Source organism: Felis catus, chromosome A3 (assembly GCF_018350175.1).
Source record: "Felis catus isolate Fca126 chromosome A3, F.catus_Fca126_mat1.0, whole genome shotgun sequence".
Lineage (NCBI taxonomy): Eukaryota > Metazoa > Chordata > Mammalia > Carnivora > Felidae > Felis > Felis catus.
The window spans coordinates 85,828,969-85,950,864 of record NC_058370.1 but is presented as its reverse complement, the minus strand read 5'-3'; the positions used below and the strand labels follow the sequence as shown (position 1 = coordinate 85,950,864).

Sequence of the window (121,896 nt, the reverse complement as noted above, 5' to 3'; positions counted from 1 at the left end):
ACTCAGGTCATGATCTCACGGTTCGTGAGTTCGAGCCCCATGTCAGGCTCTGTGCTGACAGCTCAGAGCCTGGAGCCTGCTCTGGATTCTGTGTCTCACTCTCTCGCTGCCCCTCCCCCAATGTGTTCTCTCTCTCTCTCTCTCTCTCTCTCTCAAAAATAAATAAAACATTTAAAAAAATTTTTTAAGTTAAAAAATTAAAAAAAATAAGTCCATGGGGCACGTGGGTGGCTCAGTTAGTTAAGCGTTGACTTCGGCTCAGGTCATGATCTCACGGTTCTTAAGTTCGAGCCCCCCCTCAGGCTCTGTGCTGATAGCTCAGAGCCTGGAGCCTGCAGCCTGCTCTGGATTCTGTGTCTCTCTCTCTGTCCCTTCACCAGTCACACTCCTTCTTTCTCTCAAAAATAAACAAACATTAAATAAATAAATAAATAAATAAAATTAAAAAATAAAAATAACCAAAGTAATTTAAAAAATTAAAAAGACCTTAGAAATTTTATTTTGGTCCATCATCACTTAGAGATAGCTGTGCTGCATTCCCTCCCCACATGAGGGCGAGGCCAACATAGCATTGAACAAATTGGACCAACTTAGCTCTTAGCTCTGCTGCACTGAAACCTCCATTTCCACATCTGTAAAATAGGTAGAGTAGCACTTAATCCAAAGAGTCTACTTAAGATTTAAAGGATACGACACTCACAGAATGCTTGGCACAGTACCTGACAGAGAACAAATGGTATTTGTTGCTTATGAATGGTAGTTCCTCTTATGATATTGGCAATGGTGCTAATCAAGAACAGAGAGCAGAGAAAGAAGTCCAAGTGCCAGCTCGGACCAGTTGTCAGATTTTCTGCAGGGCAGGTCAGCTTTCCACCCTGCTACCTAAATCCCCCTTATCCCTTTTAAAGCCCTGCCCCCTCACCTCACCTCAGATCATATGCCCTGTGCTCTCAGGTGGCCAGTGCCCCTACACGACACTATTCCTTGGTGACATCTCACACTCTCCATCTATCCCTCCACCCACAAGCATCTTATCCTCTTGTCATCATTTCATTACACAGCTCTCTGCTTGGAATCAGTATACTAATATTAAGATTGTATTAATGATTAATGGAAGCTTCATGGTTATTTCCCAGATATATCACATTCATGGTTAATTCCCCTAAGGCTCCTGATAGAAATTTCTCAACCTACTATGAATCTGAAAGGAAGATGGTTTTAATCAGAGCTTTTCTTGAGACTCTATAAATCAAGTCCTCCAGTACTGACCTTCTTTGCCTATGTATAGGATCAAGGCTTAAAGCAAGTCGAGAGAATTCCTGTACATTAAGGAAATCTCAAGATCCTTAAATTTGTTCATGACTAAGCTATTATTATATTGAGATTTTTTAGGTAACGTCTTTGGGTTCATTTTTTTCCCCACTTGAAAAATGGATATATATCATAGATCCATTTTCCATCGCTTAAGCATCTCTTATCCTAGATGGGTGAACACATGATAAACTAGCAAATAGGAGGGACAGAGCGTGTAGTTGTGTTGCCTGGGGATAGAAAAAAGGAGTAGGTAGATTTAATATTATCATTAATCATGACCTGAGCCAAACTTATAAGTTTTAGAAACATGTTTAGCATTCTGTCTGCATATTAGAATTAACTGGAAATTTTTTTAAAGAAAAAAGTTCTAGGATGCCTGGGTGGCTCATTCGGTTAAGCGTCCGACTTCAGCTCAGGTCATGATCTCATGGTTTGTGGGTTCAAACCCCACATCAGGCTCTGTGCTGACAGCTCTGAGCCTGGAGCCTGCTTCAGATTCTGTGTCTCCTTCTCTCTCTGCCCCTCCCCTGCTCGTGCTCTGTCTCTCCCAGTCTCTCAAAAATAAATAAACGTTAAAAATGTTTTTTAAAAGTTCTTAGGCTCCACCCTTCAAAATTCTGATTCAATTAACATAGGATGGGGTTTTAGCATCAGATTTTTTGAAAATCTCCTTAAGGTAATTCTATAGTGCAGCCAAGACTGAGAACCACTGTCTTAAAACAGCATCAGTAATATAAAGGAGGTAGAAACTAGCATCATATTAGATGAAAATTGGTTGTGACCAAGATATGAGACTGGCTCTCTATCCTGGAAGTACTCAGCAAGTGACGTTCAATGGGTTTCACATGGTGGTCATGGCCTGGGGGAAAGAACTCCTGGATAGAAGCCAAGAATCAGTAGGTAGTGTGCTAGAGGAGGCTCAAAAACCACCTAACTAATCCTTTTCCTTATCGCTATGTGAGCACTTGGCAATTCAGCTTGTCTTCAGGCCTCAGTTTCCCTATCCATTAAATGAGCAGACTTGATTAGATTACCTGAGCTCCTGGGTGTTTTCCAATGTTGTAATTCTCTGATTCTAAGATAATTTTTGAGCGTCACAGGAAAGATGCACCTACGCATTGGTATTCTCTGCTCATTCCTCCTCTGAGGTCACCCACCCTGGGAAGCCTACTGAACCACAGGCCCTACAGCTCCAGCTCTTCTGCTGCTGGCCAAATGCCACCCTGGCCTCCTCCAGCAGTAGCAAGACTTCCATCCATGAGGCCTTCTCTAGCAGGATGAAGGCTTGTGTGCAATTCTTAAAAAGACAACTCATTTGAATTGCAGGGGCAGCCTCTAAGTGATCTCTCTGCTCCCCAGCAAGCATACGCCTGACCACTGATGCTATCTGCAGAGGAAGTGCTGGAATGCGGAAGTTTACACGATATCAGTGTGCGCACATCCTCCTGTCTTTAGCCCAGGGAGCCCAGCCAACAGCAACTGTACCACGGTGCTCCCTGTCTGCCCCATCTCGGCAGCCTTGAGCTGCCTTGGAGTCTCCTGCTTTGTGCTTTTTTTCAGTGGATGGGCTGTGAAACAGGAATTGATCAAAACAAAAACACGTTTGTTGCTTACAGCCTCTGCACAGGCTCTGTACTAGGAATGTCACGCTCCATGTCTCCAGGCCTCAGACTCTGACCAGAATTCACTGGAAGGGAATTGCTGTGGTCTGGGTGTTTGTGCCCCTACCCCCAATTCATATGTAGAAATCCTAACCCTCAGAGATGATGGCATTAGAAGGTGTATAAATCTTTAGGGTGGAGTCCTCATGAATGGGATTAATGATTTATAAAAGAAGAGAGATTCCTGGGGCCCCTGGGTGGCGCAGTCGGTTAAGCGTCCGCCTTCAGCCAGGTCACGATCTTGCGGTCCGTGAGTTCGAGCCCCGCGTCAGGCTCTGGGCTGATGGCTCAGAGCCTGGAGCCTGTTTCCGATTCTGTGTCTCCCTCTCTCTCTGCCCCTCCCCCGTTCATGCTCTGTCTCTCTCTGTCCCAAAAATAAATAAACGTTGAAAAAAAAAAACTATAAAAAAAAAAAAACAAGAGAGATTCCTAATCCCTCCACCATGTGAAGACACAATAAGAAGTCTGCAACCCCAAAGAGGTCCACACTTGACTCTGACCTCAAACTTCCAGCATCTGGAACTGTGAGAAATAAATTTCTGTTGTTTATGAGGCACCAAGTCCGTGGTATTTTGTTATAGCAGCCTGCATGCATGAAGACAGGGATCATCTCAGCCAATCCCTTAATGCAAAATGCCCTATCCAGTGCACAGACTTACTGGGAGACCCATCAGCTCTGCCTCAAACTCGAGACAAAAGTGACCTGGTACGCACCATGCCTGGGGCTGTGTGGTAAAATGAAAAATTTTGGTAGGGAAGATGGCCAGGGGTTTTAAAGTACATATTGCAGATCCTTTTTAGTTTCTCAGCATCTGCATAGGTAGAAGAGAGGTAAAGGGAAGAGGGGGTGGGTGGCTGGAAAAAGGCAGACTGAGTAGATCTTGTCCATGGAGGAGCTGAAGGTGGGGGCTCCAGGGTCAGCAGAACACCAATGACAGAGGTGTGTCTCTGGGTGCTGCTTCCCAGATCCTGGCTCCTTGGTCCAGGTGAGATCTGGAGCTATCCTGTTGTCTACCTCACGTGTAGTCTTTTGGGCATTGAAGCCAGTGACATCAGACTCCAGATCTTCTTCCCTGGCCCTTCCTTGCACTCACAGGGTATAGAGTGCTTTCTTATGTTCTCTTTATATGGACAGTGTTAGCTTAGGCAAGCCAGGTTCCCCTCTTGCTCATGAAGAGGAATAGACACTCCAGCTTCCCAGGCTGAGCGGAGAGGCCACTCTGGTATCTCATAGTACTGGTGGAAGAAATAGAACAAGAGGCATCACCTGGCCAGGAGGAGCTTGGAATTCAAATGCAGCCCTTCTGCTCAGTCTGAGCTCATGCTCCCATGCCCAGCTAGTTCCTGTAACATGGACCTGCAAACAAACAGTCTTCAGGGCCTCCTCTTTGCACCTTCAAACAAATGTTCCCTTTAGAATTATGAAGCCGACTACTTCCATGCTCAGCTGTGTTTCAACACCTAAAGAGTCCGGGTGAGGAATCCATGGGAGAAAACGGGCACTATGTCTGGCAGAATTGTAGACTCTCATCGGTGTAAATGAGGTGTTCAATAAGTGTCTCCCTGCTTGCCACTCTGTAATTAAAAAACAAGTAAACCCCAGGAAATCAAACGTTTTATTGCTTTACTTAATGATGTTCCAAATCAACCCCCTCCCACACCCCGATCTTTCATTAGCAGGTCTCTAAAACAAACATGCCAGGTCTTGTCCCTGCCCTCCATCAGTCTAGTGACTGGTGGCAGGAGAAACAGGACCTGAGAAGCAGGACTGAGCAACACTGACGTCACTGTTTGTACCACTAGGTCTGTAGCCTGTGTCATGGCCACAGGCAGGGGTGGGGCAGGGGGAAACAACCAGAGCAAAGAGAACAAAGAGAAGAGGAGGAAAAGTGAGAAAACAAAAGGAGAAAAAGAAATAATTGAGGAGACACATGCTGGGAAGACTAAACTCTCACCGCAGTAACCATGGATTTCAGACCTCTGATGAAGCCATGTGGTTTCAAGAGTCAAGTCAATGTATGACAGCAATGGGGATGACGTATGTGAAACTAGAACAGGTAACACCTGCTGGGAAATCTGTCCAGTGGCCCCCAAAGCTGAAAGCACATTTGAGAATATCTATTTGTCTGTGTTTTGTTCTCACCCTTATTCAATGTCTGTCCTGTATATGTTTTATGATTTACATGATATAGCAATGTAGCAGTACATGATATAATTTATAAGTAAAGAAATATATTGGGGGGGGTGTCTGCTCAAATATTTTCTACTCATGGAGTACATAGTCAAAAGAGCTTGGAGACCACTTAATCAGGATAATGACAAAAATTATTAAAGCCTCCACTATCCTTCCTAGTGAGGCTTGGGGCCTCACCCAGGCCCTCTGCCAGGCTGGCTTCACTCTAGGAGGAAAAGTCTGCCAGGAAGGCTCCTCTCCTAGCTACTTTCTAGTGCCTCTTATCCCTAACAAGAGTGAAATCACTGGCATTTTGGTGAAACAGAAAAAATATTACTGGGACTACTACTATCTAAAAACCCCAGCCAGCCTCTGAGGAAGTCACATCGTGGTGAGAAGGCCTCTTTCACAGGCCGACCATACACAACTGTGGCCATGGAAAGGCAATGTAATCCAGCCCATGTCCTGCTCACCAAGCCTTGCGCCTGGAGAGGGGTGTGTCTGCTTCAAGGAAGGGGCACCTTTCACTAAGGCTCACAAAGGTGTTTGTAAGGATACAAACACACATTTATTGCTTGTTTTGTCTTAGTCTCTCATAAATACACATTTATTGCTTGTTTTGTCTTAGTCTAATAATAATTTTGAGTTTCCAAACCCTGGAAAGTGTGCATCATGGAGGGGGTGGCAGAATGGGGCTCCAGTCAACAGGTGCAGCTCCCCAAAACGCAGCTCACCACAGGTGAATACAAGAAAGCTAAATATCATTTTCTGCCCCTATGTCTCAGGGACACCATGAAGCCATCTGACTGGATGAATTGTTCCACAAAGAAAAAGAAAAAAAGAACTAACGCCTCAGTCCACCATCGGTTGGGGCCAACATGTTGCCTAGGTCCTTGGCACATGGCCTCAAATGTCTCCACTGGACATAGTCACCCAATCGTGGAAGGTTCCATCTCACTCAGCTTGAGACCACGGTGGAATAATGCAATCCTTTTTAATACAGCCACAGGGGGCCATAGATGTCCCCACATGTCCCTGCTCACCCTCATCTTCCTGCAAATTCCATTGATTTATTTTACTGGGAAATGTGGTGTTTCCCCCCAAAATGTCTTCTTCTCCCTCATAGGGAGTAATTTTGCTTCTCAGTCATCAGGTAGCGCTGAGAAAGGGAGCGTGTCGGGTGGGCCTCTGTGGGCTGTCTCCATGTTTGCCTGGGACCCTCAAGCATCGGCCTTGGGCTCTTTCATTGATTTGACAAATTCCTTGACTTCTTCTTCCAGGGCCTTGTTCCTCCTCTCAACATCCTCCCGGGAGCGCTCCACATTGCGGAGGCTGATTTCCAAGGCTGCAAATTTCTTCTTCTCCTTCTCCAGTTCTTCATTGAGCCTCACCACCTTGGCCCAGACATCGTAATTTTCCTTCTCAAGGCTGCAAGGAAGAAAATAGAATGAAAGAACAGGGTAGGACCTCTAGACTGTCCCTTCACCCTTGCTCACAACACCCTCTGTCCATTTTCCTTTCTACATCACAAGACCTATAGCCAACCTGAACCTCTTATTAATGTTCCACCCACCCCCACACACGCAGACTTCTCAGTAAGCCTGAATTCCCAGGGCATGTCTGAACCTCTCTTTTGTCATTTTAACACCATCTTGTGACATCTCTTGTGTTGTTCCTTCTCATGTCACTCTATGTTTTGTATCCTCCAGAAGATAATAGTCTTTGAAAGAAGGAACCACCTCTAACATATGTATATTTTCACCTCCACAGCACCTTGCACATGTCCTGCTCAACAGAAATGTTAATTGACTGCTGAGGCCCCATGTTCCAGATTCCCAACACCTTTGCACACATGAGGACCTGCTCATCCTGCTTCTATGGAGAGTACCAGCGCCATCTCTTATCAAGACCCCCTAGGGGTGGAGGTTTGGAGAAGTGTGGGGAACTGCCATTTGGAAGCAGAGGTCCTGACAGCCCCACCCCCACTTCTGAATCTGCTCCAGGTGAAAAATCTGTTGGGTTCCCGAATTCCCAGAATTTTCACTGTTACTGGTCCAAATCTTAGTCTAGTCCCAGGTGTTCCCTGCTCTGTAGGCTATGCTGAATTAACTCCTAGGAATGAGAGTACAATGCCATTTTTAAGCCCAAAGAGGAAATTTCAGGACTGTGGGAGATTGTGTGACTGGAAGTTTGCTTCAGAATTCCATTCTATGAGATGCTGCCTCTCTGCCCACCTCCCCCTCCAAATGGCATATTTTGTATAGAAAATTGAGCTCTCATTTGAGCCCAGCTTGGCTTCTATCTTCAGGGGCTTTGGCCCATTCTGCATGTAACAGCCCATCTTTGGAGCCTTGTCTACCCCTGCCTATCTCTTCCTACAGATAATCTAGTCTCATTCCTTCTGGCCCTCTCATTACAAATCTAGTTTTCTTCTCAGAGTTTACTCTTGCTTCCATCTTGCTTTGGGAGAAATCTCAATTGAGAGAATACTGCCAGATTTTGACCACTGATTCCAGTGGAGAGGTAGAATCTGAGTGGGCTCAGGAGCCTGACTAATTCAGGTTCAAATACCTGATTACATCAAATACTGACGATTAGTTGTGTGACCCTGAGGAATCTTTTAATACCTCCTGAGCCCCTATTTCTTCTATAAAATGGGGATATTACCTATTTTGCAAGATTTCTGTGGGGATTACATGAAAATGTGTATCTGGGGCACAAAGTTCAGAGCAGGCACTATGGACTGTTAACTCTCCCTCTGTTGAAAATGGAGGACCCTTCTGATGGGTGAATTCAGAGAACTTGGTTCCATTCAGAAGGAGCAGCCCTTCCATGGCAGCTGGGTCTTTCCCTACCTTGTCAGTGACATTCACGTCAGAGTGCAGTGGGAAACTTCTCTGGGGCTGCTTCCCTCAGAGTCAAGATGGCACATGAGTGTTGTAGGCCTACAGATGATTGACTTCAGGATCTTAGACAAAGGATCTCCATTTTGCTTTTAGACGGGCACCCCTCTATGTAGGGAACAAAGAATGAGGGCTCACAAAAGTCTTCCTGTCATGTGCCTGAGTCTCAATGGACTGAAAAGTGGTCATGATTGGGAAAACCCTACTAGTTCATATTTCATTGTCATGATTAGTGTTAATATGGATTAAGCCAGATTGAGCTTTCCTCTCATGAAAAGTCAGTGGTGTGAAAAAGATTTCAAGAAAGTAGTTTATCTACCCAAGAGAGCAAATTGTGTCCAGGCATCTTAGGGATGTGCATGAAAATTGTGGCATGAGCTGCCTCACTGGTCTTCCATTCACCCCTGCGGCCTGTACTCCGTAGGAAGCCAGTGATTCAGTGAAGCTTTAGTCAGGTAGATCTTCCTAGAAACTCTGCTCCACACAGGCTTTAAGGGGGCTGGAAAGGCCTCCTGCACTTGTCTGTCCTCTCTCCTCTCAGTCACCCCCTGCTTCTCCAGCTCACCACGGCTCTTCCTGTGCATTAACATGCCAGACCTGCTCCCTTCCATGGACTCTGCACCTTTGCTTCTCCCTGCCTGGCCTGATCTTCCCCAGTATGTGGACCTGACTCATTCCCTCTTCTCTTCAGCCCTGTGCTCTGATGCCACCTTCTCAGTGAAGCCTTCCTGACCACATTATTTAACATAGGAACCCCCTTCCTGAGCCCTTCCCCAACTCCTGCCCTGCTTTATTTTTCTCCATTGCATGTTCCATCCTCTGACATAGCATATATTTTAATTATGCTATGCCTTCCTATAGAAGGAAAATTCTATAAGCACAGACAAAACTTTTGTTTGTTTTGTTCAGTGCTGTTTCCCAACAGCCAAGATAGTGTCTGGCACACTATAGGTGCTCAATAAATATTTTCAGAATGGATGTATTACATTAAGATGAGCAAAATTTAAAGTTCCTCTTCAGTCATTACAGCATGCCGATCCTTAAGGAACAACTATTTGGAAATGGTTGCTTAAGCCTTGTAAGCTACATACTTAACTTCTCATGAATTTAACCTAAATAGAGTTTTCACTAATTTGGTCATCTCATTACTCCCTTTACCCCTTCCCTTAATTAAGCCCAATTGCTGTAGATTAGTGTGTTCTCTAAACTCAAGCTTTCTAGTATCATTTGTTAGCAGATGAGAACAGTCCCTGTTACTGCTGAAGATGGAGGCCGGGTGGCTGCTCAGGACCCCTCTGCATGTGACTTACTTTTTGATCTGTTCCTCATACATTTGCTTCTGTGTTTCTATTTCCTTTTGCAGTTCCTGGACCACCCTCTGCAAGGATTCAAGTTCTTCTTCTCCAGAGTTCTTTTTTCCAGGTCCGGTTTCAGAGTTTGGGCTGGCAAGAGTTTCTCTCTTGGAGTCACAAGCATGGGAAGAGACAGCAGCTGCTCCATCCCCAGGGGCCCCAGGCAGGGAAGGGATGTTATCATAGGTGGAAGTCCGCTGGGAGTCAGAAAAGTGGGGCATACCTTGAGACATTGTTCTCCGGTGCCCTTCCCCTGCCTTTACTTCTGAAGAGGGCGACCAGAACTCATTCTTAAAGATCTCTACTTTGTTGCTGTTGGCACCTTGAAACGCTGATGTCAAGAAGCATTTCCGATTAGGGAGTGTCTGAGTCCTTTTTCTCGACTGCAGCTTCCAATCTCCTAGCTTTTCCTTGGGGGCTTTACTGCTCTCTTCAAAATATCCATCACTCGGCTGTTGTCCAGTGGGGCTTCCTGCGTCTGAGTCGCTGGTCTAGAAAAAAATGGCCACGGATGTCATGTGGGTTTTCCCATATGTATCATGTTCCCAAGATAAGGAGTAGTGACTTGGCTGCACACCCGTGAAACTCTTAATTAGAAGACCATCTCTTAATTCATCACGTTAGTTAGATGTGCATGATCTGTGTGGTGTTTCTTTAAGAAGATATTGCACTTAAGAGGAATTCATGCTCTCAAATCAATGGTTTATTAGTGGTTAAGAGAGTCTCAAACTAGGATTCTTTCATAGCTTTAGGATGAGGAGATCTTGCTAGCTAGAACTCAAAATCCAAAAGGCATAAAATGCAAGTCTGATAAATTCAACCCACATGGGTTTCCATGACCCCCCAAATTAAAAAAATAAACAAAGAAATTGCACATAAAATCAAAAAAGAAATGACAAACTAGCAAAAATATTTGCAATACATATCACAGACAACAAGCTACTCTCTCTAATATATAAAGTTCATAAAACTCGAAAAGAAAAAGACTAGCAACCAACAAAAATCTAGACAAAGAACAAGATCAGACAGTTCACAGAGGAAAAGAAAAATGCAACAAGCCTTTACACATAAGAAAATATGCTCAGTTTCTGCCATTATCAAAGAAACCCAAATCAAAATTAAAACTACTGAATATCAGTTTACACCTCTCAGATAGGACACGTCCCCAAATTTGAAAACACATTCTGCTAGTGAAACTGTAGGGAAACAGGTTCTTTCGTGCATTGCTAGTGGAAGTACAAAATGGCACAACCTCTATTTAACAATTTTAATAAAAATTACACAATAATCTACTTACCCTCTGATTCAGCAATCCCAATTCTGGGAATTTATCCTAGAAATACATCTCCTGAGTATAAAATGAAGTATGGTCAATATTATTCATTGCAGCCTTGTTTGTTGTACAAAGGAATGAAAACAAGTTGGTCAAATGAGAAACCTGTCCATGTATTGACATAAAAGGGTCTCCAGGATATACTCTAAAGTAGAAAAATGCAAGACATGAGCAGCGTGTGTGTATGTGTGTGTGCATGTGTGTGTAGAGAGAGAGCAAGAGATGTTACATTTGTATAAAAAAAAAGAAGTAAATAATTTACATTCATATCTGCTTGTATTTGCATAAAGGAACACTGGAAGGGTAAGTATGAAACTAATGAAGGTGGGGAAGGATGGGGTAGATGGAGATAGCAGAGGGAGCAAGCTGTCTCAATCTATATCTTTTTCTCTTTTTTATTTTTTTTAACCATGTGTATATATATTTTGAAATTAACTTTAAAACAAAAAAAAAAGATAAGGAAAAAGAAAAAGAATGAGCCCTAAAATCAGAAAATCAAGACTCAAGCTCTCCTTCTAATCCCTCTAGCTAATCACCAGCTTTTGCAACCCCACCTGGAGTCAGAATCGCCTGCGCCTCAAGGTGAGAACCAGAGCTAAATCCCATTCTTCAACATCCTAGTGCTGCTACCTTGGGCCAGCTGGTCAACCTCCTTGAGACTCAGCCCCTGAATGATAAAATGTGGATGATAAATCCTGCCCTACAGAGTTACGGTGAGAACCCCAGAGGTGACCTATTTATGTTTGTCATCACAGTGGCTGCTCATAGCTACCCACAATATTACAATAAATAGCAGAAACCTGTCATATGAGCCTGACAATGACTACTCTCAAGGACTGCTAGTAGGACTTCATTAAAGGAAGTATGAGCATTTCTTTTTTTTTTTTAATTTTTTTTTTAATTTTTTTTTCAAAGTTTATTTATTTTTTAGGACAGAGAGAGACAGAGCATGAACGGGGGAGGGGCAGAGAGAGAGGGAGACACAGAATCGGAAACAGGCTCCAGGCTCTGAGCCATCAGCCCAGAGCCTGACGCGGGGCTCGAACTCACGGACCGCGAGATCGTGACCTGGCTGAAGTCGGACGCTTAACCGACTGCGCCACCCAGGCGCCCCTGTATGAGCATTTCTAAATATTAATTTCATTTGAGAGTGTTAGTAAAATGCACTGTGTATAGACATCACCTAAGAAAAATCAGTACCACTATCTACCTTTTTCCCAATACTTTCTTAATTATCCTCAGGATTAATAGTACTGCAGGCAACTGACATTACCAGGTCAGTCAGAAATTTTAAATTCATTTCTTGGTCACACATAAAGAACCAAGCTGCTACATCAAGTTCATGGGTTTTTTTTTTTTAAGGTATTTGTCTCCATCAATATATAAAAATATTTGAGCTTTGTAACTAGTCTACATTTCAGAGGCTGAAGAGTTTTTTAACATTGGGAACGTGAGCCCCAACACTTCAGTACAAATGAGGGGGTTGACATTGCTGAGACAGCTTATCAGGGAATGAGAAATATTACACGAACACATCACATACGCTGAGAAAGAAATCACGTTTCATGGGTTAGCAGGAAACCAGTTCTCTCTGGACTTTCACCCGGAGTTTTCAACAACTCTTGCTAAAACACTTACAATGTGATATATAATTTCCCCTATTGAAATTCCCTGGACTGTGCTTGGAATGGCTTCCCTTTTTGAGCGGACTTTACTGGGGACTCCCACTGCTCAGCCATTAGGAGATTGGCACACATGTCACTAATCCCACCTCCAGGATGCCAACAGAGACTAGATTTGAAAGAGGCCAGGCTTTCAAGACGTATTCAAATGGGTATCTACCATCTGTGCCCATTGCCACAGCATCATCAAAAACTCCCCCACATTGCCACACTAGATAAGCTCTTACATAGAACGACTTGGACTAAAGGAAGAGTCAGGTGGAAAAAGAAGGCTCTCGGCACTTACCGTGTTACTAAAGCTGTCTGTCCTAGACATCGTGGGGTCTTCAGTGGCATCCCAGCCCACAGAACTTCGAGCCACTGGAGCTTTCTTGGGGTCATTTTTTTGAGCAGGGGGTGACAGGGGTGTATCCTTGGACTTGGGAAACAGAACTTCATGGTCTCTGATCATCATGGTCATCACTCTTTGGATTTGAGGAGTCCCTGAAAGAAAGAAGAAAGAGATCTGTAGAGTTGTACCGTGGCAGGAGGCAGACATTCCTAAGGGTCTCCATCATAGGATATCTCTAAACTTGGCTCTAAAACCACAGAGTCCGAAAAAAGTCATTTTGCTCCTCATGGGACACTTCTGAATCGCTTGAGGTAGAAGATTGTGGTGGAAGAGAAGAGATAGAAGAAGGATACGGGAGTGGGTAAAAGAGGGTTATTTTCAGCCTGTATGGTCCTTTAGTCAGTCTTTGATCAGAAAATAGGCAGTATAATAGTAGAGAAAATGAAGACATCTTTCTCCCCTCATGTGGTCCTCAACATGACATCTGATTTCTTATTGCACACATAATAAATATGTGCTAGGAGTACTGCCTTCCCAAATCCATGGTAGACATCAATACTCTATGCCAGGACTTTTGCTCACTGAACCAAGACACAACCACAAGTGTGGCCTTTTTGTGAATTACAAGTGGCCTTTTTGTAAATTGTCTTCTAAAGTCAAACTTGCTTTCTCCACTTTCTTGCAAATTTGCTTTCTCTGGCTAAGGCTATTTAAAAGTAATTAAAGACTAAGAAACACTAGCTGTTTTTGTGCTAGCCTATTGTACTGTGTGACCATTGGGTAAATTTTGAATCTCTCTGCTGTGCTATGATCCGGAAAATGGACATAATTCCTGCCCTGCTCCTTTCACAGGGCTATTTCACAATTTGGGCAAGTTAGTCAAGAGAGAATGTTTGGCAATTTGCAGAGCACTTCGGTAGCTGTGTAATTGTCATTACTTCCTCTGCACTCGACTTCCCCACAGGACCAGTCTTACCTCTCATGATCACAGCAGGGTCTTCAACCTTTGACCTGATGAGATTCACACCAATCACAGTAGCCAGGTTATCCACGCTCATTTTATTAACACCACAGTTCAACTGGATTTCATGTAGGAACCTGTGGGCAACCAGGAAATCCCATAGTAGGAAACAGGAAGTTGCCAGAAGGAAGCACTTCCAGCTATCAATGAGATCTCAGAGATGGATCTCATCTCCTTCCTTCTAGTCTCAGGAAGGGGACCAGTCTGGTATGCTCTGCCCACATGAGTTTAGCTTCACCTTGAAAGACTCAAGATCAAGGTAGAAGAGAAGCCAAGAGGGGCCTGTCCAGCTTCTGGTGGTGGCATTGGGGCTGGGGATGGGGTGTTGGCAGGAGGCAGGGTCCAATGCAGGGAGCTAAAAGGAAACTAGAAGGACTCAAATGGGTATCTGACTATCCCTAGTCCCAATTTCCTAGGCTTATCTCCCAGGTTCTCAGTATCCATCCCACCCAAGTTTCCAGAGAAGAAAACTTTCTCATGAGGAGATGTCACAGAGGGGAATGAAGAAGTGACTCTTGCTTCATCCTCTGATTATAGCACCAAGCATCTCAAATTCTCAGTGGGTGCTCAATAACTAGCAATGAATTTTTACTATAATTCTACCCATTGGAGACATGAAGCTCTCCTCAGATTCACTATATTAAAAAAAAAATGAAAACATCAGCAAAGGAATTTCTACTCTCTCTAAAAACCATTTTTAAATGAATAGGCTGAAGCAACATAAAATTCCAAATACATAGAAATTATCAAATAAATGGTGGTGTTTTCAAATGAGGAAACATTATGAAATATTACAGACTCATTTATAATCCTACTTTAGGACAGGCGGAAATGTTCACAATATAATATTAAGCCCAAAACAGCAAGACACAAATATGTACAAGAAATTGTTCCCCTATATTTATATTGATGTATGTAAAGATCTATCATAGAAAGAAAAACGTCCAGAAGGAAACATGCCCAAATAATAATAGTGATCTTTGCTGAGTGAGGAAAAGGCATTATTTTTATTTCTTATTTACGGTATGTTGCATTTTCCTTTTGCAAAGCCTGCATCACTTTTATAATCTAGAAACTACAACAAAAATTTTTTTAAATAAAAGCAAATTTCAGCTCTGTCTGGCGAGAAGATCCAGATTCCCAGCTCAGACAGACCTGGGTCCATCTACGCACTACATTTTGCCACAGAGAAGGCACGCGGGTCCTCAGAAAGGGAAATAAGAAGGGTGACCAGGAATGAATCTAGGGCACTACGTTATGGTCCAAGGTCAGGAAGATGGAAGATCATTCTAGAAACATTCATAAGGATTCTGGGTTTTAATACATGTCCCAGAACTCCAGGTAGCACTTGGGCAGGCCTGGAAGAGGAACATGTTCACTTCATGTGCCAATCAGATTTTCAGCGGATCTTTTAAATTATCTTGTGGACATAGGGAACAAACTCAGTGCTGTGTGAATACAGTTGACCTTCCCAAAGTCTGGACCAGAAGCTCTGAGTTCACAGGGACACTCTTTCCTCCTCTAACCAGGTGCTTCTTTCTGATATGGCTGGAAACTGATACCAGGGGACTCTTACCTGCATATGTAGCTCAGGAGGTTATAGTTGTCTCGAGGAAGGATGGACAGCTGCTTCACCAGCTCCTGCTGAGCCTGGGAAGAGATTTTGAACACCCTAAATGAGCCTGCTCACTTGCCAGCAATGAGACTCTGGAACATAGGGAACATAACTGATGTATGTGTGCAGAAAGCAACACTTTGGTACTCACTCCTGTTCCCATAGTTTTGTGTGTTTTTTTAAAGCTTTTTATGTCCAAATAATTATAAATTCACAGGAAGTTGCGAAAATAGTATGGAGAAGCTCACAGGTTTTTATACAGCACATTTCTTTATTTGTCTCTAATCATGCCCTCTTCCCCAACTCAGAACTACTCTAAGGCAAGGACGATTTGACATCTCATACTCACAGTAATTGTTTGCTTAGTGAATGCTTAAGATACAACACTCCAGTGAAGCACTGGATCACATCCAAATACCCCAAGTCACTTTAAAAGTAGTGAGAGAAGAAGGAAGCTTCGGAGAAGGATTTTAAGCATTATGGCCTCGCTGAGATCTGCGGGGACACAGGACAAGCTGACCAATCGTGGTAGGTAATGTTGGAATGTTCTACCTCCATGATGACCATGAATGTTAGAGAAGAAATTCATGTGCCAGGGAGAGGAAGGACAGAGAGCTTTCTTAGTTCTTTTCACCAGCAGCTGCCTGTAGGGTCTGTAGTCACTGTCAGTAACATCGCGATTGTAAAAGTGTGCCAGTTAACATGAGACACGCAGGCTCCCTCAAACCTGAGCAGTTCCTCTGGAGAAAACGCACCCTATGGCCTGTCAGCCTGCATGTGGTGACTTGGTGCAGACCCTCTGTATCTAGAATACCTGCTTCATGTTAGGATTCCCTCTTCCAGTTTAATGAGTGAATTCTTTGTAAAGGTTGTTATAGATTCATTGCTCTCAACTACCACTCCTGCCACATTTTCACCAATGAGGGAGGCTGTGGTCTCTCTGCCCTGCCCAGATGTGCGTTACCACAGATCAGAAACTCAAGCATGTTGAGGGGTGCCTGGGTGGCTCAGTCGGTTAAGCGTTTTACTTCAGCTCAGGTCATGATCTCACAGTTTGTGGGTTCAAGGCCCAACAGCTCAGAACCTGGAGCCTTCTTTGGATTCGGTATCTCCGTCTTTCTCTGCTTCTCCCCTGATCACGCTCTGTCTCTCTCTCCCTCTCTCCCTCTTTCTCAAAAATAAACAAACACAAAAAAATTAAAAAAAAAAAAAAAAGAAACCCAAATATTTTGAGATGGAGAAAAGTTGGGAGAAGCAGGTCTAAAGCGAATAAGTTCAGGGGTGGGAGTCTTATTGTCAGATCTGCATCCACATACCTCTTTGCTTTTCCTGGAGCTATGGGGTGAGAGATTGCCTGAAACACTGATGCTTTTTAGCCAACTTTTAAACCTCATTCTATAAAATGTTATTAATTTCACAAGGGTGAGCTGATATACCTATATTAATTAAGACTTCTCATGTCCTCATCTCACTCTCTCCCCCCAAAATTTATAAATCATGCACAAAATCATTCAGTTACCTATTTTATTTTATTTATTTTTTTAATGTTTATTTTTGAGAGAAAGAGAGACCGAGTGCAAGTGGGAGAAGGGGAGAGAGAGAGGGAGACACAGAATTGCAAGCAGGATCCAGGCTCTGAGCTGTCAGCAAAGAGCCCAACGAGAGGTTTGAACTCACAAACCGTGAGATCATAACTTGAGTCAAAGTTGGACGCTTAACCAACTGAGCCACCCAGGTGCCCCTGGTTATTAATTTTAAAGAGGCTTGAGGTGTTTGATTATAGTCCCATTCTTTTTTTTTTTTTTTTAAGTTGATTTATTTATTTTGAGAGAGAGAGAAAGCACACAAGCAGGGGAGGGGCAGAGAGAGAGAAGGAGAGAATCCAAAGCAGGCTCCACACTGTCTGCATGGAGCCTGATGCAGGCCTCAAACTTGCGAACCGTGACATCATGACTTGAGCCAAAACCAAGAGTCGGACGCTTAACTAACTGAGCCACCCAGGTGCCCCATTATAGTCCCTTTCTTTTTATTTTATTGTATTTTATTGTATTTTATTGTATTTTATTTTATTTTTTAACTTTGTAATTTAGCTTTATTTTTTATTTTTTTAAATTTACATCCAAATTAGCATATAGTGAAGCAATGATTTCAGTAGATTCCTTAATGCCCCTTACCTTTTTAGCCCACCCCCCCTCCCACAACCCCTCCAGCAACCCTCAATTTCTTCTTCATATTTATGAGTCTCTTTTGTTTTGTTCCCCTCCCTGTTTTTATATTATTTTTGTTTCCCTTCCGTTATGTTCATCTGTTTTGTCTCTTAAAGTCCTCATATGAGTGAAGTCATATGATTTTTGTCTTTCTCTAATTTCACTTAGCATAATACCCTCCAGTTCCATCCACATAGTTGCAAATAGCAAGATTTCATTCTTGTTTGATTGCCGAGTAATACTCCATTGTATATATATACCACATTTTCTTTATCCGTTTATCCATCGATGGACATTGGGCTCTTTCCATACTTTGGCTATTGTTGATAGTGCTGCTGTAAACATTGGGGTGCATGTGTCCCTTCAAAACAGCACACCTGTATCCCATGGATAAATACCTAGTAGTGCAATTGCTGTATTGTAGGGTAGTTCTATTTTTAGTTTTTTGAGAAACCTCCATACTGTTTTCCAGAGTGGCTGCACCAGCTTGCATTCCCACGAACAATGCAAAAGAGATCCTCTTTCTCCGCATCCTCGCCAACATCTGTTGTTGCCTGAGTTGTTAATGTTAGCCATTCTGACAGGTGTCAGGTGGTATCTCATTGTGGTTTTGATTTGTATTTCCCATTATAGTCCCTTTCTTTGTTAGATTGTTACATCCCAGGAAGGCTGTCACCCTGATTGGCTTCATTTGCCTTTGTTGCTGAGGAAGACCTGTATGAGATCATGCAACCTCATTTTTGTGCAGGCAAATAGCTACAATAGCTACAGCATAATTAGCTGCATCATTATTCTTCCCTTCCTTTCCTAACGTTGAAATATAAAACTGCCGTTTTTCTTGTGCTGAGATCTACTTAAATCATGAGGCTCCTCGCTCTTAGGAGAGAAGTTCTCATAGCTATGTTTTCTATCAGGTCTAGGGCACTCCATTGCTTAAAATAATAATAGTAATAGTAATAATAATAATTATTATTATATATATATTTCTGGGAGTATATTATATAATAAATGTTAAAATAGAGAATAAGTCTCTCCTTAAACTGATACTTTAAAAATATCACTCACCTATCTCCTATCCCTTGTCCTCAAAACAATGCTAAGTACTGCAGATGCTATTATGAAATTTGTCTAAGCTTGTGCTATCCAACATAACAGCTACTTGACACATGTGACTATTTAAATAATAAAATAAAATAAAATTAGGAATTGTTTCTTTGGTTGAACTAGCCACATTTCAAGTGCCCAATAGCCATGTGTGGCTAGTGGTTACCATATTGATCAATGTAGCTATGTACCAGTTCCACCATTATAGAACGTTCTGTTGGTCTAAGGAAATAAACTAAGTCTCACAGAAAGTGCTTAATTTGTCTAATGGCAAAATCAAAGTTAAATCCATGTCTTCACTGTAGGCTTTTCTGTGCACCACTTTGGCAGAGAGAGCTTTAAACATGGTGGCGCTAGGGGTGCCTGAGTGGCTCAGTCAGGTAAGCGTCCGACTTCAGCTCAGGTCATGATCTCGTGATTCATGGGTTTGACCGCCACGCTGGGCTCTGCGCAGACAGCTCAGAGCCTGGAGCCTATTTTGAATTCTGTCTCCCTCTCTCTGCCCCTCCCCTGTTTGCACTCTGTCTCTCTCTGTCTCGAAAATAAGTAAACGTATAAAAAAATTTTAAAACATAGGAGTGCTAAAAGCGAACCTCCCAGAAGTGGAGAGTTAGACCCCAATTATCAGCAGTATACCACAAACATATTTGTGGGGCATTTGGTTTTGCAAATCCTGGTTAAAAACCAGGAGGTTTTATTGTTGTTAGATGGGTTTTCCTGGTGGCTTTTGTTGGTCGGTTAATTTGTTTAATTAACATGACTCTAGTGTGGTGATTGTTGACTTTAAGACCTTTCAGGAAACAAATTACATGGGAACACAAATCCTGCAGGCAAACTTGTGAACTCTAACAAGCATGATGCTGCAGACACTGACCACACCCCCTTAAGCAGCTGCAGCTGAAAAAAACAGAGAAAAGTTCCTTGTCCTTCCTTTCTCTGGTGGCTGCATTCCTTGTATGCCCATGGCTGACACTCATGATCATGGTGGAACTAGAACATTCTTCCCTCTCACCAGCCTTCCAGGTTGGTCAGCCTGTCCTTGTGTCCACTGGGTCTCAGCAAGGCCATATTGCTTGAAAGCCTTCTCAGAAGCTTTCTCTTTCTCATTAAAGTGGTTTGGGTATATTTGATTATAGACAATTCTTTTTTGGATTGTTACATCCCAGCAAGGCTGTCACGATGACTGGCTTCAGTTGCCTTCTGTTGTTGACAAAGTTCCAGTTTGACAAAGTATCTCACTAAAAGGTATGAGTCCCTTGACCCACTGTTGCTTGCCTACCAGAAGAGTGTTCAGTAACTATCACCTTCCAAAGCAGGACAACTAACTCTAATGAGATACAAACCTTTGCCTCATCTGCATTCATGAGCTGCCCGCACAGCAGGAACCCCTCATACTGGCTCCAGGGAACCACTGGCTCTGGGAGGTCTCGGAGGTAAAGCTTTAACAGGGAGGCCACGGTGTGTACATCTGTATCTCTGCAAGAAAATAAGCAATGTTGTTTGAAAATAAAGCTCCAGAACATTCCTTGCCTTCCCCTTCGTGGTCCACTAAACAGAATCCCAGGTTCCAAAGGGGAGTTTTGCAGAGGAGCAGAGTCTGATAAAGATGTATCCAAACAAAACATCTTTGCTAATTATCTGGAACCATGACCCTCAACACTTTTTTCTTTATCTCTTCTACCCAACTGCCTCAAAAGTAAGTTCAAGGTCTACTTTTTTATTAATCCTATTAAATTATTTTAGTCTTCATCTCTTTCTATTTTCTCCAAGTCACTTAGTACCTCACAATTTTGCATTTTCTGCTTAGTCTCTAATTTTTCATGTGATAACTCATTAATATTGATGGTCCATGATCTCTTTAAACCCTCAGAGAGCTCAAAACAGTTCTGGGATTCATTCATATACTTGTGCAATTGTTCAATAAATAAGCATTGAGAGAACCTACTAGGTGAAAGATACTACCTCAAGCACTGGGATTTCAGCAGTGAACCTGAGGGATATACAGGACACCTGGCCTCATTGAGCCACAGAGCTGTGCAGACTCAAATGTTACCAAGTCACTACAAAATTGTGAGGTTAGTGCCATGACTAACCTGGGACTGTATGGAGGTGTGTAAAAGGGACACCCAGTGCAGAGCTGAGGATCCATAGGGGCCAAGATCTGAAGAACGACAAGGAGTTACAGTATGAGGAAGGGAGCCTAGAGGGTGGGGAGCAGAGGCCCGGCTGCAGAAACACAGACAACATTCAGATGACTTCCTGTTAACTGAAGAAAGCTTGGACTTTTCAGTTCAGCTTGTCCAGTTTATAGCAGGAGTGGGCAAAGCATGGCCCAGGAGCCAAATTTGGCCCATTGCCTGTACACTCTATGAGCTAAGATTGGATTTTACATTTTTAAATAGCTGGGAACAAAACTCAAAAGAAGCAGATATCATAGCATGTGAAAATTATCTGAAATTTGAATTTCAGCATCCATCAAGTGATATGGCCATGCTTATTCATTTTTGGATTGTCTTTGGCTGATTTTGAGCTATAACTCTGCTAAAAGCAGAACTGAATAGCTGCAGTCGAAACACTCTGGCCTGCAAAGCCTAAATATGTCATATATGGCCTTTTATCAAAGTCTGCTGACCGCTGTTTTATAGAGCTATTGCATTTATTATGCAGCTCTATAAGAAAAAATAAGTCTGAATCTACCATATGCTTAAAGCTCATTAGTGAAGAAATTATTTACTTCATATTTATTTACTTCACATCAAAAAACCCCCCAAAAAACTGGTATTCTTAAATTTTTTTTCAACATTTATTTATTTTTGGGACAGAGAGAGAGCATGAACAGGGGAGGGGCAGAGAGAGAGGGAGACACAGAATCGGAAACAGGCTCCAGGCTCTGAGCCATCAGCCCAGAGCCTGACGCGGGGCTCGAACTCACGGACCGCAAGATGGTGACCTGGCTGAAGTCGGACGCTTAACCGACTGCGCCACCCAGGCGCCCCAAAAACTGGTATTCTTAAGTGACTGTCCTGGTAGTACTTTGAAAAGCAAGGATGTGCTGAGAGGTTCAGACAATCTGAATGGCTCCTCAGTTTCATTGATGGGGAATATAGAATTCACTGGGTAGGAGTGCCTCCTGGAGAAGGGACAGGATGGGCTGGCTTGGGCAGAAGGAAAAGAAGGGAGGCATTGGAGGAAACAGAAATAAGAACATCAGGACTTGACTGTAAAGCTCTGCCTTGGCATCCTAAGTTTTTTTTGCTTGTTTTTGACAGCCAGTGTTTGGAGATGTCTTCTGAAAAGGCCCCAGCTTTGCAGCCTGTCAGCTCTCTACCTCAAAATGAGAACATGAACTGGCACGGAGCCCCGTCTGTGCTCCACTGCTGCCTCAGGAAACTGGGGGTGGGAACCATTCACTTAAGGTGGGGATTCTAGAAAAGCCTTCCCTGCTGAGTCACTACCTAAAAATATTCCTGGACAAAGTCCTCTTGTCAAAATACACGAGACATTCCCAAGAAAATGGCAGAACGACAACCAACTAACACTTTTGCAGGAGGAGCATTCACCCAAAGTTGCAAAAGGAGCCATGAGGCTTCTCCTCATGCCCCTGCATCACCATCCATTCCATGGTCTTGGTCAGAATCCGGGGCCTCTCCCTCACCCCACACCCAATTAGGCTCCCAAATCCCCTCAAGTCTATCCAAATATCACGTGAATCACTTTAAGTCCTGCCCTCTTCCACTGCCCTATTTCAAAAGGCAGTGGCCTTTTGCCAGGATTCTGTCCCAGCTTCCTAGCTGGCCTTCTGCCTCCACAGTTCCATTTTCTGATGCACTGTCCACTGCCTGGCAAAATACAACATGCAAAATATGCCCAAGGAACGAGTGTTGCAAACAACAAATTAAAATGAGAAAGATAGTAGAGACGATGAATCAAAAAACAGAATCTTTTAAAGAAAAATGACAACAACAAAAACCACAAACTACTAGATAGTTCAATCAGAAGAAACCAGGAAGCAAAAATATCCAACATTAGAAAAAAAGGTTATAACCACTGATATAGTGTAGATGCTTCAGTGTTATAACCAGAGAACATAATTATCTATGTAAATCATCTTGGAACATTTAAAACCAGAGAAACCTTCCCGATTCATTTTATCAGGGGGAGATAATGCTGCTTGTCCTGGCTAACTCCTTATGCTTGTCTAAGGCCTCTCAGTGTAAACGTCATTGCTTCTTGGGGGTCTCCCTAAATCTACCAGATGGTGTCAAAAGGCCCCTGTTCTAAGTCCTCATAGTACCATCTAGTTTTCCATTTTAGCACTTAACACAACGGAAATTAGACAATTATTTTTGTAAATTTTTAGTATAATGTCTGTGCCCTAATTTTATCAGAGCTGACTCACTTGTCACTGTTACAGTTTACATTTCCAGCATGATTTTTCCTGAGTTTGCTATTCCTTCAACCCAATGAAACATGTTTAAGTCAAGTTAAACATGTTTTTTTTTTTTTTTAAGTCAAGGACTAAGAGAAAGTCAGGAGCCAGGTTGAACTTCTGAGCTCAACACCTGATCCACTAGAGGTTAGCCCAGGCTCCACCGATGGCTCTGCCAACACTTCCCTGGTGGCACCGACCTTAAAATGTGGCACATCTGTATGTTTCTCATGGAAGTATAGGTATCAGAAGTGTATTGGCTTATGACTGGATAGTATCCAGTCCAACAGAAACTCAACAAAGAGATTTTAAATTTTATTCATATATGTTTAATGAGAATCAGATACAGCTGCACTAGCACCTACCAAATAAAAGGTCCTTTGTTTCTTTTCATTCCAGTGAGACAATTTGGGAGATCTCATGGTGAAACCACACATATGACCAACGTAGGGGATCTAGATGACTACCCACAAGGATTATGTAGACCCAAGCATTGGCCCTGGGAGGACTCTGAAGAGCCCCAGGTGACCCTTCCTATTTCTGGGTATGTAAACTCTACTCCTTAATTCTGGGGGTGGAGAGGTCATGACAAGCTGTGGTAACTTTCCTCCTTCCTGCCCCAAATATTTCATAGGTATCCAAGACTGTGACTCCACCACCCAGGCTGACTTTATAGGAACATAAAATCAAGCCTAGGGCAAGTATCTGACAAACCCTTGCAATCACCTCTATTCCTCCTGGCTGACTCTTCACATGGCTTTAGCAACAACCCACCTGTATCTTTTGATCAACTCAAAGCTAATTAAAAACATAAGAAGGAAACTGAATATAAAAAGGTGGTGAGCTTAATTGATCAGGTGCCTGACAATGAAATGCAATTTATAGTGCTGCTGAGAGGTCTGTAAATTTGATGCCCGTAACCTGCTGTAGTTCCAGTAACAACTCCACCCGTTGCTTTCCTGTAAAAATAAAGCACCCTTGGTGAGTTAACCTACTGCGTGCCGAAGGCAGCAAAGACAGACATGCGGTGGTCCAAACTCAGACAGTGGCGGTGAGATTGGAGCGAACAGATGGTATCAGAGATGCTTCACAGGGAGAATGGGCATTGCTGGTGACTGGGGTGGATGTGGGGAGAGGGAACTAATGGCACTTAGCTGTTCATGATTTTCCCAGGATCAGCCCTATTCCTAGGTCCTAAATAACCCCTTGGGGAATTTCAACCTTTGGAAACTGGACAGAGTTTGGGCCTGCCTTACCAAATCTTGATTTATGGGCTGCTGATTTGGAAAGAACAATGGCTCTTTCTAGCCAGCGGGACAAGCGCGCACAGGCAACCAAGGCAAATATTGCACAATAGGCAGAGAGCGCGTACAATGTCAACATGGGTGCTGTACTAGCTGATTGTGGCAGAGCCGAAAACCTCGGCTGGGTAGCTGGAGGCGGTGGGGCAGGTAGGCGACGGTGAGAAGAAATGTCACCACAACTGATATGCCCCAACCAAACCTGGGCAACCTCCACGGGGGAGACCTGAGAAGACGCCAGGCTGCCACAATATCAGTATGTACTCTCTCCAAAAAGGCTCAGAACTAAGTTCAGAGCTGCACATTACTATGCTCTCCCAACCTAACAAGAAGTGCTGCTTCTGGCCATTTCTAGAAAGCTGAGAGCATCGGAGCCCTCGGGTATAGGTATGCTACGTTCTCTACCACACTGAGTCTATTTGTACAGTCTGCTCACTCTTCAACATTCCTCACCTGCCCAGTGGTGTAGGCCTTAAGCTAGGTCCCGTCATCCTCCCGGCCTCCCCTACATCCTAAACATCTCTTGACTGCTCAGCAAGGCCCTACTTCTAGTTCACTTCATTCCTCACATAAGTCGCCAGCAAAATAAAAAGCTCTCTTTGTTGCAAGCCAGGGCCTTGGAAACTTCTGTGTGAGTCCGGTAGCTCAGCTGGTAGAGAGAGGTCCTCCTACCCACATATGGCAGGGGGAGGACATGGTGAGGACAGGGTACCTGTCAAAGGAGGGCCGCTCCCCGGCATCAAAAGCGTCTCTGAGCTGCTTCACCAGGTTGTCCTGCCCAGGCAGTCGGAAGATGCCCTCTTCATTCAGGCCGTGCTGGAGGATGAACTCCGCACACTTCTCCACCAGGATGGGCACCAGGTGGGGGCCAAATTTCTGCTCATAAGCCACGGTCTCATCCAAACGCTGGCCAAACACAGCTAGAAAGAGAAAAACAGGATGTTCCCATCATTCTGACTTCCATTGGATGAAATGGTAGGTCAAAGTGCTTTCTTTGCCTATTTCTAGATTTGCCAGTGTTGTGTATAACCTCAAAAGTTTTAGTGCAATGATACTAAACAAAATATAGGAGACAAGCCATCCATAATATTTCCTGGAGCTACAAATGTGGGAGAGTCTCTGGAAGTCTTTTTCTCTTGACCCACAGTTTTACATATTTAAAATAACAACTCGCTTTTACTGAATACCTGTTGTCTGCTAGAAATTGTGCTAAGCACTTTGCACACCTGTTCTCATTTCATCTTAACAGCAACCCCACGAGGTAGTAGAATTGTTATACTCACCTTGCCATTAAAGACACTGAGCCTTAGAGGCACTGGTGAACTTGCCAAGGTCAGGTGCCAGGGCACGGTAGTCAGAATTCAAGCCCAGGCAGTAAACTCAAGAGAATGTACTCTTAACTATGGCAGCAAGCAGGCAGTTTTGGATTCTGCTTGTGTCATACAGCATTAAAAAATAAGTCTATCACACGGATGTCTCATACCTTATTAAACCATTGCGGCATTCTTAATAATATAGATTGTTTATTATGTTTTACTATTTTCAAAACAGCTACAGTGAACATACTTATCCACCAAGCAGAGTTCCTGGAATGTATTCAGCACAATGTATAATTTCTAATTAATTGCTTAATTAATTAATTAACATTTGGATAGGTGATCACAGGCTTTTCATTCTTTTGAACTACTTCCTTAGGGCAAATTCTCACAAGTTGAATTACTAGGTCAAGTGTTTTGAACATTTTTATGACTCAGTGGTATGCAAATTGTTGTCCAAAAATATTTTTCCAAATTACACTGCCTCCAGCAAAGCATGTGTGGACCAGCTCCACCCCAGCCCTGTCAGTACTGGCTCTATAATTTCCCCACCCCAGCGGTATAACAAGGTTAGTTTTTAAATCAGGACAATCGTTGGCTACCCATTCTCCCACCAGGCCCCTATTCCCTTTGGTTCCTGGAGGCTCAGAAGACAGGTCATGGCTTCAGCTCTGTCCTGCCTGATTTTCCCTCTGTCATAATTAGGACCTGGTTACACTGACCACTTCAATTCCCAGGACACTGCTTCCCAGAGTCCTTTGGTGTTCCCCACGGTTCGCTCTCTGGTTGGTCCCCTGTATCCAGTCTCTAACGTGTGTTTCACCTGTACAGATCTATACTGAGCTCGTGAATCTACCGTGTCCTCTGCACTCCCACCCATTGCCCTAAGCCAGGCTGGACTATTCTCTCACCTATGACAGCTGTGGTGTTCTCTTCTGACATGTTCAAAGCCCTCCTGCTGCCTACCTTTCTAAACCATCTCCAATTTCCCTAAACACGCTCCCCGCCCCCAACCCTGTTTTTGTCACCCACTTCTTCCCCAATTGCCACAGTAGCATTTTCTAAATTACTCCTCAAAGTCCTAGGGGCTTCTTCTGCAGACCCTCAGATGCTGGGAGGTGAGAGCAGTGGATCTGGGAGGAGCTGAGCATGGGAGTGGTCCCTGTATTTCCTACTCCCAACCACATCTGCTGGGCTGTTGTCTGTTTTACTTATTGCGTTTCAGTGACACTGTTTGATTAAATATTTCTGTGGCTGCAGTTTGAAAGTTGGGGCTGGCATTCCTTAGTTTCGCATTTGGTCTAGCCCCCGCCTACCTTTCCAGCCTGACTTCCTGTCGTGCCCCCACAGGCACCTCACCCTGATGTTCCCAAAACCCTTGGATGGTCTTCTCATTGCCCAGTCTGTGCATGTCTCCTTCCTTGTCTGCTGGAATTCCATTTGTCTTCCTTGGACTGGCTCAAATACCATCATGTCTGCCAAGCTCTCCTTGACCCCAGCCTGAGAGATTCTGTCCCTACTTTGTGCACCTGTATTCTTTCTCAAATACCCCAATCCCTTTCAACACCATACTGTAATTATCTATATGTACCCACACCCTCTGCAAGACTAGGCTCCCCAGAGCTGGAAATACGGGGGTGCTCTCTATTCAACCCCAGTGTTCAGCACAGGGCCTGGCACAAGGTAGGTAGCACATTTTGCTGAATTACTTAAAGAATTATTTCATCTTTAAGCAAGTGCTTTCCATGATTAATGATAAGTTTGGCATTTCTTTAGAGTAAGCTCTGGTAGAGACCTCCTTAGTGGAAGAATTCAGCTTGACACTAACATTTCTTGAGTGCCAGCAGCAGCTCATGTGGAATAGGTAATACAGACAAGAGAACATACGATATGGTTCTTGCTTTCAATTAAGTTACACTCGAGCTATGAAAATGAAATGACCACATGCAAAATAATGAGAAACAATTAGACAATGGCAGTAACAATGTAGAATTTGGTTCCTATATGTCTGTGAAAGGAGCTGGATAGATACTTGGAAGGAAAAGTTTGAAACAATCTGACTTAAAACATGGGCCACATGGCCTTTGTAAAATTCCCTTGAGGAGCATCTCAAGGGGGGGGGGGTGGCAGATGTGTTTCTGAGCAGTTGAAGACTTAGGCTCAAGGGGCCCCTTGTACCCTGACAGGGAGAGATATTCCAATACAATGTGGGGATTTGCATGGAGATGTCAGAGCAGTCAGATGGGAGCCCCATTCCTGAGGTCCCAAGGCAAATCCTCCGTTTTGCAGGTGACCTGGAATCCTCTCGGCAGCAAGTCCTGTAACTTTTCTCCCCATCCCAGCCTCTCAGCCTTGTCCTGTGCTCCTCCTTCATCCCTCCCAGGCCCCACAGTCAGTCATTGTAATACTACTCTCACCAGTAAACCCACTTCCCAGTCCCCCCTTTCTCCTCCATCATCTCTGCTCTGTGGACTCCTAGTACCCCCTCCACACCTTCACCAGGTCACCAAGAGCCCCAAGGGAACACAGCATTCCATATCACGGAGGCTTTTATTCCCAATCAGAAGACCTTGGTTCCAAATCTCCCCCACTCCTCTTGCTCTCACCACCCACTCCTTTTCCCTCTGTGTCTCAGCAGGTGACCTGGTCTCCTCTTTTCCTTGTCTCCTCAAGTGGAAGAAATCATCAATGAACTCTCTTATCCCCAATCCCTGCCCTTCCTGTCCCTCCTCCTCTGTCTGTCTTCTCTCAAAGGAAGAAAAGGACCCTGTGCTTTCATCTAAAATGATGCTTTTTTGACCTGTGGGTTCCATCCCTTTGCAGCTCTTCTAGGACTTCACTCCCTCTCTTTTGTATCTTAAATATTTCTCTTTTTAGTTGAAAGAGCCCAGGTGAGTCTAAGTCTGCCAATTTATCAAACAATAACCTCCTACCCTAGCTCTCAAACAACCACTATTTGCCTTCCTTCTCTTCATCAGTACACTCATAAGAACATGTCTACTTCCATGCTCACAGACTCTACTTCTTTGCTTATCAAACTCTCCACCTCTCAACCCATCCAGTCTAGTTTCACCAGTTTGCATCTTTCCACCCAATCCACTCGATAAAATTTCCAGCGCCTTTCTAATCGCCAGACATGGCCTATGCTCATTCCACACCCCACTGGTCTTCCCTGAAGACTCATGATGGTATTGATTCTCCTTTCTCCTCATGATTCTCCTTTCTCCCGACATGATGACAAAATCATCGTTCTCATTCTATTCCCATTTGCCTCCTGGTTCCTCTGCAATCTCCTTTCCTGTGCTCCTTCCTCCACCTGCTCCTTTCCTGTGTCACTTTCCTGACATTCCAGCTTAGCTGTCCCCTCCCTCTAGACATTCTTTTTGAGGAAGGTCATATGATTCCATACATTTGGATATCACCTACAAATTGGTAACTTGTAAATCCACATGTCTGGGCCAGACCTACCTATCTTCTATCTATCTATCTATCTATCTATCTATCTATCTATCTATCATCTATTTATCCTTCCTCATTCAACATCTAATGGCAGTTCTCCCAGTGTCTTCTCCAGTCTCACTCTTGTCCCACCCCCAACACTCCCAAATTACTGCTTCTCCTGGAGCCTTCTTCCCAGGCAATAGCATTCAGTGAGTCAAGCACTCAAGCATCAGGCACTTTCCTAGTCATGGATAATACAAAACCATTAACACAAGGTACCTGCACTTGACAAACCCCATCAGCAAAAGTGTGAGTGTCGGGATTATCTGCAATATCCTCTTTTTCCCTCCAAGAAGATCAGCACTTTCTTTTCTTTTTTTATGTTTTATTTATTTTTGAGAAAGAGAGCATTAGCAGGGGAGGGGTAAAGAGAGAGGGGGACGGAGGACCCAAAGCGGGCTCTGGACTGACAGCAGTGAACCCTTTGTAGGGCTCGAACTCAAGAACTGTGAGATCATGACCCGAGCCAAAGTTTCAAAAGACTGAGACACCCAGGTGCCCCAGATCAGCACTTTCTAAATTAAACCATCTCTTCTCTGTCCTCGCTGCTACTCTCAAAATTATTGTGATGGTTGCTTTTGCAAGTCTGTTTCTTGCAAATTCCTTCCACTGGAATTCACAAAATCATTCGGCAAATACAGACTGAGTACCTGCCTCTTGGGTGGCTGGAGATTATTATAGAAGGAATGAAGAAAGGTCTTTGCTTTTGCAAACTCTGGAGCTAATACCCTTCCTTCTCCTCACCTTGAAACCTGATCTTCCTGCAGCAGAATTTCCAACTGTCTTCTCCTCAGAGGGAACCGATCCCTCTCTCTTCTGTGCACACAGAGCTACTTCTCATGTAGCTTAGTTTTAAACATGTCTCTCTTCCACTGGACTATGAGCTCCTCAAAGGCAGACAGCCTGTCTGGTTCACCATCTATTTTTATGTCCTGGCACAGAGCCTGGCACATGATGGGCCAGTCCTCGAAGAGCTGTCATCGGCTGTCTGCCATTCCTCTTGTCCTCCGCCCCTTCTCTCCTGAAAGTACTCGGATCAGCACTTCTCCAAACTTGCTCTGGTCAAGGAGATCAATGGCCTTTATGTTTTTAAAATCTAGGACTCAAATTCTCAGTCTTCCTCAGAACTGCTCTATCAGCACCATGTGACACAGAAAATCACCCCTTCTTGAGACACTTTTCACATGGCTTTTGGCACTCCCACTTGGTTCTCAATTTGTCTCATGGGCCATGCTTCCTCAGTCTCTTCAGATGATTCTTCCTTTTCTCCCTGACCTCTAAACGTTGGTGTCCCGGAACTTCCTTCCCCCATCCTCACGTGCTCCTTAGCACACCCACTGCTTTCACGTTACCCCTACAATGAAGACACCAAACCGCATACCTCCAGCCTGGAAATTCGTCAGAGCTATTCCCTCCAACAAGAAATGGGCACTATGGGCTGCAGAGACATCAGGACCAGCAGGAGAGAAAGAGCATCCTGATTTTCTTTAGTTTGTCTCAATCAGGCTTTGTCAATCTCCATCTCAGATCACATATGAGGAGTTTGGAGTACCTCCCTGGAACTCCAAAGACCCAATCCTGAGTTGCACGTACCTCTGACTTCTCAGCCCTGATCACCCCTTCTGATCCTGGGTGGACATGAAAAGGCTTAGACCCCAAGGGAACTAGGGAAGGAGGAAGACAGCAGACAGTGGTGTGGGAGGCCTTTGGAGACCATTCTCCACCCCAGGCTCCCCCATCATCGGCGCCATGCCTCCCAGGCTGCACCCGCTCCTTCAGGGAACTGGTGCCCCTGCTCTTCCTGCCTTGGCCAGCAAGTCATTTACTCAGAACAGCTCCTCACTCTGGACCAGTCACTATTAATAGAGGCATTGCCATTTTCATAGGTACAAATCTTAATTGATTAATTACAATATATAATGTAATAATTATTAATACATTTGATTAATTATACTAATTTTATGTGCCCTAAAAGTTTTCATGTGTGCTCTTGTTTAGTCCTCAGAAGAGCCCTACAAAATAGATATTATTGTTCCATTTTGCAGACTGATAAATTGAGACTTAGGTTAGGAATTTGTCCACTGTCATATTTGCCTTGTGATTCTAAATTCAACACTTTAATTTCTCTTGTTTAAAGCCAGTGGAATACAACTGTCTAGGTGAAACTTCAGACATCACTACGTCTCAAGGGGAAGAAGAAAGGCATAGGGGGCTGCCTAATCTCTGCTCATGGGCATCCTCCACCCTTTACTTCTAAGCCCCCTCCTCAGATTTGCTAGGCAGCCCCAGGACACTGAACTGCTTTAGGGAAGCGAAAGTGGAAGGATTAGCTGTCACCTCCTTTCTAACCTCATCCTCCCTTTCTGATCACACAGATGCTCCTAGTTTCAGGACAAGAGCTCCTCCCCCTACCCTGCCTCTGGTCCAGCCCAGGTGCCCAGAAGGGCCCGCCCCACCCCTGCCCCCCTTTCCCACTGGCCCAGAACTGATACCTGCCTCCCAGGGGCTCAGTTCCAGGACCATCCCCATCTCTGCAGGAGAGGGAAGGGGAGCTGGGCAAGTTTCTTTTGGTGGAAAAATTGAATCACAAAATAGGGACGAAATACCTTTCTTTCGGTGCTTGGGTGTTTTCTTCCTGAAATTCCAGCAAAAGAGCAGGGCCAGGGCAGGAAAGCCACAGCCCGAGTCCCACCGCGGCATCCTAAGAATATGAGGCATGGTGGGGGCCAAGGAATCACAGTCTCTGCAGAGCCAGCCTCACGCCTTCCCTCCTCTCCAACCTGGAAGAACCATCTTCTCTCGCTTCCAGATCAGCACATGCTTGTAAATACTGCTCAGGTTCTGACTCCAGGAAATCATGGGATCTGTCGGCACCTGCCCCTGGCCCTCCCTTCCTCCTTCCCACACCACTTCCCCTCCCCACTCACCTTTACACACATGAGTCTTGGCTTTTAAAGAGTGAACATAAAGCTGTCAGGGCCCGCAATAAAAATAAGTGCCTCCTTTTACTTAGCAGCTAATTGTCAACTGCCATTCAAGGGATACCGTGTAGGTGGGTTAAAAAAAAAAAATCCCCCACACAAGCCCTTACCAGCATTGCTCCATATATCAAAGTGTCTGGCAGGAACACAGGATTTCACTTAGTGTTGATGAAGCCAGCCCACTCTTCTCTGAGTGCATGTGCTTTCAGAGTTGTATGTGCTCAGTCAAGCCTTCAGAAAGAATGATCTTGGAGGTGGGTTGTTGGGCAAACTGAGATGATTGCCCCCCTCCCGTTGAGGAGATTTTAGCAAAGAGTGCAGCAACCCTGCCAGACGTACCCAGGAGACTTGAAATGGACTCTTAGCATCATGAAGGGACAGGTGGGGGCAGGGAAGGGTTGCCAGGAGGAGTAATGCCAGGATGCCGCCAGCCAAATGTTCATCCCTCCATTCACTCATAGGCTGGGAACAAAGGACTTGACTGACACCACATTCACCTTCCATGTCAAATTCACTCCCATGTCATGGCAATGTCACCTCTGAAACATTGTACAAACCTGCTCACTTGTCTCCATCTTCACCACCACCACCCTCATCTAAGCCACCTTAGGATGAAGACCAACATCGTTAGCAAGCTGTATTCACCTTCCTCTTACTCTAGAGTCTGTTCTCCTTTCTGTCACAGGACCTTGGTATATGCGATTCCTCTGACTGAGGAATATATTGTTCCTCTTTCCCCTCCTCTGCCTACTTAGCCTCCACTGACCCTTCAGATTTAAGCTGAATCATCACTAGTTCAGGGAAGCTTCCCTGAACTTCTTGACAAAGACATTTTCCCCCCACTGTGCATTATATGTTCTTCCTTCATGGTACTTTTCACAGCTGTAACATTATGGTTTGGGGGTTGATTCATTTCTGTGTCTTCTATTAGACTGTGAGCTCCTCGAGAGAGGGGACTTAGTCTTTTTCTCACTGTTGTACCCCCAGGGCTAGCACAGTGCTTGGCACAAGACACATGCTCAATAAATATTTGTTGAGTAAATGGATAAATAAATAACTGGCTTGTGTCTTGTGTTAGGATCTGGGGAGAGGGGGATTACCAAAAATAAGTAAAAATCATCCTTGGTAACGACCAGTTTAGCTCTAGCTAAAAGAAAAAGAATCAGAATACCTGGAATAACAATGAATCACAGACATACCACACTCCCACAGGCTAAACCCTGCTGTAGATTGTGAAATCATGCTCTGAAGGATGCAGACAACTTAAGAAATGAGAAGAAGGAAAGGAACCCACGGCATGTAAAAGCACAATGTTTATATACTCTATGCTTAGTGTTGGCAAACACACAGAGATGCTTAAAACATGGGACTTGCCCCAGGTCTTACAACCGGGTTGGTCAGAGAATAGCTAGGCACAATTCAGCGCAGTGCTTATATACCCAGCAGTAGCCTGAGAAAAAGACGGAGAGGCCAGCCTCCAGAGCAAGAGAGCAAAGCAGGTTCCCACTAAACAGCAATTTGCAATGTGGCCTGCCTGCTCCCTGGGAGTGGGACAGACACCTGGTTTCAGTGTGGGGATCCTGGAAGGACAGAGCCCTCCTACTCAGGGAGGAGGTGGTTTATAGAAAAGGGGGCAGCTGTGAGCCAGGGGACAAGTCACTAGAAGTCCAGATGTGATCACCTCTCTTCCCTTTCTTCTACTTAAATCAGGAAACCTTGGAATTACATCCAGAACTTATGGGAAAAAAATTAATCTAACTTTTCCAGTCAGGTCCTTTGGAAAGAATAGTGGGGGGAAAAAGAGATAAACTGGCTGGCTACGAAGGAAAAGGCTGGAAAAGCAAGGTGCACCAAGGTGGTGCTTTCCATTGTGATTTATAATAAGAAATGTATTTTTGGTCTTTCACCCATTTCCTGGCACAGACCTCCTAACTAAAACTCTTGGAATTTCCTGTGATGAGAGAGATAAAGGTATCTTTTATTATATTAATGAGGTGAGTTTTGAAAAGCACCTAAGATAAGGGACTAATTGACTAGCGGAACCAACTTAGTGATTCCTAGGTTAGAACATTCAGTCCCATCCCCTGATCTCCAGGGAGGGGTGAGGTGCTGGAGATTGAGTTCAATCACTAATGGCCCATGATTTAATCAATCATACAGATGCAATAAAGCCTCCATAAAAACCCAAAAGGATGGGGTTTGGAGAATTTCTGGGTTGATGCTATGTGGAGATTTGGAGAAGAGTGGTACTCCTGCAGACAGCCTTCACTGCACATCTCCTCCATGTGGCTGTTCTGAGTTATATCCTTTTATCATAAACTGATGACCTAATAAGTGAACTGATTTCCTCAATTCTGTGAGCCCCTCTAGCAAATTAATTGACCCCAAAGAGGGGATCATTGGAACCTCCAATCTACAGCCTTGGGTCAGAAGTACAAGTGACCATCTGGACTTGAATTTGGCACCTGAAATGCGTGGAAGGGGACACGTCCTGCAGGACTGAGCCCTTAGGCTGTGGAATCTGATGTTATCTCTAGGTAGATAGCGTCAGAGTTTAGTTAAATTGTAGGACATCCAGCTGGTGTCCAAGAATTTCTGGGACGTGTGGAGAAATACACTAGAATTGGTCACAGAATGGGACAAAGTGAGAGGAATGTTCAGAGCCAGCTATGAGGCAGGAGGAGCCAAGGGGGAAAAGTTGGATGTGCTGTGGGAACTATGTGGGCCATTTATCTTGTCAAGGGAGAAAGGGAGCCAGAAAGAGACTGGGGCAAAAAGGGTCTTAGCTCTGCAAAATTGTTACTAGAGTGACTTCTAGAACAGTTTGGACTCATTATCCGGGTCATACAAATGGACTACAGGCATCTGCAGTCGAATGCAGTTGAACACAAAATTATTCTGTCTGAACATTTTTCCAGGGAGAGTTTCCATAACTTTTATCAGATTCTTTAAGGGGTGTACAAACCATGAAGAGTTTCACCAAAGCTCACCATTACCACACTCGGAGGAGATCATTCTAGAGGCAGCAACCCATTGACCAAATAATTTCCCACATAGTCATTTAGCAAAGAAGAGAGCCAATGGGAGTAGAACATAGTACCAGCATAGGAAGAGAAGGCCATTCCTTCGCATCTACTGTGCCAGGCACTGTTTAGATTCTGGGATACCGCACTGAATGAAACAGAGAAAAAAATTCCTACAAAGTAGATTGAAGATTTCCTCCTAGCCAGGGGAGGCCAACTATGAACAAATGAGTGAAATATTTAGCATGTTATAATAGGGTAGTACTAAGAAGAGAAATTAAGCAGGAAAGAGAGATAGTGAGGGCTGGGGGTAGGGCAAGGAAGGGGTTCGATGTCAAATGGGATGATTGGGGGAAGGTTCACTGAGGTAATAATGTTTGAGCAAAGACTCGTAAAAAGCAAGGTACCAAACCACACAGCTACTTAGGGAAAGAGGATTCCAGACAGAGCAAACCGCAATGTGCCTGAGGCAGGAACATGCCTAGGGTATTTGGGGAAGAGCAAAAGAAGTCGGGGGACCATTGCTGTAATTCAGACAAGACAGAATGGTACGTCAACCAGGATGGTGGTAGTGGAGATGGTAAGAAGGGAGCAGACTCTGGGTGGGGAAAGCCATAGAAAGCTTCAGGAAGGGCTGGAAAGAGGCAGCAGCAACACATCTCAGTGACTTCCCAGTATTTCAGGGGGCATGCCCTGCAGACCTAGTGGACCGCAGACCAGAGGCACTTTACAAGGGGGACCAGCCTGTGATAAGAGCTGCCTACAGAGGTAGGAGACTCAGCCCCGCTCCTCGGCAGCTGGGCTCCTTGGACTAATCATCTATTTTCTCAGGACACCAGTTTCCTGACTTACAAACAGGAAGAGCAAATGTCTGGCTTGCCTCGTGGCCTCAGTCTTAAAATGCCGTCTCATCCTGAGATCTAGCATTCAGATTCCATGAGAGGCTTCAGAAACATCTGAAATGCCACGTCAGAGACAAATCCTGTTCTCTGAATAAGTAAATATGCTGTGCTCTTATTTCTCGTCCCTTGGACTTTCCCCTGACTGCAGGATTTATGCTTGACTTGCTTCTCAAGTGGTGGCCTTTTGAGGTGGGGTAAGGAAGAAATCCCCATGTAGATTAGGACTCAGTACAGCAGCTCATCATGGTAAGGCTGAGCCCAGCACCATATAAGGCACAGAGGCTGCTATAGTACAGAGACAGCATTTTGACTCAGAATAAGTGCATAATTAGGCAATGTCCACTACCCTTGTCAATGCAGGCTGCCTAAAGCGCTGGACTGAGGAAAGCAGGAAACGTCGATGGGGCTCACAGTCTTACAATCTGGGGCAATAAGGAGGGTCACAGCTAAGATTATCCAGGCTGAATGGTATACAAGAGAGCTTTCATAAATGAAAACCTCATCTTGGACTGATTAGCACAGTAAAAAAACATCGTATTTAGGAACTGGGAAATGGTTACTGAAAGGAGCCTATTCTTTTTGTAATACGATCCGGCTGCTCACGATGGCTGTGGCAAGCACTCTTGAGTTTGGGTGTCCTATCAGTAACTTCTCTCCCAGGCCCAGCAGGGCAGATCACCAGCTACAGGACCACCTCCCTGCCTCAGCTCCTGAGTCTGAAAGTGGTCTCCTGCCCCCAGCTATCCAGATGGATCCTCCTTCTCAGGAGTATGGAATGGGGTGGTGGAGGCTGAGCTCGGCCTCTGCTGTGCTCGAGAGAGAGGTACAGGAAAGCTGGGGCTGGCACAGCTGGATTGGGCCAGGAGTAAGTGCCAGAACGCTGCTAAGGACGCAAAAACAGGCAGGCAGAGAAAAGCAGAATGCGAAGCTGATGGGCCCCAGAGAAACTGACAGGGTAAGTTCTGGGCTGATGGTCCAGTTCTTGGGCCCTAATCTCTTGAGCCCTCTTACCACTTCTCCCTTGGTTTCTTTGAGTAGCTACTGTACCTACCCAGTAAATCTTTCTTTGTTGCCTAACATCATTGGATGAAATTTCTATTTTTTTGTAACCAAATAATCCCTGGAATGAGTTAATTAAGAGTATCTACCAACATGGGAAAACCCCTTTAGCTATAAAATAAAAGGTATTAAATTGTATATATTCCATGCTTGTCATTCTGAGGGAAAAAAAGAAATGTATATATGAATACCAACTGGATGGAAAACATAAAAATTCCTCTGCTGGCTGTAAGGGTGACTGTTTTCCCATATTTTTTCAGATTTCCACAAAATTGTTATGGTGCTCATAATTTTTTTTTAAAGCAACCATTGGGCAATCCAATAAATACTTAATATTTGAGCTGTAAGAGCCCCCCCCCCACCACCACTGCCATGATTTCCAGAATAACAGTCAGCACAGTTGATAAACAATTATATACAGTTATCCTGGAGCTGACACAAATACGTGCATTCCTAAAAAGTGGAAGGAAAGTGGTCAGTGGAGATCGCCCGTATCAGTTCTTCATGTTTTTATAAAAGGAAAAAACACACAGTGGATTCACTTGTTTGTTAATTGCAGATTTTTTTTTTTCATAGCGGTTTTTCCTCTAGTGCAGACCCAACACCAGGTTTCCCAGAAAACTCAAACACCTTGGTTATGGAACCCAGAAAACTGTTCACCCTGAATTCACCGAGAACCTGAGAGTCCGGACCCATCTCCTGAACCTCTCCCAGTCTGAGCGCCCCTACTCTGGCCAGCCACTCAACTGTCCTGTGTTGATCATCTCCTCTTAGCTTTCAGCATAGCTCTTGCCATCCATCCTCTGTGGCTCCACAAGGCCATAACCAGGCAGAATCATGGTGCCGCGGAATGTTGGTGCTGCCGGGGACTGGGGTCAACTGGTCCAACCCATCCATTTTACAAATGACAACACTGCAGCCCAGAGAGGAGAAAAGGCTGCTTCAGGGCATCACACACATTTGCAGATGAGGTACAAAGGGCTGCAGTCTGTCCAGCTAATCTAGAGTTGGCTCTCTGAGGTCACAGAGGGTGGGAAGCTAGATGCTTGGCAATGAGTGTGGCCTCAGAGTTGTCCTCTGGTGGTCTCCCCATCTTTGAGATGTCACAGACACCTGCCCAGGCAAGCCTGCAGGGTCCTTACCTCCAGAGGGTGTGCCAGCGACTCTCTTAAGGAATTTAACCCACTCCTCCATCTCCGCCTGAGAGCTGGCCATGAGGACATAGGAGTCCTGTCCAGTGCGACTCTGGTCCCATGAGGCTGGAGGAAGAAGTAACACTAATGAAGGTCTTCAAGTGGTAAGAGGCCAGGACAAGGAAAGTGAAGGGAAGCCAAACTTCAGCTGCTTCCTTGGTTCAATTAAACAACTAGTCAAACAACACAAAGCATTGTCTACTTATCCTCAAGGGAACTGAAGAGCTATGCACCCGAAACTCTAATTCTATAGATAAACCATTGAGCACCAGTGGTTTGCAACTGGGATGCCTTGGGCTGAGATCTGCTCCTATGGAGGAGAGAAGCCATTTCCTCCCAGAAAGGAAGAGGAAATTCAAGGGGCAATGTCAGTGTTAGAGGAAACAGGCTCAGCCTGTATGAGATGGACTTTAGTCCTTCACACCATCACAGACATTTTCCTAAGCTATTCATAAGCTCAGCTGTTGGGATGGGGAGGGTAACAGCAACTCAGAAAGGAGAGACAATGAGCACATGTGTGTCTTCCTCACAAAATCAGTGCTTCCTATCCAGAATTTCTACTCTCCTGCCTACACAAGGCGTTGCACATGGTAGGTTATCCATAGATAGCTGATGGACAAATGAATTTTATTAAGACTTTCCTTACAATTTTCAATTTAAACCCATGATTATTCACAGACATATGTAATGTTTCCTGGGTTCTTGTTACCAAATGCATAAAAGGGTGGTGGAATTGACAAGGGGGTGGAGCAAGGAGAGGCTACCAAGAGAAAGAAAGGAAAAGTGACAAAAAGAAAAATTGGGAAAGAGAGGGAGAAGTGAGGGGGCAGAAAATCCTCTAACATAGGTCTTGGGAAGGATAAGAACATAACAGCAGCCTCTTTCAATGACAGGATACTATTAAATTTCAAAGTGTCTGTGTAAACATCAACCCATTCTTCTCACAATGTCAGGGCATTTCTCTCAAAAAAAAAAAAAAAAAAGCCTGTCCTGGCACCCCAGTTGTGCCCAAACCTGTATATTCTTGCAGGGCAACAAAAGACTTTCAAATTCCCTTTGGTTTCCTTACAAAGCCTATCTTAATATCACTGAGCTCCACCTTCTTTTATGCTTTGGGACAACCTGATTCTGAATCCATCTTATCATTGGCTCATCAGCTCTTTTGACCAGAACAGTCAGTCCATGAGGCCCTGACTATTCCTGTGAGCTAGGTGTTTCCAGAAGTAAAATGAGAAGTAAAAAGTGTTCAGAGCAAAAGTAAAGAATCCAGTAAGAATCACAATATCCCTTTGAAATAGAATGGGCTCTAGTATCATTTCAACTCTACAGCTAATGGAACTCAAGTCCAGAGATGCAAAGAGACCTGCCCATTGGAACCCAGTAAGTTACCACCAAACTCAAGGCAAGGCCCCTGGTCCTTCTCCCAATAATTGCCACTAGCCCTTACTGCTTTCAATTTGACCTTGGCCAAAATTTATCTGGTACTCTTCTCCACCATAATACCTATTCTCCACTCTATTGTGTTATCAAAAACATGCCTTTTCAGTTTATCTTGATTCCTGGGAGATCTTTTAGTTTTGTCATTAGTTTTGTCTCTACTTCATTGAGATACATCCAGCTCTCAGGATGCTCCTGAATGGCCAGGGCTTATTTGGACTGACCTTTCTGGTCAAAAAAGCCAATGACCTGATAACAGGATGGATTCTGGTCCCAAAGGGTGAAAAAAGGTGAAGCTCCATGATATTACATAGGCTCAAGAGATCAAAACCAAAGAGAATTCAAAAATCTCATGTTGCCCTACAAAACAATTAATGTTGGGCACATTGGAGTGCCTGCTCTGTTCAAAATGATAAGTGAACCACAACCATCCCCACCTCAATCAGAATTTTTTCTCTTTCTTTCCTTTAATCTTTTCCATTGTGCTTATTCCATCATAAAAACTATTCCATTTACTCATTTATTTGGTTTGTTGTCAGTCTTCCCCATCAGACTGTAACCTGCATGTAGGCTGTTTTCTTCTCTTCTGGATTCCCAATTCCTACAATAATGCCTGGTTCATAGCAGGTACTCAATAAACTTGTTGTAACAACCCACAAGGCAGTATAAGAATTAAACGCAACAGAAGGAATAAAACTCTCTATCCCTGATGACTTCCTTTGGGTGGAAGGAGAACAGTTTATTCTGCTAGAGGTAAGTAGGGAGAAGGAAGCTTGTCCTAAATTTTTGCCTTCCCCAAATAAAAAAAACATAGCATGAATACAGTGAAAGTCTTCTCCATGGCCTTTGTGCAACTGACACTGGTGATCACAGAGAGAGGGCCCTGAGTAGGAAGGCCATTTCCTATGCCAGCACTGGCCCCTGAAATCATCCTGCATAAGAGCAGGACAAAAAGAAGAACTAAACATTCTCTACATCATAATACAAAAGGTGCCTCACTTTAAGTTGGGTGAAGACTTGAGGATCATGGCTCCTTCAGGAAAATGGTTCCCTACCTTATTATTGCCTTAGAATTGTTTGTTCTGATGAGATGTATGTACATGCAGATGCATGTGCATCAGGAGACCACAGCAAGTATAACTGATAATGAAAAGCTAGATCTTCCCACCCTAGCACAGCAATCTTCAACGGTTTTGGGCTTTTGGTGCAAAGCCCACCACGAATTTGCAGCCAGAGCTCTTGGTAGGGCTACCCTTGACAGAAAATTCAGGCTCTGGGACACATGTTACCATGGATGGTTGCATCCCACACATTATTCTGGGAAAGGGGCCCTAGGACTAGAAGAAACTTGTGGGAAAAGAAGGGGGATTTCTCAGAGAGGAGAGCCTGAAAAAAAATAAACTCTTCCTTTGAGGAGGAAGAGAGATGGAAAGACCTTCAGATAAAAAAAGCAAAAGAGAAGGGTGCCTGGGTGGCTCAGTCAGTTAGGCGTCCGACTTCAGCTCAGGTCATGATCTCACAGTTTGTGGGTTCGAGCCCTGCATCGGTCTCTGTGCTGACAGCTCAGAGCCTAGAGCCTGCTTCGGGTTCTGTGTCTCCCTCTCTCTCTGCCCCTCCCCCACTCTCACTTTGTCTCACTCTGTCTCTCAAAAATAAATAAATGTAATAAAAATTTCTTTTTTAAAAAGCAAAAGAAAAGTGGTTTATATATACAATGGAATACTACTTGGCAATGAGAAAGAATGAAATCCTGCCATTTGCAACAATGTGGATGGAAGTGGAGGGTCTTATGCTAAGTGAAATAAGTCAATCAGAGGAAGACAGATATCATATGTTTTCACTCATATGTTTTAGAACTTGAGAAACTTACACAGGACCATGGGGGAAGGGAAGGGGAAAAAATAATTTCAAACAGTGAGGCAGGCAAACCATAAGAGACTCTTGAATGCGAAGAACAAACTGAAGGTTGATGGGGTGGGGGGGCAGTGGAGGGGAGAAATGAGTGATGGGCATTGAGGAGCCCACTTGTTGGGATGAGCACTGGGTGTTGTATGTAAGCGTGAATTACAGGAATCTACTCCCAAAACCAAGAGCACACTGTATACACTGTATGTTAGCTAACTTGACAATACATACAATACAATACAATACAATACAATACAATACAATACAATGCAATAAAAAAGCAAAGGAGTGCCCATTGGGTAGGAGGCCAACTAGGAAGAGCTGAACTTAAAAAAAATGTTTTTCTTTGTTTTCTATAGTAATAGCCAATTTTAGGATTGATTTCTACATTATAATTTCCTTTAGTTATCTCTCAAATAACAAACATTTATAAGGTACTATCTATTAGTCACTATACTCAGTGTGCCCAATATACTTTTCATCAGCCCTCACTGTCATCATCATTGTCCCCATTTCACAGATAAAGAAACAGAGACAGGAAGAAATTAAATAACTTGATCACAGTTACACAAATAGAAAGCGGCAGGGCCAGGATTTGGAGCTGGGTGGCATGGCTACAGACCGGGCACTCTCAACTCATTGCTATGTTGGCTTCCTTGTCATTTCTTATGCACACGGCTGCCTTGCGTGAGTGGTAAGGAGGCAGTTAAGGGAAGGAGAGCCCACTCAGGGGACTCGTAGCCTCCCCTGCTGTGTCAGCCTGGCTGCATAGCCATACCAGCAGTTCTGGAGTTCCCGGTGGGGCTGGGGCCGGCAAAGGAGCAAGAGACAGGGGGAAGCAGAAATATATTTGGTACACTTGGTATAGTGACTGATACAGAGTTAGTGCCATGTAAATGTTTGGTATTTGGGGGATAACTAGAGGAAATTATAATGTAGAAATCAATCCTAAAACTGGCTATTACTATAGAAAACAAAGAAAAACAAGTTGTTGTTTTTTTAAGTTCAGCTCTTCCCAGGTGGTCTCCTTTCCAAACTGCACTCCTTTGCTTTTTTATCTGACGGTCTATCCATCTCTCCTCCTCCTCAGAGGAAGAGTTGCATGCTAGGCTCACACAAACACGGATTCCCCTTGAGACAAAGACAGCCTCCCCTTGCCCCAGATGTATTTGAGGAAGGTAACTCTAGCCTGGGAAAAAGCACCCTCTAGTGCGCTGCTAACACGCACAATAGGTGAATTTCAGCACCTGATATGTATCAAGTGCTCAGTAATTTGGGGCTGTCATTTCTTATTAGGTCATGTTGAACCATATGTGACTACTGACTGTAGACCATTTTTGACCTACCAAAATGACAGTTTCACATCACTCAATTTATATTTTAACTATTTTTTTAAATTTCTGATTCTTTTTTTTTTTCCTAATGTTTATTTTTGAGACAGAAACAGAGACAGTGCGAGCAGGGGAGGGGGAGAGAGAGAGGGAGACACAGAATCCGAAGCAGGCTTCAGGTTCTGAGCTGACATCACAGAGACCGACGCAGGGCTTGAACACACAGACCATGAGATCATAACCTGAGCCAAACGGGCGCTTACCGACTGAGCCACCCAGGGGCCCCATATTTTAACTATTAATTTTAGTGTCCCACTCAGCTTCAAAACCGAGCTCCTTTCAGTGAGCGGGAATGATGTACTTTTCCGAGCAGTGTCCCAGGGCCTAGGGAACACCTGGCTGCAAGCGTGCACTGACGAAAGACTTCCAGGGTTGTACCAAGTATGTGCCCACTTAGTTTGCCTGCAGGCTAATGAACTAGTATAGGTTCATTAACTATATACAGAACAACTATGCATTCTTACTAGGTTGGTTGGTTAGCTGGTTGACAGACTCAGCCTTGACTTCTAGGATCCAGAAGTAAGATGGGAATATAATGTACCTCTGTCCCCACTTTGGTTGCCTACCTGGAATGACTTCAAAGACAAACTTCCCCGCTTCTTCTGGGTTTGTGGCGATCTCCTTGATCGTACTTCCTGGTAAATACATGCAACCCTGAAAGAGCAAAAGTTAGCTCCTTAAGATAAAGCAGCAATTTGGTCACCTATAAACTAAAATTAAGTTGAAGGACAGATAGGATAATGGCGGGATAGGTGAGGGAGATAGGTGGAAAGGAACGTGAAAAGCTAGCATCCCAGTTTTGAATGGGGCCCTTCTGCTATTCAGGTCTCTGTCAAGTTAAGTGACAGCTATCTGAGAGTAAGCTAGGTGCCTCGAGAGAAAAGAACAAATCTTGACAGAAGAATGAGGGGAAAGGGTGTCATCGCTGACACCTGTCTCCTCGTACTTTTCCAACCACCTGACTTCCTGGCCAAACCAGACATCTGGTCTTTGTAAGCAGGGCAGAGACTAGTAGGCCTTGCAGAGATAGTATGCAGAGGTAGTGTGGCGTACCATTCTACCTGCCCGGCTGCCAGGGATTCCACTGGGGGCCCAACCACAGGTAACCATTCAAGAAGATGGGGGTACTTAGTAGCAGCAAGAGCTGCTGAGCAGCACATCCCAAGTGGCTGCCCCTTTGCTAAGCACCTTGAATGTATCATTCATTCAGTCTTTGCAACAATCCTCCCAGCAAGGTATCGTTACGCACATTTACAGGTGAGGAAACTGGGAATCAGAAAGGTTCTATGGCATTTGCCCAATGTCACAGAGCTAGTAAGTGACAAAATGGTAATTCAACTCAGAAGTGAGTTAAAGCTGAGGTGGTGGGGACCCATCAGCTCAACGGCCCCTGGAAGGGGGGAGGAGGATCATGGACCCATGGCAGAGAGTGAGGGCGCGAAGGGCATGTGGCCTCTTCTATGCGAATATGTTGTCAGAAACACAAGTCACTTCCAGCATGTGTTTGCTCTGTGCTCTACCTCTCACAGGGCATGGTCACATGCACTATCTCATTAGATTCCCACAACAACTCCATATCAGAAGCATGGCAAAACTTGTCACTTCTCTTTTGTAGATGAGGAAACCAATGCTTTGGAAGTCTAAGTGACTACACAAAGGGACACAGCTTATTTGTAGGAATTGTCAGAATTTCTCACTGGCCATGATAGCAGTGTGTCTGATGCTAGCTGGGTAAACATACGTGTCTTTGGAACAGAGTGTGAATGGACAGGATTGGCATCAAAGAATCTATTAAAATCAAAAACAAGCAGAGATCAGCCTTGAAAATTCCATGAGCAAATAAAACCCATTTAGTCATACAAACAAGGTTCCATTTCACTGACTTTGCAAGACAAACTTGACCTGGATCGTTTCTTGCTTATGCCTCTGGAAATCATAAGCAAAACTTGAGCTGTAATCACTGACCAATTCCCTATCATTTAAGGAAATTCTAACATTGTAAGTAATCACTGTGAAGAATAAACAGTCACTGCTTTCTCACTTAAAAAGCTGCTTTATAACAATATATCCCTGAGCTTCAGTCCATGTTTTGGTTTCAGAACTTCCAGTTTGCAAACTGTCTTTTTGGTGTGTACACAGTAAACTTTTACTAATTACTACTTTGGTGATGTATTGGTTTTACTTCTGTTATTTCCGAACTTTTGACAGTCTTAACAAACTCTCAGATCAGCTCAGGAGCCTGAAAGAACAAATGTTTCTTGAGAGTCTAGAAATAAAAATGTCTAAGACTGAGTGAGAAAAAGAGTAGAAGAAAAAGAAGAAGAAGAAAAAGAGGAGGAGGAGGAATAAGACAGAAGAGGAAGAGTAGAAGTGGAGGATGGGGTGGAGGAAGAGGGAGAAGGAGGAAAAGAAAAAGAAAAAATATCTATAAAAGGGAATTCCGCATTTTTCTACATTTCTCTAATTTTATTACTTAAAAATAACTCCCACCTACATGATCATCATCATCTTTAAATAATATCAATGACCTCAGAAAAAAAAAATGACCGTGAGATTGTGCAGCTGGCCTACTTTGCATGAGTTATGGCATTAGAATAAAAAGTTGTATTATTTTTTTAATTTTTTTAATGTTTATTTATTTTTGAGAGAAAGAGAGAGAGAGACAGAGCATAAGCAGGGGAGGGGCAGAGAGAGAGGGAGACAGAATCTGAAGCAGGCTCCAGACTCCAAGCTGTCAGCCCAGAGCCCAGTGCGGGGCTCGAACACACAGACCACAACATCATGACCTGAGCTGAGATCAGACACTTAACCAACTGAGCCACCCAGGCACCCCAAAAGCTGTATTATTTTTAAACAAGAAAGAGCACTGCCTGGCAGGAGAAAAGGAAAGTATAATTTCAGAAGTGTCTGCCTCTTCTAAATACCTCTCTACGCTATTATTTGATATGCCCAAATCACCTTCATCCCAAAACAGTAAAAATAAAATACAAAATATATTAGTACCATTTATTGAACAGTTACTAGGTGCCAGGCTCTGTGCTAAATGCTCTAAATACACTATCATATCAAATCTTCATAAAAACTCTGTGAAGGGCAGACTGTTGTTTTCCCCAATGCAGAGATGAAGTAAGGGTCAGAGAGGTTACTGAGCTGATCCAAGATCACAAAGCGAGTTAATAGGAAAGTTGTGATTCAAATCCCAGTCAGTGGAATTTCAGAATGACAAGTGAGGCTTTACTTACAAGTCCCACTTACTTGCTGGAAGAAATAACCATCAGTTAAACTTATTCCCACCAAGACATAAATGAAAAACTGCAAGCCCTTCCTCATCTTTAAAAAAAAATTTTTTTAGGGGCGCCTGGGTGGCTTGGTTGGTTAAGTGTCCGACTTCTGCTCAGGTCATGATCTCACGGTCCATGAGTTCGAGCCCCACGTCGGGCTCTGTGCTGACAGCTCAGAGCCTGGAGCCTGTTTCAGATTCTGTGTCTCCCTCTCTCTCTGCCCCTCCCCTGTTCATGCTCTGTCTCTCTCTGTCTCAAAAATAAATAAACGTTAAAATTTTTTTTATTTAAAAAAATTTTTAATGTTTATTATTTATTTTTGAGAGAGAGAGAGAGAGAGAGAGAGAGAGAGACAGAGTGCAAGCAGGGGAGGGTTAGAGAGAGACACACACACACAGAATCAAAGCAGGCTCCAGGCTCTGAGCTGTCAGCACAGAGCCCGACACAGGGCTCGAACCCACAAACCGTGAGATCATGACCTGAGCTGAAAGTCGGACTCTCAACTGACTGAGCCATCCAGGTGCCGCTAGCCCTTTCTCAGCTTGAGCACAAGAGCCCTGAACATCATAAATGAAGAGAGGAGAGTGGGAAGCGGTAACCAAGACAGTAGTGGTGGTGGGGACACATGGGGAGGAGGGAAATGGCCCCAGGCAGGGAAGGGACCAAACTGTCCCTTTCACCTGCACAGCCAGTCGACTGGGGTGGACTCTGTACAAAGATGGAAGGAGGTGGGCATGTGTGCTGGAGGCCACAAGTCCTAGGGCAATGAAGCAGAGTGGACAGCCTGGCAGTGGTGTGCTCACAGCAGCTCACAAGAACAAACTGTTACATTCTCAAGAACAATGTGAGCCAGCTGTTAACCACAGCTGGTATCAAAAGTTAAATTCTATAAGCTTACAATGAACTATTTTATTTTTTAAAAAAAAGGTAATACTCAGAATTCATAGTTTCCTAATTATTTATTAGATTTTACTATTATTTCTGTATGTGAGGTTATTTACATCTATCTGTGCAGTAAAAGTACTGTGAAACATTGTGCTTCGCATGTCTCTTCTCAACTCTGTGTTCAGTGATGTCATGTTGGCAGCTTGAATCAGCCATGATGGGGCATTTACACCACAGATATTGGCTAATGCTGCATCATTATCAGCTCACCACCAGAAAGCCTTTTGTGAAACACTTTCCCACCACTGACAGACAGCCACCTGCGGGAACGTCCCAGAAAGCCGGGAGATGACCCAAGGGGACAACTAATCGAGGATTGTCTAGAACCATCATTGTAGTAGGGACTTGAGGGCAGTTTGCTGAGGTTCTGTTTTAAACAGTTTCCCCAACAAAGAACCTTTGGGAATGAGTTCTATGAAGGTAAGTTATAGACTTACAGAGCATTGTGCTGTTTAAAGCTGGACAGACCTTGCTGAGACCTCAGGGGAAGAAAATGCACTTAGACTGCCTTCTGTTGAGCCCCAAGCTTCCCGGGGAGTATGCACAAGAGTCTGTCATATAGGTTCCATAATTTATTTAGTCATTCTCCTTTGTTGGACATTAGGTTCAAAGTTTCTCATTATAAACAGCACTGCATGTATCTTATTTCTTTTGGATCACTTCCTAAAACCAAACTGACTTGGTGTAAGCATATGATATTTTTTGTCACTCTTAGAAATCTGGCCAAAAGGGTTTTCTAGAAAGTTTTGCCAACTTTTTTGCATATCATCAATGTACATGAGAGCCTTTTTCATCTGAATGCTCCAAGATCACTGGGGTTTCTGTTTGAGATTTTTAAAGGAATAGAATGTGTGCGTGTTCTTTTTGAATTTACAACTAATTTAGGGCCGCCTGGGTGACTCGGTCGGTTAAATCTCCAACCTCAACTTCAGCTCAGGTCATGATCTTGCAATTCATGAATTTGAGCCCCATGTTGGGCTCTGTGCTGACAGGTCAGAGCCTGGGGCCTGCTTCAGCTCAGCATCCAACTTCAGCTCAGGTCAGGATCTTGCAGTTTGTGGGTTTGGGCCCCACAATAGGCTCTGTGCTGACAAGTCAGAGTCTGGAGCCTGCTCAGGATTCTGTGCCTCCCTTTCTCCCTCTGCCTCTCCCCCGCTCATGCTCTGTGTCTCTCTCTCTCAAAAATAAATAAACATCAAAAAAATTTTAATAAAAATAAATAAATTTATAACTAATTTATACCTTTGTTATAGAAAAATTAGAAAATGGACAAAAAAGAGGAAAATTAAAAATTGTGTGAAATTCCAGTTCTCAAAGATAACCACTATTAACGGGTCTGTGTATTTCTTTCCCAGCCTTTTTCCATAAATACAGATTCATTATTTTTTCCCTCAATAATGGGATTAGTACATACATCATCCCCTGATGTAAACTGGCTTTTTCTGGTTTTTGTTTTCAAAGCAATATTATGGATATCTTCCTATTTCAAAAAATATAAATTTAGGACACAAACAGCAGAATTGTATTCTATTGTATAAATATATAAAAATTCCTTGATATAACTTAGCCCCTACTACTGGGCATTGTTTTCAATATCACTATTAAAAACAATACGGTGGTAAAAATCTGTACAGGGATTTTTAATTATCCACATCAGTCTTAAGCAAACACTTTGGTTAAATTCCTGGAATCAGAAATGCAAGGTCTAAGATTTTGCAAAAATTTTTAAGTCTGTTTATTTATTTATTTATTTATTTATTTATTTATTTATTTATTAGAATTCCAAGCAGGCTCCGTGCTATCAACACAGAGCCCTACGCAGGGCTTGAACCCACTAATCATGAAATCATGACCTGTGACAAAACCAAGAATTGGATGCTTAACTGACTGAGCCACCCAGGTGCACTGAAGAGTTTGCATTTTTAAAAAGGCATGTATTACACTCCAGAAAGGTTGTACAGATTTTCATTTTCATCAGCTGTGCATTATAATTCCTGTTCCCTGTCCTTACCAACACTGAAATTTCTGTAAAATCTTTGTTAATTTGTTAAGGGGATAGTGATGCCTTGTTAGATTACATTGCATGTCTTTAATTATTACTGAGACTGAATTTTTTATATACACGTATTGGCTCTTATATTTCTTTGGTAAATTGTCTATTTGTGTCATTTGCTCATTTTTCTATTGAACTATTTGGACTTTTAAAAATAGATTTGAAAGAATATTTTAAATATTAAGAATATTTGTTTATGATATTCATATATATAATATTTTCTTCCTTATTATTTGCCTTTTCACTTTATGATGTTGGTTTTTAAGATACAGACATCTTTAGTTATGCAATTAAATTAGTCTTTCCCATGTGCTGTCTTTGTTGCTTATGCTATGCTTAAAAAACACCTGCCTTCCAAAGATTATGCAGATAACTGCATTTTCTTCTAGGATTTTTATAACTTTTTTTTTTTACATTTAAGTCTTTAGTCTATCCAGAATCATGAATGGTATGAAACATAGCATAGAAATATACCTTTACTTTTTTCCAAGAATTTAGCTAATGTCTGTAACTTTTATGCCATTTCTAGATGTTTGCAATGTCTATGAATCTCAAAACAACATTAAATGATAGCAATTAACAAGTACTTTATTCTTTGGGGGGCGCCTGGGTGGCTCAGTTGGTTAAGCGTCCAACTTCAGCTCAGATCAGGATCTTGCAGTTTGTGGGTTCGGGCCCCACAATAGGCTCTGTGCTGACAAGTCAGAGCCTGGAGCCTGCTTTGGATTCTGTGTCTCCCTCTCTCTCTGCCTCTCCCCTGTTCATGCTCTGTCTCTCTCTGTCTCAAAAATAAACAATAAAAACATTTTTTTAAAAAAGTACTCTATTTTTAAATTTGTTTTTTAGTTTATTTATTTTGAGAGAGAGAGAGAGAGAGAGAGAGAGAGAGAGAGTGTGTGTGTGTGTGAGCAGGGGAGGGGCTGAGACAGAGAGGGAGAGAGAAAGAATCCCAAGAAGGCTCCACACTGTCAGCACAGAGCCCAGCACGGGGCCCGAACCCACGAACTGTGAGATCATGACCTGAGCTAAAACCAAGAGCTGGCCGCTTAACTGACTGAACCACCCAGGCACCCCAAAAGTACCTTATTTTTAATAGATTTTCCTTTACCTTAATGAAATAATTATGGATATAAAGCAGACAAGGATGCCCAGTTAACTCTTATTTGTAATAATAATATAAAAACATCAGCCCAAATAAATTATAGAATGTCCATACAATAGACTGTTCAGCCACCATTAAGAATTATACTGTAGAAGAATATTTAATAATAACTTATGACTTATCATTAATTTTTAAATTAAAGAATATTATTATACTAATTTGTATTTAAATAAGTGAGTTTCTTTTTTTTTTTTAATTTTTTTTTCAACGTTTATTTATTTTTGGGACAGAGAGAGAGAGCATGAACGGGCGAGGGGCAGAGAGAGAGGGAGACACAGAATCAGAAACAGGCTCCAGGCTCTGAGCCATCAGCCCAGAGCCCGACGCGGGGCTCGAACTCACAGACCGCGAGATCGTGACCTGGCTGAAGTCGGACGCTTAACCGACTGCGCCACCCAGGCGCCCCAGAATAAGTGAGTTTCTAATTATATATTATAGAAAGAACTAGAAGAAGTGAGGATTTAGGTGGTTATTTCTTGTTAATGGGATAATTTTCATTTTCTGCTTTGTGTTCTCTGCATCTCCCAAATTTTCTGCCATGCACACAGATAGCTTTTGTGATAAAAAAAAAAATCTATATAAAATAAAATCTTTCTAATACATTATCATCTTACTCCTAAAAGCTTTTAAAAACTTTTTATAACTGAAATGAGTAATTGATTTTATCAAATGCTTCTTGCAGCCACAATTTAGGGATTGCGTAGTTTTTCCTTATTTGACTTATTGATCTCACCCTATTGATCTCAACCTATTGATCATATTGTATTAACAGATTTCCTTTAGGAAAAAAAAAACATAGTTGGCATCCTAGAAGAAGCTTTACCTAATTATCCTAGGCTACTTTAATCCTGAGAGGATTTTGAGTTCCCTCCTTCAGAAGTAAAGGAGAGAAGCTAGGACCTCCAATAATTTGTTTCACCCTTGACATCAGTTTATGTTTTCACAAAACAGTTTTTTACACATGCTTCATATTATTTTGAGCCTGTGATAAGTGCAGGCCAGGTATGATTGTATCATTTTACAAAAGAAGAAAGAAGGACCCAGAACAATGAAATAATCACATGGCCAGACAGCAGAAGAGCCAGGAAAAGAACCCAAGCTTGGACATATGACACCTCTCACCGTCTACACCCCGTGGAAATAAACCCCACTGAGCTATCCTTTCTGCTGATCTGGGAAGGCTAATGTATTAGTGCCGCCTCCCTCAATCTGCACAGGGGAAGACTTCCTACATCGGCTACTCACCATCACCTTAGCCTATAATTGCTTGGTTCTGATAGGGCCTGGGTTGTTCGTAAAGTAAAAGAAAGTCTGGCTACCAGGCACAGGATACTGAGCAAGAACCCAATCTGTGGTGGGGTCTCTGGCCCTTCTCCAACCTTTGCAGTGACCGACACCCACAGCCCTCAAATGGAGGGCCTGCTTAACCAGGTGCTGCTGATGTGTCACAGATCCCGAAGCTTATTCTTAAAGAGAACTGCACTCTCCCAAAATGACTGTCTAGTTTCTTTACATACCCTGCCATCCATCCTAAATATCCTTACCCTTCTTGGGGCTTTTTTTCTGAATCCAGAAGGTTCTGGAATCTGTCTTCCCGAATAGGCTCCTTCTGGCCAACCCCGCTCTTCCACCTCCACAAACATGAACTCTAGATGGGGTGACCAGTCATCCTGGTTGCTCCAAGACATGCAGTTTATACCTGGGGTCCCAGGATAATTGCTAATGGCACCCCCTTTCACTTTCATGCACTACTTTGGCCATGAGGAATCACTAGTCCCAAGATTTAGGACCAAAGTCCTCTCTGACCCCATCCATTCCATCTGGAAATCCATTCCATCTGGAAGTTCTGTTTGCTGTACTTTCAAAGTATACCCAGAACCTGATCATCTTCCTCTAGCCCACAGTTCCCACCGACATTCTAAATGACACAACTTCTCACCTAGATTAGCACCATGCCTCCTGCCTCTGGCCCTGAATCTATTTTGAACACCACAGCCAGAGCCATCTTTTTACAACATAAGCCAAAGAATATCCCCTTTCTTCCCCATAGCCCAGTGCTTCCCCATAGCCCTCAGTGTAGTGGTCTTCTTTGCTATCTGCACTGTGACCCTCAAGTCTGCCCTCCCCTCTCTGACCCCATCTCATTCCCTAGTTCCGTTGCCTCCATGTTGACTCCTTGCTATTCCCAATGCACAGCAGACATGTTCCACCTTCGGGCCTTTGCACTGCTTTTCCTCTCTGCCTGAAGCCCTCTTTCCCCAGAGACCCACCTGACTAATTGCCTCTCTTCCGCAGCCACACTGACCACCCTTTGTAAAATTGTACCACATCCCCCAAATGGTTGATCTCTCCTTAACTCATTTTTTTTTCCTTGGAACTAGTTGTTTCTTAACAAGCCACATACTCTCCTTATTTATTACTTTCTGTCTTTCCCCTTATCTTCTAATTTCTACATGCAGGGACTTTTATCTGTTTTACTCACTGGTTGATTTCAAGTATCCAGAACAACCTGTCCAGAACATCCTGGACATATGTACCTATGTCCAGTACATAACTGATGTTCAATAAATACTGGTCGATCGAACAAACCAATTCTCTGAACACAAATCCACTCTCTGAGCCCTCATACACCGCGACCCCTCCAAGACCATGTCGCCCGCCTTGACTTGAGGGCTGCGGTTGGGAAGCTCCTCAGTGCGCACCCCCGGTCTTGGCCGTGGAGGATCACCTGTCATCTCTGCGACTCAGTTTACCTGCCTAAAAACTGGTGGAAAGGAGAAAGGGAACACTTCTCGGATGGATGCGGGTCCAGTCCCAGGGAGAAGGCCTGCGGGTGCCTCCCCCACCTGCGTGCGCACACAGGGGAGCCCTGCCAACAGGGACCAACAGCCTAGCCGGTCTGGTACCTGCGGCTTCACGTCCTCTTCGTCCTTGTAGTAGTAGAGCTGCTGTGCCCTCAGCACAAAGTATCTCTGCTGCCAGTTCTTCACGATGGACCTCTGCTTCTTCAGCCAGCCCATCTTGATGGGCCTCTCCAGCGGGTTGGGGGCGGACGGCTGGTGGAGGGCGGCCATCTGCTCGCCGGTCATCACGCTCCTGGACCGAGCTGTGGAGAGGAACAGACAGGCAGGCTGGCTGAGGGACATGAAGCGGCGTGCAGAGAGGGTGGGCGCCGAGGCCACAGAGGGAGCCCCAGGGGGCCGAGTCCCAGTCAGGCCGGGCTCACGGCGCCGGGCTTGCAGGAGGGACGAAGCCCCGAACCCCCAAGGGGCAGCCGAGGGGCCTGCTCAGGACGCGGGCTGGCCGGGGACAGGGAAGCCGGAGGCAGCCGGAGGCCCGATGCGTAAGAAGTCCGGAGCCCGAGGCCGGCCCCGTCATTCTGCAAAGAGAAAGGCTGGCTGGAGCCTTCTGAAGAGGAAGTGGCCGCAGCATCTGACAAAAGGTGCTTCCTTTTTCCTGCGTGGGAGTCGGTATCTGACAAGAGAGAAAACAGTGCCCGCTCGGAGGGTTGGGGGACTCCCACGCAGCTGCAGAGGCAGCCGGAAGCTGGCCGGGCACTGTCCCCAGGGCAGGAGCTGGCGCACCCGCTGGGACCTCGCGTCGTCCGGCAGCGTGCCTCCCCAGCAGGCCCCGAACCCCCTGCCCAGTCTACGCCCCCAACGTGCAGGAAGCTGGCACCTCCTTGAATGCTCCTGCCCAGTGTCCCTGAGTGCCGCTCTGTCCCCTGCCCTCTGAGAGTGTTTACAGCCCTTTATGCTCCACCAGGGGCCTCACTGTAGCTGCCTTCCTACCACAGGATCAGCCAGAGGGGCCCTTCCATGCGCTGACGACACACAAGCACTGGAAAGGAAAATGAAATCTGCCAGCGGAAAACAGCAGGGGAATTTGAATTCAGACCCTCAACCCTTGGTATCTCGCAGTTGGTTTTTGTTTTCACACCAGAGCTCTGTTGTCACTGGATCAGATCCAAGTGTCCACAGCTTGTCTCCAAGGTAACTCCGGGGTGGGATAACTGTCTCCTTTCTTTCCCTCCCCAGCAATCCATCAGCAGGCCTGTGGTCCTGCTGAACATATCCTCTGAGCCCCACCTCCCTTCTTTCCTGCCAGTTCTACAGTGCCCTTCTACAGAGTTCCACCACATCAGAGTGCCATCCTGGCTACATGCTGCCAGCCCCCAGTGCCTGCACTCCTATCCTTGATGGAAGAAGTCTCTGTCTTACAGCCCCTTTCTTCAGCTTTTGCAGGTCCGTGGAACATTCTTGACGCAGCTGAATGCAGCCAACTTCACTCTTGCCCATTTCACCCGGCCTGGTTGGAGACTAGCTCTTCCTTTTCTGGCTCTTGGACGCTTGAGTACATTACACAACTTCTCTGAGCCTCAGTTTCCTTGCTTGTTAACAGGATAATAATTCTATGGAATTATCGTGGTGATTAAACAAGCTAACATATATAAATATATATAACTTGGATAGTACCTGGTCCAAAGTCAGCTAAAGTCACTTGTTAGTTTTATTAACAGGTGACATTACTTCCTGCTACAAGGTTGGAGATCATCTCTGACAGCTTCCTAAACTTCCCTCTGCATTTGAGAATGTTGCTCTGTAATCAACTTCTTCTCTTCCTTCATTCCTATCTTTAACGCATTGAATCGACAACTTTTCCTATTGCTTTTGACTCCTTTCTTTCTATCTCCTTCTAGGCCTGTGGTTTTCAAACTTTATCTATGCTCATGGCATACTTCCGGATACCAGAATTTCATATGACATCACAGACTAATTGTATTCAGAGTTATCCCCCTATTTACATGTTTTACCCTTCAGTCCTGTATTGCTGTCTCCAGAGGACTCTATTCCCTTGATCCTCACAAGGAGCCTCTGTTCCTGTCACATACATTGTAACTTGCAGTGACCCCTCACCTCCCACTAGAGATTGGAGAGATCATAGCATGTGGTACACCAGGGGACAAAGCATACTTGATTCTTCCTCCTTTTAGACAGATATCATCTTAACAGTGCAGAAACTCAGTTGCAGAAAAAAGTCATTTGACATTTTGATGCCAATTTGGCAGCATGCTTGCAAAGGGTTTGCTTTGTATCAGTGTGTCCTAGCACCCCAGTTAAGAATTTTATCTTAGGAGCATCCGAGTGGCTCAGTCAGTTAAGCAGCCAACTCTTAATTTCGGCTCAGGTTATGATCTCATGGTTAGTGAGATGGAGCCCCACGTTGGGCTCTGTGCTAAGGGCTCTGGGCGGAGCCTGCTTAGGATTCTCTCTTACCCTCTCTCTGCCCCTCACCCACTCATGCTCTTTCTCTCTCTCAAAATAAACATTAAAAAAAAAAAGAATTTTATCTTAGATCTTGCTCTTCAGTTAACCACTGTCTTCATGATCTTCCAATCTTCCACCTGTCACTCAAAGAACAGCCACTCTGAGGCTAGTCACGTACTGTAAGTCTGCGTAAATGATCTAAAAGAATGATAGGAGGGTCTTGGCAAGAATACAATGGGAGGAAGGAATTTGAGGAACTGTATACAGCTCTGTCTCTCTAGGTCAGAGACCATTACTTGCAAAGACTCCTATCTGTCCTAGAAGGAGGATAGATTGTAGGCAGAAATGCAAAGAATGGTTCACACAGAATTTGTTTAAAAATGGAATAGTGAGGCATTCCAGCAAATTTGGGGGAGTTCTCCTTCAGCTTAATAGCCTCAGCATAGCCTAGCCCAATGTGACCATTTACCTGAAGCAGCATCAGACTTGGGAGGGAGGGCCACCTTCCTAACAGGGGCATAATGAGGAGCCTTTAGTTGGCTTCTGAGGTGATGTCACCACATGAAGCCAGCCCAGGAAGGAAGAGAAACAAGCAGATGTCACATGAATGTTTTGAGGACTCAGGCATCCTGAGCCACCCCCAGAGACCCAAAGAAATTGTTAGAACCACAATGGGAGAAACCACAGGTCTCAAACAGCATTGAAGGAGTGGGATAGAGGAAACAGAAGCCAAAAAGACACTATAATTGAAAAGAATTAACTCAGCACAGCACTTAGTTGCTGGGATATTCATCTGTGGTTAGTTCTGTGAAATGTTTATGCTCTGTTGTGGCAAAGACAATGACAAACATGTGAAAACAAAACATCCTTTAGAAATATCTGTGCATCATAGGATGTCCTGGCAAAAGCAAGAGGAGGTATGGAGAGCTTATGTTCTCAGACCTGGCCAACAGGGACTTTGATGCCCTTGTGCCTTATAGGCAACCACCTTGTCTGCCTGCATATGGTCAAGGCCTTGACTGACCATCTTTTATATTCCAGAAGTGATACCATTCACCCACACCTCCACCCAATGCTTCTTGAGTACCTGTTCTCATCCTCATTGTGAGTGGTATGGCTACACACCACAGTTTGAGTGTGGATAGCTCTGTACAAGCCTCCACAAGGCTAGAATTAGTCCCAAACACTGCAGAGGTGACAGCTAGAGCTCCAATGAGCCAGTGGCTAAGGCTAAGGGAGCTTTCTGTCCCATGTCAGAGCTATCTCCCACCTTGGCCTTCAGCATTGCTTACCAGCCAGACCTATCATGAAATGATTCAAATATCAAGGAAGAAATCCTGATGGGCTTTAAGTTTGACTTGTTTGGGGCTAAATTTCCTTGTTAGCTCCTTTGAACAGTCTCTCTTCTTTGTGGGTGTGACTTGTTCCCAGATAAAGTAAACAAAGAAATCTGTTACTATTAATGGAGCTGTTTCTCATAATGAAAATAAAAACTGTGATAAGCTTCGCTTGTGAGCCAGTCATTGCACACAGAGTGCACGCTCCCAGCCCTGGGGGAAGGAGATCTGAGCCAGGCTATGGGCTGGAGAAGGGGCTGCGGGCAAACGAGGCAAGTTGGGAAGTCAGAAGGCAGTTGCTAAGTGTTTACAGAAAACTCTGGGGAAGTGGGAAGTGAGGGCTTCCATAAAATCAGAAACCCACCCTTACTTTAGTAGAGAGAGAAAGAAGGACCCCCTAGTACTGTGCTGTCCAACACAGTATCCACTTGCTGTGAGTGGCTATGTATATGCAAATGAATTAAAATATATTAAATTTAGTTCCTCAGTCACACCAGCTACCTTTCAAGTGCTCAGTAGCCCCATGTGGCTCACGGCTACAGTATTGGACAACACAGATAGAGAATATTTCCATCATCACAGAAAGTTCTACTGGTTAGCACTTCCTGGAATCTGAGTGTGATCATTACTAAGCATGAAACAAAAATGGATTATAAATGATGGGGCAGCATTTCATCAAATAGAAAATCAAGCTAGAGGTCCCTGAGAAGAAGTATCTTCAGGTGGCTGAGTGAGGAACTCAGCCTTGATCTAAGAGGTACTATGGAGGCACTTCATGTACCTTGGCAAGGGAGGCCCATGAGAAAATATGGATGAGTTACATAATAGTACCTACAGTGTATGCTGAATTTTACTCTGCATTATGGGAGGGCACCAAAAAGAAAAGAGAAATGGAAGAAATGCCACATGCCCAGAAGTGCCAGATGATGCTTCTGCAGTAGAAGTTACCTACTCTCTGCCCCAAGTTGGAGCAAGAGAAAATTCAAGACAGAAGTATAAACAGAGAAGTCATCTTGGGAAGCATGATCACTTCCTTTCTTCATCTTCCCATCTTCTGACCCCTAACCCCAAAAATAATCAATCACAAAATCTTCTAGGGCCAACTTTTGAGATATTTCTTCTATCTGCTCTCAACTCCACTTCAGTTTTTCTTCTATTTTAGATGGCTTCAAATCTATGGGTGAGATGCTAATAGTTCATTCAAAGCTGGGTACTTTCTCAATATGATGATATGAGCAGTGCATTAGTCTAAGAACCATGTTTAAATGGCTTTGAAAAAAGAGTAGAATTTACACGCTTCACCCCCCAGAAGCCCTCTCTTGAGCTGCAGTCTCAACCATCCAACTGCCTGCAAGTACCTCGGTAGGAATCTCAAGGTCACCACATTGCTAGTGAATATATCACCTTCCCCTCCTTACCTCCACCATTCCCTTTGCCTTGCACCCACAAACACACCCAAACCTGCTTTACCTCCCCTGATCTCCATGATGTGCTGTGAGTGATGTCTTCTCAGCCAACCAACTAGACCAGAAAGCTGCCCCATTCCACAGAGTCACCACAACCAACAACTCTCTCTCTCTGATCTAGCCTTCCTCTCTTTTCACCCCCTCCCTGATTTTGTGGACCCTTCTATTCTCTTTCTGGATTTCCACAATAGTTCCTGATGTGTCTCTTCTCCTACCAGTCTCACCTCCAGTCCATTGGTGACATTATCTATGACACGGTCCTTCTAAAACACAAATCTGCTCATGTTACTCTCTTGCCTAAAGCCTCAGATGACCCTCCAACCCCTTCATCCTAAAAGATGCGGGCTAAACTCCCTACCAGGAGTTCTGAGCCCATATTTTTCCTCCTGCATTTCTTGCTCCTTTTCCACACACATACTGCACTTCATTTGTGACAACACAATACTCTTTTTGCTGTAATATTCTCCCTGCCCATCCCTGACCACCCCCAATTTGACCTCTTGGAAAGCTCTTGTTCATCCTTTAAGACTTACTTCAGGCCACATCTCCCATGAGAAGGCTTCCTAGCCCTGTCAGACTCAGTCACTCCATGGGCTCTGTTATCTCTTAACTGGGAACACATGTCCATCAAAACACTTCTCATCCTGCCTGGTCCTTTTTTCTTACTCTGTCTTCCCTCCCCATGTATGCTCTAAGGACATAGGGGCTCTTCCTTTGGATTTGCTCATCTTTGAATCCCCAGCAGCTAACACAGTGCCTGACAAAGAGAAGACAGAGGGCACAGGCTTCCACATATGTAGCCTTGGATGAGTCATATTCAATCTGTGAGGACCCATTTCCTCCTCTGTGAAATTGTGATAATGATATATACCAGGCTGGTGGCTAGTCTATAAGAATGAATAATGATAGGTGGACAGACCCAAACCACTGTCTGCTTCTTAGAACATGGGCATTAAATGGAGGTTATTATTATTAAAATGGACTAGATTTTATGTTAAATGGGAGAAAAGACAAAGATGAGAGAAGGGATGAAAGGAAGGAGAGAGGGAGAAAAGGAAAAAGGGAAGACTGGTCGGACATTGTACAATATTCCGGGTGCAAATCCAGAGGCCTAATTTGGACGGTTGTAGTGGAGAAAGATAGAATAGGAGAGGCAGTTGTGAGGTGAACCACCAGACCTCAGCACCTGGCCAAACAAGGAGGAGTGGGAGGCGAAGACTTGTGTGAGCATTGGGGTCACCTCGAGTAAGGTAGCCTTCTCCATCTGTTCGCGTGACATACATTGGCTGAGCACGTGGTGTGCACCAGGAACCATGTCCAGTTCTGGGATAGAAGATCACCCAGATACAACCCTGTCCCCAAATAGCTCATGGATCTGGAATACCTAGTCATAGAGGCAGGGAAGGAGATCGGAAGACAAAGTGGGTTTGAACAGACAGGGGAATCCAGTTCCTGGCATGGAAGGATGCAAGCCTGGACCAAGAGCTGTAGACTTTTCCAGAGCTCTGGTGTTGGCTGGTAAAGCCTGGGAATTAAGAAAGAGATTAGGGGGAGAGGTGCAAGTGAATGCCAGGAGATTGGAGTGCTGTGAAAATTTCAGATCTGAAAAGTAGCACAACAGATGTTCAGAAACCAAAGAAAAGCCTGGGCACACAGGGCACTGGCACAGAGGGAAGCGCTTTTAAATCGAGGCTATGGAGATAAACTTAGGTAAGGGACAGAAAAGGTTACTGTTTTCCTTGGGACTTAAAAAAGACCTTACAGAAAGTCTAAATATGGGAAAAAGGAAGTGCAGCAAGAAAACCCATGATCACCAAGAGTTTGGGGATAGAGCAGGGGCTACCACTTGGAAGGGCAAAATGAGAGGAAAGAGGCTGTGACTCTGTGCCAAGCAAAATCCAGGGCCAGTTCAGGCCCATTTCACATCTCTGGGCCAGGAGCAGTCTTTGGAGCAGATGGTGCCTTTGAGTGGAGAAATGGGTTCCTCTGTCTCTGGATGGATGGATGCAGCCCCACACCAGAGTAATAGCTTGATGAGAGGAGCACCAGTGGGTTTCAGCCCTATTCACCCTTTCCGTCAAGGCCTTAGTACAGTGCACACTTACACAACCTCACATGTTCGGCAAGAGCTCATTTAAGGATACAAAGCACCATTCAAAAGCAAGAGGTTCTTTTTGAAGAAGTATTTGAGTTTCTGATCTCAGTTTTTTCTCTCAGAAAGGTATATTTGGCTACAAAGGTAAACTGGAGTCCCCATGGCCTCAGGGATAAACATCTTTGTGTTTTTATCACAAGTCTGCAGGTGATAGATAAGTTGCTGGAACTATAAAGAGATTCTTGAGAGCAAGAACCGTGTCTTATTCATTTCAGTATCCCGAGGAGCTTCAGTGTCTGGTGCAGAAAAGTTAACTGGGAGGAATGAAGAAATTAGGGAGGTGTATGTGTGCATGTGTGTGTGAGAGAGGTGTGTGTGTGTGTGTGTGAGAGAGAGAGAGAGAGAGAGGGAGAGAGAGAGAGAGACAAACACAGAGACAGAGAGAAGGAGAGAGAGTTATGAAGAGAAAATAATGTTGAGTAATGTTCAAATAAAAGATTCATAGCATGGATTTTTAACAACAACAAAAACCCTTTCTCTCTTATCTCTTTAATTAACCAATCAGAAAATTTTATTGGGCATTTCTTATAAGCAGGGCAGAGGGCTAGGTAATGGGCTGGGTTTAAAAACTAGAGGAAACCTTCTAAATTAAGATTGAGACTTGTAGGGTTTCAAATACTTACTGTGCACCCTGGCACACAAAAATTCATTCCACCACCCCCTGTTGCCAATGGCTGCCCCAGTCCTAGCCCTAATTCTTGATGACATCAGCCATGTCACACTCTCCTTGTATAAAATAGGGGGGTTCGTAATCAGTCATGAATCAAGAAGTGTTAAGGAGAGATTAGCATCTAGTTGAGGCTTTCTTTCTGGTAAAATTAGAATGGGAAAAGAGTTGCACTGATGAAGACAATGGAATCAAAGCTCAACCATCAACAAGTAGGTTCCCAAGGGCCCAGTGGTTTTACCAATTTCTTCACCAATCTAAACATACCCTCTAGAAGAGTATCTGGTTAAATGAAGTTTCCCAATATATATTTGTTAAGTGAAATAAACATTTTAGAATGAAAAGCAAGCCACTATCAGGTATTGTATATATGCAACAAATATTGACCAGTTTACCTGTTCACGGGATTTCTAGGTGCATTCACATGCGCCCACTCCAGCAGAGTGGCCAAGAGAAGATAGAAAGCCTGATCTCATAATGATGTGTATCTATAGTGATATATTTATTGAGTGTTTACCACATGCCAGCCACAATGCAAACACTTTATAAATCTAGTTTCATTTAATGCTCATGCTAACTCTTTATGGGAAACACAATAGCTGTTTTACAGACAAGGTCATCTCTGTCTTACAGACAAGGATCTGAAGTCACAGAGGTGAAATGAATGGCCCCAGTTATACTGCTAGAAATTGGATTTCAAAGCCCAATGCCCATATGTAGACTACACTGTCCACAGGGAAGCATGTATTCTAGTGGTAAAGAGAGGCACCTAAATTGGGAACCAATGTGTAACAGTTCACAGGGGCAGACAGTAAATGGGAAGTGAAGAAGAGACAGTGCTACCCTTGCCCTGGGCAAGGGAACAAAGGCACTATTCCCAGCCCTTCATGTGAGACACCTGCTTCAGCCTGTGTCCATTTTGCCTCAATATTATGAATAAATAATTTTGTTCTGCTTTTCCTGTCCATTGTAGGCTCTGTAAGCCTCAATAGGTCTTGAGAAAACAGTGACAAAAGACAGTGCTGAAAGCCCAAGCCCATCACGGAGACTGTCCTGACAGTCTTACAGGAAGATGGATGTATTAGGTGGTCCTGCCATGTCTTACCAGCTCTCTGCCCAAGCTCATTTGAAGAGACCTAAGGACTCCGACCAAAGCCCATGGTGACTGACCTATGAGAGGGAGGAGTTAACCCAGGCTAGCCCTCTACTCGGGCCCACAACTCAGCTCACAGCTGGTGGACCACCCAGGCTGAGAAAGGGGCTGTGGGGAGCCACACAAATCATGTGAAAAGCACATGTGCGTGCATGCCCGCACACACACACACACACACACGCATGTACACGCACACCTGCCTATCCGGTTACCAGACTGTGGAAAGATGGCCCTCCTAGAAGAAAGTTAGGCCTTTAACCTCAGAACCTTCAGACTCACTTTCTTTATTCTTTTTCTCTTTTCTCTCTCCAAGGCAAACTGCCCTCCGTTTTAAAGCCCATACCATTCGGGACATGGGAAACTTTTAAAATCTTTTCAGTTTCAAGACCTGGCATTTAAATTTTAGGAAAAGTGTATCCTGTGGTTACTCTCCTAGATTTTTCTTTTAATTCTAAGCTTTGTTTTTAATTTTAGTATGAAAATCTTTGCCACCTGCCAAAAGCCACAAGCCATAAGATGAGGATAGCCAAGGGGATTTCTCTGTGCACCTGAAATGAGACAAACTGACATAACCCAAATCAAAGAAATCTCTAAAAGTTATTTTCTGAATGCCTGCCTCCGTACTCAGGAACTGAGAAGGTTTAATTTTCCCATGTTCTATAGCTTGTAGAAATGTCCTTCATTTAAAAAAAAAATTTTTTTAAGTTTATTTATTTTGAGTGGGGGGAGAGAGAGAATCCCAAGCAGGTTCCATGCCTTCAGCTCAGAGCCTAATATGGGGCCCGAACCCACAAACCGTGAGATCATGACCTGAGCCAAAATCAAGAGTCGGAAGCTCAACCAACTGAGCCACCAAGGTGCCCCTGCCCTTCATCTTTTGACAAGTAAGAACTTCGACCTAAAAAGGCAAATTTTGTTTTGGAAAGACACTTAGGCCAGATCACTGTCTTTTGCAGGAAGAGGTTAAAAAATGTGGTCTCAGTAGCAATATGAAGGAGAGAGAGAGTGAGTGAGAGAAGAAAGGGGGGTGGTGTCAGAGAAGGAGAGAGAGAGGGAAGGGGGGGGCAGAGACAGGGGGAAGGGAGGGAGAGAAGTGGCTTCCTGTGTCTCGGGCTTGCAAGGTCTCCTGCACTCACAAATGCTCTCAACCTAGGGTGCCTCTCTAGGGCCACCCCTCTGGTGTCCACATTTTGGAGCTTGTGTGTTTCTTGGGAATTCAGAGTATAGTTGCCTCTTGTGGGCACGTGTCTCCATCCATTGCAATAGTTTAAGGGCCCCCCCCCCTTTCTACCTTTGCATAACAGGAAGCCAACTGTAATAACAAGAAGCTTACAGAATTGTGAACGCTTCCTACTTAGCACTGCCAGGGCTGCCTCTTCCTCAGCACAAGGTGAAGTGGAGATTTGGCAATCGGGTGGTAAATGTTTCTTGGGTTGACAATGTGGCTGTTTGTGTATAGAAGCCAACTGCCTTCCCAGACATCAGCGTGAGGAAGGACTTGGCATCATGTAGGACTGTGGGACAATTAGCACAGCAAATTCCGCTGGGTGTTCATGTGGTGTGCTAAAGCAAGAAAGGGACTTAGGAGAACTATTGATCCTTTGATTGTCACTGCTCATCATTTTTTTCTAGTTAACAGGTTTTGCTTAGTCACTAACATTCATAAATAAATAGCACATTCAAAGGTTTGACGTATTTGTATTTTATAAGCCCAAATGAATTTTGGGGCTCCAGTGTTTCACAGCAGTGATCCAGCCAGGGCAATGCTGAAGCCTGGCACCCATGACCAAGCACAGGGTCACCCATCCTATAGATGTCACTCCATTCTATAATGTGTGTTTGTGGAAACACAAACAATAATGTGTGTGTTTCTAGGGCCTTCACCTGGTCTTCAGTGATTTTTAACCTTGCGGTCCTACTAAGGATGTGGACAATGAAAAATTCGTACGGTGGGATGGGCCTGGCTTACAAGCCATGATATGTTTCTCTTATTCTACAACCTGATAAAAAGATTCTATTAAAAACTGAGGCATTTAGATTATGGATAGAGTATAGATGATACCAAAAAATTATTAATGAGTTTTGCTAGATGTGATCAGTCAATGTGGTTAGGGAAAAAAATGTCCATAAATTTTCATTGTATTTACTTATTTTGAGAGAGAGAGAGAGAAAGCACAAGCAGGGGAGGGGCAGAGAGGACAGACAGAAAGAATCCCAAGCCAGCTCCGTGCCATCAGCACAGAGCCTGGTATGGGGCACGAACTCACGAACTGTAAGATCATGACCTGAGCTGAAATCAAGAGTCAGAGGCTTAAACGACTGAGCCACCCAGGCACCCCAAAGTGTCCACATTTTTAAAAATGTATGTTTAAGGATGAGGAATAAAATTACATAGCATCAGGGAATTGCTCTAAAATGTCTCAGCAAAGAAAAAAAAGACATAGTAAAAGCAAATGTGATAAAATCTCGATAACTGTTTAATTTCAGTAATGGACATTCAGAGGAGTTTATTGAACTTACTCTATATTGGTGTTTGAAATGTGTATATAATAAGCAATCTTTTTCAAGATTCTATTAAGTTTTCAAACATACATTCTATTAGTCTTATTTTTTTTTCCACACATCAGCTATTGCCCTGAACTTCAACTTGCTCATTTTCCCAGGCCTGCATTCCCAGACCTGTTAGTTATTCCTCTGAGCACAGCAGAATGATCCTACACAGATGTTATACCACACATGGACACATTCTTCCCGGACAGACCCTGCCCCTCCATTCCACTGCACTGTCACTTATCACTTAATGAAGGGGGAGAACGAGGGATTCCTGATACTTCCAGTTATGGATAGTATTTCCCATAAAGTCAACTTTTACCGGAACTGTTAGTCGTGGTGATGGTGTGTGCATGTGCATGTGTACACGTGTATATGTGCACATGTGTATACACACACACACACACACACACACACACACACACACATTTCCCCAGCATAGGGGGAGAAGGAATGGACAGCCCCGCTGTGAAAAACAGCTGTGGCAAGGAAGGCAGAGAGTCTCCATCTTGTATGACAATTCCTTCTGATTAGGGGGGATGTCTGGGATGTCTGAGGCTTAGTACAGGCTCAATGGGAAAAATGCAGTGACTGCTTATCAGTGTTTGCAATGACGGAAGTTGGAGAAAGTGATAGTCCATAGGCCACCACTGCAGCATGGTAGATAGCCCACTTGATCTTTGTTCCCCTACCCCTGAGGTTGAGAAGCAGGCAACGTAGGGTAGTGGAAGGTATATCTGATTGGGCATCATGAGACCTGGGTTCAAGTTCTAGCTCAGACACAAACCAGCTGTATAATTCTCTTGGCCTTCCTGAGCCTTCGTTTCCTCATTTATAAAATCAAAGGATGAAAATAAACCATCTTGAATACATTTCCAACTCTAAATGTTTTCTGATTACCTACAAAACATCCATCAGGCACCTGATTTGTGTTATAATCCTATTTTAGGTGAGACAGGTCTAACTTCATTTGTCAACTCAGGCAGGACTCTGGATCCGATATCAAGAACACAGGCCTCTAGCAATGCATTTATTTAACTAATCAAGAAAAATGGAATTGGCAAAAGACATAATCTGGGCGATTTTAATCAAACACAGGTGGCACGGCATGCCCCTGGGTAGAGTGTTTGTGAGTTTCATTATTAAGCTAAAGATGATCCCCTGAGAAGTCCCGGTGATAATACAGAGCAGGAAGCACAAAGACAAAAGCCACTGGAACTGTTACTCAAGGACTGACAGTTCAACAGGCTGTGTGATCAATTTCTTCTGGAGTAATATCTTAGCTGCCAAATATTATGGACCCATCATCTTCTGGATATATCTCTCTGACTCTAAACCAGACCTTACATATTAAAAACTGCAAACACATCCACACTCTTTCAACCAAAGAAACCTAAAAATTTAGTTGAGGAGATAATAATGTATGTGTATTAGGTTTATTTATAAGGATATTCACTACAGCACTATTGTTTAAAAACCATAAACCACTAAATGTCCAACAACACGGAATCAGTCAAATGAAGTATGGTATGCCCATAAATAAAATACTATGTAGACTTAAAGATGATGCTTTAGGGGCGCCTGGGTGGCGCAGTCGGTTAAGCGTCCGACTTCAGCCAGGTCACGATCTCGCGGTCCGGGAGTTCGAGCCCCGAGTCAGGCTCTGGGCTGATGGCTCAGAGCCTGGAGCCTGTTTCCGATTCTGTGTCTTCCTCTCTCTCTGCCCCTCCCCTGTTCATGCTGTGTCTCACTCTGTCCCAAAAATAAATAAATGTTGAAAAAAAAATTTAAAAAAAAAAAAAAGATGATGCTTTATTGGGTTATAAGGACGTGGGAAAATGTTGAATGTATACTATTGCGTTAAAAATCACTTATTCCAAAATAGTACATAAAAGATGACTCCGTTTTGTTAAAAAAAATATACACATGCACACCCATATACGCACACAGTGTAGCATAGGAAAATCACAAGCACAAATGTGGCATAGCACAGAAAATCATAATAGCAAGATTCACACCAGAAAGGTGTAGAGTTCAAGGTTATTTTCCTGAGAGGTGGGAGTATGGGGAGTGTATATGTCTTCCCTTTGCTGTCATTTTTTTAATAAAGAAAACGAAAATCACTTGTAATAACTCTGTGTTAGCTTTCTCTTCAAGAGACTCAAGAAGTCTCTTTGAGAGACTTCAGGCTGAGTCTCTCAAAATGAAAATTTTAAGACTAAATGAGTCAAGAGAGAGAAATCACTAAGGAGAATCTGTCCCAGTGTTAGGAAGAATTTACATAAGATAAACCAGAGTGAATTCCAAAAGTTTTGAAATAGAACATTTCAGGAGCGAGCTATGTCATCCTGGGCACATGACCCCGTCCTGCCTCATGGGATGCTAGCAGGATCCCAAGTATGCTAGCAGGATACAATATATAAGTGATCCTTTCTTAAATGTAAAATAGGTTTTGCTTTATTACTATTATCATTAACGAGAAGAACTTACTTCTGAAGAGCTTCATTGCTACATATATAATACGAGGTGGTTTAACAAGATGCTTGCTAAGGTCCTCCTCGACCCCCAAATTCTTCTATTCTCTGTTTACTGGCAGTTTCTACTAATACCACAATGCATGCAGAGTTTGCAGTTAGAGACAAGGGCAGCAGAAATGAGGGATTCATTATCTGGGAAAGAATAAAAAAGAAAGCATTCAGGGAAGGAAAGGGATCAGTATGGCTTGAAAGCTGTCAGCCAAGACGTCACAGGAACCATAAAATCTGAACACATTCTTTGTGGATAAGCAGGGGCAGTCCTTGGGGAGAGAAAAAAAGGCAGTGTGAAGGCCAAAGGGAGCACAGGGGATGCGCTGAGGGAGCCCAGAAGGAAGAACCACCTAGAATTTCAGGCGGCTTTACCTCATGGCGTAATGGACCCATTTCCAAATTTTCATTGAAATGACCAAAAAATTACTTCAGTTAACAATATGGGGAAATGTGAAATGAAAGCAAAAGCAAAGAAGAATGCTATCTGCCTGCTATTTGGGGGAGGAGGATTTCTGTAAGACGTAGGAAGGCAGGGCTGACCAACATGCAATGCAATAGAAGTAGAGGAACAGCTGCCCGCCCAGAGGGGAAGGTCCCAGGAAGCATCTGCACTGACTCCTGAGACAGGAGCACCGGCGCTGGAGACAAGGAGCAATGAACACCCCAAGAATCACTTTGGGAAGTGCTTAGCGATCAGAAGTCTGGCTGGGGTGTGTCATTTCCAGCTTACCGCAGGTGCGGAAAGTCTGGCCAGAGAAAAAGTGATGGCCCCATCCTGCTGGCTCCTAAACTGGGTCACCATACCAGCGAGAGTAGGGGACACTTTTCCAACTTCTCTGGGGCCACCACCAGGCGGAAAAAAAGGAAACTCTCCACCAGGGGAGCCACTCTCCCTACACTGGATGCTTTTTAAAAAGTTAACACGTAAGCTTATCACAGGGCCCAGCAATTCCACTTCTAGGAATCAACTCCCGAAGACGTGAAAGCACATTTCTTGGATGCAAATGCTCCCAGCAGCTTTATTCTTAATGGTCAAACTGGAAACAATCCAGAGTCCATCCCGTGGTGGATGGACTAACACAGTGTACAAGGAGTGGTCCAGCCATTTAATGCAGCACCATTCAAAAACAAAAAGGAATAAAGTACCAACACGTGCTACAGCATGGTGAACCTCAAAACCACTGTGCTCAGTAAAAGAGCTGAATGCACAAGCCAGCATATTCCAATTCCATATACGAGAAATACCCAGAAATGGCAAGGCTATCGAGACAGAGAGCATGCTGTCTGGGGCCAAGGGTGAGGGCAGGGATGGACTGGAAATGGGTAGGAGGAAAATTTCTGGGGTGACAAAAGTGTTCTAAAATGAGTTTGTGGTGATTGCTACACAGCACTATAAATTTACTAAAAATCATCAAATTGTATAGTGACAGTAGAAGAATTTTACGGCATTGTACCATGAAAACCTGTACCTCAGTAAACTATAAAAGGAAAGATCAAGAACTATGTATATTTAGTTGCCACACACGTGCGCATACACACTCACACATACATACATGCACACACGCACATACGCGTACACACATATGCATGCACACATGAATACACATGCACACACATACACACACACACACACACACACGAAACCCACCTGGAAGGACTAAAAATCAAAACAGTTTCTGCATAGAAAAATAGAGTAATTCCACTCATTTTATAAAAATCGTTTTAAATAAACCATAAACTCCACAAAGTTAGAGAGCTGCCTGTTTTGTCACTCATGTACCACAAGTGTCTAGAAAACTCCAGGAATGTAAAAGTACTTCAATATTAGAAAAATTATTCTAAGCGTTTTGTAATGGTTTATTATATCAATAAGTCAAAGAACTAAAAATCTGTATGTTTTCAAAAGATTGTGAAGCTACACTTGATAAAGTTCAATTCTGATTTATATTAGAAAGTCAGTTATCAAGAACGGAAGAATATTTCTTCGGTGGTAAAGAATGTATATCTCAAACCCATAGGAGGGGATTGAGAGAATACTCTGTTCCTAAAAAGTCAACTCCTGAAGATTGGAAGTGCCCGACATTCTTGGGAATTAGATCAAGTGTTTGCTGTTTGGGCTGTGTAAGGAAAAACAAAGAAGTACAGGTGAGGTATGTCAAAGAAACAGAAAATGACACAGCAGAAAATTTCTGTACTTCTGTGCAGCACTTCTGGGCTGTCGAGTGGATGAAAGTTTCCACTGCCCTGACATGTTGCAATGCTGGTAAAAAACATCTTAGGGTTTGACAGAAGAAATCATTCTAAAATTCATGAAACACAAACAGAAAAATATCCATGTCCATGTCTTGGCTACAGCTGCTGACTTGTAAGAAATTACTGAGATTTTAGTTTTTTATAAAATGATGTCCTTTACCAGCGTCTCTATCCATTTCAAGCTATGCTTCACGGTACTCGAGTGAGGCTTTGCAGAGTGCAGCATTTCCCCTGTGATTCTGCTACCGACATCCTGCAGTCATTTCCTCTTCAAAGCTGTCAAATTTTATCAGCTGTCTGAAAAGAAAATGCTTTGGAGGGGGAGTTCTCTTTTATCACCCAAGGACCTCACAAAAATGTTAGGATTTATTTTGTATGCATCTGTGAGCAACCATAGTGTGTCTGTGTGACCCAAGCTTTGTTGGTGGTCAGACACAGACCTTTGCCCTGATACGTCTCTTTGTGTTTGGCCACATTGGATGGCTCTCGCAGTCTCTGTACCAAGTCTCTTGTCCACAGAAGAACGAGAAGAATATCATTCTTTCTTTTTCTTTATCCATTTGTTTGCTTTTAGCCACTGATCCCTGAAGGACAAACTAAGCTTTGAAGTTCTGGGTGCAGACGCTGAAGAAGCAGGAAGCACAAATGGACAAACAGGAAGTGGAAGAAGGGGAACCATGAATGGGTGACTCAGTGACTGACACCGTGACATGAGGGATTCACTTGCATTCTGAGTCCCTCTGGCCTGGAACACCTTATAGTGTAAGGGACCTTTTCAAGGTGAAAAATAACTTGTAATAGTTGGGTTGGGTTTAAGACAATAATTTCACCGAACTGAAGGGAGGCACTAAATGGAGATTTGTCAAACATAAAATAACTGACATGTCTTATAATAAACTGGCATGGGGCACATTTAGAATAGAAATGCTAACGATTGTATTAATGTGAGTACAAAAATGGAAGAAAGGACTGACTTCTTGTGTTCAAGGATGAATCATATTTTTCCTCTTCTACACTGTAACTCCACCCTTTCTCCTCTCCTTTTCTTTCCCGGCATTCCTTTATTGTATCAACTGCGAAATGGCTGACTTCTCATCGACCTAAGTGGGAGGGCACTGTATCCAGACGTAAGAGCAGCCTCTGAAAACATCTGTTCTTTTGAATATATGGGAAATGTTTCAAAAAACAAATAGATAAACATAGCTAACTAATTGACTGAACATTCAAGTCCATTGATCTATAGCATGACTTTGTTACAGCAGGGATGGGTGTATTTTGTAGGGGGGGAGGGGGATGAGTTTCCAGAATATAATTTCTACTTGCATAATTTTGAGAAAAAGGATCCAGAATGACATTCTGGAGTGTTCGACTATAAACATAGCACTGACCACTCCAAACTTCCAACACTTGCCCCTGCATGATTAAAAGACATACTTTGGAAAATGTGACTTTTGTGATCTTTGGGAGGAAGCCTGGAAAGGGTGGTTTGAGGGTTCTGAGTGACACAGGAACTCTGTGTTTGTAAGAGTTAAGTGTGTGGGTGTGTTCATGTGGGCAGTGCTGGAGAAGAAAAATGAAAGAAAGTGTTTGCAGACCATTGCAGGCAGGAGCTGAATGAGAAACTCAAAGAATTCATAACACTTACAAAACATATTTGATATCCACAGAATATCCTGGATTGAGATTATCAAAAACAACTCGAATTAAAAACACAATCTATAGAAGAAAAATCTGACATTCGACTTCATTGAAATTAAAAGCTTTTGCTCTATGAAAGGTACTAAGAGAATACGAAGCAAGCCACATATTGGGAGAAAACATTTGCAAATCACATATTTGACAAAGGAGCTGTATCCATAATAATGCAAAGAACTCTCAAAACTCAACAATAAAAAAACAAACAAATCAATTTCTAAAATGGACAAAACATTTGGGCAGACACTTCACCAAGTGAAAAGATGCTAAACATCATTAGTCATTAGATAAAGATAAAGTAAAACTACAATGAAATGCCACTATAAACATATTAGCATAACTAAAATAAAATTTTAAAAAATTTTTAACATTTATTTATTTTTTGAGAGACAGAGACAGAGTGTGAGCGAGGGATGGGCAGAGAGAGGGAGACACAGAATCTGAAGCAGGCTCCAGGCTCTGAGCTGTCAGCACAGAGCCCAACATGGGGCTCGAACTCAAGAACTGCACGATCCTGACCTGAGCCAAAGTCGGACATTTAACCGACTGAGCCACCCACATGCCTAGAATAACTAAAATAAAATTTTAAAACAAAATAACAATATCAAGGACTGATAAGGAAGGAAAACAACTAGAATCTTCATTCATGACTGATGGGAACACAAAATAGCACAGCTACTTTGGAAAACATTTTGGCAGTTTCTTACAGAGTTAAATTAAACATATATTTATCATATACCCCAGCAGTACCACTACTCAAAGTTTGCCCAAGAGATTTGAGACATTATGTTCGCACCAAAACCTGTAGGTACATATTTAAAATAGCTTGTTCATAATCTCCAGAAATTAGAAGCAACCCTAATGTCTTTCAACCGACAAATGGCCACATCCATATGGTGGAATACTACTCAGCAATAAAAACAAAGCTATTGAGAGAAGAAGTGACATGAATGAATCTGCATTCTGCTGAGCAAAAAAAAAAAAATCTGGCTCCAAAAGCTATATACTCTATGATTCTATTTATAAGATATTTTGGAAAAAGTGAAACTATGGGGACAGAGCACAGATGAGCGGTTGCCTAGGCCTAGGGTTGGTGAAGAAGAGCTGACTTAGAAAAGACAATAGGAGGAAGTTCTTTTTGGTGATGGAACTCCTTTGTATCTTGATTTTGTGGTTGTCACAGGACTCCTGGCATTTGCCAAAAGTCATATAACTGCAGACCAAAATGAATAGATTTTACTAGATGCCAATTTCAAAATAATTCTTTTCATCTGCTCAAATTTGTTGCATGCTTGTTACGCAGAACTATTGGGCGTTTTCACCTCCTTTTGACCTTCAAAACTTTCCATGGCTAATACGAGTCCTGAATGTAAAAAACAGTTATTTCTACCATCCCGCAGTGACTTGGGTGAGGTGAGTAGCCTCAGAAAACATGGAAATGTGGGGAAAATTACCATGCCAAGCTAAATCTCTCCAGCTGGTAAGGGAACAGGATCCCAGTGGGGCTGGGAATGTCCTTCGTTTAGCATGTCCCTGTCACGGGGGCTAGGGAAGGTATGACATGCCGCCATTCCCAGCAACAAGCTCACACTCCTGTGAAAAAGTTCGACCATGATCCTCATCCAGATTATTCATTTTGGTGTTCCAAACAAATAAGGGGATATAGCCAGGGATGTCTCCTTCCATAAACGTATTCTCCTAATTGCAGTAGTACTGGGTTTTTAGTGTAGGGAATGGCACAATGGTAAGCAAGCAAGCAAGCAAGTTGATAGGGTTCTCTTGTGGAAAAGCAGTAGGTAGTCCACTGGGTAGTGTTCGTTCAGGAGACCTAATAGCGATCAAGTCCCAGTTGTGCTGCTAATTTGCTGTCTTCAGATTTGGGCAGTTCACAAAATTTCCGCCATGTTTTTTCATTGCCTTGGTCAACAATTTTTTGGCTATAAGAAACAGATTCTGAATCAAACTGGTTTCAGATAGATAGATAGATAAACAGATCAGTCCATCAGTTGGTTGTCGAGTAGGGACAGTTACCCTCCCTCCCCAGACAATATCTGGCAGTGTCTAGAGACATTTTTGGTTGTCACAGCTGGAAGGGTTACTACTGACATCAAGAGGATGTTGGCCAGGGATGCTGGTAACTACCCTATGATGTACAGGACGGCCCCCACAACAAAGAATTGTTTAGCCCAAAACGGCAATAGTGATGAGGCTCGCTCACACACACACACACACACACACACACACACACACCTATAATTTTTTAAGGATAATATAGTATTTCAAAAAAAACAAAGGAAATTTCAGGGGGAAAAAACCCCATGGATTAGGATGTGTAGAAATCAAGGCAGATTTTGTGAGTTTTGAGCTCCAAATAGAGCTCAAGGGCTTTCCTCTTAGTACCCTGTGATTTGCAGGGCTCAGTTCCATGAGCCCATTCTCTGCGGGCCTGAGGCTGAGAAAACCAGAGACGCAGCTCGACTCTGTTCTTCCTGCTCCAGTCAGTCCTGTCCTAGGGGGCGGGGTTACAAAGGCCAAGCCTGTGGCCGCCCACGGAGACCGTGTTGGAAGCCCTCCGAGGGCTGGGGGTGGGGGTGGGGGTGGGGCTGGGAAACAGCCCCAAGGAGGCCTATTATATTTATCGGTAAAGTGATAACAATACCACTGAACCTCTACAAGCCTAACGTTAAAGGGACCTCGGGTCACTTGGAGGAAGCGGAAATGGCAGGTCTCTCCTTGAAATGGAATTCATTTTTCTTTTTGTTTTTTTTCTCTTCTGTCTTGAAGAATAGTTTGCAATTTTTATACTGCTACAGAACAGATGTTTCACAGTTTGTACGGCTGATCGCATGAACTGTACTACGTTCTGCATATGTATGGCTGTCCCAAGTGACACCTTAGAGCTGTGGAGGGTAATTTTGCTATCTACCCTTTATGATATAGAAGGACCAAGTGAGATCTCAGAAAGTACAGTAAATCCCAGCTCCAACACAAGAAGTGGGGACTGAAATTCAATCATCTGCTACACAAGGTCATGTTCTTTTGAAGCTTATGAAATGGCCGCCGGGCACCCGCTCAGTTTACCAACAGCAGCTCAGGGGCGGGGGGGGGGGGGGGGGGGGGGGGGGGGGCGCGGTCTGGCGGCGCCTGCGGATCCATCCCGGCCCTGGCTGGGCGTGCTGCCCTCTGGTGGCCACAGTCAGCTTCAGTTTACCCGTCAAGGGACAGGATGCGGGCCTGTGGCTGGCCAGGACTTGCAGTTCAGCCACAAGAAGCAATTCTGGGAATTTCCCAAGTGTTGTCGCCCTCCTGTTGGCCCAAGCTGGGAAGACTGGGTCAGGAGAAGACTGTGAACAGGGGAACCTGTGTGATGTTTTCCCGGTCAACCTTATCTTTTCCTCCACATCACTCTTCACACAACACCCAGAAAACACCTTTGGGCTAGAGGGGCAGGGCAGAGGGTGGGAGTCATTTGCCCATCACATTATACCTAATTATCACAGAGTTCCTTGCTGAGATGCTTTTCCGTGCTTGGAAACATAGAGGCTTTAGCCTGTATAAGATTACAGATCTCTGTGAGAATCTGCATGTACATATATAATTTTTCTTACAATCTGGGGAAGGTTGTGAGCTTACTGAAGCCAATCCAGGACACAAAGGCAAGGACCCCGAATACAGGCCTGATAAGGATGTTAGTTGGGTATTAAATGTATAGTCATAAGCCACTCTGAAGTCATTTGGAACAGAAATGAAAAATGTCAGGGGCTAAATCTATGCTAATTTAAGGATCTAAAGCCCCTCACTGTCTTCTAGAATGTGCCAAATGCCCATAGGACTCTTCAGCCATATTTACTCACACTATGTATCCTCCACCTTTCCTTTTCACCCTTCACATTGGGTCCCGGTTGACATACCTGAGTTTCTCCTGGCTGTTCCCATTCCCTCTGGTTTCTGTCCAGAGTCCCTGGCAGAGCAACAGCAAGGCTGCTGGGAGTGGGAAGAGTGGCTGGGGCTAGGCCAGCACCCCAAGTCACCCAGGTGGGCATGAGTCAGTCAGCCCCCCACCTCTGTGCTCTGACTGAGGATGAGCATTCCTTATTCCCTGTGGGGATAGAAGAGACACTGTGTACAGGTGAAAATCATGGAAAGAGAAGTGGCCTACAATTTTTGGAGTCTGTAATACTATTGCAAAAGCAAGTCCTTCTAGAACCCTCCCCAGGCAATGTGTGCTTAGAGCAGATGAAGTGTCAGCCGGCCCTGCACTTTGGAAGCACTCATGGCAGTAGATCCCAAACTTTGCTATGTAGCTAGTTACTTAGGAGCTTATAATAAATAGTCCAAATACATAGACCACACTCTGTCACTTAAATTGATATCTCTGGAAGGGAACTAGGCAGCAGAATTTTTAAAGACACGCCCCCCCCGGCAATTCCAGCAAGCAGCCAAGTTTGAGGAGCAGTGATTTACAGGAGGTGTAGGGAGCTTCCACTCCAGAGCCAGATGTCACCTGTGCATGGTTCCCTTGAGCCCTGGGGGGCTTTGCTGTGATCAGTGACACTATTGGCACGAGAGGTACTGGGGAGCTCACAGAGAACGAGTTCAAGACTGAAAAACAAAGGCTGAACAATGGCTAGGAGGCCTGCAGTATCATCTGGGCCTAGAATGGAGAGAATATAAGTGGGCAGATTTGCAGTACAGTCAGGAGGTAGAACGAATAGACTGATGGACACTACTCAGGGGAGGAAGATGTCCTAAGGTCAGAAGTGGGCTCACAGAGGACCCAGCTCCCAGATTAAACAGTGGAAGAATGTCAACTGTATAATTTGCAGGGCCCAGTGCAAAATGAAAATGTGAAGCCCCTTGTTCAAAAATTATTGACTTTCAAGACAGCAACAACAGAGCATTAAAGCACATTTGGGACTCTTCTGAGCATGGGGCCATGTGCAACTGCACAAGTCAAGTGTCTGCACAGCCAGCTTTGAGGAGGGCATCTCGGCCAATTGTAGAGCAGGGGGTGCATGGAGAGAGATGACCAGAATGAAGGCCACTGGACTGATGATTCTGTCATTTGAAGGACCCACAGAAGTGCTCCTTGGGGTTATTATAGGAGACTAGAACCTCTCTCCGACTCTCTTCCTTCCTTTCCTCATTTCCCTTGCTCATCCTCACCCCTTAGCTCAACATGTACTAACTGATTGTATGACAACACCAATGCATAGCTTTAATATTTGCATTTCCTGAGTACAGCTGCCTTGTGCATGAGTTAGGAGCTCCCTGGATGCTAAAGAGGAGAACTGGCATCCAGTTAAAGAGAAGAGGAAAGGAAGCAGACTACTGAACATGGCTCCCCAGCCCCCTGAGTCAAGGTAAAGGAGTCTGTTGGCCACTCTATGGAACCAGTCATCAAGAAGATTGATCATAGGGGCAAGAAGTATCCCTTGTGACCCTATTCAGCAGTCTGAGCCCTGTGATCTCTCTCAAGAATAGATGAATGCTCAGTCACCCACATGCTTTCCAAGTTAGATTTAGACACCAGAAGTCCTACTTCTTTCTCCACAAGAAAATCAAAATTGTCTCTCTGGATCAAATTGCTGCTCAACAATAATAAGAGCAGAAAAAAAAACATGCATTAGTCGTATTTTAACTTTCTTCATTTCACTGGATGGAAGAAAGCTGGCCACAGGCCAGTCCCCAGGTATTCCACAAACATCCCTTGATCACCTGTTGTATGTCAGGCGCTGTTCTTGGCAGTGGTAATGTAAAAGGGAACAAAACAAATGAAGCTCTGCCTACAAAAAGCTTACAGTCTAGTGGAGGCTGCAGGCCACAGATCACAAACAAGTAAATATCATTTCAGGTATAAAAAGTGTTATGAAGAAAATGAAGTAAGATAATGGGATAAAGACAGACTGGAGTAGGAGGGCCATATTAGATACTGTGGTCAGGAAAGACCACTTCAGAGACAATATTTGAACCGAAACTGAATGGGGTAGAGGAAAGACCATGGTAAGATCTGGGGGAGCATGCTTCAGAGAGAGCAACAGACAGGCCATGCAGTAGCTTTGAGCACCCGTGTTGAAGGAACTAGAAGGTGGGTGTGGCTGAAGGGCAGTGTGAGAAAAGCCAACGAGTGGTAGATGGGTGGGGAGGCAGAGGCAGGGTTCAGATCCCATAGGCAGGGATCCTTAGATTGAAGTCCATTCCATGCATACTGAAGGTTTCAAAGAAAACATGACATAACCTGATTTCTACTTTCAAGATATTGAGTCTGGCCATGGTGCAGAGAATATAAGATACAGGACAAGAGTAGGAGCAGGAAGACTCGTTAGCAAAAGATTGCAGTAGATTCGGCAAGAAATGATGTATTTATAGTATCCGAGGGATGGAAATAATCAGGTCGGAGGCATTACTTAGTAATGAATCCAAAAGTTTTTTCTGATGGATTAGGTGCAAGGTAGGAGAGAAGTAGTCAGACGGAAGAGGACTGTAGGTTTTCAGCCTGTGCAACCTGGTGAATGGTGGAGACTTTATTCAGGTAGGTGCACTTCGTGGGGTAGAGTGGGAAGAGAGTTTCCTGAATTCTGTGTTGGACATGAATTGTGTTGGACCTCCAGGTGGAGACCTCCAGGTAAAGGTAGCAAGGAGTCTAGAACCCAGCAGAGAGGTAGGGCTAACATGTAAGAGTGCAGATGGAATTTAAAGCCATGGAAGGGATGAGGTCACCCAGTGAGTGAGGAGAGAGACAGGACAAAGGAATCAAAACCTGGGGCCAGGGCTGGGTTTGTAGACATGCAGCCTGTACAGTCTGGGCCCCACACTTAGACCGTCCCTGTGCTTAGTTTAATGCTCTGCTGTCACGCGCTTGAAAGTCTTAATAATTTGGCACAAGGGGTTCCACATTTGCATTACGCTCCAGGCCCCTCAGTAGCTGGTTCTGCCTGGGACACTTCGGAGTTAAGAGGTCTGGTGGAGAAGGAGACTCCATCACCAAGAGTCAGAAAGTGTGGCTAATGAGGTGAAGGGAAGCCAGGGAGGGTGCTATCAAGGAAGACTTGACGTCATCTCCAGGAAGAAATGGCTATGTGAAATGCTGGTTCACCCTTGTCTTGCTAAGGTACAGATATTAGCTATTTTGATAAGGACCTTCTTGGTGGAGTGATGTGCACTGATGCTTAATTAGGTTACCGCAGAATAAGACATGCCCAGATCCACCCCTGACATTTGAGAATACAAACGGAGGCCCTGTCCTGCAGCCCGTGCCCTTTCTCTCCTCCCACCCCCAGCTCTGTTTCTCACAGGGAGGGCCTCACACACATGCCCAGGGATACATCAGCGCAGATATGCAAGCTCTGCTCTGGGCCTCCCTGCAATCAACCACTTGTGTGTGTGTGTGGGGGGGGGGGGGGGGGGGGGGGAGGGGCGGGCAGGCAGGAAACCATTCGTGCGAATTCTGGAAGCAGCTCTGGCCAACTGTGTAGGGATTTTCACAGCCCCATATGGTCTAGAAGCAAGTAGGGCATGTACCGTTGGCCAGGCACCTCACCCCATGAAGGAGGACACAGATGGAGCCAGACGAGAGCAGGACTCTCCAAGATCCGGGCCTCCAGATGGGGGCCCTCTTGTTCAGGTCTAAGGGTTAGTGCTGGAGGTGAAGGTGTGGGGAGACTGAAGCATCGGGTGGTAGAAAAGGAAGGGGGTTCTCAAACAGCTGCCCATGTTTTTCTCTATGAAATATAAAAGTGAGGGTAAAAGCAGGACGAGGCAGTAAGGCCTTGAAGAGAGTAAGAAAGGTTTTAGGGGGCTCCTGGGTGGCTCAGTTGGTGAAGTGTCCCACTTTGGCTCAGGCCAAGATCTCACGGTTCGGTTCATGAGTTCAAGCCCCGCGCTGGGATCTGTGCTGATAGCTCAGAGCCTGGAGCCTGCATCAGATTCTGTGCCTCCCTCTCTCTGCCTCTCTCTCTCTCTCTCTCTCTCAAAAATAAATAAACATTAAAAAAAAAGATGGGGCACCTGGGTGGCTCAGTTGGGTAAGCGTCCGACTCTCGATTTCAGCTCAGGTCATGATCTCAGGGTTCATGAATTTGAGCCCTGCATCAGGCTCTGTGTTAACAGTGTGGAGTCTGCTTGGGATTTTCTCTCTCTCCCTCTTTTTCTGTCCCTACCCTACCTGCTCTCTCTCTCTCTCTCTCAAAATAAACAAATAAACCTTTAAAAAAAAGAAAGAAGGAAAGGTTTTGGGAAAAAGAAAGTAAATTCACTAGGTAGGCGTGGTAGGCTTGTCTGGAACTATTGAATATCCACCTGATATGATTGGTTACAGATTTAAGTAAATCCAGGGGCGCCTGGGTAGCTCAATCAGTTAAGCGTTGACTTCAGCTCAGGTCATAATCCCACGATTTGTGGATTTAAGCCCCACATCGGGCTCTGTGCTGACAGCTCAGAGCCTGGGGCCTGCTTCGGATTCTGTGTCTCCCTCTCTCTTTGCTCTTTCCCCACTCATGCTCTGTCTGTCTCTTTCTCTCAAAAAATGAATAAACATTTTTAAAAATTTTTAGGTAAATCCAGGCAGCTCAATGGTCTGATTCTCCCCAGTGATGTTCAGCTGCCCACGCACAGGCATCCAGAAAGTGGGTTGTCGGGTTTAAATAGGGTTAGGGGATTTTCCCCATGGTTACAACAGTGGGAGAGAGGCAGAAGGCTCAAGGGCATCTATTCAGCAGTGCCACATTGCCAGAATGAGGAAACTATAGTAAAGAGGCCATGATGGGTGCTTAATAGTGAAAAAGTAGTAGGACCAATGGAATGGGGGCTCACTGAAGTCAGAGAATTGCTGGAGTGGGCGAATTGGGCACCACAGCATGGGAAGCCTGAAAGTGAGCTTTCAGGGATGGTACAGTTATAGGAGATGATACAGTTTACTTGTGACTAGGAGTAGCTGAGCTAGGTGGAGAAAGTATTGGAGATAAGGCCATCAAACCAGAGATACTACCAATAATAAAAACAACAGTTTATTGCCAGGCACCCTGCTAAGTGACTTGTACATACGTTATTTGATTCTTATAACAAATCTGTAAAGTGGGCAGGACTATTGCCCCCATTTTTCAGATGAGAAAACCGAGGCACAGTGAGATTATAGCTACTTGCCCAAACTCAAAAAGGTGATCAAAGGCTGAGCTGGATATCAAATCCAGGCTTATCTGACTTCAAGGGCTGTGTTCTTAAAGAACTTCCCCTCCTTACACTCAGGTCTAGCTTCTTAGTTGAGTTGGTTTGTGGGGGTTTTTTCTCCTTCAAGAAACACTTTTTATCTGGAACCTCACCTTTTGTCTGTAAAGACACAAACGTGACTAAATCATTAATTGCTTTCATCATAATGTTGAGCATTTCAGGCCATAGAAGGATAAGATATGAAGACAGCATTGTGCTGCCCAGAGACTGGTTTAAACCCTAGGCTTTCTGGACAGAAACCATAGAAACAACTAAGTTTACCTATAGAAGTGCAACTACACTGTCTGCTGGCGCCCTCTACTGGCAGTTAATCAGAATGGCAGCCTGGAATCAGAAACTTGATTTGTCTTTTTTTTTTTTGGAAGGAGAGAATAGACTTGAATTACCAAGTAAAAATTTGTCCCTTTAGATATTTAGGGGCTGTGGTTCAAGTGGGGCAAGGAAGCTGTGGTTACAGAAAGAGACTTGTGTCAGCTTTTTAGAATCTCACAAATGCAGTTACTTTGCTTAGGAACTTCTGATTCTCTTTAGTGGGAGAACTCTGCTTCCCTCTGAGTGTCTCCCTATGGAGACTGTCAGCTACCTGAGGTCAAGATCTTAATTTTTTTTATCTTCTCTTCTAAGCCTAGTAAAGTGCCCAGCACATAATACGTGCCCAATAAATACAGCGGTACAATTTCACAAAATGGGAGGGACTAATCCTACTTGGGCAATTCAGGAAGGCTTCCAAGAGGAGATGGGTGGTGGCCATGGTGATGGGGGGAAGGAGTAGAATCAAAAAGAAAATCCAGAAAGTAGAATGGCCATCCCAGGGGGCAGATATAGAGATCCCACAGGGCAGGGATTTTCTGTGTGATTCTGGAAGGAAGTACTCAGCCACCTGGCTAACAGGTGTGGCTTCCAATCCTTCCAGAGAAGGTATGAGCCAGAATAAAAAATTTCATAAAAACAGATAGAGGAAGCTAGTATAGAAGATGCAGATAAGCTGAAGAAAGAATTTGGAAGGAGTTCTTCTGACCACGGGTAGAAAAAAAAAAAGAACAATTCAAGGTTTAAAGAAGTTTTCCCATAATTTCATTTTTGCCCTAAATTGTGTGACCTCACCGAAACTCAATTCAATAGATATACAGAGCACCTATCACAACGATGGCAGTATTTTCTCAAAATGCCTTTTATTTTCTCAGACAAAGCACTAGGACCAGGGTGTCTTTCCTGGTTTTCATACTGAGACTCTCATATCTCAGGAACCCCTAAGTTCCAGGCAAATTGGGACTCAGATTGGCTCACAAAGAGGTCAGTACCAAATGAAGAGAAGGAGGTTAGTGTCAGAACACGGCACAAAGGGCCTTGGCTGAGAAGGGTGTAGGGGTGACAACTATACTCTGTACCTGTTATCATCATAACTCTGCTGCGTGCATGGTGAGATATTTTTCACCCACCAGCAAAACAGGTTTCTGAGTCTAAATGACCAAACACACAGAAAACAATGCAGAAGGATAGTCAGAGGGGAAAAACACACTCACACAAAAACCCTTGGATTGCAACAACAGCAATGAGGCTAAGGGAAGATGGGAGTCTCGTGTCAAAGGTCCTGCTGGTTCCTCAAAATTATATCTAAAAATAATTATCTAAAAATGAATAGTAAGCCACAATAGTAGGATTCTTATAGCACACCGGAAAAATGAGCCTGCTGGTGCTGTAACCCACATGTAAGTGATCACAAACATTAAACACTGACTCCACTGAGGCCCAAACAAACAACTTTCAACCTCACTTTAGTGGCCAGAGGTACATGTGACAGCAGCAGAGGTTAGCAGCTCTGGAGGAAGTGGTTCCTCAGTGATGGGGGAGGGTCTCTCAGGCAATGCACAGCCCAGAGTCACTCTTTTCCTCCCCAAAGTAAGGGAAGTTTGAGGAACTTCTCCAATCACAACAGTGCAGTGACAGTGACATTTCTGCAGCAGGCATTCTGCAGGAAACTTACCAGAAACTCCCCATTAATGCTTCCTTGGAAGTTATAACTCGGGTACTTTCCTGATTTAGGAAAGAAATAGTGAAAGAAAGAAAGAAAGAAAGAAAGAAAGAGAAAGGGAGGGAGGAAGAAAGAGAAAGAAGAAAGAAAATGGAAAGAAGAAGCTATGTAAACATAATTTATAAAACTTGTATGCATGAAGGAAGGACTCCTCATTTAAAGGCTAGAGAGAGAAGGAGTAAGAAATAAGAAATGACTAGTCAACAACAGCCTAGCTCAGTTGTTGTGGGACAGGGACAGTCACTGGGCAGGAAAGTGGATCAGCAGATGTTTTAAAGACCATTTGTGTAAAGAAAATACAGAACTTAACTGGACCAAGACAAACAAAACCTTAGCACTGCTGGCTGTGGCTTTCAGCACTGACATGTTAAAAGGAGTTGATATCATATCTATACTGTAGTAATGCCCATGTGGTAATGATTACAACTGATATTTATAAAGCACATACCAATGCCTGCTATTCTGTTAAGGATTTTATAAAGATCATGTCCTTTAATCCTCACAATAACCGTATTGCTTAGCACTACGATTGTGCCCATTTTACAGATGAAGAAACTGAGGATCAAAGTCACATAGGTAGCAATTAGTGATGGTGGGATTCACATTTAGGCAGTCTGACTCCAAACCTAGAGTTCTAACTACTGTAATATATATATATATATATATATATATATATATATATATATATATACACACACACACACACACACATATATATATATACACATATATATATATACACACATATATATATATGTATACACACACACACACACAGCTGGCTCCTTTTATTATAGCTAGTTCTGACTGTCAGAAAATTCTTTTTATAATCTTTATAGAGTTGTTTTAAAAATATGAAAATGCGAGGGTGGGTGAGGGGTATTGAGGAGGGCACCTCTTGGGATGAGCACTGGGTGTTGTATGGAAACCAATTTGACAATAAATGTCATATTAAAAAAAATAAAAAATATATGAAAATGACTCCACAGAGACTTAAAATCTTCATACTGTAACACTTCCTCTTTCACTTTGAAATTCCCAAACCAACAAGGAAGCACACAAATGGTTTGAAAGCCGTAGGCCAGGGCTCGAGCAGTAGAGTATCACCAGCCCCATCTGGAACTAAGATCTGTGTGTGTACATTTTGGGAGTGAGTGGGTAGCATAAGGAGGAAGCAAGGAAGTGAAGCAGCTGTCACCTGAGTCAGTCACAGTCCTGGTGACTGACACCTCACAGCTTATGGAGAAAATGTGGTGGCACCAAAGTCGAAAACACTTTTTTTAGAAAGATGGAGGTGTGGGTGAGAGTGTGTTATCAGTGTGAGAAGTATAACATCCAGAACGCCCCTTGAAAAGGACCTATCATATAGACGTCAGCAAATAAAGGTTTTATGAATAAATGAATGAATAAATGAATGAATGAGAGAAATGGTTGATCCCAATGCACTGAAAATGCCATCATTTTATACAATACCAGGGAAAGAATATAAATGGTCATAGAATTGCATGTTCATTTATAGAATAAAAAACTAATTCTCAGCACTGCCATTCTTTGAACATTCTTTAAAAAATTGTAATGCCCATGTACCCCAGTGTTTATAGCAGCACTCTCAACAATAGCCAAATTATGGAAAGAGCCTAAATGTCCATCAACTGATGAATGGATAAAGAAATTGTGGTTTATATACACAATGGGGTACTACATGGCAATGAGAAAGAATGAAATATGGCCCTTTGTAGCAACGTGGATGGAACTGGAGAGTGTGATGCTAAGTGAAATAAGTCATACAGAGAAAGACAGATACCATATGTTTTCACTCTTATGTGGATCCTGAGAAACTTAACAGAAACCCATGGGGGAGGGGAAGGAAAAAAAAAAAAAGAGGTTAGAGTGGGAGAGAGCCAAAGCATAAGAGACTCTTAAAAACGGAGAACAAACTGAGGGTTGATGGGGGGTGGGAGGGACAGGAGGGTGGGTGATGGGTATTGAGGAGGGCACCTTTTGGGATGAGCACTGGGTGTTGTATGGAAACCAATTTGACAATAAATTTCATAAAAAAAATTGTAATGCCCAGTTACTACTACTAAGTATGAAACATAGACAGGCTATCTGAGGAGTTGTGTACTAATATATTGCTTATACTAACCCTTCTTCAAAGACTTAATTGGCTCTTCATTTTCAAGTAGAAAACTCATTTGCAATGAACACATAGATTTATAACAAAGACAAAGGAAAATATAAGTGTGTTAAGTGAATAAGTAAAAGTTGTGATTGAGCTTCAGTTTAGCTCTGAGCTTCCTGGCAGCCAAGACAAAAAGGGAAACACAATAACTTGCACAAATGTGCAGAAAGGAGAAAGCGCACCAGTCCCTCAAAGGAGACAAAGTATTACCAAGCACTGAATTTTCAAAGAATTTTTTCACACAGAGTTTCATATAGGAGTCAATGGCATTGTCCATTCCTTGTTCTCATTTTTACAACACAATCAGGCACAAAATTCATGAAATCATTCCTTGCAGTAAAGATAAAAACTGAGAGTGTAATATTAAAGCATAACTCAGGGAGTCCATTCTGTGAAGGTGCCAAGGTAATGTAGTCCAAGGACAGCCTCTAATTTGATCTGGAGTTGGAAAGAGATTATCTATAAAGAAAGGAAACTTGTGTTTGCTGAACATCTAACATGTTATGTACACAAAATACTTTTTTCCTCTCAATACATGTATTATTATCGTATTTAATAAGTAAGCTACTTGCCCTGGGATTCACTGCAAATTAGAAGAAGGGTTTTTAAGCCCAAGCACCCTTTTTTTAAAATGTTTATTTACTTGTTTTTGACAGAGAGAGAGAGAGAGAGAGAGAGAGCGCGCACAGCAGTAGAGGGGCAGAGAGAGAGAGAGGGAGACTCAGATCCTGGACCCTGCTTCAGAGCCCAATGTGGGGCTCAAACCCACGAAATGTGAGATCATGACCTGAGCTGAAGTCAGAGGCTCAACTGACTGAGCCACCCAGGCACCCCTCAGGCATTTTTTTCTCTACCACACACCCTCCTACCCGCCACACTCCTATTGAGAAAAGTCAATGAACAATTTATCCTTTAGACAATCTTCTGTCAATGCCACTTTTTACAGGCAATTCAAATTTATTTTCTCCAGGGAGGGCCTAGAACACTGGTGTTGCATCTTTCAGATTAGGACAAATTTCTTTGTTCAAAAACCAAGCCATATGTTGGTGGAGTTGACTCATATATGCAAGTTGAGGAACATTCATTGAACTCATCTAGAAGGAAGTCCACAGTGTCTAAACTATAAGCCTCTCTGTTTAAACAGCTTGAAAAGGGATTATTTTACTCTCCTTCCAGAGATTTGCAGACTTAGAGACTCCTAGAGGGCAAAATGTCTATGCTGTGACCAAAGCATGGGTAGGAACTGGGTGATAGAAAGGGAGTCCTGAGTAGAGAGGGCTTCATGCAGATGCAACAGAGCAGGGAACTGAGAAAGCTAAGACAGGGCTGAGGTCTAGAGTAGGAGTGTGAGCGTGCCTGGGGAAGCACAGATAGCCGGGGACAAGTGCGGAGGTGAGCGGGTCCAGATCCTAAAAAACTTGAGTTTAATTCCTTCACCAGGAGGACCCATACAAAATTACAAAGATTTTTTTCTTCTCCAACTATGTGTAGGAAAACCAGCCAGAAAAGAGGGCAAGTGTGGGACTCACTGAAGAAAGCACAGGTCTGTACCTTAAAGAAAAGAATGGCAGTGATGGGGAGAGGTGGCTGGACCAAAATTCCTACTCACAGCCACACTCCTCTGGCCCCTCAGCTGTTCTCATCACAGGACTTGTCTTGGTGTCTTGTAATTGTCTCCTTGTCTGTGTCCCATTAGCCTGTAAGCCATGCAGGAGCAGAGAGCAGGACTGTCTTTCTATTTGGCTACCACACCTATGGGTATTATATATATTGGTAAAGTGATTTTTGTTTTTTTAGAAAACTTTCAAGGGAAAAAAATGTTCAAGGAGAAAAAATGGTGACAAGTAAAGCATAAAACAAGAGATGTAAATTATTTTTCTCTTTTTGTAACTTCCATATCTCAGTTCCTGCCTGGGAACTCTGCAAAATTTTCATGCCATCCCCTGGATGGAATCCCTCGATTCGGGATTGTCTCCAAGGACCATGGGTGTCCCCTGATGTTGCCCCTGCTTCTTCACCATTGCCTGTTGGCCTTAATCACTGTGGCCACGGCCAGAGCTGCATTTCAGCTGTTCACACGCTCCCTTCTCTTGCATCCAGTTAGCCAACCATGGTGCTGCTTCATGAGAGATTATACTTCTTTCCTTTCAAATGATCTTGAGTGTGAAGGGTCCATTACCATCAACTTATTCTTCTTGATCATTCCTCCGATCTTTCCAAGACCCCCATTATGCACATTCCTTATTCACAGGACCACACTCCAGCTCTGAAGAGACAGGAGGAGTCACCACATGGTTGCCCCACTAGACACTCTGTGTAGATGCTTTATAAACTGTGAGCCCAACACAGCAGTAGTACCTTGACTGGAAGATACTTTGGGCTGTGTATACCATGCAAGCACCATGGAGTATCTCGTTTTGGATCCATTTTCAAAGAACACGCACCAAGTCACTGAGCTCACCCCTGCCAAACCAAGTATATTTTGGTTCCCAAGCAAAAACAAAGTACAGAATCTAAATCAACCTTGCCTGGCATCTGCAGGGAGGACTTTGTTAACGAGTGTGTGGAAAACAAGATGTTGGCTTCCTGTCACCACTCAAGTCAGTCCTCACTCTGCTGCTGTTTAGAATGACATCAGTCTCTCTTCCCCAAATGGCCAGGAGGCTCTCACTGGGCAACAGGAGGCATGCACTTTGCAGAAAGAATTTAATTTATGCCTAAAGGTAAGTAGATGACAACATAGGACAAATATTTTTACTTGAACAAAGAATAAACGAAGTATGAGGCCTGAGAAGAACACTACCTCATGTCAGTATTCACTGTCTGATGAAGGCATGGCGTTCCCCTTGACCCTGCCTGCACATGTGGGGATCTTTATCCATCAGGGACCAGGGTCGTTACCCATCAGGGACCAGGAGCTACCCAGGGAGTACAGAGGCTTCAGCCACAGCAAAATAGACCACATTTGGTCCCAAACCCAGGCTGATACAGATTAGGACATGGTAAGTTTAGCAATGAATTTTAAAGAGAGTGTTCACCAAAGCTGAATGCCAACTAGTACAGACAGGCTCACCATGGGCTTCCAACCTGGGAACCAGCATTTATGTGTTCATAGAAAGCAAGCAATATGCTCAAGCGGGCTTCCCCGGTCACTTTGGGACCATGTAGCTCTTCCAGGAAAACCCTCTATCCTGAGTCTAGAAGTGCAGGAAGTCTACGGATGGCCAAAGAGCACATGTCACCTGTAAGACCTTATGCCAACATGCTTGACCAAGTACTATGGAATTTGTTTCATCTTTAAGTATTTTTAATAGCATAGTTAATACTTATTCATTATAGGAAGCCTGGAAAATATTTATAAGATAATAAATCAATTCCTATCAAAATACCAACAGTATTTTTTTCACAGACCTAGAACAAAGAATCCCAAAATTTGTTCAGAACCACAAAAGACCCTGAATAGCCAAAGCAATCCTGGGAAAAAAAAAAAAAAAGCAAAGTTGGAGGCATCACAATTCCAGACTTCAAGTTATACTACAAAGTTATACTTCAAGTTATACTACAAGTTATACTTCAAGTATACTTCAAGTTATACTACAAAGCTATAGTGATCAAAACAGTATGATACTGGCACAACAATGGACACATAGGTCTTATTATAGAATAATATAATAGAATTATATTATTATAATTCTATAATTATTATAGAATAAAATAATAGAGAATTATTATTATAGAATAACAGAATAAAAAACTCAAAAGTAAGCCCATAATTATATGGTCAATTTAATCTTCAACAAAGCAGGAAAGAATATCCAATGGGAAAAAGATGGACTCTTCAACAAATAGTGTTGGGAAAACTGGACAGCAGCATGCAAAAGAAAGCAACTGGACCACTTTCTCATATCATACACAAAAATAAATTCAAAATGGATTAAATACCTAAATATGAGACCTTAAACCATAAAGATCCTGGAAGAGGTTTTCTATGTTCTGGAAGAGAACATAGGCAGTAACCTCTTTGACATCAGCTGTAGAAACCTCTTTCTAGATATGTCTCCTGAGGCAAGGGAAACAAAAGTAGAAATAAACTATTGAGACTGCATCAAAATAAAACTCTGCACAGTGAAGGAAACAATCAACAAAACCAAAGGCAACCTACAGAATGGGAGATATATACAAATGACATATCTCATAAAGGATTAGTATCCAAAATATATAAACAACAGATACAACTCAAAACACAAAAAACAAATAATCCAATTTTAAAATGGGCAGAAGACATGAACAGACAATTTTCCAAAAAAGACATACAGATGGCAAACAGACACATGAAAAGATGCTCAACATCAATCATCATCAGGGAAATACACATCAAAACTACAATGAGGTATCACCTCACATCTGTCAGAATGGCTAAAATCAATAACACAGGAAACAACAGGTGTTGGTGAGGATGTGAAGAAAAAGTAAACCTGGCTCTCTGTTGGTGGAAATGCTAACTGGTACAGCCACTGTGGAAGTATGGAGTTTCCTCAAAAAGTTAAAAATAGAACTCCCTTATGATCCAGCAATTGCACTACTGAGTATTTACCCAAAGAATACAAGAACACTAATTCACGGGGATATATGCACTCCGATGTGTATAGCAGCATTATTTACAATAGCCAAGATATGGAAGCAACCCAAATGTCCATCAATTGATGAATAAAGAAGAAAAGAAGTGGCATGCATATATATATAATTCAGCCATAAAACAGAGTGAAATCTTGCCATTTGCAACAAGATAGATGGAGCTAGAGAGTATAATGCTGAGCAAAATAAGTCAGTCAGAGAAAGACAAATACCATATGATTTCACTCATATGTGGAATGTAAGAAACCAAACAAACAAGCAACGGGAAAAAATAAGACAGAGAGATACAAATTAAGAAACAGACTCTTAACTATAAAGAACAAACTGATGGTTACCATAGGAGACAGAGGTGGGGGGTATGGGTGAAAGAGGTGATGGGGATTAAGGAGTGCACAAAAAAAGTAATAATAATATATATGTGTGGTCAGTATATCTTACCCATACATCCTTCACCCATAGTTAACTACTACTAATAAGTTGTGTACATCCTTCTGGATATTTGAGGGCTTATATACATGTTCATTTCTTTGTTCATTTTCTATACAATAATAAAATTAACTCTTATGTATCTACCACCGTTGTTAGGTACCTTTGAAGCTCCCCAAATGGATTTCCCTTATTTTCCCTCTGGAAGTAACCATCACTCTGACTTTATTAGTCAACTCCTTCGCTTTTCCTTACAGTGTTGCCAGACACAGATATTATTCTTTAACCTTAATATAAATAACTCCCATTCTGCTCTTCTGTGACTTTTCTTTTCCACCAAATATTAAGTTTTTGCTATTCAATCTCATTTAACTATATAATAAAAATACTACAGTTTAATTTTCCATCTATTATTGATGGGCATTTGGGTTGCCTCCTGTCCCCTATTATTAGAGGCAATATACTAGGGAATGTACGTACATCTATTCTTATTTATAGGCACAATAGTTTCTCTGATTTCCATGCACAATAGCTTTTCCAGGGGATCATCTCGGTGGTGGTGAAATGGCTGCTTCCAAGGGTTTACACATCATCAATTTCACTAAGACACGCCGAATTGTTTTTCAAAAAGGCTTGTACCTTCAGTGTAGGAGAGTTGCTATTGTTCCATGTGTTCAAGAAGACTTGATATTGTCAGACTTTCCTTTTAGCCAATGTGGTGGGTGAGAACTAGTTTGTTGAGCTTCTAACTTACATTTCCTGATTATTGTGATTAAGCATATTTCCATATGTTCACTGGTGGCATTATCCCTATTCTGTAAAATTCCTATTCCTGTTGTTTATTTTCTTTTATCATTTTTATTAGTTCATAGGACTGTTTTATATATTAATTCTATCTCTGTGTATCTGTGGCTGTATCAATGCCTCTATCTAAAACTATACTTTCAACTCTGACTTCTTTTAACAAGAAAAATAACCTCCACTGCATAAAGCCTTAGGTCTTATGAATTGGTCTAGTTACAGAGGTCTTTTTTTTTACACTTATTTATTTTGGGGAGACACAGCACAAGTGTGGGAGGGGCAGAAAGAGAAAGAGACACAGAATCTGAAGCAGACTCCAGGCTCTGAGCTGTCACCACAGAATCCGAACTCATAAACCATGAGATCATAACCTGAGCCGAAGTCGGAGGCTTAACCAACTGAGCCACCCAGGCACCCCCACTTATGGAGGTCTTAAGGACTAAATGTTTTCATTCCCTTTACTCTGATTTTCTAAAGGGCCAAACGAGACAAACCATATCAGACAAATAATGATTTACCAAATAGAAAAAAAATCAAGTGGGGAAAAGGAACCCCACTATTGTCATTATTCATTTTACTACTTGGGAGACTAGAATAATTATATTTTGTTTCTGAATAGTTTTTTTTCCAACATTAAATTCAGGGGGAGAAAAACGTTAAAACAACCGCCAGTCCACAATTCCTGTCATTATGTGTCTCAGCTCCAAAAGCTCTCTAGGTTCTGTTTCCTGTTTGGACTTGGAGGACCTGAAAACAAGATAAGATGTATCTGAGCCAGATGCAATATGGGCTGTCCTGAAATTCACAGGTGATCTTCCAACGAAACGCTCCCAACCCACAGGGCAGAAGGGGGCTTTCCCTGGATGGTCAATACCCTTTTACATGCTGGGCACGCTGGATGTGCCAGACCCTCAGACAGTGTGCGAGAGAAGATGCTAAGCCCTGCAACCCACCCTCTGAAGCTTACGATTCAATGAGAAAGACAAATATGTGGAAAGTAGAATATTTGAGTTAACAGTGCATGAATGCAGTGGAAGGTTCTCATGAGTTTCATTGTTGAACTAAATGGAAGATGATAAAGGATCAAAGAAATGTATGCTCTGGGCTCTACCTCAAGTCAAATATGTTTGCTTTTCATTCCCCTTTCCTCCAGGGGTGGTCCACCAAGATCACCAGGTGAGATGCGGCTTGGCCTGGGTCACATTCTCCCAGCCCTGTCAGGCCCCTGGTGGTGATCCTTGGACCAGCTCTGCCAGCCAGTGCCCCTCTCCACCTCAGCTCTCTGAGTTGAAAATGCAGTGGAGAGCCCCTCCCCCACTCTCAGAGACTTTCACTTTCACTCTGGCCCTGGCTCAGCACTCAAAAGAATTAGAGGAAACTGGAAACACAGCTGGCCAAAAAGAAATAGCTGGGACCCCCTCCTGGGCCACATTCATGTGTCAGAGCCTTGCTATTTCCCTAAGCAAGTGCTGGTCCTCATATCCTCCTTATGCTAATGCTTATCCCCCTGAAGTTATATCTTAGGAAAATTCTCTTTAAAATTGACCTAGGCAGTGAATCATGAGGTAATACTTGGGTTCCACCCTTTGATGATCATCCACTCCAGTGGTTCTCAACTAGGGCAGATGTCTCTCCCCAGACATCTAGCAATGTCTGGGGACATTTTTGGTTGTCATAACTGGTGGTAGTAGAAGAATACTGCCATCTTCTAATGGGTAGAGGCCAAGGCTGCTGGCTAACATCCTACAATGCACAGGAGAGCCCCCATCAGTAAGAATGATCCAGTCCAAAATATCAATCTTATCCAAGTTGAGAAACCCTGATCTACTCCTCACTACCCAGATTGGTCACTGACTTCACTGACACTGCTGCATGTTCCACACGTCTTCTTAATAGCTATGGGATTCTTTGATATACTGTTAAGCTAATTCTTACAGTTGCTCCTGGACACAGGATGCTGGTGAGGGGACCAGTGGTCCTGTGGCTGAGTCAGTGACTCTCTCTCCTGGGAGAACTCAGCTTATGATCTGAATCCTTATCAATGTGACACTCATGAAAGATATTCTCACTGGTCTAATCTCTTAGGGTGACAAACTTGTAAATGGCATGGATAATGAGAAGGGCTTCTTAATATTTATGTAATTATGTGATTTTTTTCATTAAATAATTATTATTTTTTCATTAAATAACACTAAATAATATCATCTGCTTACAGTCAGTCATTCACTCAGTCAACAAGTGCTTCTTGTGTGCCCACTAGGACCAGACACTGTGCTCTATGTTGGATGAATGGTAGCTCTTCCAGTCTACTAACTTAGACCACAGCCCCTGGAGCAGGACTTCTTCATCGGGTGTGATGGAGTGGTGGGTTCTTGTTAAATTGCAAGTGTATGAGCTTCCCTCCAGATATTCTGATTTCACAAGTTAGGATAATGCCCAGGACCCTGCATTTTTAGCAAGCACTTGAGGTGACCGTGATTGAATAAACATAGGTAGAAACCATGAAATCTACCCAATCTAATCCCAGGTCTGAGAATATGCAGATGTATACTCTAATGTGGTAATTTCCTATGTCCCTTAAGAAAAAATTATTTGACCATTTAATCAATTAGTCATTTAGTTATTAACTAATCTCATGTTTCCTACTTTTAAACAGAGGGAGAATAAGACCTGTTCAAACACAGAAGGTGAGATGATAGAATGACCCCTTGTTAATAGAAGCAGGACACTTACAAGGGAACAAAATCATAGAAGTTTTACTTCTAAAAACTAATTTTTATGCCATACGATAACATGAACATTTGCCCACAGTTATCAACAGTAATTAGGATAAAAATTTCTTGCTTATTTATGTATTCTCAGAATCAACCTCAGCATGCAATAGTTCCTGGCTTCATTAAGGACCACTGATTCCTTCCTAGACACCAACATTAATGGCTTCTCTGATTACCCTCAATTTTCTTTCAAATCTCTTCTCAGACCTATATCTTTAACCCTTCATTATGTAACTTTGCATTGGACCGCTTATTTTAGTAACATATCAACCACCACTAGAAGACCAAATCTAAACCTTGCTCCAAGCAAAACTTTTCCAACCCACAAGAAACACCTCCCCACATATTTAATGTCAAGGAAGTTAGCTCACTGTGCAGGTGTGAGTATGAAAGACAGGGAAATCACTTTCAGCCCACTGCTCTGCCCTAAATTACTGTGATCGATTAAGAATAATTAATAATAAAAGAAACCCATATAAAGAAACTCATGATGACAATTATATAGCAGTGTAAAATCAATGTGTCACTCTCATCATTAATAAGAAGACGTATAGATTAAAGGCCAGAATATCTCAGAAAACATGCCAGCATCTCTTAAGATAATTAATCTACAATACATCTCTCTTTTTCCTCAACTTCACTAAGAATTCTGTTCCATTCTGTCCCTTTAACCAAAAGCGTCTTTATTCCACCTTCGGATGTCTCTGTGTTCCAGCCCGGTCTCCACTGTTTGCTTTTTGCTCATTTTGCCTCACAAAGCAGAACACCCTGAGTTTGTTCACAGCTCAAGCAGTGAAGTTTTATGTGTGACCTGTAGCCTTAGCCCATCTCAAGTACACCATCTGTAGCCTCAGCCCTCGGGGGGGCTCCATTCCAACACCACCTCCAAACAGAAAAGAACCCTCTCCTGGTGCTTGGGAACTTTGAACCAACACATCCGTTTGAATGCAAATTTTCCCCAAACTCAGATTTGCTGAGGGATCCATTTCTAAGTAGATTAAGCTCCCTGCCCACCAACATGCAAATGGCGAGTGCTCACATATAAGAACCATGAGGGCAACAAAAAGATAGTGACCATACCTATTTTCCCGGCCTCCACTTTCAGGTTGAAATCCCAGTTTCTTGGCAACTTCAGGGACATTTTGTGCCCGGTTCTGGTGAGTAGCTGCTTGAAGGGACAAGTCTGTGTCGATTCCCGCCCTTCTTGCCTTTTCGATCTTTCCTTCTAACTTTTGTGGGCGTGTTCCCCGTTATGATGTCTTCACAAGCAAGCTTGGGTTTGAAGTTGATCTGCCAACGTGTGTCCTCCTTTCTTTCAGAGGAAAGGTCCATCCATCTGTCACTTGGGAAGGGCCCCCAAATCCCCCAAGGCTCCCCAAGGCCCCAATAGTCCCACAGGGGCTGGTACTTCCTGAAGTGTGCACTTGGCTTTTTCTGCTTTCAGCTTTACCAGAAATATCCCAGCTGATACTTCACTGTGCCTCATGGGAAGCAGAGCTCCTGTTCAAAAGAATCTCAGGCCTCACTGAGGCGAAGTAGTGGTAAACAACTGCTGCCTCTCAGCTTTTTTTTTTTTAACTGTCTGCTTCCTTGCATTTGAGGAAGTGGGTGGCCGTTCAGTGTAGATGGTGCATTATGAGCACACTTTCTTGAGAAAATGGTTTTTGGAAATGCTTATATGAGCAGAATGAGTGTTCTTGTGATATAAATAAGGCTATTTGGTGAAAAGAAAAATGCAAAATTCCAAGACTCCCACCATATACCTCTAAGCCCTCCTCCTAACTGAGCAGATCAAGTGTCTAAAAATGGTCCATGAGACAGCTTGCATCCCCCCCCACCGCACCCCAAGTCTCCTTCTTTTAAATTCTCCCTGCTCTAAGGACTAAATAGTAAGTTCTCCACCTGCTCGGGGTAAAGACTCATGCAGAAAATGTTCTGATGTACTTAGCTAATAAGTTAGCTTTAGCTGGTAGACCCACTCACATGTTATAATGGTTCTTTGCCATTGTGTATAGAGTATGGGTTTAAGAATCAGACTAACATGGGTTCAAAATGCAGATCTTCCACTTTCTAGCTCTGTAGACTTTAACAAACAACTGACTCTCTGAGCCTCGTCCTCAAGCAGTGAAATGAGGTTGATAACAACCATGACTGCAGAGAGTTGGTGAAGGCATCTAGCACAGAGCTTGACACATGGTGGTTGTACCACAAATGTTAATTCAACCTTTATTTCATTTACTTCAGTTCTGTGAAAGGCTTTCTTATGTTTAACTGGGTCAGTTTAATCTAGTGATTAAGTATTTGAGTCCAGAGCCAGACTGCCTGTGCTCAAATCCTGTGTGACTTTCCTGATGTGTGACTTTGGACAAGTTTCTTGATCACTCTGTGTTTCAATTTCCTCATCTGTAAATGAGGCAAATAATAGGCCTTACATCACATGTCAGTTGTAGGGCTTTGTCAGAGAGTAGGTAAAAGTGCTCACAAGGGTCACTGCTAGCCAGCACACAAGCTATACATCCTTGGTCCATTCATTCCTCAACCCCCCTGGATAACTCTGTCATATTTTCTTCTTTGCCTCCCATATGCTCATTCTCTGTTGATGACCTGACTTCCTGTTTTATTGAGAAAGTCGATACGACTGGAAGAGAATGTCTGCAAGCTCACACTACTATATCTGACTAAGTCCTACATGTAAGCCCACACACTCAACCTTCTCCTAGTTACAATGGATGAACCATGTTATCGCTCCTTCATCTTTACTGAATCAATTCCTTCTCTCTCGGATCATTCCCAGCAGCATTCAAGCTTGTTTTAAAAAATATTTCCTGACTCCACTTCTTCCTTTGGCTACAACTCCATTTCTTTCTTTCATTTTTTTAAGCAAAGCTTTGGTAAGAATTGTCTATACTTGCAAATGCCTGTCCTATTATTCTCTCCTGAATCCCTTCTGTTGATGTTTTCGCCCTCAGGATTCCACAGAATATAGTCTTATCGAGGACGTTGACAACCTCTCTGTCACTAAATGCACTGTGAATTCTGCATGTCAGCTCAGTGCCCTACCAGCAGCTTTGGACACATTGATCACTGTCTCCAACTCTGAGCCCTCTCTCCGGTTGGCTCCCAGAACCCCTCATCGGCCTGGTTGTCTGCCTGCCTTTCCAGCTACTCCATCTCTGTTTCCTTGCTAGTTCCTTCTCATCTCTCTGACCACTAAATATTAGAGGAAACCAAGACTCACCCAGTGGACTTCTTTTCTATCCATATTCACATTTTGGTGAGTTCACTTGTCCCAAGATTTTAAATGCCATGTATATGTTGATCATGCCAGTGTAGATTTTCAGCCCAGACCACCCCCAAACTCCAAATCATACACATCTCTGCTCAGATATCTAACAACGTCTCATACTGGACATACATGTCCAAAACTTATATTCAGGGAGACCAAGCTGAAGGAGCAGTGGTGACCTCAGGCATATTCTCATTGTGAATGATAGGAGCCTTCAGAGGGAAGAACCACATAAACATAGTTTAAGGCTCTGCTTGCATCACATCTGCTCACATTCCAGTGGCCAACACACATCACGTGGCCAAGTCCAAAGGCAGTGTGGCAGGAAGTACACACAGCCCTGAGGTGGTGGGGGAGGGAAGAGGGAGTGAGTATTTGCTGAGTGAGACTCCAATCCATCACACTAACCCAGTTTACCCAACTACCCTCCAACTTCCCCAGGGGTCCTGGGTTCCTTTGAACTTGACTCAGCCAACTGGAGACTTTAGAGACCTAACTTTGCATTATTGCCTAACACCACTGCTCATTTTTTTTCTTAACTTGGAGGGGAGGGGCAATGGATAATCATCCTGAGCTCCCACCCAGCAGCGTCTTCACAGGGAGGCTGACACCATCCAAAGTCCCAGTCCTGGGACCTTTAGCTCAGGAACCCTGAAAATATTTTGAAGGTAGCACTTAGAAACATACAGAGAACTTCCTTTGCTCTTCAGGGTAGGTTCCTGTAAGTCTTGGAAAAACTCATGACTGTTGGGGAAGTTGGTTGTGAATACTTGGAAAGGCAATCAGATGAAAAGCACCTCTGGAAAAGCCCAACACAGCAGCCTTCCCTGTGAGGAGCCTGCTCTGGGTCAGCCAGCTGCCTGGGCAGGGTTAGAGAGCAGCTGTCTGCTGCAGGGCTGCTCCCCTTCTTCCTGACCTTCAGAGAATGAAGACATGGGTGTCCTGTCTGGTCCCAAAGTATAAATCGGCATCTGCAGTAGCAAAAACAAAGACAAAAAAAAAAAAAAACCCATTCATCTATTTGCTTACTGACTATTAACCATTTCTTGAGTAAGGACTTAATTTTTGCTGGACATTGAAGGAATGTCCATGAACAAGCAGACTTTGTTTCTGCCTTCATTCAACTAACAGTTTGTTGAGAAAGAAGAACAGTGAGATACAGCATGAGAAGGGTTATGTTGGGAGAAGCGAGGGAAGCTATGGGAATTTATATCTGAGGTGCCTAATAGGGACTTGGGGAGTGAAGGAAGGCTTCCTGGAGGAAACAACTTTTACATTAAGGTTTGATGAATGACTTAGGGAAGCAAGAGGGTTGGGAGAGGCTTCCGGATAAAACAAACAGCATGTAAGAGGCTCAGAGGAAGGAAAGAACTCATCAGGTTGCTCCTGAAAAGGATGAAAAAAGTAGAAGGGAAGAGAGATGGAGAGATGGCTGGATTGCAGCTGGATCCCTGGTAAGCCTTGGTAAAGAGTTTTGACTTTACCCTGGAGGAAAGAGAAGCCATTTAGAAGTTATTATTGGGGTTGGGAAGAGGGGTGTGGCAGATAGCCAGCTAAGGGAGAGAGAAACAGAGAGAGAGAGAGAGAGAGAGACTGAGAGACAGAGAGAAGTCAGCAGCAGTGTGCAGGGAAAGAGGCAAAAGAGGCAAGAGCCATTCTGGTGGTGGGATTGACTGCCTGGGGGAATTTCTGTGGGAAGAAGAGATTCTCAAAGAGAATCAAAAGGAAAAGAGATTCAAATGCCCTGACTCCAGTCCCTGGAGGGGGATGGAGCTCCCATCACAAAGACAAAGTGCACAAAAAGAGTCAGGGTTGTTAATGACAAATGGGGAGTCAGTTACCCCAAGGAGAAGCTGGGTGGGCTCAGTTTGGGGGATGTTGCATTTAGAGACCTACGGGACCCTTGGATGCAACTGTCCTGAGCCCAGAGCTCAGTAGACACATTCATTCATTCATTCACTCATTCACTCTATAAACATTTATCCAGGACTGGGCTGGATGCTGAGTAAACAAGGATGATTAAGATCCTGGCCTAATCCTCAAATGAGTCAATGAAAGAGAGAAGTGTAAACATAATGGCAGTGCTGTTCGCGGTATAAAAATAGTGCATGCACAGGATAGGATGATAGCAGGAAATAGTGGGCTCAGTTTGGGTGGCCAGGGACAGCTTCCCAGGAGAGATGACCCAGAAGAGAGTAGCCAGGCACAAAACAAGGTTGGGGAGCAGGAGGAGGATATCCGGGCAGGTGAAACAATAGATGGCTACCAAAACACAGAACCCTTTTAGGGAAGTACCAGAAATGATGTACCAGGGTAAGGCCAGAGGGGGACAGGGACAGAGATTGCCAGGGCTGCTAGGCCCAGGCATGATGCACTGGCTGAGGGAGTAGACTCCACTCCGAGGTGACAGTCTTTGGAAACCTTTTTGAAACATCTCTTTTATTGTTATGTTACCATTACAGTAGTCCATGCACGATCTTCAAAGTTCTAGGTAAGCATAAAGAACACAAAAATCACTGTTACCATTTAATGTGCAAGGAGAATTTTCCCATCCCAATCTCCCATCTCTCCTACACTTTCTATTTATGTATATATGTATATAATGTATGATTATGTATTTTAAGTTTAAAAATTAGTGTATATGCTGTTTAATAAGCTGTTATCTTCCCTTGACCAAAAAAAAGCATAGTTATCTTATTAAGTTATTTTCCGAAAACATCATTAATTGCCTCATAGTCCATAATTATACAGTGAGAGCAAAATTTATTCAACAAATCTCTGTATCATTGAACATGTGAGATGTATACAAATTTTCATCATATTCTTGTAACTAAATACAGTAAAACCTTGGTTTGTGATCATAATTCATCCTGGAAACATGCTTGTGATCCAAAGCACTTGTATATCAAAGCAAATTTCCCCATAAGAAATAATAGAAACTCAGATGACTTGTTCCACAAAATATAAGGAAAATTAACAAATTAACCTGCACTTACCTTGAAAACCTTTGTGGCTGGTGTGAGGGAGACAAGAGAGGAGGGTTATTGCGTAGGACGACTTTCACTAACGCTAACGGAATCACTGCTGTCTATTAACTCTATGGAATCTTTTTCTTTTCATGCAACTTTAACAAGGAACCTATCCAATCACACTTGCTTTTTCCTCATTTTGAGGATTTCACAGAAATATGACATTGCATTGTCGTTAAACAGATTCATTGCTCGCACTGCTACAGCCATATTTGGGTGGTGCTTTTCCACAAAATTTTCCCCGCATTTTACATATCTCTTTACTCTCATTTGAAATGAGAGATTCCTCCACCTTTTTCTCCTCCTTCTCTACAGACAAGATGCAGACATAGGCTTCTTATAAAATCTTGTGATTTCGGCCACTTGCATACCTCATTTGTGCTTCTCGATGATTTCCTTCTTAACTTCTACCATAATCATCTCCTTCTTCTTACCACCTTTCTTTTCAACCTTTTTCTGCATGGGGGCCATTGTGTATGTTCACACAGATGCTGACTACAGTATAGTATTAATAAACTCTTGTCATATACTGTATTTAACATAACTGGCAATAAGGCAGCAGAGGAAAGGGTCTATATCTGCAGGGAGCCTGACCTAGAATGAAGCAAAGCATTCCTAAGCTTACTCTTGTATGGAAAAGCAAAGGACTGTCCCTAAGTGCTTTGAAGTGACAAAAAATACACTAGTGCCAGTTGTGGGAACCTCCCAACGTTCTGAAAAACCACTGATTTCTGCCAAACACCATTTCTGCTGGCCTGAGACCAAGCATCCAAGCATGAGAGACAATTACTCACAATCCCACAGAGAGAAAGAGAGAGACAGAGAGAGAGACAGAGAGAGAGAGGAAAAATTGGCTCAGTTGTGAGCCAACTGATGTGAGTTGTGAGTCATGTGATGTTGGGCATCACATACTACTTGTATTGCAAGACATCACTCATTTATCAAGTTAAAATTTTTTAGAAATGTTTGCTTGTCTTGTGGAACACTCACGGAACAAGTTATTCACAATCCAAGAATAAACAGTGCAACTCAAGTTATTTTTGAATGTACTTATTGGCCATTTGTAGGGGCAGATACATCTAGGTGTCTGTGTGTCTGAGCGATTTTGCAAGGAATCAGCAAAACGGGGTGGGGAGAGGTGCCTTAAATCTTCACTGGTGACTTTCATGCTCCTGGCTCCAGGATCTCCTTCAGAAACTCCAGTTATCTGCATGCTAGCCCTCCACTTTGTTGCCTCCTTGTCTTTCATTCTGTCACCTGTATTACTATCATCTGCATTTTGAGACAATTTCTCATGTTTATCCTTCATCTCACTGGTTTTGGTTTTTTTCACAACTTTACTGAAATATAATTTACATAACATACAGTTCACACATCTGCAGTGTACAATTCAGTGATTTTTAGTGTGTCCACAGCATCGTGCAGCCATGACCATAGTCAATTTTAGAACATTTTTATCAACCCCCCAGAGAAACCCCATGCCCATTAGCAGCCGCTTCCCATTCCCCTCAACCCAGCTCTGGGCAAACACTGGTCTAGCTTCATTCTCTATATATTTGCCTATTCCAGACATTTCATACAAATAGAATCATATAATACATGATGCTTAGTATCACTGAGCATAATGTGGCTTCTGGCTTCTTTCACTTAGCATAATGTTGTCAAGGCTCATCCATGTTGTAGCATGTGTCTGAACTTTATTTCTTTTTATGACCAAATAATATTCCATTGTGTAACTGTAGCACACTTTATCTGTTCATTAGTTGATGGGCTGTTTTCAGTTTTCGGCTATTATGAATAATGCTATTTATAAACATCCAGGTACAAGTTTTTATGTGAACATAATGCTTTTGTTTCTCTTGGATATGTACCTAGAAGGGGAATTGCTAGGTCATATGGTGACTCCTGTTTAAACTTTTGAGGAACTGCCAGAACATTTTCCAAAGTGGTTGCACCATTTTACATTCCCACCAGCAATGGAGGAGGTGTTGTTTCTTCCACATCCATCCTCCCAACATTTGTTACCATCTGTATTTCTTATTTTAGCCATTCGAGTGGGTATTACGTGGCACCTCATTGTGGGTTTTATTTGCATTTCTCTGATGATTAATGATGTTGAGCATCTTTCCATGTGCTTATCTGGTTTGGTTTTCCAAGACATAAATTCTGCCTCTTGAAATATCCAAAGATGTAGCCACAGGGAACCTGCATTTCCATGAGACTGCATTATGTTAAAACTTAAGCCTCCAATTTTGACTTACATTCTATTTTGTTTGGTTTCCTTTCAACCCTTTCTTAGGGAAAGATGTGTTACATACATCCCAGATTTCCAGCAGTCTTTTTCCTACGTACTTTTGCTCCACTGAAGTGCCATCTTCCCCAACCCCCTACATGGCTCTCTAGAATTTTTAAGAGATGCTCTGCATAAAAAAAGCAGTCACACCGGGGCGCCTGGGTGGCGCAGTCGGTTGGGCGTCCGACTTCAGCTCGCGGTCCGGGAGTTCGAGCCCCGCGTCGGGCTCTGGGCTGATGATGGCTCAGAGCCTGGAGCCTGTTTCTGATTCTGTGTCTCCCTCTCTCTCTGACCCTCCCCCGTTCATGCTCTGTCTCTCTCTGTCCCAAAAATAAATAAACGTTGAAAAAAGCAGTCACACCTTATCAGCAGCAATTAGATTTGCTGGAGACACCCACCTGCCACCAGGTCTGTCCCTCTTTTTCCCCATTGCCTGCTCCAGGTGCGGTTGTCACCATCATTCCATTAGCATTACTACTGTAGCTGTTGTTTTCTGCAAGGATTTGTAACAATACCTGGAAGGGATGGAAGAGCTGTACACTAGCTGCCTCACTGATCAGCATCAGAGAAATGGACAGCAGGGAAAGGGAGTTCAGTTTTCTGGATTCTCCACAGTGTGAGCCTCTGAGTAGACTCCAGGAGAGTCACAACGTGAGTGCCCACCTTTGTCAGGAGGTCTCTGCTCATGAGACATCTTCAAGGAGGTTTCTCAGGACCAGGGTCTTTGTGTAGTTGGATGATTCCCTATGATCAGTAAGTTTCTCCTTATCAAGAACAAAGAGGAATTTTGTTGCTAGTGCTCCCCAAATGACATTGTTGATGCTGTTTATAACGGAATTAATTGTATATTGGGGGAAGGACATGTGAACAAAGATGAATCTTGAGCCTCTTGGAGCTGGAGTTTAAACAAAAGGGACTTTCCATTTTACTACTTAACCAAAAAAACTCTTGGAATACAAAGAGGTGGCTAAGGATGGGCTCCATCACACTTGTCTCCTACAGTCCTTGAAGAGTCACTTGGTGAAATTTTAAGGCCCAGACCACAGTGGTAGCTCCTTGGATCTAACATCTTCCTTTTTTCAGTGGTGAGCGTGTGGTGGGGGAGGAAGGACAAGCCATGGGAGGGGCCTTCCCTAATTAGGCAGTAGAATGCATTATCTGTAGAGAATTTTAAAAGTATAACATAACTAAAAGCCATCTACTTTTTAAAATCATCTCCTTGCAGGGTGCCTGGGTGGTTCAGTGAGTTAAGCATCTGACTTTAGCTCAGGTCATGATCTCACAGTTTGTGAGATCAAGCCCTATATCAGGCTCTGCACTGACAGCTTGGAGCCTGGAGCCTGCTTCAGATTCTGTCTCTCTCTCTCTCTCTCTCTCTCTCTCTCTCTCTGCCTTTCCCCTGCTCACACTCTGTGTCTGTGTGTGTCTCTCTCAAGAATAAATAAACATTAAAAATAATTATAATAAAATAAAATAAAAAATAAATAAATAAAAATAAAATAAAACCATCTCTTTGAATAGTAACTGTAAATAATGTCTGTGGAAAATGCCTTTAGTTGGACCACTTCCAATCCCTTTAGTTGGACCACTTCCAATCCCTACTCCTATGATAGGTCCCCACAACCTCTGGCGATTATAATCCCACCTCTTCCACAGGAGAATTCTCTCCTCACTGTGGAACTTGCTAGTGTTGTGTATTTTGATTGATTACACACCCACCTGCAAAACCACACTCTCCCCACTCCTTCCCACCCCAGCTCCTCAAGGATTTGAACACTTATCCAAGCCCCTACCCTACTTTCCCCAGTGGTAGTCTAAGAAACCCTCTCTTACTGTGAGCTGCCCCATAAGCCTTGAATCTGAATTAGATGGCTCAGTCAGAAAGCCTGTAGGACCCCATTCTAAAAAGAAATGTACCTGTTGTGATGAGCACTGGGTGATGTATGGAAGTGTTGAATCACTAAATTGTACATCTGAAACTAATATTATTACACTGTATGTTAACTAACTGGAATTTAAATAAAAACTAAAAAAAAAAGAAAATAAAAATAAGTGTTGTAAAAGATTGTATCTTATAAAGAAGATGTGGTTTATATATACAATGGAATACTACTTGGCAATGAGAAAGAATGAAATCTGGCCATTTGTAGCAACGTGGATGGAACTGGAGAGTGTTATGCTAAGTGAAATAAGTCAAGCAGAGAAAGACAGATACCATATGTTTTCACTCATATGTGGATCCTGAGAAACTTATCACAAGACCATGGGGTTGGGGGGAGGAAAGTTTCAGAGACGGAGGGAGGCAAACCATGACAGACTCTTAAATACTGAGAACAAACTGAGGGTTGATGGGGGGTAAGAGGGAGGGGAAAGTGGGTGATGGGCATTGAGGAAGGCACCTGTTGGGATGAGGGCTGGGTGTTGTATGGAAAACAATTTGACAATAAATTTTATATATATATATATATATATATATATACACACACACACACACAATACACACACACACATATACACACACACACACATATGTATATATAATATATATTTGTACATATATATATGTAAAGACTGTATCTTCATGAGTTTATCCTAACAATTTGAGTAAAGCACCTATTTTTTTTAATTAATAGACTTTATTTTTAAAGGACATGGAAGTCTGCAGAAAAACTGAATGGAAAAGCAGAGTTCCCGTATATCACCTCCCCCCTCAACCCCACCACACACTCTGCATTGCCCTCTTATTAACATCCTGCATTAGTGTGGTACATTTGTTATAATTGATGAGCAGATATTAATATATTATTATTAACTAATGTCCATAGTGTACATTAAGACTCACTCTTGGTATTACGCATTACAGGTTTAACAAATGTGTAATGACATGCGTCCATCTTTGTGGTATTGTACAGAGTAGTTTTACTGGCCTAGAAGTCCCCTGTGTAGGGCACCCGCTTTTTTGACATCCCTTCCCATGTCTCTTCGACCTGGTGTTTTTTCCTTCATTAGAATTAATTGCCATGATTTTAAATAGGAGATTCATATAGGAATGTAGATTTCTGGCATCTTGAAACAGCCAACAATGCAATATCTGCATGTCCACAACAGTCAGGAGAAGTTCAATAGAGGCGGACCCTCCTCACACAGGTGGAGCATGCCAAAACCCTTCCGTTCCCTAGAGGCAGAGACAGATGCCATTTGTAGTCACACTTGTACTGTCGTTTTCTTTAGAATAGATTTAAGAAGAAAAAATGTAATACTTTGTACCCTTCCATGTCCCATTCAGAAGTGGGGAGAAAAAAGGTAGTCTGAGAAGGTCATAAAAGTTGGGAGAAAGGTCATAGAAGTTGGGAGAAAACATGTTTCTTTGGGGATGTGAGCCGGCCAGTTTCACTTGTTTATATTCTCCACTCGTCTTCTGCAGGCATTGGAGTGGGGTCCCACACTGGGGTGCACTCAGCTATTACCTCACTTCTAGTTGCTACTAAAGTGCATAGAGCCAATGGCTGCTGCTTGTACATGTGACCGGCATTTGGAGACACCAAAAGACAAATGTTTTTCATGTGGATTTTTTTAAAGTTTTTATTTATTTAGTTTTGAGAGAGAGAGAGAGAGAGAGAGGGAAGGGCAAAGACAGAGAGAGAGAGAATCCTAAGCAGGCTCCAGCCATCAGCGCAGAGCCTGATGCAGGGCTTGATCTCATAAACCGTGAGATCATGACCTGAGCCAAAATCAAGAGGTGGATGCTTAACCAACTGAGCCACCTAGGCATCCCTCATGTGGATTTTAACAGTCTATATCTTTAAGAAAGCTGAATTTAGGAGTCACAATTTCCAGATTTTATTCCCTGTCCCTTGGCTATATAGGAAAAGTAGAAAACAAAGACGAAAACAAAAAACTCTGGCAGGGGAAGAGATTTCTATCCTCTGAACACTCTGTCTGACTTCAGGGGATGAGGTACAAGCATCTTGGCTCAGAGTCTTGCTCTTTGGGGCCTGAGGTGGACGTGACTCATTACTGATTTCATCTCTGCCAAGGCCCCTGGTGTAAGTTCTGATGTCTGGTCACAGTTTGATAGTCTATTAACCTTTATTTTTCCCACAGCTAAAGAGAGAAAAAGAAAGAAATATTTCTAGAGTCCTGAAGGCCAATGCCTGACTGGCATTATTGCTGCCAAGGCTCTAACTAGACAAAAACTGTTCTATGGGCCATGGCATTAGAGAGAGGACTGTCTATTTAAACAGGAAATTTATTACCAAGGGATTATAAACAGAACCTGAAGTTTTTGAACCAGAGAACACAAAGCAAATAAGGGGGAAATGCTCTCCCACATAACACCTCCTTTGGGCCAATTATGGGTTATATATTTGGTTGAACCACGTGAAGTTGCTGTTATTTGACTACTTTTGACCTGCAAACACAAGTTTCATATGGTTCATTGTAAGAGGCCCACTCTGCTTCCTGCCACATATTCACTCAACAAATATCAAATGAGTTGTTCACCTACTACATACGAGACACTGTCCTAGGTGCAGAGACTACAGCCAAAAGCAAACGAGACAAAAATTCCTGTTTTTGTGAAGCTTATTCTGGTGAGAAGAGATACAATAAATGAGCGAGATAAGCATAATAAGCTAGTTGATGGTGAGTGCTGTGGAGAAAAGTAAATATGTCATGGGAAGTGAGAGAAGAAGTGGGTTTCAGGAGGGATGATTGCAGTTTGAAATAGCTGGCGAATTAAACCTTCATCGGGTGGGTGACATTCCAGTAAAGATCTAAGGAGAAGGAGGATTGAGCCAGGTAAATATCGGTGGAAGAACCTTCCAGCACAAGGAAGGGTGAGTGCAAGAGCCTCACCAGAGGTGGAAGCAAGCCTAATACGACCAAGAGACAGCAGGGTGGCTGTCCACTGTTGTTCTTCTTTTTTTTACGGGGTTAGGATGAGAGAGGTTTTGCCCTGGAGAAATAAACATTATGGACTCAGATGTCAAATGGTCTAAATTACAGGCCAGCTGTTTAGGGAACTTTAGGGGAATGTCAGCAACCTAACACTGGGAGAATTGGGAGCCCTGGGACACTGGGAAGTTGAGTCCAAGAGGGTCTCAACTTTCCCATTGAGGAAGGAAGCCACCCTTCTTGGCTGTGCAGAGGGCTCCTCAGGTCACTCATCAGACAGTCCTGCTCAGCTCATGGTTCTGCTCTTTGATCCCAATAGTTCATCAATCAGGACCATAGCTCTGTTGTACCTGGATTGGGAAGGAGATTATGTATCCCACCCCACCCTCTTGCCAGTGTTGGAAGTGTCCATGCCCAACCAACTGGGGTCTTTCACTTCTTCCGAAGTGAGCCAGATTGTTCATCTCTTTGGAGCAATAAGTTCTGGGGGGATCTGGGACTCTCTATCCTGCCACCACAGGTGACCTCCAGGGACCAGGAAGTGTGTTAGTAAAATCACCCAAAGCACATGGGTATGTCTAGTTTGTGTCCATCCCAGACTATAGGCAGTGGTGTGCCTGTCTCCTCCCCTTCCCCCACACTCAAGCAACGTTAAAAAGTGCCCTGAAGCTATAGACACTAACCTCCAGGACAGGGGATCAGAGCAACCTGCAGGACAACCTGGCTAAGAGGAGCAGGTGAGCAAGGAGCTGAGGGAACAGCCCCTCCCATCTCCTATCCCTCCAATCTCCACCCTCAAATGTCCAGGAGTCTCCTTATGGCAGAGGAGTCTAGGCCTTGTGACCACCCCCTCAGCAAGCCCTCTGTACCTGCATTTCCAAAGCACTCAGCTCACAGCAGATCCCAAAAATGGACTGAAATGGTCAAGATGCCAAGATTCAGTTCCCCCTTCTTTCCCTCTAAGTCCTTGTAACCCAGAAGGGAGTGGGGGCTTGCTCACTGATCCCTAGAGGGAACCCTAGGGCAAGAAGGGAGCCCTTATTACCCTTCTTCCTCCTTGACCATGTTCTGGACGGTCATCCTCTTTTATAATAACTGCTCTAAGTATGTATCTGCCCCTTCGTACTCTGTCCTAATTATTACAAACCACTATAAGCAGGTTCTCACTAAATGTAGCTCACTCCTGTGATTTTCCAAAGGCCCCTCTGCGATTTGGTGTGTGCACTGGCTTTCTGTTTGGAGCTGGTCCTGGAGTAGGGACGGGCCTAAGTAGGTTGCCCAAGAGGCCCAGGGTCATAAGTCCACTGGAACACCTGTCACTCTGCATGACCAACCCCTTTCCTCATCTTGCCTCCACTGCCACTAACCAGCAGCCACAGTGAAGGTGCCTAGCAGGTTTTCAAGCCCAGATTTGTCCTCCTGGCCTTGAACACAAGCCCACTGGCCTGTGCAGGCCAACCAGGCCAAGTGCCCAGATAGACAGCACTCATGTGCCGTTGCCCTGGTTCTCAGACCCTTCTGAGGCTGGCTTTTCCTTTTAGACTTTCAGTGTTTTCCCCTGGTTTAAGAATTAGAAACTCCTCCATTTACCATCTATCAAAAATGCATTAGCCATCTTGCTTTCTGTGAAGGGCTGTCTCACAGAAAGGTTTGGCCCACCCACTTTCCCTTTCTGAGCCTCCTCACTCTTTCCTGGGTAGAGGCTTAGCAGTTGCACCCATCCTATCTGGGATCTTACAGTAAGGCTGAGTCTGTATGATGCCTGTGGTCTTAGCAGGGGTGTTCAGCTTTGCATCCAGGGAAGTTACATACCCCACACAGGTGTGTAAATTTGATTATTCAGAGTCTGGCTCAGGATGAGGGCGGGTGTGTTGCCCTTTCCGGATCGGCAGTCTAGAAACCTCATTCTGTCATAAAGGGCCCTGCATTAACCCTCTACTATGGGTGTTTGGCCTTACTCAACTGCACAGAGAGTCCATCCAGAGAGTCCCGGTTTCCTTTCCCCAGAAGGCCCCAGAGTGTAACTGCACAGTAACTCCTCCATCCCAGCAAATGCCTTTGGTCCCATTTTTCTCCTCGTCCTTCACATGAACCAAAAGGATGAACCAAAAGACTGAATGCAACGGCCCATGGCCCCAGTTCCCTCTACACATCATCTGCAACTCAGGGGTTCTGAGGGGCCCTCCTTCTAGGTCTCGCTTGGTCCACAGCCGACAACATGGCCACCAGACCACAACCCTCCTTACTGCCAGTGACCTGCCTTCTTAGAGGTTTTTGTGCTCACGGACATTGTGGTCACCCTGTGAGTGCTCTCCTCTGTTCTACGGTCACCCTTGGGGGAGATATCTTCCACCCTGGAGGACTCCGTCAATCCCTCACACCTGCCTAGCTGGGCAGCATTCACTCCTTATCAGCACATTCTGCCATAGAAGGCTGGGACCACAGCGGGAGGGGTCAGCAGGTACCCAGGGTCTCCCTCCTCTCAGCTACAAGTGTAGGATTGTGCTCTACAGAAGGGACCACTTCTGAAAAAAAGCATTTGGAATGAAAAACCCCAAGGTGGCTTTGGATGCAGCAGCCATTTGAGTATACCCACAGCAGACCCACAGCAGACCACAAAGGCCTGCAGGATGCCTGCTCAGACCCAGCACAGTGATGAGACAGCCACCAAGGGCTGGAAGGACCCACAAGGAGTCTATTGGACACTGAGAAGCACTGTTTGCCCAGCTATGTGAGCAGGGATTAATCCCCTGATGCTTGAGCCTGGCCCACAGCTAGCAGATTAAATTTTGGCTCCCTGCTCCTAACAAGGGCCTCACTTTCTTGAACACATTCTCAGGGCAGGAATTTGTCGCCTCTCCCAAGTGGATGGCCACAGATTGTTAGATTATAAATGACCTCCTTTGTCACTTGCTGGGAATCTCTGACTACAGAAACTCCACTTATGGCCACTGCCTCCCAGTGGGCCCAGCATCATAGAATTTGCTGATTATTCCACACTCTTTACCAACCACAGCCAATGCATCTAAATGAGCACGGGAATGGCCAGCCCAAGAGTAAACTTAGCCACTGTCACAGTTGCCCCATAAGAAGATAGAGCAAAGAGGAGGTAATGCCCCTCTGTTGGAGTGCAGACCCATGTGCGTCCAGCTGAGCCCAGGCCAAGCTCACCCCCCCAGTCTGGAGACCAGAAAAAAACCATGGGCCTCTTCACCACCTGCCCGGGGGTGTTGGCACTTAGTGGCACTTGCTCGTGTTCGCCCTAAGTCCTTTGCACAGTGCTTTACAAATCTGTCTCTGAGCACTCATGTGCCCACCATGATGGGGAAGTCTCAGGGAGTTCAGGAGCCTGAGCGAGGGTGAGAAGCATACTGGGAGCAGAGGCCCCAGAGCCAGCCTCCTGGGTTTGAATCCTACTTCTTCACTATCTACCTGTGTGACAGTTGCATGCTGACTAACCTCTCTGGGGCTTTACTCTTCTCAGTGTTAAATGAAGGGAGTTATATCTATCTCATAGAACCGATGAGGAGATCAGATGAAATAACACCATGGAAGCACTCAACAGAGTGTCCGACATGTAGCAAGCTCTTAATAAACGATAGAAAAGAAGATCATTTCCACTGGTGACATTATGTGTCCTGAAGAACGCTTGAAGTTGCATTTCATGTGACTTAATAAGAAAGTAAGCCGATCACTAACAAGTCAAAATATGCTATATCTGCTCCAACTTGGGGAACAGAAAGGACCTGTCCTTTCTTGTTTAAAAGGCTTATCAAGTTGCAAAGCCAACTTAGGCCAGTTGGGGAGGGGTGTTGGAAGGGTGTGAGGGAGGCCGCTGTCTGTCCACAAAGCTCTGCAGTGCTGAGATGCCGAGGATGGAGACTGATTCTGGACCACAAACCCATGGTGTGGTTTAAACATCCCCTTCTCACACGCCCAGCAGCCGGCACATGTGCAAATGATGACACACCCAATTTTGTCAGCTTGGACATACAGGGGGAAGGAAATGGTACTGTGGGGAGAGGCAGGTAGGAAGGAAGAGTTGTAATCCTGACAACCAGAGCAGGGAATGGGATCCAAGCTGCAGACAAGCAAACTTGTAATCTGTCTACCTAGGGATTCGCTGGGAGGAAATCTGAACCAATAGTCCGAGAACTGTATTTTTAAGCCGTGCCTGGACTGCTCCGCCAGCCTGCTTCTCCACTCCTGAGATCACAAGATGCTCAGCAGGGCGCTGCCAGAACAGGAAGTGACAAAGGCGGCTGATTTCGCCAAAGATATGAAACCCACAGTTTACGTTCAATAAATTACACAAAGAACAGCCAGACCCCACGGGGGTAAGGGAAGAGTCATTGTAAGTGTGTAACTTCACTTTAACCTAATTCCATGCATTGCCAAAGAGAACACTTTGATTTCCATACCCATTGCAAACCCATTTTCCCCTCATGTAAATACAGCAAATATTATTCATCCATTTTACAGATTAAAAAGAAAAAACTGAGGCATGGACAGGAGAGGTAATTTGCTTAAGGGCCAAGTCAGAATTCTATATTTTGTCCAAGAGTTGTTGCAAACCTTGATGGTCAGAAAATATACAATAGAACCCTTGAAATAAAGTATAAAATTCAAAATAAAGCAAGGAATTGATTTCTGATTGTTAGTTCTTGTGGCAAAAAGAGGAAATAAGTTTTGGTCGGTTTCATAAAGGAGTTGTCATGCTTTGTCTGTTGTTCAAAAAAAGCTTTGTTTATGGAATTTTGAGTAGCCCGTGCAATTAAAATTTGTACACATTTTCACCTGGAACATAACTGCTTGTGGTATTAATGCAACATTGGTATTAAAGTCATTACCAAGAAATGTCATGTGTGGTTCCAGACCGAGAGGGAAGGAAAAAGGAATGAGGAAAAAAGACTAAGGCTTTGGAGTCTGGGGGTATCTCAAGCATTTCTGCATTCAATCACATCTGTGAGCATAACTTGATTTCTATAAAAATTTATTTCCTTTTAGAAAGATATTGATCAAGCAGAAGAGTCAATTAAGATCACCTTCAAATATTCCAAAACACTGGCAGGGGCTGGGAGATAGTTTATAAGAAAATAGCCTACACAGTTTATTATTTTTTTTAAATGTTTCTTTAGAGAGAGAGAGAGAGACTGTGCACACACACACACACAAGCCGGGGGCGAGGGGAGGCAAAGAGAGGGAGAAAGAGAATCCCAGTCAGGCTCTCTCTGCACTCTCACTTTGCACCCTCTGCACTCTCAGTGCAGAGCCCGATGAGGGGCTTGAACTCATGAACTGAACCATGAGGTCATGACCTGGGCCGATATCAAGAGTTGAATGTTTTTGTTTTGTTTTGTTTTGTTTTTATTTTTTTTAAACATTTATTTATTTTTGAGACAGAGAGAGACAGAGCATGAACGGGGGAGGGTCAGAGAGAGAGGGAGACACTGAATCTGAAACAGGCTCCAGGCTCTGAGCTGTCAGCACAGAGCCCAACGCGGGGCTCGAACCCACAGACCGCGAGATCATGACCTGAGCCGAAGTCGGCCGCTTAACCGACTGAGCCACCCAGGTGCCCCAAGAGTCAAATGTTTAACCGACTGAGCCACCCAGGCACCCCTCGCCTTCACAGTTTAAAGCCATATAGATTCTGTCCACCTTACTAAAGGACACTTGAATCTGGGAGATGGGGAAATACTGAAAGCACACTGTGTTCCTATGCACCAAGAACGTGCTCTTTTGGAGGATTCCAATAACAAAGTGATTATAGCCACATAACTGAGGGGAATTTGGTCTCTGCCCATAGCAAAGTTCCCAGAGCAAGTATAGGAGCTATGATTAAAAAAAAAAAAAAAAAAGAAAAAGAAAAAGAAAAAAAGCTTTCTGAAATATTTCCATGTCTGTGATCTCTATTCTGACCCAGCTTCATTCCTCTGCTCCACCAAAAGTTTGAGCCACAATTTATTACGGAAGCTCATCAAAGTGGCATCTCCCAAGTCACCTCTTGCCAAGGGACAGCATTTCTGTCTGGCTCCTGTGATTTTAAAGATGGGGACCCTTCCTGTCTTGTCTGGGTGTGTGATTTCTAGAAATGAGTCCTGATCAGTCAGCTGATAGTGTACAGGAAGTTGCTAGGGCTTTTCACCAAAACTATCACTTTGGTCTCTGCATAACATTTAAAGGTTCCTTCTCAAAATAAGCATGGACTTCAGATCCGTGGACATTAACAGGTAACTGGACAACCCTGGCCTATTTGACATCACGCATGCTAAGTTTGGAAATAAATCAGGTGACTCTGTTGGTGACATGAGCCAGGGGCCAAGAGGTGCTCAGTAAACCTGGATTCATCAGGGTTTGGGTGCCAGTCCCTGTCCTGTCCCACTACAATTTCTGAACCCCAGGCTTCTCATCTACAAGGGCAGGGTGATGATAGCTACCGTGGGCTATACTTGTGAGGATTAGGATCCATGTATGTGGAAAGCTCTACAGACATAGCAGTCATTGTTAAATAGTAATAATAACAATGCTAAGTTTTCTTTAAACAGTATTTGACAACAAGGTTGTGAAAGGCTGAATAATGGCTGTCTAAAAATGTTCACATCCTAATCCCCAGAATTTGAGAATGTGTAAAGGGACTTTGCAGATACGATTAAGTCAAAGATCTTGAGATGAGGACACCATCTTGGATTGTCCAGGTGGGTCCAGTGTAACCACACAGGCCTCCTAAGAAGGAAGCAAAGAGAGATGGATGTGAGTATGGAAGGAGGTGAAAAAAGGCCCACAAGCCAAGGAACACAGATGACCTCTAGAAGCTGGAAGAGGTAAGGAGGTAGATTTCCCCTCAGAGCCTTTAGAGGGAAATCACCCTGCTGACAACCTTGACTTCAGCCCAGGGAGACCAATTTTGGAGTTCTGACCTCCAGTACACTCTAAGAATCAATCTGTGTTGTTTCAAGCCACTGAGATTGTGGTAATTTATTACAATAGCCAGCAGAAACTCAGACAAAAATTATAAAATGTATTTTCTTGTGTAGTCCATAAGCTGGATCTAGAGGCAATTTCCAACAGAACAACCTTTCTCACTTTTTCAGAACAAGAGTATCACATATTTCTGACATATCTATCTCATACCAGGTTCAAAAGTAGATGAACTCACTGAGTACAGTTTATGGAGCAAGAAGTACAGAGGTCCTAAAGCAGACCCTAAAGCAGTGATTCTTAGACTTCCCTGTGATTTTGAAACATTTATGTTTTTGTTTAAAGGAAGATTCTGACTCAGGAGGCCTGGGGTGAGGCCTGAGATTCTGCATTTCTAACACGTTCCAGATGACACTATGTGGCTTGTCCCCACACCACACTTTGATTAGTCAGGCTCTAGAAGACCACTCTGAAGGAACACACTCTGAAGAGCCTCCATTAATGGACTTACTCTTAACCAGTGTCCCAACTCTATCCCAGTCCTTTGTAAAATTCCTTGAGCGATGCTGAGGGTCTGCAGAGGCTCGTGTCCGGTAGAACATCATTCACTGCCACTCCCACCAAGCGAATTGTACATATTCTCTCAGTTGGATCCGTCCCCAAGCAAATGTATCCCAATGTAATATAAGCTGTACTTACCTTTTTAATTATATGACGACGCTGATTATTTAAACCAATGAAATATGAGTGCAAAGAAAAAGGTTCTATGTTAATAGATTTGGAAAGAGAAAATGTACATCACTATAAAACATGTCAAGTCACACATGGATAAGTGGAGGGGGAATTATAAAACTCTCTACACTTAGAATGCTTTAAAATATGCCTTCAAATTTTCACTCCCATTTCATTTATTTATTTATTATTTTTTTAATGTTTATTTAATTTCAAGAGAGAGAGAGAGAATGAGCACAAGTGGGGGAGGGGCGGGGGGGGGGTGGACACAGAATCCGAAGCAGGCTCCAGGCTCCGAGCTGTCAGCACAGAGCCCAATGCGGGGCTCGAACCCACAGACCCGTGTGATCATGACCTGAGCCAAAGTCAACGCTTAACCAACTGAGCCACCAGGCACCCTTTCACTCCCATTTTAAAGAAACCAAAATTTCCCTGTGAGTGCATTACAGATAACAAACACTTAGACAAGAAAGGCTTTAAGGATATGCACTTGGGTTTTAAGTGAACAATTAAAGGTCAAATGACTGCTGCCATTCTCAGTGGTGGTGGTGATGTACTCGCTTACACTTTAGACCTTTGGTTTTCCTTGCACAACACTGCAGTTATTACCTACCACCGCTGTCAAGCCTCAGCACCACAAACCTGTCAGAGGCTGTGATTAATCTCTGTCTTTTGCAGAGGAAGAATTTGAAGCTCAAACAGAAAGGAGTGAATTGACTCGGTTCTAGAACCAGTAAAAGCCTTAACGTGATCATCCCAGATCTGACGCCTCTGCCAAGCCTTACCCTTTAAAGGGGGTCCCTGATGAGAAACAGCAAAAGACCAATTGTTTAACATATACTTAATGATAAGAGAAGCAGTAAGGAATACACATAAAACAAATACTTGTAAACAGAATGTCACATTCTGACATTTAAAGAGAGAGAGAATCGCACGTATTGTTCGATGAACGAGGGTCAAAGAATACAGTGAAATAGCAGCTGTGGCAAAACCACATCAGGTTGAAGGAAGTTTATGTCAGAAAACTATAAGTAGAATGCAGATGCCTATCTGAGATGGCCCTAGAGACCCCATGGTGGTTTCTCACCAATGTAAGTGCTACCTCAAGATTACATCATGTGGGTGAGGATTTGAATAAAACTATATATATACTGTCAATCATCACGTGCTGGACAACTGAAACGTCAGTTTCACAGAATTATGAAGGTAAAAGAACCCATATTCCACATCTTCTGAGTTACTTCTTGGGAGGGAAGGATGTTGACCCAAGGTCCAGGAAAAGCTGGCCTTCTTCACTGCCTTGCTGCCTCACTGCAGCATCCCTGTTTATTTTGTAGAATCTACATTTGGGAGAAGCCACAGCATTTAAGAGTTAAGAATAATTTCCATAGCATCAGTGTGTGTGCCACAAGGGTTGCATGGATGTTCCAGAAGTGACCTCACTGAACAACTCTTCTCTTTATAAACTTCATCTTTCCTTCTTTTGAAATGGGTGCCAAATCTCAATAAGAGCAAACAAACAAACGAAGGGCCTTCTGATTCAAGTTGGCAAATTATGCATATTCCTTTCTCTGCCCTCCCCAAATCGCATCTACATGACAGTATTAGAGGGACCAGGAAGAATGGAAGGTGCAAGAGGATCAGCACCAGGGCTTTTCGTGAATCTCTGGAAGCCAGTCATTGGGTAGAATTATACTGAGGGATGAACACTGGTAAAAGGGACATCGGCTTCAGGACATGCCCAAGACAAAGCTGCAAAGGACAAGGCCCAGGAACTCAGGGACGGCAGGTATGAAAATGAACAGAACAGATGCCTGTGGAATAAATGGTGGAGTAGGTTCATTTTCCTGTACATTCTCTGCACCCACTCACACGACGAGTCCAAGGCAGGATGATTCCAGGATGGTTAATTTCAGGGCCCTGGGATATCATCAGGCCTGCAGATTCTTCCCAACTCTCAGGCGCCCTGCTCAGCGCGTCAGCTCACCCACGACCACAAGTTGCCGGCAGCAGTCCCTTCCTCCCCACCGCAAGACGTGACAACTTCCGGGCTAAGGACGGAGGACGGCTCCCACTCTTCCACGCCCCCCTTCTAAGAGCAAGAGCTCTTTTCCCAGAAGCCTCCCCAACAGACGTCCTGCCGCATCTCATTAGCCAGGACTGGGTCACGTGGCTGCCCCTCCACCAGTCACGAGCAAGAGGAATGGAATTTCTGTGGTTGACTCAGAGCAGCGCTTCTCAAACTTGAGTGGGCTTCAGAATGGCCTGGGGATCTTGTGAAAACACCACTTTCTGGGCACCACTCCCAAAGGTTCTGGTTCAGTGAGTCTTGGGGTGGGGCTGGAGAGTTTGCGTTTTTTGCCAGTCCCCAGATGATGCCGATGGTGTTGGTTTAAGAATCCCTGGACTTAAGGAGACAACCAACAATGAAAGGGCTCATTCTGTTACAGGATTTTGAGTGGTTCTAATGTGACTTCCTGCCCACATGTTTCAAGTGAAGCCTTCGCATGCACACTGCCCCCCCCCCCCCCCCGCATGCTCAAAGCTTAGTCATCTCTCTCATTCAGGGAAGTTATGATTGTAACCATCAGAAGAACTAAAAGCAGAAATGGTCACAAGTGGCTACCTCAGGAAAGCAGGTGGGGGGGGGAGGAAGTGATGACATATTTTATTATGATTATGTGCCCATCTGAACTGATTGGCTTTTTCTTTTCATCAGTGTTATTGAATACTAATTCTTTAATAAGAATACTTTTGTAGTGCACATTTTTCCTCCTAAATAGTCTCAACTTTCTTGAGCCTTGGTACTGGCCTTCATGGAAGTCTGTGGTGGTGGTGGTGGTAGTGACCTGGGAGGAGTGGGGGTGAACTTCTCCCTAGGTTCTTTTCAAATTATTTTTCCAAAGAGAAAGAGTGCCATTTTTTTTTAAGTTTATTTATTTATTTTGAGAGAGAGGGCATGAGTCGGGAGTTTCAACCAGCCATTTGTATGTACATATCGAGATCAAGGTTGTGAATCCAGCTTAATGTATGTGGGGGTAGTTATCTTTCAAGGATACCAGTCATTGCGTTAAAATCATCATAATGAGATTGACAAACTATTAACCTATGGTTTGTATCAAAATTTGTCTTAAGAATGGCGCTCTTTTGGGGCCCCTGGGTGGCTCAGTCCGTTGAGCATCTGACTTCAACTTAGGTCATGATCTCGTGGTTCCTGGGTTCGAGCCCAAGTCAGGCTCTGCACTGACAGTGAGGCCTGCTTGGGATTCTCCCTGTCTCTCTCTCTCTCCCTCTTTCTCTGCCCCTCCCCAACCCACCCTCTCTCTCTCTCAAAATAAATAAATAAATTTAAAAGAAAAAAATAAAGAATGGCACTCTTTCTCTTTGGAAAAATAATTTGAAAAGAACCTAGGGAGAAGTTCACCTCCACTCCTCCCAGGCCACTACCATCACCACCACCACCACTTACCTCCATGAAGGCCAGCACCCAGGCTCAAGAGAAAAAGGCTAAAACACTCTGCAAACAAGGGGAGAAGCTGTCAGACCTCCCCAGGAAATCCAGTGGAGAACAGAGAGGAGGAAGGGAGAAAAATGGGTACCATGGGAGGAATGGGCTGCATTTTGAGCTCGCATGGACATCCTTCATCACTTTCCCAGGACCCTCTTCAGCTAAGAGTCTTATCCATGCTGTGTGAGTGATATTTTGTGGTGGAAACTAAAGCATCTCTGTTTCACATTTGACATGGGATGCCCCAGACCACCTAAGAGGGAATAGAAGGCCAAGGAGACTCAGAGAAGGTATTTCACCTACATCTCAAAGAGCACATCAGCCCCCAGTTGTCACCCTGTTATATAAGATTATATTATATAATATATTATATGTAATATAATATATTATATTTCTAGAAAAGGCCACCAAGCTCACATCAGGGAGCAAATATTTCAACCCTATGAAGCTTCCAGGTGCCTGAGGGTCCTGACCTCCTGAGAAGGAGCTGTCACTCAGAGACATCTTCCTGGAAGAGGTGGTGGGCTGCCAGTGTCCAGAGTTACCTGTGCGGGAAGCTTTAGGCCAAAAACTGAGTGTGTCCTTTAGATAGAACAACTCCGAGAGTTCCTCAGCTGGCATTTATCTACACAGAAACCACAGAGAAGTGAAATCTGACCCATCACAGAGGTCTTTCTGTGTAAATAAATAAGTAGATAAATAAATAAAAGCCCTGGGTTGTGTGGGCAGCAAGGAGACGGGCGCGTGCATGGGCGGCCCTTGGCCTGCACGAGCCACACAAGGGCCTCGGAGGGTGCTTCTCCGGGGCCGCGGGGGCTCCCACGGCGTCCAGGCTTTGGGCCCTCAAGGCTCAGGGAGGAGGGGGCTTCTGCACGCCCTCCGGGTCTGCATGCTGAGGGGCCGCGGGCGCCCTCGGGTGCCCTTGGGTTTCTCCCGGACCACTCGGGGGACTAGGCGCCCGCCGTCCGGAGCCCAGGCCTGGCGGTGAAAAGGGGCCTGCAGACAGCATCCATGACAGATGATCATCGATCATGAGGAAGATGGTGGCCTAGGAGGATGCTGGGCTCACCACTTCCTGCTGATCACTTAGATTCCACCCACATCTGCCTAAATAACCCAGAAAACGGCCAGAAGACTACCAGAACAGACTCTCCAGAGCCAAGTGTAGACAAGAGGCCCACAGAAGAGGGTAGGAAGGGCGGAGAGGCAGTGTGCTACACGGACTGGTGGGAGGAAGCCAGGGCGGTGGAGGGGCAGCCAGCCCGGCAAGGCAAAATCCCCAAGTCTGGCTTGCAAAAGCAGAGGGGCCGGACTGCATGAGTTCTGACAGCCAGCGGGACTTAACATCTGGAATGTTATAAGTTAACAGCTCTGCTCGGAGAGCGGGAGGGCGAGAGGACACGGGGAAGGAGAGTTGTTGAGCCCTGGAAGATGGAGCTCAGCCCGGTGGGGAACAAAGGCACTGGCCAGCGCCATCTCCTTCACCCATCCCCCAGCTGAAATCCCAAAGGGAACCAGTTTCTGTCACCGAACTTGCTTGCACCACGCAAACCCCCAACTCTGTGCTTCTGTGGATCCATCCCTCCAACGGGTCTGTCTGCCTCCGTCCAGGTGCCGCAGGGCCCCTCCCGCAGGGGACCACCAGTGGCAAAGCGAGCTAAGCCTGCCCCTTCTGCCCCTGTACACCTTGAGGATCCACCCCGGCTAATATGCCAGATCCCATAGAAGCAGCACCACAAGCCTGGCAGTGTGCAAGTAGCCCAGACAAGGGCCACACCACTCCACAGTGAGTCCTGCCCCTGGGAGAGGGGAAGATAAGGTACACACTAGTCTGATTGTGGCCCCAGTGGTGGGCTGGGGGCAGATATCAGGTCTGACTGCGGCCCCGCCCACCAACACAAGTTGCTCCAGACATCACAGGGGAAGTGCCCTGCAGTTCAGCACCACTCCAGGGACTATCCAAAATGATGAAACGGAAGATTTCTCCTCAAAAGAAACTCCAGGAAGTAGCGACAGCTAACGAATTGATCAAAAATGGTTTAAGCAATATAACGGAGCATGAATTTAAAATAATAGTCATAAAATTAATCGCTGGGCTTGAAAAAAGTATAGGGGACAGCAGAGAATCTATTGCTACAGAGATCAAGAGACTAAGAAACAGTCACAAGGAGCTAAAAATGCTATAAATGAGGTGCAAAATAAAATGGAGGCAACCACAGCTTGGATTGAAGAGGCAGAGGAGAGAATAGGTGAATTAGAAGATAAAATTATGCTAAGAGAGGAAGCTGAGAAAAAGAGAGATACAAAAATCCAAGAGTATGAGGGGAGAATTAGAGAACTAAGTGATGCAATGAAGCGCAACAATATCCGTATAATAGGAATTCCAGAAGAGGAAGAGAAAGAGAAAGAGGCTGAAGGTGTACTTGAACAAATCATAGCTGAGAACTTCCCTGATCTGGGGAAGGAAAAAGGCATTGAAATCCAAGAGGCACAGAGAACTCCCTTCAGACGTAACTTGAATCACTCTTCTGCATGACATATCATAATGAAACTGGCAAAATACAAGGATAAAGAGAAAGTTCTGAAACCAGCTAGGGATAAACACGCTCTAACATATAAAGGGAGACCAGTAAGACTAATGATGGATCTATCTACTAAAACTTGGCAGGCCAGAAAGGAATGGCAGGAAATCTTCAATGTGATGAACAGAAAAAATATGTAGCCGAGAATCCTTTATCCAGCAAGTCTGTCATTCAGAATAGAAGGAGAGATAAAGGTCTTCCCAAACAAACAAAAACTGAAGGAATTCATCACCACAAATCCAGCCCTACAAGAGACCCTAAGGGGGATTCTGTGAGTGAAATGTTGCAAGGACCACAAAGTACCAGAGACATCACTACAAGCATGAAACCTACAGATATCACAATGACTCTAAACCCATATCTTTCTATAATAACACTGAATGTAAATGGACTAAATGCTCCAACCAAAAGACATAGGGTATCAGAATGGATAAAAAACACAAGACCCATCTATTTGCTGTCTAAAAGAGACTCATTTAGACCTGAGGACACCTTCAGATTGAAAGTGAGGGGATGGAGAACTATATATCATGCTACTTGAAGTCAAAAGAAAACTGCAGTAGTCATACTTATATCAGACAAATTAGACTTTAAATTAATGGCTGTAACAAGAGATGAAGAAGGGCATTATATAATAATTACAGGGTCTATCCATCAGGAAGAGCTAACAATTATAAATGTCTATGTGTTGAATACGGGAGCCCCCAAATATATAAAACAATTAATCACAAATATAAGCAACCTTATTGATAAGAATGTGGTAGTTGCAGGGGACTTTAATACTCCACTTACAACAATGGATAGATCATCTAGACACAGGATTGATAAAGAAACAAGGGCCCTGAATGATACATTGGATCAGATGGACTTGACAGATATATTTAGAACTTTTCATCCCAGAGCATCAGAATATACTTTCTTCTCGAGT

General features: G+C 43.7%; 1 protein-coding gene across 4 annotated transcripts; it reads right to left on the bottom strand.

Moving 5' to 3' along the window:
• Positions 1–4,573: 4,573 nt before the first annotated feature.
• On the bottom strand, positions 4,574–95,263 carry ARHGAP25 (Rho GTPase activating protein 25). 4 transcript variants are annotated; one of them, XM_045054310.1, is made up of 12 exons: positions 94,802–95,262; positions 75,558–75,745; positions 53,482–53,681; positions 43,701–43,788; positions 38,351–38,467; positions 25,139–25,346; positions 20,040–20,172; positions 15,347–15,420; positions 13,726–13,847; positions 12,705–12,901; positions 9,362–9,894; positions 4,574–6,576 (listed from the first exon to the last, which is right to left on the bottom strand). In XM_045054310.1, exons 2-12 carry the CDS (start codon positions 75,580–75,582, stop codon positions 6,369–6,371), a joined length of 1,905 nt encoding a protein of 634 aa, XP_044910245.1. In that variant the 5' UTR covers positions 75,583–75,745; positions 94,802–95,262; the 3' UTR covers positions 4,574–6,368. The 4 variants fall into 4 exon arrangements, with proteins under 4 accessions (XP_044910245.1, XP_003984126.3, XP_003984127.3 ...); XM_003984077.6 differs by lacking the exon at positions 75,558–75,745 and having other exon boundaries at positions 94,802–95,263; XM_003984078.6 differs by lacking the exons at positions 38,351–38,467; positions 75,558–75,745 and having other exon boundaries at positions 94,802–95,263.
• Positions 95,264–121,896: the final 26,633 nt, after the last annotated feature.

What these genes read in the sequence shown, in the direction of transcription:
- ARHGAP25 (XM_003984077.6), bottom strand. Translation starts at nt 94,862, where the DNA reads ATGTCCCTGAAGTTGCCAAGAAACTGGGATTTCAACCTGAAAGTGGAG. An exon ending in TGTCTTTGAAGTCATTCCAG is followed by an intron (nt 38,468 to 43,700) that starts GTAGGCAACCAA and finishes TTCTTCCTCCAG; the next exon opens with CCTCATGGGACCAGAGTCGC. An exon ending in GAGCGGCCCTCCTTTGACAG is followed by an intron (nt 20,173 to 25,138) that starts GTACCCTGTCCT and finishes ATTTTCTTGCAG; the next exon opens with AGATACAGATGTACACACCG.